General features: G+C 48.2%; 2 protein-coding genes across 6 annotated transcripts; both read right to left on the bottom strand.

The window, feature by feature from the left end:
- Positions 1-4,168: 4,168 nt before the first annotated feature.
- Positions 4,169-94,476, bottom strand: LOC144169015 (alpha-(1,3)-fucosyltransferase C-like). Of its 5 annotated transcripts, XM_077698012.1 has the most exons (4): positions 63,247-66,558; positions 60,162-60,264; positions 36,267-36,778; positions 4,169-7,478 (listed from the first exon to the last, which is right to left on the bottom strand). In XM_077698012.1, the coding sequence occupies exons 2-4, from the start codon at positions 60,195-60,197 to the stop codon at positions 6,815-6,817; spliced, it is 1,212 nt and encodes a 403-aa protein (XP_077554138.1). In that variant the 5' UTR covers positions 60,198-60,264; positions 63,247-66,558; the 3' UTR covers positions 4,169-6,814. The 5 variants fall into 5 exon arrangements, 3 of the variants coding, with proteins under 3 accessions (XP_077554138.1, XP_077554139.1, XP_077554137.1); XM_077698013.1 differs by lacking the exons at positions 60,162-60,264; positions 63,247-66,558 and adding an exon at positions 94,191-94,476; XM_077698011.1 differs by lacking the exon at positions 63,247-66,558 and having other exon boundaries at positions 60,162-63,238.
- LOC144169017 (alpha-(1,3)-fucosyltransferase C-like) lies at positions 71,822-89,539 on the bottom strand. Its single transcript, XM_077698014.1, has 2 exons — positions 88,379-89,539; positions 71,822-72,856 (listed from the first exon to the last, which is right to left on the bottom strand). The coding sequence occupies exons 1-2, from the start codon at positions 88,768-88,770 to the stop codon at positions 72,193-72,195; spliced, it is 1,056 nt and encodes a 351-aa protein (XP_077554140.1). The 5' UTR covers positions 88,771-89,539; the 3' UTR covers positions 71,822-72,192.
- Positions 94,477-144,179: the final 49,703 nt, after the last annotated feature.

Consider the following 144,179-nt stretch of genomic DNA (forward strand, 5'->3'; position numbering starts at 1 on the left):
GAGCGCCGACTGTGGCCCAGAAAAAATCATTTGCTCGGGCCGATAATGTCCAAGCCCCGCCGGCCGCCCAGCTTTCCCTTTGCTCTCTTCCTCCTTCGTTCGCCCTCTCGTCGCTGTGCCTCTGTACATGGCTCTTCCCTTCTTCCCTCTCCCCAGAGAAGTCTTTTCTTTTGCAGCGACGCCTGTCTTATTCCTGTCCTACTAAGCAGGGGGAATGCGTGCACGCGCGCATTTAACCACCCGTGGCCAGCCGCAATAGATGGCGCAGATATTCGCACGCCATCGCATATATCGCGATCGCTGATTCCCTATCAGGGAGCGTTTATTCTGACATTACGAAAACCCGCTAAAAATACTGTAGTAACCCAGCAGATGTAAGACTCAACGACGACGACTTCAGAAGCATCAAAGAATGAGAAAGAGTAAATTGTAATGCCCCAACATGCAGTCTAGCGTGATTCTGCTTACGCAAATAGATGCAGCGCTAAAATTACCCTCTGTTGTTCGTCCGCTTCCCGTCCGCGTGCTTAATTATTTATGCTGCTTCTGCGCACGAACAACGCTTACAAGGGCCGCCCGGAGTCTCAATCGGCAAACGGCAATGATACACACATTTCTGTGCCAATGACTGAATAGGACGGCTACCCTGTTGTATTAAGTATACAAAAACACTGCCAGCTTGATAAGTCACCCAAGAATATCAAACGCAATCTTCATTCTAACTCATGCCGCAACTTACCGCCCGATGTTCACTGTCGCTCTGCGGTCGTGTTATCTCGTCGATAACGCCGCGGACTCCAAATAAAATTCTGCGATTTGTAAGGCTGCAATTTTGGGCCTACCAAAGTTCCCGGCGTTTTTTTTCTTTTAGCGGCTGACCAGCAAAACAACCGGCTCGTTTAACCTTTTCTTTCGGCGAGTCATGACCACCGAGATATATGGTCCAGATGCATTCAAATATCGCGAAATGAAGGCTTGTGAAAAGATCACACTGTCAGGGCCTTGATCTTGAGCAGATTGCTACGCCACGGGCAGTCGCGGGTCATGTTATCGCGTTTCTGTTGTTTTCTGATGAGCGTGTGAGTTCTAGGCACACTCCGTGTTCTAGGCACACTCTGTTTTGGACGTGAGTTGGGAACTGTGACAAAGCTGGGGAAACTTTTAAAATCGCTATTGATCAGAACTAGTTGCTCCTTTCGCCTTTTGTGAAACCTGTTAAAACACAGCTGAATTAATATTGACAAATTTACAAAACGGAGTCACACTTTTGGCAAGCACTGCACGAAAGGTAGTGTTTGTATGGCAGCCATATGTCTATAGTGGTCTCTACATTTTATTTTTCCGCCATGCAAACCAATCCTTAACGTACCTTCGCCGTACGACCACTCAACTCCTTCGGGTACGGGTTACCCAGAAGGTGCTGTCGAACAAGTTAATCAAGCCGTGCAAAGGAGGAGTGCAATGAAGGCGAAGCGTCGCCAAAGCAGGCCCAAAGCACTCCGTGCCCATATCTACCGTCGCCGAAGCAGACGACAAAAGCGACGGAAAGCGTTCCGCCAACGCGCCAGCCGGCGAACGGGGAACGCCGGCCGCTTAGCCGGCCGGCCATTCGCTGCGCCATCTACATTGTGCTCCGCGAGTGATTGACATTAAGGACCCGCCAGAGAGAGAAAAGTCGGCGCTCCTTTTTATCTTGCTCCGTGGACGAAACATGGGGAGGCTAGGGCGATAAATGAGCGATTTCCAAAAAGTTCTTAAACAAACCGCTTTCCTGTTCAGCTCGAAACATGGTACTAAGATTACAATCTGCAGTTTTATTTTGTTTACCATCAAAAAGGGCGACATAACTTACCCAGTTATTCAGAAAATAAAAGAAACGACTTTGACCCAATGGACAGCGGCAGCAATCGTGGACGTCTCCGCCCATCATGGACAAGGTGCGCCAAAGGTGGTATGCCCAACAAAACGCCGGGTGCCATTTCGCGAGTGGAACTAGTCAAATAGGCGGCATATCTAAAGGCTCTTTTCGTTCCCAGATAGAGGAGACCGCAAAAAGATAATAGTTGTTAATAATCGCAACAAAATATTCTCACTGTGCATTTTTACTGATTAATCAATCCAACCAAAGTCAGTGAGCTGGTTGCTCAGCTTCCTAATCAATACGCAAATCAACCTCATTTAAATGTTCAACCGAGCACTATAATAAGGTTGTTTCAGCTAATTTTAGCCATAGTTTTAAAATATACCGAAGCACTCGAAGGCAACGCGACAAAATGCATGTTTGTCTATTTTGTGTGTAGTGTATGACACTAGTTTTGAAGTTTGCCTAATGAGATAATTAGTCAAGATTAATTAGCCAACTTCCGAAGCAACGAAAATTTTCATTTTGAAAGTTGCAGAGAGGTTTGTAAATTGTCCGAATAAACAGTTTCCGTCTATCTATTCACTGTAAGTGCCTTTCAGCTAACTCATGATGCTGACGAATATACAAAATACAAAAAACAAAAAGCACCACGCGGCATGCCAGCCTTGATTTCAGGGCTTCTTTCCCTGAAATCAAGGCTGGCATGCCACGTGGGGTGAACCATGCAGTGCGTTAGTGTATTCTAGGCGTCTTGGCGTCTTTCTCCAAGAGATATATGCAACCGTTTGGGAGTAGAGGTGTACACCTTTGCTGCGAAAGTCTTGTGTTTTGGAAGCGCGAAGCGTTCCAGCGCGAGGCGTGTGAAAACAAGTGTCCCTGTGTGTTTTTTATTACGCGTTCCGCATCACTGCTTCTTTTTGGCCCACATTATTCGTGTATCATTCAACGCGCCATTAGCGCGCGTAAGTAAAAACAAATCTGACTGGTTTCGAACTCGTTCCGATACAACGCCGAGTCAAAGCAGCCACCAAATGAGCAACACGTTGTCTGCTACCTGGAAGACAGGAGCTTTTCCGCAATTCTTGGAGCTCCTCCGCAGTACTCACAATTTATACCTCTCAGCAACCTGAGGAACCAACATACCTAAGCCATATTTCACATACTGGTAGTTTTCCTTCCCAAGATACCATGGTAAGAAACACATCGCGGAACATTTCCGAAATTTTCTGTAAATATGCTGAAAAGGTCGCTTCCCATAGAATTACCCTCGTTCTTTAGCCACTGGTGGCCGATGGCTGAACTAGGCGCCGAATATACTGAAACCAGAGCAGGGTATTTCTATAAGATGACGTCACCGCAAAGAACAACCCTAATAGCACATAAATAAGGCTCGCTATTATTCTCAATCCTAAATTACTACCAAAATACTGGGCCATCTCCACTAACGCGAAACCTGCGGAGGGGTGAACCATGCAGTGTGTTGGTGTATTCTTGGCGTCTTTCCCACGGAGATATATGCAACCGTTTTGGAGTAGAGGTGTACACCTTAGCTGCGAAAGTGTTGTGTTTTGGAAGCGCGAAGCGTTCCAGCGCGGGGCGTGTGAAAACAAGTGTCCCGGTGTGTTTTTTTTAGTACTCGTTTTTGCCCATGGAGATGAAACGTTCTAGCGCGAGGCGTTGGAAAACGAGTGTCCTGCTGCTTTAGCACAGTGATTACATGAAAAGACGATGACGACGACGACAGCAGACGCCTACAGCCTGTACCCCTAAGAAATATTGCCACAAAAATTATACGCGTTCTCAAAATCCTTCACGAATCCTAAGTACTCGCACGGGCGTCGGCCTTTTCCCCTCTTCCGTCCATGCGCCCCTGCAGAACGGCGTGGCCATAAAATGGCTCACCCTGCTATCTTGTAGCAATGCTTCCCCAAGCGGAAGTACCGCCACTGCAAAGGCCAAAATTACATCGCGTTGACACCACCAATATATCATCACACTTGGCGCCGCAAGTACGAACACCGCCGTACAAACACCCACGCATACCACGCATACGGTTTTTCCTGGCCACTCAGGGGTACAGACGTAATGTCTGGTCAAGAACAGCAGCAAAATGACGAGGTAAACTGGGCAATGCGAGCGGTTCGAACAAAAGCTGCGCACTGTTACGTTGGCGAAGGCGTCCAAGAGCTGACATTGGCCAAGTCGTAGTTGCGTGGTCGACAAGCGGCCTTCGGAGGAGTTGCCTCCGTTCCGAAGGACGAAGGGCCCAGAGCCAAACTGAACTTGTTTATTTAATGGCGAGTAGATTACAGTGACAATCGAACCAGCAGCATACTGCCATCCTTCCAACAGGCAAACTATGGTGGGCTGAGTAGCATTCAGTAACACAGTTTTTATAGCACTCCAAGATGCTCACAGATAGCACCAATTTATTAACGCTCAACAAGCGGTCCGGAAGTTGCGCACTGAACCAAAGTATAAACACAGCAACACAAGCACTCTCCAAGAGCGGAAGAGATAAACAGACGCCGCCGCCTTGAACGGCCGCTCGGGCTGCTTCCGGCCTCAGCGTGTTCTCACAACCACATAAGTGCCGCAACTGGTTATAAGTGCAGAACACTTTGCGGGCTCCCCTTACCTTCTTAGCTCGCTAACGGTGAATTTGAATGCCGGAACCATGTGGCGCAGCGAAATAGCGGAGCCAAGTAGAGCCTTCTGTACCGGCGTCAGGGCGGCACACATTTGCATTGGTTTAGTGTTTCATGCCTTCTTTTGATTGTTGCCGACTCAATGCACCGGCCCAGAATACGTTAAAGCACTGCGGTGAGCACAATGATCTGGCACGGCTTTCTCCAAATTGGCGTCTGCTCCATCGGCCGCCGGAACCACCCGAGACGCGGCGATCAGTCCACCGGTTGTGAAAACTGCTTAAAAGGCCGACGACGAGCCGAAGCGATCCGGCTCGTCGTCCTCTGCCACAAACTGTCCTCTACCACAAGCATGCGCCCAAACCTACATAACAAAAGGCGATATGGCACAATCAGGTATACTTGAGGAAAGTTTCAAAATCATTACACGAGAGTATGTACACCACCTCTGGCGTGTACAAAAGTATGAGACATCAAGTGTCGTTGTTGCCTTCTGAGGCAATTATTGTACCGGCGTGACCCTTCTACGTACAGGAACAAAGAAACTGAAATTTGGAGACACCCTCTTGGCAATCCGACCAGTGCAAGCGTCCAATGAATTCGTAAACGACAGAGACCCCCAAGGGGCATTGGACTGTTTTTTCTTGCAGAATACCTATATGCTTCGGTAAGATACTCGTTTCCACAATTCAGAAAGTCAGTAACACCACCTGGGCACCCGGACACAACAAACTAGACGAGAACAAGGCACCGACCAAGAGGCACGCGAATTCGCATACCGTACTCTTTCGCTCACCTCCGTCGCTCTCTCCTCCAAGAAATAGCGCTAATGACGTTTTCTCATCTTGCGCCTAGAAACAAGATTTCCCCCTTCAGGGGGTCAAATAACCAAGAATCGCAAATTCCATGGAGAAAAAACCAACACAAATCACATCAATTTACGTAGGCAAAGTTGTTCAGTTGGAACACCAGACATTCCTGCTTATATCGGCGAAACATCCACCCTGCTGAACAATCCTAGCAACGTCCAAGGGTATCTTCACGGGAGAACAACATAAAGATTTTCTCTTCTGCTTCTATTAAGACATTCCAGACAGCATTCACGAGCTTGTTACCTCCAGATCAGCGCGAGGGGATGAGGGTGCGAGAAAAGGAGCTCCGAAATTTGCCGCCCTAGACATCAGGTTCAGCTACATAACATCTCGTTATCCCCTTTTCCTAAACCTGAACACTGTCTTTCAAAGCAAACACAATTACACTCCCTTTCGCTGTTCGCAAAAAGAAAAGATGTTCGGTCCGCCAAATAAATCATAGAATAAACATTTCGAAACACTGACACGCACACCTTCTTACTAAAACTGACAAACGCACCACAGCCGCAACCTTTTATGCTCAGCTCTTAAACGACAGAAGCACCGAGGGCCTTTGTCTCTCCTGGGACACAGCGATTAAAACCCTCGGAGCTGGACATTCTCTCTTAGCTCACCTTCAGTGCTCGTGAAGCATACATCGTAAATACAGCGACTGTGTTTGAAAGTGCTCCCTGGGAGTAGAAGTAGCGCTATTGCGCCTATTGAGGCCCAAATGTAGTTGTCACATGCAAATGTGTTGTTCTCTTATAGGAATTAACAAACTAGGGCGCTTCTAAAAACATATTCGACAACCACGTGGTGATCTGCGTTTTATACTGCACTTTGAGGAATACAACTAATCACGAGGTGATGAAACCACCTGTTATGCGGGTCTTTATACTAAGGAGGTTATGGTTTGTTAGGCGGTACGGACGTGAGTCAGGTTGGCGATGAACAAAAGACACGATATATAACAGGACATATACACAACAACTACAAAAAAAATCAGCATTAGCGGAGAAGTCCAGTCTCTAGAAAGGAAGTCCTCCCCGCAAAATGTTCTGGAAGTCGATGGGTGGCTCGATGCGATGGCCGCTGGCGCTATGACCTTGAAGTTGGCGTGGGACGTTGCAAAGTTGTGAAGGGCCGTTGAACATCGTGCGCTCACTACTGGCGTTGCCGAATATCTAGGGACATGGTTGACAATCTTTAAGGCGAAAGGGAGGCTGGGGCTGGGCCTTGAGGTCTCCTGGACGTTCGCGACCAGCAGAAAACTCGCCGACTACCCAGTACACCTGCCTCCGACATGCCACCTCGCTTCCGCTTCTCCTCCGTTTACTCCTCCTTCTTCGCCGGGTGCTCTTTTCTTTCCGACACCAGTATGAGCGCTTCGTCGTCTTCACTTGTGTTTCATGCGCTACTGGATCTTTAAGACGCCTCCTCACACCCGCCTACTTGTTCCATTCCTGGCACTCAGACTTTATTACCCACCAGTGAAAAGGATCTACACTCACTGTTTGCTGTTTGAACGACGCACGCTGTAGCTTTTCGCAGAGGGAGCAGTAACTTTGCGTTCGCCAATTATTTATCGTCACACTGTGAGTTCGTTTCCATGCAAAATATTTTGCGTACAATGAAAAGTTTGAGGACACTTTTTTCATATGGTGAGCCAGGTGCTTTGGTGAAGAAAAGCTGAGCGCGTCGATGTACGAACCTGGAGGTGCCACAACGCTGTAGTTCCCGCCCCCGAAAACAACAGGTATAATGTCGTACCTCAGCGCCTTAAAAAGCTTCTCAGTGACGTAGTCCTTACATATTGAGTTTTCGAAAGACAAGTAAAAGAAGTACTGCTTAGAAAAGTCCCGGTAGCACAGAGCGCTAGCACTCTTAGGGCATTTGTTGCTTCCGCAGGACCCGTACACATCAACGGCTACGTGCTTCCCAAGTTCCAATGCGTAATTTTCCCGTTTGCCCGGGGTGACGCAGTTGCTGACAAGCCAGACTGCCATCCTGGACTTCTGTCGCCAGGCAATCTCAAGCTTTTCCCAGTCGTACGGTGGCGGTGTCTTGTATTTCTTCACTCTCCCGTAGTAGGTAACAACATCGGAGTCCAACCTTGAAATAAAAAACAAAAATTGTAAAACTCAAAGACAGTTGGTAAATGGTATTCCAGCAAAGCGCGAAACTTCAACGAAGGACGAAGGAGGATATCTGTGCCAAGCATTACTTTTATTCTTATGAACGTCCATATATACACACAAAACAGCCGCACCTCTGCAAGATTACACTTTCCAGGCATATAACCGGCTCTCGTGTGACCGCAGCTCCTACATTTGCGTTCAGACGACAATAGGCAGCAACCGACAACTGTCTGTCAGCTGGTACTGCAAAACACAAACAACCAGAGCAACAACAAAGTAATAAGCGAACAAAGCAAGGTGTGGCAGATTGAGACTTATTCAAAGGTAAGATATACATTTTCCTTGGCAAAAAACTCAAAGACGGCAATCTTATGCGAGCGTCGCGAACAACAATTTCAGACGCCTCAATAATCTCTCTTTCTAGTTGGTTTTTCTTCGTCGCTGCTACTCTATTCTCATCAAAGTAACGCGCGCATTTTCATTTATGTCCTTGTTCACTGAACTGTCCCTTGTGCCGATTCTTCAGGGTTCGTAGATTCTCCCGCAAGCACACGCTCAAGCATCCCGATGTTTGATTGATTGATTGTGGGGTTTAACGCGCCGACGCAACGCAGGCGATGAGGCGCGCCGTAGTGGAGGGCTCCGGATTAATTTTGACCACCTGGGGATCTTTAACGTGCGCCGAAATCTCGTACACACGGGCGTTTTTGCTTTTCGCCTCCATCAGAAAAGCGGCCGCCGCGGCCGGGAAACGAACCCGCGACCTCGTGCTCAGCAGCGCGACGCCTTAGCCACTGAGCCACCGCGGCGGGTCATCCCGATGTTTGCCCAATGTATTTGTGATGGCATAGAAGAGTGATAACGTTCACCACATGTTCAGCTCACGCAACAATATTGTTCTTGTGGTTGATGCTGCAGCTCATTTACCGCTTTTACAAGGTACAACTTTCTTCCCAAATATTTCAAAGTTTTTCGGGAGCGAGAAATCCCACTTTTACGTTGACACGTGCACGATCTACTTTAGGCTGTGAGATACCTGGTGTGCGGACGGTGTGCTGACCAGCCCCGAGTTTTCTAGTGGCTTTCTCGTTCGTGTTCACATGAGGCAGCTTATTCCTCAACGAACGCCCCACTCCTACCAAGAGCTTGTGCGCCACAGAAGTCAGAAACGGCGGCGTATACCTGGCCTTGCATAGGTGGTCAATCTCCGTTCCAAGACTATTCCAGCATTTGTGAAGGCAACACATGCTAAGAGTTTTTATCATAGGTTGACAATGCACGTTTAAGAAGTTTCTCGCTTCCCGAAAATTAAGACAGCAGAGGCTTTATTGCCGGAGGCTCGTATTCCGAGCAGACCTGTGTGGGAGTTTATTAAGGTTAAGATTTACAAACCTAAGTTATTTGTATTGAGGAATGTCATGTGTGATGATATGTGGCAATAAACTTGCTGAAAGCACTTGTAGCGTTTCTCACACTGCTGTGTTTACATCACGAATAAGGCCGAAAAGAACGAGGAAATCCTGCACACAGAAAAAGACGCCAACCACCTTGGATTCTTCCAACAAGCAGGGAAATTCCTATTGGTGGCTGCAAAGAATACGTCGCTGAAAAATAGCAGCAATGCATAACCCCATACGCAAACCTTGATTTTGAAGAAAGATGTCGCCATCCCATTCTGCGTAGGCCGACTTTAGGTAACCCGACAACTGTTCAGTGACCCTCCTGCAGTCTGTATGAGGTTTGTACATTGTTTTCAAAAGTCACTGCTCCAGAAAAGTCAATCCTGTCTTCGACGCATTTCACAAGGTCATCGTGGGGAAGCAAATACAAGTAGTCCTTGATGTAAAGGCTAAAACCACTTACAGAACCTGTGCTCTGTTCTTTAGGGCGGCCCTTCACTTCTCCAGAGCTCCTATTGAAAAACGGATCCTTGAAAGTTAACCTCCACAAGTATATTTGCAGAAACAGGGCCACGGGTCCTCGACCACTCTCCTCGCTCTGAGACAACCCCCAAAAGCTGCTCAAGTTAATGTGTCTCGGTCGAGAATTAATATTCTAAAACTTCATCTTCAGTTTTTTCCATCCTCTGTGCGGGGTATGAAAATGTCGGCGCATGGACAGCCTCTCAGCGCAAGCCTTCACTATTTTAACCTGTACATTAGTAAATTCTTTAACGTTAAGCTAGTCGCCATTCTAGCTTCCGGTCGATATACGCCGACTTGGAAACCACAAACCCTTCTTTTTTGTCTGTGTTGGCAGCACGCGTAAGTCCTCGTCTTTCAAGAAGGCACTCAAACGTTTGACAGGACATGTCGCATTTCCAACCTGTGCCTGCAAGACGTTCTAGCTAGTACTACCGTCACAAATACCAGCATAGTCTTAGGGCGCAAACAGACCACTTCTCCTCCGGGTGTCCTCCGTACCTTATTTTTGTGGCGAACAAGCTTGAGGACGACGCGAATCGTTTGTTAAAAAATTAACTGTGCCACGTTACCACGAAGGAGAAAGCCACAGGAAAATTTGCGGTTGCTCCGCATGCGTGCACCGCGGTTTTTTAAAGCAAAGCTTTTTACCTCTATCACTCAAGGGTTTTTTTCGCGATTGTTCATGTCAACAGAAAACTCCCGTGAACAAATAAAAGAATTTACTGCCACCGCCAGTAGTCGTATCTGGAACCAACTTAGTAACAAAGCGAGTGTTCGTTGTCTTACCGATTTAGCTACGAGTCCACGCGAAGATGGTGAACACAGCTGGTGCACTCCCCAAGCGCATCTACGGGTTTACTCCCTGCATTCTTGCCACATGCCACGTGATATCACCACGTGACCTCTCTCGCCGCTGTGCGCTCCGCCCACGGCACGTCTAGTGGCCCTGTGCGCGCGTTGCGTGTGTGCTAGGAGTTAAAAATTAAAGGAAGCTCACACCAACGCATGACATCTCACTTCTAGTACGCCGATGTGCTAAAGCCTGTGGCCTCCAGTGTTCACGTAAAAAATCACCGCTCCTTGCAGCCCGCCCTTACGTCAAACGAAATCTCAACGAACACATGCAAATACTCCCTGATGGCCAGGCCATCACTCCAAGCCACAGCACAGAGATTCTGGGCCTACATCTCCAGGCCAACGCCAAAAGTGACGTATCCTTGCAGCGCCTCAAACACAACATCAATCAAATCATACACATTATCAGGCGAGTTGCTACCAAAACGCGAGGCCTGAAGGAATCCGATACATTTCCATTAATTCAAGCTTTTGTCCTCTCGAGAATAACTCACATCAAGCCCCTGTTTTCTTCTCGGCAAGGAAAACATAAAGATGCCTTATATACTGATTAGAAGGGCGATTGAGCAGGCCGTTGGTCTTCCTATGAGTGCGTCCACAGGTAGGCTGCTTAGCACGGAGCTCCACAACACGCTGGAAGAGCTGATAGAGAGCCATCTTTCTAACCAGAAGCTCCGATAGAGCAGAACTGCGGTGGGTCGCCGCATCCTTGATCAGATTGGCTGGGCAGCACAGAATGTCCCTCCGCTTGATGAACTCCTGGACTTTTGGCGACAAGAACTAAAGATGCTCCCTTTGCTTAGAAATATGAACCCCTCACACGACAAGGGTCGCCAAAAAGGATGGGCTCAAGCGTCAACGCCACCCTTGGTGGGGATCATGCAGTTATCTACACAGACGCCTCCCAACGTCGAGGGCAGCAATACGCCTTCATCGTGGCTACCTTCAGAACCAACCTCCTTGCGTGTGCCTCAGCACAAGAGCCAGCCATCGCATTGGCTGTCACTCAAGCAGGGATTCGGAAGGTACTCAACCATACCCAACAAACCTACCGGACTTGCCAGTCGGGTTGGGTGTTGCGATCTGTCCTGTGTGTGCTGAAAAACCACTCCCCAAACGGTTCCATTCAGCTAATCTAGACACCCGCTCACGCTTCCATGGAGGGCAACGAATACTCCCACCAACAAGCCTACGCTTTTAACCCCCCTCGCTATGCAGCTTCACGAGGACAGTCACCCGCTTGTGTAGTTCAGGACCATAACCTCCCATTATCGCCTTCAGAGACAGAGCCTACCTTCGCCTTACTGTGACGTTTCCAGAGAGCAACAAACTATCCTACGGCTCATACAATCCGGCTCTTTCCCACACCCGACGCGTCTACACTTAATGCACCGGAATCGCTATGACGCCTAATGCATATTTTGCTCAGAGGTAGGTACACTCCACCATATAATCAGGGTGTGCGACTTTAGTCCTTAGTACCCTCCTCTCTCCGTCAACTACCCAACACGAGCAATGGGAGATGCTGCTCTACAGCCCCTCTATTCCTAAACAGTTTCAGCTGGTGGACAGAGAACAGGCGGCGCGGACAGCATCTTGGCTCAAGTGAAGAAGGAACCACTCCCCTGCCTAGACCGCACTCTGGGCCGTTGAGAATTCTGAATAGAAGCATTTCCTCCTCATCCTCCTTTTCTTCCTCCTCTCCATCCCCATCTTTCGTCTCCGTCGCCGATCTCATCGTATCCGCCCGCGGCGGCAAAGACGGAAAAGCGAGATCACTTAACAGCGGGTTTGAGCTTCCTTTATTTTATAAAAAAAGCGTTTCCAATCACGTGCTACGCCAATACACTCAAGCAACTACTGTTCATGCATCATTCATTGATTTCACCTTACCCAGAATGTCTCTTTGGAGTAATAAAGGGTGTGGTTAAGTGCATTTCACTTCTCTCTGCTTTGTACTGCAGAAGAATGGCAAGTTGGGCTAGTTGGTTTATAGTGACCATATCGAACAGGCAGCGGAAGAAGGGCGGGGCAAAAGAAGAAAGAACGGCGACACTGGGCTGAACTCTCAACTGAATTTTATTAGAAAAACCAAATGCAGTAGAACCCCGCTGTTACGTTCCCGGGTGCTGGGTTTTCCTGGCTGTTACGTTGTTTTGGCCAGTCCCGGCATACCTCCCATTGAATCCAATGTATTGAGAACCCCGCCATTACGTCGCAAGTGTAGGACCGTTCCCGCGTGTTACGTTGCGAATTGGCGGTCGGAGCTGGCCATGGAAGCGGCTATGTTGGCTTTTTCCGCTGCTTGGCCTGGCTTGGCTATAGGCGTAGCCGCAAATGTCTCCGCGGACTTGTTTTCGGTTGTCGCCTGCCTGTTTTCTTGGCTTAGACTCATTGTCATCGTCATTGTTGTCATCGTCATCGTCAATTGCCATCGCCATCGCCAACCAGTGCAACTCGTGTACTTCTTGCGCACTTCTCGCCTGTGTTTTTCTTTGTGTACCTGTCGCGCCGGCCGTGGTAGCGTGCGTCTGCCAAGTGCTTCCTTTTACTCCTTTAACACAGGATGGCATCAAGAAAGCGGAAAGCGCTTTCGCTTCAAGAGAAGTTGCACATTATCCGCGTCGTGAAGAAAACCCTACGCGGAAAAGGGTAGACATTGCGAAAGAGCTAGGACTGACACCCTCCACAATGAATTCCATTGTAGCAAAGAGAGGCGAAATTGAAGAGAACGCCCGCGTCTTCGACGTAAAGTGCAAGCAAGCCCGGAGTTCAGAGTACACTCATCTCGATGAGGCCGTATTCACTTGGTTTAAGCAAGCCAGGGCAGGAGGAGTAAACTTCGACGGCACCATCCTGCGGGAAAAGGCTTTGGAGATCGCCGACAAGCTCGGCATCGATGGTTTTACTGCATCTAACGGCTGGGTCGACCATTTCAAAAACAGGCACGGCATAACTAACCGTACTGTGAACGGCGAGGCTGAAAGCGTCGACATAGCAACCATCGACACCTGGAAAAATCACGTGGCGTCTCTGATTGAAGGTTATGAACCAAGAGACGTGTTCAACGCCGACGAAGCGGGGCTTTTTTTCAGGGTACAGCCGGCCACAACACTGAGCCTTAAGGGCGAGGCTTGCCACGGCGGAAAGTGCAGTAAAGAAAGACTGACCGTTTTCATGTTCTGCAACTCGGATGGTTCTGAGATGATGAAAACATGGGTCATTGGAAAGTTAAAAAACCCGCGCTGTTTGAAGAACATCCGCCACCTGCCCTGCCATTATAGAAATAATAGCAAGGCATGGATGACATGCTCGCTTTTTCAAGAGTTCTTGAGCTACATGTACTCAAAGATGGCCTGTCGAAACAGGAAAGTCATTCTCTTCCTCGATAACTGCTCGGCGCATCCCAAGGAGACAACGTCGCTGCGCAACGTCAAGGTTGTGTTTCTTCCGGCGAATACCACACGTCATCTTCAGCCCTTCGACGCCGGAATAATTAAGAAGGTTAAACACTTCTACCGGATATGTATTGTGAAGCGATCTTTGGCGAGCGTGGAGCGTGGGCAGCAGCCGACTGGTGTCACAATTTTGGATGCTATGCATTATTTAGCATTGGCATGGAGCGCTGTTACCGCCGTCACTGTTAAAAACTGTTTCACGAAGTGTTTGGGAGTGCGTGGTGGTGATGCAGCAGAAGCTGGTGAAGTGTGTGCCTTCACGGACTGCGACGAACTGAACTCCGCCATGGAGACTGTTGGCGCTAACGGAATCGCGTACAGTGATTACGCTACTGTGGATGACGCAGTTGTTACCGCCGCAGCGTTGTCCATCGACGATATCGTGGCAGACTGTGCCGGTGCGTGCTCCAGTGACGACGAAGTGCAGCAGGAGCAGCCGCCAGAGCCGGAGCCAACCTCGTCATCGGCCGTAGCGGTACTGGATTTATTAAGAAGGTACGCGCGGAGGGACGATGCCGAGACCCACATGGCGCTGCAGGTGCTTGAGAAGCGCCTTGTGCTGCTCGGGCAGACAAAATGCGCCAAGCAACGCTGCACGATTTTTTCGAGCGCAGGTAATGAAATAAAATTCTGCACACGGTTATTTTTTTCATTTTCCCGTTTCTCGCTCTTGCGTTTCCTGGTTCTTACTTTTTTTTGTGGTCCCGTGAAAAACGTATCAGCGGGATTCTACTGTATACATACTTCACTCTGAAGATCCACGTGGCTTTCTATCTTCTCATCCGCGATTACAGCACAAGTAACGCGTTGACAGACTGCGCATGCCAAATGCCCCACAATACGCACTGCACCAGACAGTAATACAAACTCACTCCATCACCTTGGCAAACGCGTTTACGACAGGCACGTGCATTGTGCCTGTTGTAATCGCGTTTGCCAAGGTGATGGAGTGAGTTCGTATTACTGTCTGGTGCCGTGCGCATTGTGTGGCATTTGGCATGCGCAGTCTGTCAACGCTTTACTTGTGCTGTAATCGCGGATGAGAAGATAGGAAGCTACTTGGATCTTCAAAGTGAAGTATGATGATGATGATGGTTAGATGTTTATGGCGCAAGGCCAACTGGGGCAAAGAGCGCCAAAACAATAGTCGATGATAGGGGTGAAACCTTAAACACTAAGTAAAATCAGCAAAAACAAAAGTAAAATCACAAAACGACAATGAGCATGGCTGGTGTATAGGGCCAGATTTCATGATGCGTGATAGGAAATGAGGTTTAAAAACATGACGTCGGACAAATACTCAAACACACGTTTCACGGAAACAATGGCATCATCACCTAGGAAAAACGATGGATGTAGGAGAATATGTTGTCTGTAGAGTTCTCTGAAGTGTTTGTGTCCTGTTGTGTGAAGTGCTTTGCATGTGATTAGTATGTGCACTACGGATAGGGCCTCTCCGCACCTGCTGCACTGGGGTCTAGAAGATCCCGTCAGCAGATACGAGTGCGTTGCATGGGTGTGCCCTATCCGCAGCCTACCCAAGGCGACTTCTGTGTGTCTGTTGCGTGTGTCAGTGGTGTATGGTCCCAAGCGTGGTTTTATAACGTGTAACTTGTTGTCTGTCTGTTCACTCCAGTGTGTTTGCCATGTTCTACGCAAGTGTTGTCTTATGTGTGGCTTGAGGTCTGCATATGGTACAGTTGTTATGTCTACAGTGTTCCTGAGTGCAGCAGCAGCTGCCCTCTTGTCTGCCAACTCGTTTCCAGCGATCCCAGCGTGTCCTGGGACCCAGCAGAGGAGCAGCTGATGCTTCTGCGCATACACAGACAGGATAGTGTTAAATACAAGATTAACTATGTGGTTTTTGGGGGGTGTATGCGATGACAGTGCGCGAACAACACTCAAGGAATCTGTGTAGATGATAGACTTTGGAATATGATTTTCAAGTATGTATCGTACAATCAGTAAAATTCAATATGCTTCTGCTGAAACAATTGTTGTGTGGACGCTCGTGGTTCTGGCTGCACTGAAATCCGGACCATGAGCAGCGCAGGAGACCATGGTGTAGGTTTTAGACGCGTCACTGTAAAATTCTGCAAGTGGGTATTTAAACTGCAGAGACAGAAAGTGCTGTAGTATTGCAGCTCGCGGTACCAGATTTTTGTCAAGTTTCATAAAAGAAAGTTCGCACGACACAGGACGAACTCGCCAAGGCGGTAAACTGTTTGAAAAGGATGACCTGTACACATCTAAAAACGACGCACTGAGATCCCAGGCTCACTCTTTCACTCTAAGTGAAAAGGTCAGAGGAACGGATGGGCGATTTACAAAGAGCAGAGACGTGGATGTATCGTTAAAGACAGGATAAAAAGGATGATTATTCAGCGATTAAATTTTAAAAGCATAAAGCAAGTCCATGTATGTTCGTTGGTTCTCAAGGCTCCACTTATTACACTCAACATAAAGACTCTCAGCAGGGCAAGTGCGAAAAGCACCCGACGAAAGACGAAGGCCCAGGTGTAGAACTGGGTCAAGAATTCGCAAGGCTGTCTTAGTCGCCGACCCATACACCACACTGTCATAGTCCAAACGAGACCCAACCAAAGCAGTATACAAGCAAAGCAAGAGTTCTTTGTCGGAACCATAGGATTGGTGGGAGAGAACCTTAAATATATTCATTGTTTTGATGCATTTATTTTTAAGTTCCTTGATGTGGGGAATGAATGTGAGTTTGTGATCAAACACCACACCTAAGAACTTGTGCTCCTCGTTCACAGGAAGCGACACGCCATTAAGAGTAATGTCTGGGTCCGGATGGACCCCGCGCTTCCTGGAGAACACAACGCAGGAGCTTTTTGCAGGATTCAATTTAAACCCATTCTTGTCTGCCCAGCCGGCAAGTTTCTTGACACCAAGCTGGACTTGACGTTCGCAAATTGACATATTAGATGATTTATAGGATATCTGGACGTCATCCACATACATGGAAGAAGAGATTGTGGGTGGCAGTGCCTTACCAAGAGAGTTCATTTTTACTATGAAGAGAGTGCAGCTTAACACACCACCTTGTGGCACGCCATTTTCTTGCACGTGAACCCTTGAGAGTGCACCACCGACTCTCACTCGAAACGTTCTTCCTGACAGGTAACTGACAAGAGTGTTTAACATGTTACCCGAGGCACCGAATGACTTCAGGTCACTGAGGATCCCGTAGCGCCAAGCGGTGTCGTAGGCCTTCTCGAGGTCGAAAAACACAGTTACGCAATACTGTTTATGCACGAAGGCATCCTTAATATACGATTCAAGAGCTACGAGTTGATCATTCATGGATCGCCCTGCCCTGAAGCCTGCCTGGCAGCTCTCGAGAAGACCGTTGTACTCAAGGAAGTACACGAGCCTGCGATTTATCATCTTCTCGAAGAGCTTGCACAGGCAGCTCGTCAGGGCAATAGGACAGTAACTTGAGGGGGACGACGGGTCCTTTCCCTCCTTCAGGAAAGCTACAACTATAGCCTCCTTCCAAGAGTTTGGAATGTGCCCCGAAAGCCAAATCTTGTTATATAGGTGTAAGAGTGTTAGAAGAGTGTCTGCGTGCAGGTGTTGTATCATTGTGTATGTGATGTTGTCTGGGCCTGGAGCTGAGGGTTTACACGTGCTCAAAGCAGCCCTCAGGTCATGCAGAGAAAGATCTGAGTTGTAAGAAGATGTTTACCTATTGTTATCTAGTATGGGCTTCTTTTCGGCCGTTTGTTTGTGTTTCATGAAAGTGTTTGTGTAGTGTGCTGAACTAGAAACGTGTTGGAAGTGTTGTGCGAGTGTGTCAGCCTGGTCTTCGAGTGTGTCCCCTGTAGTGCTGACCAGAGGCAGGCTGTGTGGTTGTTGTTCCTTGAGTTTGCGTATTCGTGTCCATACTTTCCTTGTGTCTGTGTAGGAGTTTATTGATGTTATGAATGTACGCCAACTCTCTCGTTTTGCCTCACGGCGCAAACGTTTTCCTAATGCCTTGGCCCGTTTGAACAAGAGGAGGTTTCCCGACGTGGGGTACCGACGAAGGATACCCCACGCCTTGTTCTGGGCCTCTCGCGCCCGCCTACAGTCCTCATTCCACCACGGCCTCCGCTGGTTGCGCGGGGCACCAGAGGCGTGGGGAATGGACCTTTCGGCGGCGTTGAGGATGTGCGCCGTGAGCAGTTGGGTAGCTCCTTCAACCTGTAGGTGTCCTATGGATGTGTGGTGTAGTTTGGATGTCTGTGTAAATGTATTCCAGTTAGCTCTTGCTTCATTGAACCTGTTTTGGGAAGATGGACTGCATGGGCCTTTACCTATATACGTTAGTGAGGTGGGAAAGTGGTCACTACCGTATGGGTCAGTGCCCACACCCCACTCGAGAAGAGGAAAGAGAACTGCGGAGCCAATCGCCAAGTCAAGATATGAGTATGTGTTGTGTCCTATGTTATGGTATGTAGGCTGTTTATTGTTGAAAAGGCATGCTCCAGAGGATGTAAGAAACCTCTCTATCAGGCAACCTCGGGCATCCGTGCGAGAAGAGCCCCAAAGAGAGTTGTGGGCATTAAGGTCGCCTGTCAGGATGTATGGTTCGGGCAGCTGGTCAACCATCTCCTCAAAGTCAGAGCTTAAAAGTGAAACATCAGGAGGAATGTATATGGAGCATACCGTTATCAACCTATTAAATATTATTGTTCGAATTGCCACAGCCTCAAGGACAGTGTTCAGAGTGACAGGGTGGCATGTTTAAGATTTCCGGGCAATTATGGCCACACCCCCAGAAGAGTGCGTGCAGCCATCCCTGTCCTTTCTATATATCAAGTAACTGTTCAAGAAATTTGTGTGTTTAGAATTGAAATGTGTTTCCTGAACACACATTACACTTGGCTGATAAGCATGCAGTATTTCGTATACATCGTCAAGATTATTCAGAAGGCCTCTGCAGTTCCATTATATTATGTTTTCTCTTCCCATTATTATGTGTTCAGAGCTACTGGAGTGTGACTATTTATGTAGGGCCTTTCGGGGCTTGGACTCTTGGAAGGGGTTTTCTGGCCTTCTCTACTGACCTGGACGTCGCAGCCCGTTCCTTCCGCTGCGATAAAAGCCGCAAGGGCTCGACGTCCATGTCGTCATCTGAAGGCAAAGGGGTGCACAGCGGATTGGGCCCGGTTGACGTTGAACCCTTTCGGGTGTTCTTCGCCTGTGCTGCCAGTGCCGAAGGCGTGGGGAGGACCACAGCTGGCGCAGGCAGTGAGGCGGGGGAGGGGGTCACTGCGACTGCCTCCGTCTCCATCTCCGTGCCCTTGCGTGTGCTTTGGGCCGGTGGAGAGGAAGCAGTGGATGCAGCGGCATCCCCAACAGACGTTGCCACCACAGCCGCTGCTGGGTGAGCGAGCGGTGTGGAGGCGGATTGGGCTGCCATAGGCAAGCCAGGGGGGGGCGGTGGCGGGACCAAGTCCGACTCGCGGTACTGGGTCCCCGCCGAAACCAGACGCCGCTCCGCCCCCCGGCGAGCTGCGTCGGCGTACCTGCCCAGAGGGAAGAAGGCGAACCTCTTCCGTGCCACTGGGAAGGTGATGTTTTCGTTGACTTTCAAGGCAATGATCTGTTTTTCTTCTTTGAACTTTTCACAGCTCTTAGAATAGGCAGCGTGTGGTCCCTGGCAGTTGGCACAGGTGAAGTTCTCGGATTTACAATTGTCAGTTTGATGATCATGTGCTGCACATTTTGCGCACGTCAATTTACCACGACAAGACGTTGTGCCGTGCCCAAGCCGCTGACACTTGAAACAGCGGCGTGGGTTCGGCACGTAGGGTCGGATTGGACATCTCAAGAAGCCTGCGTTGACCGACTCAGGAAGGTTAGAGCGGTCAAGTGTCAAGATTATGTGCTTGGTTGGAATTATTTCATCATTTCGGCGTATGGTGATTCGCCTCACTGCTGTCACGCCCTGATCTCGGAGGCCCTCGAGCAGATCTGTTTCAGTCTTATTCATTAGATCCCGATCAGAGATCACGTCCTGGCAGCTATTGAGGCTGCGATGGGGCGTGATCTTGATGTCAACATCTACCATGCGCGTTTGCTTGAGGAGGTTAGAGGATTGTTGTTTGTTTTCTACTTCTATCAAAACTTCTCCCGTTGTGAGTTTCTTAGCCTTGTACGACTTTCCAATAAGGCTTTCAAGAAACTTGGAGATTAGAAACACAGACTGGGAAGTGATGGGCTTTGTCTTGTCAACAGATTTCATGATCAAAAACCGCGAGAAATTATCAGGCTTTGGGGGAGAGATCGATTGCAAAGGAGGAAAAGAAACTTCGGTGCGGCCCCTTTTCGGGGGCCGATCACGTCTGGGGGGGGGGGTTTAGAAAATGCCATATGATACATTGAAAAGCAGGGAGACGGGGGTACTTTCTCCTTTGACCTTACCCTGGTAGTCAAAGAGGTCCCGGAGCTCCCTGCCTGGTAGACAGGCAGGGAGCCCATCGGCCGGAGCTTGACCACGGCTCCGACGGCCACCGTTAGAGGTTTCTACCCTTCACCTTAAAAACACATCACCACGGTAGGACACAGCTTATGTTGGGGGGCTCGGGGTCCGCGGTATCGCCAGTACCGTCACCAAGATTACTCAAGGTGCCCCGTGCGGGGTCAAAGTGAAGTATGTATATGTGTGTTCTTTCTAATAAAATTCTGTTGAGACTTCAGCGCTGTGTCGTGGTTAATTCTTTTTCTATCCCGTCCTGCTTGCGCTGCCTGTTTGATATGGTCTCTCTGGTTTAAATATTTTAGAGCGATGTGAGTGAATTTAAACGTCGTCGCATGGGTAATCGTGGATACCGTTGACCGCTTTGCTTTCCAACCACATTCACGGGGCGGATTGGCGCGAATGTTTTTGTCGGGTGTTTTGCGGTACTAAATGACACGTAATCGTCAGTTGCTGCCTGTTATTATTTGTATGCAAAAGCACAAGCTGAAATTGCACAATAGATGGTTATATGCGCTGTAAAGTGTAATGTCTTGCTCATTTGCGCACGTTTTCTGCATATATATGGGCATTTTTAGGATTCAAAGTTAGTTGGAAGTAGCGCTTGTCGCTGTTGTCCTCCTTCCTCCGTTGCGTAATGCTTGCGCTTTAGTCGTGTACGAGGAGGCACGTGCTGACGCGTTCCACTTTGGGAAAGCTTCGCATGCGCTCCGTCATTTTTCACTGATTTCACTGGTTAATTGACCCGCAGCTTTATGAAAGGGCATCGACTAGATGTATGAAGTTGCATGGAGCACCGGAAACCCGAATTCCGAGGTAGGGGGACCATTTTTTCGGAAATTTGAGGACTTTTTTGTGCCCGCGAGCCGCTAGGCCTAACGACAACTTCGGCCCCGGCCGAGGGAAGCGGTAGGCCTAGGTCGAGCACCGGCGACGCCGAAAGCCGATCACCGATTCATCGGTTGCTACGCAAGCGCGCAACGACCCAAGATGTCTACCGCTATGCGAGTAGAAGTGGATGGCGTAGAAATTTCGCCGGATCAGTTCACTAGAGCGCAGGGGTGGAAAACCGCTGGCGAAAAAGTGAAGCAAGGCGGCGTAGGATTGCTAAGCCTAACGCCCGTACTCCAAGTGAGCCAAGATGGCGCCAAGGCCCCGACTGACGTCAACGGTCGGGGCAACGACCTCGGTGGCGCCACCGGCAACGATCTACGTCAGCAGAGGACGAAGAAACGAATAAACAAGGGCAAGCTGCTGAAGGGCGCGCGCATGCCAGACCTGCCGCGCGCAGATATGAAGATTGTCCTGCGGCCACGAGGCGGGCTCCGCGTAAGCGAGGTGGCCCGCGTGGAAATAAGCCGAGCTGTAACGGCGGCGGCGCAAGTCGACGCAATTGCTGCTAGAGAAGATGTGATATGCCTAAACCAGCAACAGAACATCATAGTCGTGAGTAACTCGAAGAGGGAGCATGCCGACAGATACGACATGGTGGAGCGAATCGACATTCGAGGAACGTCCCACGAAGTCAGCGCGTACGAGTCGGCCCCTTACGGAACAGTGAAAGGAGTAATACGGGGCATCCCACTGGAGGACACCGCCCAAGAAATAGAAGATTTAGTCGTGCACAAGCACAATCCCACGGCATTGCAGGCGAACCGCATCGGCAAGACCAGGTCGGTGGTGATCGCCTTCGAGGGACACAAAGTGCCCAACTACGTCCGGTATGGGAACCTGCTAATTGAGTGCACCCTGCACAGGAAGCAGATTGACGTGTGCTACGCATGCGGGCGAGTGGGGCACAGGATGGACGTGTGCCCAAATCCTCAAGACAAGATTTGCCGGGGCTGCGGTGTCGCCAACCCCGGAGAAGACCACAAGTGCGTACCCAAGTGTGGCCTGTGCGGGGGGAAACATCTCACCGCCGACAAGGCTTGCAAGGAAAGATTCAAAACGCCTTACGTCGTCCGTCGACGGCGCTGGGAACGGCGCCGGGTGGAAGAAGACAACGAGGACAAAAAGCAAGGCAAAAGAGGTCCTACAGGGCGACCCCAACGTAGCGCCTCTTCGCAACGGGGCCGGTCCCAGACGTCGGTCCGCAACAGCAACGGCGGCGGCCGCCAGAGCCGCTCTCGATCGAAGTCACGATCCGGGGGCGGCGGCGGTGGCGGCAACCGCCGCCGGGAAACGGCGGGTCGAGGTTCGAGCGGAAGATCCAGGTCCCGGAACAAGTCCCGTTCGAGATCCAAGGCCGGTTCGAGATCCAGGGCCGGATCGAGACTCCGGGCCAAGTCTACCGGACGACGAGGGACAACCGCCGAGAAAAAGGTGGGCTGGACCGGCAGGTCTTCTGTCGCTCGGGTTAGCGAAACCGAATTCCCGCCCCTCACCCCCTCCCAACCCCTTAACCTAAGAGCTAGCCCGCAACGGGATTGCAATGAAGTAAAAGAGCTCAAGAAAATCATAGAGCGGCAGAACGCTCAGATACAAGAGCAGAACGCCCAAATTAGGGCTTTAATGGGCAAAATCGATGCGCTAGCTAGCGGCAGCTCAGCAAACGCGAGACCCCAGGGCGATAACAACACGGTGGAGAACGCCGGAGGAATGCGCAAGGTGCCGCGGAGGGACCCCCCGTCGCCCCGCTTAGGGCGGGATGCGGGGGTGGCACGGCCGGCGCAACAAGCGCCGAGCAACCAAGAAGCAATGGACTCCGAAGAAAGCACCGTCAACCGCGAGACGGCGACAGCGGCGGAGCAGATTCCAAAGGGAGGAGAGCTTGCAGCGATCCTAACGGCCATCACCCAAATCAACGAGAAACTGAGCGCGATAGACGCCAGATTCGAGGCCCTCGAAGGCCAAGTGCGGACGCTGTCGATCAAACACGAACGGCTAGCGACCAAAGTAGCAACCCTTACCGCAAGGAACCGCTTCGCGTCCCTGAAGAAAGAACGGGCGGAAAAAATCAAGGCATCGATCGCGTGTAGGCGCGGCCGCCTAGAAACATCCGAAGAAGATGAAGCAGGGACCAAATAAGAAAAAGAAGACCAACGGGGGGGACGTTACAGTAATTTATCAATGGAACTGCCGGGGGATCCGCAACAAGGAGGCGGAACTGTTACTCCACATTGACGGGCTCGAACACAAGCCCGATGTAATAGCACTACAAGAAACGAACAGCAAGCCCAGACTCCCGGGATACGTGACGTACACGGACCCGACGGAGGAAGGGACAGCGGTGCTCGTCCGCAGCAACGTGGCGGCTACTCAACGCGTCACGGCGCAGGGCGGATGCGAGCACACGCTCGTCGAGATTCACGCAAGAACAATTGGCAACACGGGAAATCTATACGAAATGAGCGCGTACTGCCGCCCGTCACAGAGGCAGTACGACTTTGATCGAGTAGTGAGCCAGGCGAAAAGGTTGGCGGGGAGCAGGCCGCTCCTGATCCTCGGCGACTTCAACGCCCCTCACACAACGTGGGGGTACAAGTACCAATCGAAGAGGGGAAAAGCTCTAGCCAACACCATGGAGGACCATGAGATGGCCCTGTTAAACGAGCCAGACGTGGCCACCAGAAGGGGCAACAGTGCCAATAGGGACACAACTCCGGATCTGTCATGGCTATCGGGGGCACTGGACGTGTCCTGGAGAAACGAAGACGTGGACCTGGGCTCCGACCACAGCGTAATCGGTATTACCATCAAAGGACCCCAATACCGCGCCATGCTGGGGACGGCACGCGTAACAGACTGGGACAAGATGCGGAAATACACGCACGAAATCGAAGAGGCTTCGGAGAACGATAAAAAAGGCGACCGAAAGCAAACGTACGCCGAATGGGCGAGGGATCAGAAAAAGGCCCTCGAGAAATTCACGCAAGAAATAACGATGACGGCGCAGACACCTTTCGTGGACGCCAGGCTGGCTCACATGTGGGCTGCCCGGCACTCGCTAACGCGAAGGTGGAAGCGCCAGCGTCACAACAAGAAGCTGGTCAAACGTATCGCGGTCCTTAACAAACAGATCGCCGAATACGCAGCCAAGCTATGCCAAGAGAACTGGCTGAGCACTTGCGACGGCTTGCAGGGTAAGCTATCGGCACGGAAGACGTGGTGCTTACTCAGGCACCTAATCGACCCGATGAGCAGCAAGACCGCAACCAACCGCAACCTCACCAAGATCCTCAACACGTACAAGGGAGACGGCCGCAGGCTACTGGAAAACCTGAAGGCAAAATACCTCAAGACCGAGCGAGGCCAGTACCCGACGCCCGAGAGGTATGGAGGCCCTGAAAACTAAGAGATGGACAGACCGTTCACCATGACGGAACTCTGGTCGGCCATTGACGACAGCAACAGAAAGAGCGCCCCCGGCAGGGACGCGATCACGTACAAGTTGCTTGGAAACATGAGTGAAGCGGCGGCCCGCGGCCTCCTGGGGCACATCAACGAAACCTGGCAGAGCTCGCAGCTGCCAAAAAAATGGAAAGAGGCAGAGGTTCGATTCATCCCGAAACCCAGAAAAGCGCTGACGATTGACAACATGCGGCCCATCTCCCTTACGTCGTGCGTGGGGAAGGTGATGGAACGTATGGTCCTTCGCAGACTTCAAAAACACTGGGAAGAAACAAACCAAATGCCCGAGACCATGTATGTGTTCAGACAACACCTTGGCACCCAGGACGTCCTGATCCAACTGCAAGAACTCGTCGTCAAGAAGGCGACGGGGAACGCGGCGCGGGGGATACTCGCCCTAGACCTAAAAGGGGCCTTCGACAACGTGTCTCACGCGAGCGTGCTCCAAAATCTCAACGAAACTGGATGCGGTCGGAAGACCTTCGGCTACATCAAGGACTTCTTAACGAGAAGAACCGCGACCATCAGGATAGGGGAAGAGAAGTCGGAACCCGTCGAGCTCGGCGAGAGAGGCACCCCTCAGGGGTCAGTCTTGTCGCCCCTGCTCTTTAATCTGGCCCTCCTGCCCCTGCCCAGTCTACTCAAACAAATCGAAGGCGTGGACCACGCGCTGTACGCCGACGATATTACGGTGTGGACGAACCGATCCGGGTCCGATGCCTGGGCGGAGGAAGTCTTGCAGAGGGCGGCAACTACCGTGCACGAATATGCAAAGACCTGCGGGCTGAGCTGCGCTCCCCAGAAATCGGAGCTGCTCATGGTTCAGCCGGGACGACCCAAGAAGGAACTGCCGCCGAACGTGACCATCACCATTGACGGCACAGCCATTAAACCGGCGCAACAGATCAGAATCCTGGGTCTGCTGCTGCAAAGCGACGGACGAGCGTCCGCGGCCGTCACAAAGATCAAGACCACCTCGGAGCAGATATTAAGCATGATCCGAAGGGTCTCTAACCGTAACAGAGGCCTGAAGGAAGACGACGCGATGCGCCTAGTGCGGGCATTCGTCGTGTCGAGGGTGACCTACTCTGCCCCGTACCTCCAGCTAACGAAGGCAAACAGAGACACCCTGAACACGATGCTGCGTAAAGCAACCAAGCAGGCAATGGGCCTGCCGATCTACTCGTCCACGCAGAAACTATTGGACATGGGGGCCCACAACACGGTGGAGGAGCTGATCGAGGCTCACCTGTCCAACCAAAGGGTACGGCTAAGCCAAACGGAGCACGGCCAGGTCGTCCTGCGGAAAATAGGATGGCAGATAGAACCACTGCCAACCAAGGCAGCCCTTCCCGAGCAGTGGAAAGAGGCCATTCAAACCAAGCCACTCCCCAGGAACATGCAACCGGGGAAGAACGAAGGGAGGCGGACCGCGCGAGCCAAGGCCCTGGCTCGACAGCTGGAGGAGAACCCTAGGGTACTCTACGCGGACGCCTCGCTCAGAAAACACGACGACCGAGCAACGGCGGTAGCCACGTCCATCAACAAGCTGATCGTCAGCGCGTCGCTGAGGACGACAGACCCAGCCGTTGCGGAAGAAGCAGCCGTGGCACTCGCACTCGTGCAACCGAGCGTGGACACCGTGGTCACAGATTCAAAGTCAGCCTACGGAAGCTTCCGAAGGGGAGTGATCTCTACCACGGCGCGAGCCATTCTCTCCAAGCACAACCCCGCACGGGGCACCTTGAGCAATCTTGGTGACGGTACTGGCGATACCGCGGACCCCGAGCCCCCAAACATACGCTGGACCCAACCGTGGCAATGTGTTTATAGGTGGAGGGTTAGAAACCACGAACGGTGGCCGTCGGAGCCCAGGTCAAGCTCCGGCGGATGGGCTCCCTGTCTGTCTACCAGGCAGGGAGCTCCGGGACCTCTTTGGCTACCAGGGTAAGGTCAAAGAAGAAAGTACCCCAGTCTCCCTGCTTTTCAATGTATCATATGGCATTTTCGAAACCCCCCCCCAGACGTGATCGGCCCCCGAAAAGGGGCCGCACCGAAGTTTCCTTTCCACCCCTACCAACTATCAACGTTCCAAAACATGACAACTATCCCCGTTTTTTGGTCCTCGAATCAATAGACAAATCCAAACCCGTCTCCTCCCAATCTGTATTCCTCGTCTCCAAGTTCCTTGAAGGAATCATTGGCAAATCTTTCGAAGCGAAAAAACTACGAACAGGCGAAGTGTTGGTTGAAGTCAAGACGCAGCAGCAAGCCACAAATCTCCTGACCCAAACCCGCATGGCAGATCTGGACATCACTGTCACACCCCACCGCAGCCTCAACAGCTCGCAGGGGGTGATATCTCAGCCAGATCTGCTAAGTGAAACAGGCCGACCTTCTGGAAGGCCTGAAGGATCAGGGCGTTACAGCTGTCAGGAGAATCACCATCCGTCGCGACAATGTAGAAATACCAACAAAGCACGTAGTCTTAACATTCAGCAGTTCAAAACTTCCTGAGCACATCAATGCTGGTTTCATTAGGTGTGGTGTACGTCCGTACATACCTAACCCGCGCCGCTGCTACAAGTGCCAGCGGTTCGGGCACGCTACGACTTCTTGCCGCGGCAAACAGACCTGCGCAAAATGCGCCGCACACGACCACCCAACTGAAAATTGTGACTCCACCACCTTCACCTGCGCAAACTGTCAGGGGCCGCACGCGGCATGGTCCCGCAGCTGTGAGAAGTTTCACCAGGAGAAGAAGATAATTCACGTAAAAGTAACCGAGAACATCTCCTTCCCCGAGGCGCGAAAGAGGTTCGCCTCTTTCCCCCTGGGGAGGTACGCCGACGCAGCTCGCCGGGGGGCGGAGCGGCGTCTTGTTTCGGCGGGGACCCAGTACCGCGAGTCGGACTTGGTCCCGCCCCCGCCCCCCTCTGGGTTGCCTCAGGCAGCCCAACCCGCCTCCGCACCGCTCGCTGAGCCAGCAGCGGCTGTGGTGGCAACCACGTCTCGTGGGGATGCTGCTGCACCCACTGTTTCCTCCTCTCCACCGGCCCGAAGCGCCTGCGAGGGCCCGGAGGAGATGGAGCTGGAGGAAACCGCAGCAGTTCCCACCTCCGCCGCACCGCCTGTGCCACCCGGGGCGCTCCTGACGCCCTCGGCGGTCGCGGCCAAAACGAAGGGCACCGCAAAGGGTGCCCAGTCCAAGTCTAGGGGGCCCAGTCCGCTGGGCACCCCCTTGCCCTCAGATGACGACCTAGACGTCGAGCCGTTCCGGCATGCACCACAGCGGAAGGAACGGGCTCCGGCGTCCAGGTCAGTAGACAAAATGAAAAAGCCCCTTCCAAGAGTACAAGCCCCGAAAGCCGACTCGTAAACACACACATACTCCAGTAGATCTAAACTTCAATAATGGGAAGAGAAAATATCATACAATGGAACTGCAGAGGCCTTCTTAAAAATCTTGATGATGTTTATGAGTTACTGCATTCCAATCAGCCAAGTGTCATGTGTGTACAAGAAACACACTTAAATTCCAGACATACAAACTTTTTGAATAGTTACCAGGTATTTAGGAAGGACAGGGTTGGTGGTGGTACATCTTCCGGGGGTGTGGCCATCATTGCCCGAAAGTTCTTGGCGTGTCATTCTATCCTGTTACAGACCGTCCTTGAGGCTGTTGCCATTCGTACCATAATTTTCAATAGGCTAATAACTCTATGCTCAGTTTACATCCCTCCTGATTTCCAGCTCTTGAGCTCGGATTTCGAGGGCCTTATGGATCAGCAACCCACACCTTTCATTCTTTTAGGCGACCTCAACGCACATAACTCTCTTTGGGGCTCTGCTCGCACAGATGCCCGAGGTCGCCTTATCGAAAAATATCTAACATCTTCGGGAGCATGTCTATTCAATACAAACAAGCCTACATACCATAATATAGGACACAATAGTTATTCACACCTCGATTTGGCGATTGGCTCTGCAGTACTCTTTCCATCTCTAGAATGGGACGTTGGCACTAACCCATATGGCAGTGACCACTTCCCAACCACATTAACATACTTAGGTAGAGGCCCGAGCAGTCCATCTTCCCATAACAGGTTCAATGAAGATAGAGCGAACTGGAGTACATTTACAGAAACATCTAAACTACACCACACATCCATTGAACACCTACACGTTGAAGAAGCTACCCAACTCCTCACGGCGCACATCCTCGACGCCGCTGAGAAGTCCATTCCCCACGCCTCTGGTGCTCCGCGCAATCAGAGGAGGCCGTGGTGGAATGAGGACTGTAGGCGGGCGCGAGAGGCCCAGAACAAGGCGTGGGGTATCCTTCGACGGTACCCCACGTCGGGCAACCTTATTTTGTTCAAACGGGCCAAGGCGTTAGGAAAACGTGTGCGCCGTGAGGCAAAACGAGACAGTTGGCGCACCTTCCTTACATCTATTAACTCGTACACAGACACACACAAAGTCTGGACACGAATACGAAAACTAAAAGGACAACAGACACACAGCCTGCCCCTGGTTAGTACAACAGGGGACACACTGGAAGACCAGGCTAACACACTTGCACAACACTTTCAACACGTTTCCAGCTCTGCACACTACACAAACACTTTCCTGAGACATAAAACCACTTGTGAAAAGAAGTCCTTACATGATAATAACAGGTCAAAATCTGGTTACAACTCTGAATTTACTCTTTATGAGCTGAAGGCTGCCCTGAGCACATGTAAACCTTCAGCTCCAGGCGCAGATCAGATTACATACACAATGATACAACACCTACACCCAGATACTCTTGAAACACTCCTACACTTATACAACAACATATGGCTTTCGGGGCACATTCCGAAATCTTGGAGGGAGGCTATTGTAGTGGCGTTCTTGAAGGAGGGTAAGGACCCGTCTTCTCCCGCCAGTTACCGACCCATCGCCCTCACAAGCTGCCTGTGCAAGCTTCTCGAGAAGATGATTAACAGGAGACTCGTGTACTTCTTAGAATATAATGGTCTTCTCGAGAGCTGCCAGGCCGGCTTCAGGGTGGGGCGATCCACAAACGACCAACTCGTCGCCCTTGAGTCGTATATAAAGGATGCCTTTGTCCACAAACAGTTTTGTGCTACGGTCTTTTTTGATCTCGAGAAAGCCTACGATACCGCTTGGCGATACGGGATACTTTGCGACCTAAAAGCCTTCGGTGTCTCGGGAAATATGTTTAATACACTTCGTAGCTACCTGGCGGAGCGAACCTTTCGTGTGAGAGTTGGCACTGCCCTTTCAAATGTTTTCCTGCAGGAAAACGGCGTGCCTCAAGGCGGCGTTTTGAGCTGCACATTGTTCATTGTCAAGATGAACTCTCTTCGAAAGGCGTTGCCACGAACCATTTCCTGTACAATATATGTAGATGATGTGCAAATTTCTTTTAAATCATGCAATATGTCAATCTGCGAACGCCAAGTCCAGCTTGGTGTCAACAAACTAGCAGGCTGGGCAGATCAGAACGGTTTTAAGCTGAACCCAGTCAAGAGCACTTGTGTTGTGTTTTCCAAAAGGCGTGGGATCAGGCCAGATCCAGACATCAAACTGAATGGTGTCTCGATTCCGGTCAAAAAAGAACACAAGTTCCTCGGTATAATTCTTGATGAAAAACTTTCCTTTATTTCTCATATGAAACAACTAAAACAAAAATGTCTTAAAACAATGAATATCCTTAAGGTTCTCTCACACCAATCCTATGGTTCCGATAAAGAACTGCTGCGCTTGTATACTGCTTTGGTTGGGTCTCGTTTGGACTATGGCAGTGTGGTATATGGGTCGGCGAATAAAACAGCATTGCGAATGCTTGACCCAGTACTACAGTTGGGGCTACGGCTTGCGTCGGGTGCTTTTCGCACTAGCCCTGTCGAGAGTCTATATGTTGAATGTAATAAGTGGAGCCTTGAGAACCAGCGAACGTACATGGACTTGCTTTATGCTTTTAAAATTTCATCTCAGAATAACCACCCTTTTTATCCTGTCCTTAACGATACATCCACATCTGTGCTGTTTGTAAATCGCCCGTCCATTACTTCGCCTTTTTCACTTCGAGCGAGAGAGCGAGCCTCGGATCTGAGTGCTTCGTTTTTAGACGTGTACAGGTCATCCTCTTTAAACATTTTACCGCCTTTGCAAGTTCGCCCTGTGTCCTGTGACCTTTCTTTTATAAAGCTTGACAAAAATCGGGTACCGCGAGCTGCAATACTTCAGCACTTTCTTTCTTTGCAGTTCAAATACCCATGTGCTGAATTCTACAGTGACGCTTCTAAAACCTCCACTATGGTGTCGTGCGCTGCTCATGGTCCAAATTTCAATGCAGCCAGAACCATGAGCGTGCACACAACAATTTTTTCAGCAGAGGCATACGGAATTTTACTGATTGTACGACATATCCTTGAAAATCAAATTCCCAATTCTATCATCTACACAGATTCTTTGAGTGTTCGCGCATTATCATCGCATAAACCACCCAAAAACCACATAATTAATCTTGTATTCAACACTATCATGTCGGTGTATGCGGAGAAGCATCGGCTGCTCCTCTGCTGGGTCCCAGGACACGCTGGGATCGCTGGGAACGAGTTGGCGGACGAGAGGGCCGGTGCTGCTGCACTCAGGAACACTGTCGACATAACAAGCGTACCATATACAGACCTCAAACCTCACATAAAACAGCACCTGCGCAGAACATGGCAAACACACTGGGACGAACAGACAGACAACAAACTACACGTAATAAAGCCACACTTGGGACGGTACACAACTGACTCACACAACAGACACACAGAAGTCGCCTTGGCAAGGCTACGGATAGGGCACACCCATGCGACGCACTCGTATCTGCTGACGGGATCTCCTAGACCCCAGTGCGGCAGGTGCGGAGAGGCCCTATCCGTAGTGCACATACTAATCACATGCAAGGCACTTCACACAACACGACACAAACACTTCAGAGAACTCTACAGACAACATCTCCCCCTACATCCATCGTTTTTCCTAGGTGATGACGCCATTGTTTCCGTGAAACGTGTGTTTGAGTATTTGTCCGACGTCAAGTTTTTAAAGCTCATTTCCTATCACGCATCATGAAATCTGGCCCTATACACCAGCCATGCTCATTGTCGTGTTGTGATTTTACTTTTGTTTTTGCTGATTTTACTTAGTGTTTAAGGTTTCACCCCTATCATCGACTATTGTTTTGGCGCTCTTTGCCCCAGTTGGCCTTGCGCCATAAACATCCAACGATCATCATCATCATCTCCAAGCACAAGCCTCCAGGACGAGCCATCGAGCTCGTGTGGGTACCGGCTCACTCGAAGGTGGAAGGCAACGCCCTCGCCGACCACGCCCGAGAACTGTCCATCCGGGCCGAGGACGAGCCGGCTGAGCTACCGCATCCCGTGACCAGCTTTAAAGAGATTACTCAGATGTATAGAAACGCGAGGTGCAAACTTCCCGAACCGCACCCACAGTTAATCAGGCAACAGCAAACGATCCTGCGGCGCATGCAGGCGGGATCGCTGGCGCATCCCGTTCTGTTACATCGAATGTACCCGAGGCAGCACGACACACTCTGCCCTTTCTGCAAAACGGAAAGAGGCACTCTGGCACACATCATAGCCGAGTGCAAAGACCTCAAGAACCCCCCACCGCCCTTTCCCCCCAACACCCCCAATCCCCAACCCCCCGAGCGATGGGAGACCTTGTTGTCCAGCCCCGCCCTGCCAACTCAGCTAGCACTGACGGCCAGGGGCCAGGAGTTGCTGGATACATATGGGTCCCGTGAATAGGGAACCACCCCGTCTGGTGCCTGCGCGCGCCATCCAATTTTCGAGCTCAGTAAAGTTGATTCTCTCTCTCTAGTCGTGTACGATGCAGTACCAACTTGCCTAGCGCTCCGCCTTATGGTTTGTTAAAATTCCAAAGGGAATGAAGGAAACATAAATCTTATGTCCAAGTTAGACAACAAGTGAAAATTATTATCAGAAAAAAATTTGGCGTTCGGGGAAGCACGCTGTAAGCAGCGTTGTTGTATTTGCAGAAAGCTTATGTGTAAATTCAAATAAATTCAGCTATTTTTCTACACACTAACGACAACTGCTACCTAAGGTTACTTTCTACTTTGGCACATGCGACAGGGCGTTTTTGAAGCGCCAACTAGCTCTTTTTGACTAGAATATCTTCACAGAAAAAACCCATACTTTCGCTCGAAGGACACAAAACTCGGTCTGTTTCTAAAATATTCTGGTGCGATACTGTCCGCCCCGGAAATCAGCGTTTTCCCACAGTTTCATGCCGCCAACGATCACGAAACGACGAGAGCGCTTCTGCGCCGCCATGCTAAGAATGGCCCGGTATACCTACTGACCGTATCATACGGGTATCCCGCGTCACTGTCTGTGACAAGGCATACCTCACTAAATAGGTTTGGTGGTGTCCGAAATATATCGTTTGCGCTTGGTACTAACCCGAACTTGATGGCCTCTCACTTCATCGATTTTGTAGATATACCTTAATTTACCAAAAAACTCAAGTGTTTAGGGAGACCATTCTGAAAGGAGCTCGAAGTGCGAAAAAGTGTGAGCGTCTATAAGGACACATTAGTGTCTTCAGTGCACTGGAGGAGCCAGAAGCAGTATGGCTAAGGCGTGTAAATTAAGTACAGATTGTATCCTGGGCAGGGAAAAAGTTTTAAAACAAACTGAAATCGCTGCTAGTAAACCGAGAGCAGTGTCTTTTACACCATGGTCGACGCTCGTTTCAGTTTTGACTTGCTTCAAGGGATTTCCCGTGTTGTAAAGCACTGCTGAAACCCTTCGTATTGAAAACGATTCAACCTTCCCTTAATCTCAGCGTGCATAGAATACGGGACGGCTGTTGCGAACAAAAGTATTTAGCAAAAAAATAAAGCCACCCGCCAAATCATTCAAGCTGCCAGCTTTCATGTTGGTTCTTTCTACACCTTCTATAGGTGGGCGTCCCAAACGGCTCGTTAAGTTTGCTCGGTATAATTTTGACGCTCTTCCGCCACTCATTCACACTCCAATCCTCATAGTCCAACTAATCTTGCCCGGCCATAATCACCGACCGAGAACTTAGGTGCTCAACAAGTGAATGAAATGCTTCTAAAGACGGTTTGAAAGCACATGGTTCGCACCCGTCACAAAGGTGAGTTATTGCGCAGCATTGATACCTATTTCAGAGACTTTCACGCCATTCCCAGTGTCCTTGCTTGCTAGCAGTTCTTTAATGTTATATTGGCTCATTGCCTACCCCCTCAGTTACAAATACATTAAAGACGGGAGGTGACGTAGAGTAAAGAGCAGTCAACACTGCACAGGGATTACAGCATGACTCCATAGGTTCTCAATAAACTGGCATCGGTTTAACGAAACAACGCTTTAAAATTGCTTGGTTTTATATAAAGACAGTGTAAGAACATATACCTAACAGGAACTCAAATTCTTCTACCGTAGCCTTAACGAAACAGACGAGATAGTCGAAACTACAACAATTCGGTTAGTTGAACCGCCATTGTGGTATTCACCACAATCTGGTTGAGTCTCCAGCAATTGGCTGTTTTATCGCGAACTCCCCACACTGCAGCCGCATCGCTTGCTTGTAGTCAGGGTGTGAATTATATCTAAAGACCACCTACTCCGGCTACACCCGCACAGGCAGAATCCCAAGTTGAAGTGATAAGTTTCTTGCAGGGTGAATTTCCTGGACTGTTCTTCCGAATACAGAAGGTGCCCTATGCGGTGTCGGAATGTCCTGTCAGTCATACAGTCCTCTAAAACATTTAGCATATTGCCACAGATTCAGAATGAGCAAAGGTCCAGTAGAATGCTGTAACTCGACGAGGTGTCGAAGGCATATTCACGGTCAAAAAGGTAGGCATACTCTGCTGTTTATTTGCTTGATTGCTGGGTTTTACGCGCCGACGCAACGCACGCAATGAGGCCCATAGTAGTGGAGTGCTGCGGATTGAATTTAACCCCCTGGAAACCTTTACCGAGCGACGAAATCTCGTACGCACGGGAGTTTTTGCGTTTCAGCTCCATCAGAAAAACGCCTGTCCCGGTCGGGAATAAAACCCGCGTCCTTGGGCTCGCAGCACAACGCCATAGCCACTGAGACACCGCGGCGGGTGTTTATTTGCTATCGAGTAGGATTATTATTATTCTGGCTGCAGTTGCGCCCTGGTCGCGTATACCATAAAGGTCAACAACAGCTTTTTGAGCAGGTCCGGTAACAAGATGACGCCCGGTGAGCTGTTTAGGCTGCTGTCAGGAATAACATTTATTTTCTCTCATGCTTGTTTACAAGTTTACTGCTTTCTTCTTTTATCCATGCTTTAACGAGGATGTCATCTGATCTGAGGTTCTTTGACTTGTACGTTACACTAGATAAATACGTTATACTCGATAAGTACGTTATCCTCGATAAACTTTGCTACTAGGAAGGCTGATTCGAAGGCCGTTGGTGCAGCTGAAGATATAAACACCTAACGGACGGTATAAGCACCTAACGAGGGAAGCTCTCGTGTCTCCTAAACAACACGGCATAAAGCGGTAGAAAAGCAACTACTTCGGTGAGGGCCCTTTTCACGCCCGGTTCGTTTGGTGAGGAAGAGGGAAGGGTATAAAATAGCATACGCCCTAGCATAAAGCAGGACACTGCGATACGTTTTTCACTGAATTTACCCTGGTTACCAGTACGGTCCCGGAGGTCCCTGTCTGGTTTACAGGTAGGGAGCACATCGGCCGGAGCGTTACGAGGGCTGCGACGGCAACCGTTCAAGCCTTTACCAACCTCGAAACCTTCAAGCCTGTGAACAACCTTCGGTTGTTCAGAGCTTAGGTATGAGGGCTCGGGTTCCGCTGTGTGGCTACTCACTGTCAGCTTGAATGCACAAGGCGCACCGTGCAGAGAGCGCTATATGAATGGCGATAATGGTGCTACAATTTATGAAAAGCACAAGCACCGCATTGTTTACTCAAACGAGAAAAGAATACGTTTTTATACAGGTAACCCTAACTGAAAGATCCTTTTCGACATCGCTATTCGCCCCACGCGTCTTTCAAAACCTATGGGAGGAATAATGGATGTATTACGACTGAGATTTCACATGAACTTTGCTTTATTATTCTTGCTTTACTCGTGCCTTTGCTCTATACAAAAAAGCTTTTCACATAAAAACGACATTTCGAAATACTTCAACATTACAAAATTTCTTCCACAAAACTCAATTTTCAAGTAACTTATATAGTACGATCTGCGCAAACCGGAGACCTTTAAGTGAAGCTCGCAGAATAAGGCTTTCTCTTTCAAGAAAAAAATCAGTCAATTACTCTTTATTGCGAAACAATTGTACACTGCGTTCTTCAAAGAGAACCAGAGGCGGATGAGGCCCAGTTTGCTGCGATTTATAAGGCCCTGTTCATAATTGAATCTTCCTCATAGGGAAACTCCAACTAAGTCAGAGTGCTTCTTACTAAGCCAATTAAAGCAACAAAACTCATGTGCAAGGCCTTCACACACCTTATCCGACACTACTTCAATAGAAAAGACCATCGCTCCATTCCTACAAAAATATTACAAATAACTAAGTTGATCAGGGTCCTTACCTATAAGTCATCGACCAGTTGAAAGTGCTGTGCAGGTATTTTAGAGAATTGGCGTAGGGGTACGTAGGTGGCTCCATCGACCAGTAGACCCATATTTGTTTCGGAGATCTCCACTTGGGCATATCTCTCAGGTTGACGTCTTTTCCATGAAAGAGCACGGCGTCGCTATCGTTCAGTGTTCGGCGATCATTGGTGGTAAGGCAGGCCTTGCGACATGCGCTGCACTCAAAATTCGTGAAGTTGCCGTCGGCGGGACCAAAATCCCATTTGTTGTGAATTTGAGTCCAAATCAACACTCGTGGTACATGAGGCTGCTTTCTTGTGGCTGCTTGGTCACGCACGGGTGGTGAGCCTATGTACCCTGCATGAAATACAGAGGCAGTCACTGTCGTCTCTCTTTGGTACGGCCCAGATTTAATGATAAGGTTTTGATAAACATAGAAACAGCCCAATACTGCAACGACCGTACAGAGAACTGCAGTTGGCAGACATAGCCGCTGTCTTCTCCCACTCTGCAACGAGAAAAGGGGGTGTTTCTTGTTGCAGCACATGGTGTGTGTAAAGGGCAACAGAAGCGCTAAACCAAGCAATAATAGCGCGACAAGGATTCCTGAAATAACGTAGATTCGTCTGAACAGACACCACAGGATCAGAGCACACAATACTGGGTGTGTCACCGTGGAATACTCACGTGTTCGCTGCTAAACTGCAGCCACGCATACCATTCAGAATATTTGTGCGCGAACTTTCTTATTTATAAACTAGTTTTTATAACCCTAACTCGTTTTTATTCATAAAATAACTAAATTGTGACTCGTATTACCAAAGTATACTTCCCAATTCACGCTTTAAAAACGTATGGGCACGCAGCATTTCTGTTTTCCGGCTAAGCAGCAGTGCCATTTTACATACATGGTGGTGCGGAGCGTGATTTGTAGGAGACATTGCTTGCTTGTCCCTCCCTCTCTCCCCAGTGTTTAGTGTATGTAAGAGTCATCAGCGTCCTTTAATTGACAACACATCCTTCTACCTTCGTTCACACAAAGAAGGCATCCAGGGAAGTCGTGTTTCTGAGACGCTAGGGGCCAATTTTCTTCTGAGGCGTTATTCTTAAGTTTTGTTCGTTGCGTGTCTGTTCCAAAGAGGTCTTTTTGAGCGAGCCCTCATTGGCTGAAAGCGAACACCCGGATGAGACACTACGGAAGCACTGCGGAGCTACTGCATTGAAACGTGGCTTCTCGAAGCAGAGGATTTCGCCAATGCTAATTTGAATGTACCTGTCATACCTTTATTGTTTGCTCGGAGGCGGAACAGGAGTCAAGAAAATAATTTTGCCCCGTTAGAAATGACTGAAGAAGCATTCCGCATCGCGAAGACGACTGTGAGGTGGCTGGGGGACGAGCTGCGAGACAAACTTGGCCGGCGGCAGCGCGGGCTCAGTGTCGATGACCAAGAGATATGCGCCCTGGATTTCTTCACTACCACTGGCTTTCAGAGAATGGTCGGTAGAGGAGAAATGATATCGCTGTCGAAACCCTCCATGACCCGGTGCATCCATCCTGTCGCCATCATGCAAGGAATAAACGATCGTCTGTGTGCTTGACACCTGTTGAGCGCAAGACCCGATTTAATAAATTACAAAAGAATTCGTTCTGAAATTTAAAAACTTTTAATAGTAACTGACGAATACACATACCAGTTTAGCGTTCCTAGACTTAACGCAAAGCGGACACGTAGTTATAAACTGAAAATGTGGAGACCTCACACATTTCTCCTATGGGAGTGCCACAGAAACGCCAACGCCGTAACGAACTTTTCTAGACTGTAGAAACTTTCGTATCATAGTCGCTGCTGCGCCGATCATCGTCGATGGCGGTCGTCACGCGGGCAGCTCGCTCCAGTTGCTTCATCCTTCTCAGAATCACGAATAAAGCCACTGCGGTCTACAAGGTCAACCTTCTTTGCATCGAGGTCTTTGTCTCTTCGACATAGATTGCCATAACTGGTGCTGAAACCCGGGAATTCACGTCGGAGACGACAAGCAGCAGGACCGCTACCTAATTACGACAATTCCAGCTCCGGCGGACCAGATTCTTTTGACCCACGACCACCTCCACTGAAAGGACGTTACGGTGACGAAACACACTGCGGGAGAAGCTGGATGGGATCGTTCGGAACTTCAAAGAAGGCCTCTGCACTGGAGACCTTATCACACAGATGGATGTTGCTATTTCTGTGAAGCGGATAGATTTTCTATTCCGACAGATCCAAAAGCTGGACGAGTGCATTTATCTGGAGACCACCGACAACTTAGCAGCCTTCAACTACAGAATTGTCTAAATTATGGTGGAACTTTGTTTTCGTTACCGTGACAATCACAGCGACGATTCTGCCATTATACCTTCTGAGCCACTCCCACCACCAATTCTCCCCAAAGCTACTAACCGTTAAACTGACCACATTGGGTGGAGATAGACGAAACTGGCTGCAATTCTGGAGCCAGTTTCCGACTAATATTCACACAAACCGCGAATTTCGATCATACGGAGTAATGTCAGCATTTAATCAATCTTTTAAGTGGAAAATCTGCTCCTACAATATTAGGAATGGGGCCGACAGAAGAATGCAACAATGACGCGATAGCGCTATTAAAGCAGGGGTCAGGACATCAGGCATCGTTGTTCAATACCACAGAGAAGAAGACGAAGATCTACCGCTGAGCCCCCTTCGATCATCTGTCTCTGCTTTATTGGTAGTTAAGTGCGGGTTTTGTGGAAACCAAGCAAAAACTGTCATCAATGTGCAGCTAAGAATTGCGCGCATCGATAGACAGCAGAATCTTCGCCGTTGACCAACGAGTGCCCAAGTAATGGCCTAAAACCCCAGTCTACACCACCTGGCGCGGTAAGCCTAACGCCGCCGCCGATCCATCTTCGCTCACCAACCCGCCAGCACCGTGCGCAAACACAATGGACTATGACGAAAACAGCGGTAGGACAATCTATCATCCCGGACCATGGAAAACTCTGCTCAGGCAACGCTGCGTCGAAGCCACATAGCCCGAGCCACCGTTGCTTGCCTCCAATTCCCCTGTGCACTAAGTAAGTGAGCCACTGGCACTCCCTCGCAAGGTTTCTGCTCCCCGACTACCCGAAACAGACTATAAAGTTGTCTATCGTCCTCGCGATGGCCTGAGACTTGCCACATGGAGTGATCGCGAACTCACGCACGGGCTTTAACAGGCCAGCAACATCCCGCAAAACATCTTTTACCAGCAAGTCGCGCTACAAGTCCAGGCCACACAGAACCTTATGGTGGCTAGCACCCCTTAGCGAGGTTACCAACATTCAACTCGGCACTGGTACATATACGCTCGCGCCGTACTTGAAGCCTTCCCTGGCACTGTTCGTGCTGTAATCACTTGCCTGGACCCAGGCACAACTACCCAGCAGCTACCGGACATCATCGCCTCCCCACGTCACAGAATCATCCATGCCCGAGTGCTTGTCTCGTCTACGACAGCAGTGCTCACCTTCTAATTACCACACATCCCTTTCTACGTCAATCTTTATGGTCTGCAAACCAGATGTCGGGCATACCGCCACTGTATACATTGCTGCGCGACCTGCGGGGACGTGGGTCACCGCCGCGACGTATGCCCAAACCCTGACGTCCGCATCTGTCCCCAGTGTCACGAACGCGATCCGAGCGACAATCACCAATGCGTTCCGAAATGCAAATTGTGTGCCCTGAAAACACCCAAGGGCAAGCAAAGAGTGTCGAAAGAAACTCAGGCCTCCTCCACCCCCCTTACGAGTGCGTGAACGACTTGCCAAACTCCAGCCCACGTATCACCCAACCGCGATCCACCCCCTCAAATACAGTCGCCGCCGCTCCGCCCCCTTCACCACCACCACTAGCGAAGCCATGGAGCCATGTTGCTAGCCAGCACCAAACCCCACCAACTAACTCCTCCGTTGCCCCCTCTTACGCAGCCCGACCTCGACAGCCAAGCCATGATCACCGCACTTCGAGAAGAAAATGTCCAGCTCAGTCAACTGTTGACAGCCCAGGCAGAACGCACCGCCAACCTTGAAAAGCGTTTAGAAGAACTACTCAGCAAAACCGTATCCCCCCCCAAACTACCCCTCCACCAGCCGCACCTTCTTCTGCCAACCCTACCCCCCCCCCAAACCCCTTCACATCGCCGGACATTGCTCGCCTTGAAAGCCTCATACGTGATACCGGCCAAGCCCTCTCGGAACGCATAGCTGCCCTTGAAAGCCAGTCAGATCTCCCCGCCTCACCAGAGCCGAAACGCCGCATCCCGCGGGAGCACCAAGCTCCATCAGCCAGCTCATAGCAATGGACGAATCTGACGATGAGCACTTCTCCCAAGAACACCCAACGCAGTAAGTGCCACATTCCCTCGCACCTTTCTCTCTGGCAATGGAACTGCAGATCATATCGCAACAAGCAGCATGTACTCAATATGTTCTACCCAATCCTCCCACTCTCATTGCGCTTCAAGAAACGGACACAGAAAACCCCCGCCTGCAAGGATACTTCACATTTGTCTCCGGCTCTGCCGGTCGAACGGCCATATTAGTGCAATCGCACCAGCCTGCCCAAATCCACACCCTTCCCACTGATTTAGACTATGTGTTCGTGGGCCTCCTCCCGGGCACTCGCCAGCTTAAAAGCACTTTTGTTCTGAACATCTACAGTCCACCCTCTCAAATGCTCCCCACGTTACTCCCACTCATTTGCATCGTGCGGCAACGCACCAAAGACCATGCGCTTGTAATTGTAGGAGATTTTAATGCCCACCACACTACCTGCGGTTACCCCAAGGACAGCAAGAAAGGCACGCAGGTTTACGAAGCCATACGGCAAAACAACGTGCACCTATGCAATTCTCCCAGCACAATCACCCGTATAGGCAACAGCGTATCTCGTGACTCTTCCACGGACTTGACTATGACTTATAATGTTACAGACACAATTTGGACGTGCCTCCCAGACACATTAGGGAGTGATCACCACATTATCAGCCTGCAGCTGCCTCACACAAAAGCTACAAAAGCTCGTCTTGGCACTGCACGCTTAACGGATTGGACACAATTTCGTCATGACACTCCTGCCCAATCTATTATTGACATCGAAGAATGGTCAGCTGCCATCCTGCACACAGCACGGAAGAGCAAAAAAAAATCCCGCTGACTCATGACACCCCGGTGGTAGAAACTCTCCTCGATCATCTTTGGGCTGCCCGCCGTGGTCTAATCACGTGATGGAAAACTCGAAGGACCAATCGGCGACTCCGCCTTCGTATTGCTAAGTTAACCAAGGAGAGTGCGGATTATGCCCAGCATCTGAGCCAGCAAAATTGGGCTCAATTTTGTACAAAGCTCCAAGGAACGCGAGGCACGCGGCGAACTTGGCATCTGCTCAGATCCCTAATGGGCAACAACGAAACCAAAACTGCAGCGGCCCACCAACTGCGCCGCCTCATACAAAACTATCCCGGCACGGAACAAGAACTTCTAGAGGAGCTCAGGAAACCATGGACACGACCAGACGGGGACTTGTCCCTGCCCTATGCTCCTTACACAGGCCCCCCAAACGCTGACCTCGATGCGCCCTTCACCCTTCCAGAAATTGAGGCAGTAGTGCGGAACCTCACCCGCAATACCACACCGGGTAAAGGCCGCATCCAGAACAAATACTTGCGCAATCTCGATACAGCCCCCCTTGAAGCTTTATTAGAGTATATCAACAAACAATGGAATGCGGGTACTCTACCACAACTCTGGCGGCACGCGGATATTCCCAAAGCCTAAGAAACCATTGAGTCCAGGGAACCTTCGCCCCATTTCACTGACATCGTGTGGTAGGAAACTGTACGAACATTTAGTGCATAACCGCTTGGTAGCACACATCGAGGATAATGATCTGTTCCCAATGACCATGTTTGGCTTTCGACCCCATCTGTCCTCGCAAGATATTTTAATCCAACTTAAGTCGGACATTATTGATCGCCTCACGTCATCCCACAAGCGCGGCATACTCACTCTGGACATCAAAGGTGCTTTCGATAACGTTTCACACTCGCCAATACTTGCAGGACTCGCATCTCTCGGACGTGGACAGCGCATGTATGACTACGTCAAGGCCTTCTTAACGTACCGTACTGCGACAATTGGTATTGGATATCTTCGATCGTCCGCTTTCACGATTCACGCGAAAGGTACTCCGCAAGGGTCAGTCATCTCGCCACTAATATTTAACATCGCCATGAAGGACCTCCCACCGAAATTGCAGTCAATTCCCCACATTAAACACGCACTAGATGCGGATGACCTTACCGTCTGGACGCCTACTGGCTCCATTGGAGAGCAGCAAGACGCCTTGCAGCAAGCGATTACTGCTACCTTTCACTACCTTCAGACACGAGGCCTCCAGTGCACACACGAAAAATCGGCTTTGCTAATGCTCCACTCCCAGCCTTCCCACAAATCTGCTCGAGGTATACCTGAACCTCAACTGGCCATTGCAGGGTAGCCAGTCGCCAACGTCACGGAACTGCGGGTGTTGTGTCTCACAATACCTAAAACGACTCTGGACTGCACACAATTCCCCCTCTGTATAAAACCATAAAACCCTGTCACAACTGATGCACCTTCTGCAACGCATTTCCAACCGCCGTCGAGGCCTTAAAGAGCACGATACCCTACAGACAGTGCAAGCTTTGCTTATTAGCCGCATTACCTACGGAACCCCGTACCTCGCTCTGAAAACAACAGAAAAGGCTCGGCTCAACACAATGATTCGCCAAGCGTACAAAACTGCGCTTGGCCTACCCACTGCTACTGCGACCCACAAACTACTCGCCTTGTGAGTTCACAACACGTGGGAAGAGCTGCAAGAAGCCCATCATTCAGCTCAACTACGGCGCCTGCAATTGATTCCCACTGGTCGACAAATCCTTAAAGCATTAGGACTCCGTCCGATACCCCCGGGGGAACAAAAACAACGCATTCCTCTAGCCCTGCGAGATGGCATCCGGGTGGCCCCAATTCCTCGCAATATGCACGCCAACTACCACCTTGGCCGCCGGGCTGCCCGTGCTCGAGCCCTGACTGCGCGATACGGCAAAGACCCCAGCGCCCTATATATAGATGCTACCCCCTACCCTGGGCGCGCCGGCCACGTAGCCTGCGTAGTTACTCATACTGGCCAATGCGTCACTGCCGCCACTACTACCACAAGCTCAATCGATGTCGCCGGAGAAATAGCCATTGCCCTGGCCGCCACATCCCGCCCTGACCAAGTAACCATCCTCACCGATTCGCATACAGCCTGCCGAAATTACCAAATTTGCCGAATTTCTTCATCAGCACTTCACATCCTCAAAAACTCCTCAACGACCCCTGACATCCGCATTGTTTGGGCTCCTGGACACGCCGCCATCCCCGGCACTGATGCGGCTCACGCCGCGGCTCGCGATATGATACACCAAGCCATTGCCGACGGTGGCCAATGTTTACCCCCTCAGGATCAACCCCACCCACTGAGTTGCGACACGGAGATTCTCGCGCATTACCGGCAAACTCGCCATCGTCTCCCACCACCACACTGGCGCCTCTACAGAGAGGACGCTACAACTTGGCGGCGGCTCCAAACGAGTACCTATCCACATCCCACCCGCCTGCACCTCATCTTCCCCACCCAACACGCTTCCCTCTGTGCTCACTGTGCCCAGCCTGGCACCCTCTACCATATACTGTGGGAGTACCAACGAACACCAGACTTGTCCCCCCATTTCCAAACAAACCTCAAACCTTCGAGCAGTGGAGGGCTTCCCTGGCCAGCCAGGACCCGGATATCCAGCTTAAGTTGGTGACCCGAGCACGGACGGCCAGAAGAAGTCAAGGCATCCCGGACTAGGGACGCCTTCCACGGGGCGACGCCCACACATCAGCCTCTGCTGGAGAAATAAAAATATTTTTCTCTCTCTTTCTCTCTCTCAATACCACATGCACGCACTCATGAAGTTACAAACAGTGGATTCATCCTCCGACTTACAAAGATTTAGAAACCTCTATGACCGGATTCAAGTTCATTCTGAAACTCTGAAAGCCCTCGGAAGGAGCTCAACAACATACTGCTCCATGCTACAAGAGATTCTGGTTCGAGCGCTACCAAAAGATTGGTAGTTAGATTTCATCAGTGGTCGAAGATGCCTATGGACCTGACTCCGAATCATGATTCTTCATCTAGCAACTGGCATTCACGAGACAAACTTCGAACAGCTTATGGTATTTCGGGGGCGCGAACTACAACGCCGGGAAGCGATGGAGCCAACTACGTCAAGATAAGTGCTCAGCGATGCGAAGTCGCGACATCAGCATTCAGGAGCAGTCCCCAACTGTAAACCCGTTTTCCTGTGAGCTTCACAAACTTCAAATGACGCACAGATTTACCTTCCCTGCACTGTTCCGTTAGCTATATTATGCACGTCAAATGCCAAACGGTCGACCTTTCTTTGGTTTATACCATGCCGGATAGCCCGAATGATTTTGAGAAAAGCACCGCATTTGCAAAAGTGAGGCCCAAACCCATTCCCAGTGGTGCATATCATACCACTAAGCAACGTAATATTCTGACGCCCCAAATTCTACATATTCTGACGCCCCAAACTCCGCAATTGCAAAAAGCGGTCGTCTGCGCAAGTACGCAGATAATCCACCACATAAGAATACAGCGACATCGACATTGTCAACACCTCCTTAAAGGCACGCCGGCGTAGTTCCGACTCGCTAGGGAAAGAGACCAATGCTTCGTCACAAGGAAGCTCCTACCGCCTTTGAGTAGGGAATACATCTGTCCATTTTCCTGCAGTCTTGCACACACTCTGATTACCACTACGGTGTAGCCATCAATTACGTGTAGCTGCCTTAAAGATCCCGCGTTCATCAGTGATGGGCTGATAGTGCCATATTTTGGAAGTGCGCTGAAAGGAATGATAGTAGTGCGAAGATTAAGTCAACGGCAAATGTGAGGGCGGTTTTCAAGAAGAGTGGCACACCGCTCACTCAAAATATTCGTTACTGCGGTGCGCACATGTAGTACTGCTGAGCCAAGCACTTGGGTTTGGATCACGGCTGCGGTGACTGCTTATCAGATGGAGACGAATAACAGAAACGCTCGTGTGTCGCGATTTTGGCGCCCTTTAAAGATCCCCGGGAGTTTCGAATTAATCTGTACCCATTCAGTACGGTGCGCCTCAAGGCCAGGGTGCAGTTTCGGTGCGTTAAACATAACAATTTTGCTTTGACTTAGTACAGCTGCATATGTCCAAATCGCTTAAACCATTCCCTCAGAATTTGCTGAAATCACAGCGGAATACTGTGCCTTCTATCTTTACATAGTTATTGCAGTATTTCTCTGCAGAATGTGCATCTCTGAAAGAAAGCTTCAGGTAACTAGATTAATGTTAAACTTTCTCAGACCCGTTGTTTTGGAAGCCGCTATTTTAGACGTTGCACAATAACTGATTGTTGAGTATTCAGTTAGTGTCGCTGACTTGTATTTCGATTTCAGAGTCAATTTTCTAGTGTATAGCATTTAGCCGTTACGGAGAGGGGTGCATATGAATCTCGAGAATAAGTTTAAAATCGTTAAGGCTCACTGTGTATTGCATTGAAGGGAACTACTTCGCGGGTAGTGATTTATTTATTTTACACGGGATCTTTTGCAAAGTGGCAATCAAAAACAGCAGTTGCCGGTTAAAGGAGCCATGAAGAGAAAACAAAAGTTTGTTTTATTCCAAAGATTAGGCGTTTCATAGTACCCCAAGCGCTTTCCCGGAAGCAAATGATGCTTTATTCACTGATAAATAAGGCAATTTAAGCCAAAATTTTAAATCTCCCGCTAAAATTGAACATTCCGTGACGTGTACAATGGCGTCATAGAGCCGGTCCATGAAACAGATACTTAGTATGTCGACTCCATATAGCACCCACACGCGGGAGTCGATCGAGACGGCGGCCATTTTAAAAATACTAGTAAAACCTAGTGCACCCGCAGCCCTAGTCATGGAATCGCCTGATCCGGAGAACAAAACTCTCGCCGAGGAGCTCGGGCTTGCATTTAACAACCTCACACCACAAAAACGCTCAATGCTTCTAAGTGCACGAGCGGCAAGGGTTGTGGGATACGCGGTGGACGGGAAAGCGACCATTCCGCGATAGCCACAACAGACGAACGCCCAGCCGTCGGCACCGCTGCCTCGTCAGCCCCGTCGCGACGGACGAATATAGACTGGTACGTATGTGCCGTATTTTGATTACGGTTAATAATAGTTCAATTTCAGTAGCAGTATCACTTATGCCAGTTGGCCAGTGTCGTGTATGGAAAGCCGTTCGCGCGAGCTGTCTGCTTCGACCAGAAAGATACGAGCGTCAATGCGCGGTGTTTACGGAATTTTTTCCCCAAGGTCAGAGCGATTTGACGAAGTCGGCAACGAGCGCCAGCATGTTCCAGGAGTGAGCTAACGTAAGGGTCCCTGCCGTAACTGAACAAACTGAAGTTTTCAGTGGTTGTAAACTGGAAACGAGCTCGTAACGACAGCAGCAAACCAACACCATTCGAAACTTACGCGACGACTGGCACTATCTCGTCGCTTCTTGCTGTTCCTTACTCCCCTCGTTTCTATTTTTACCTTTGCTGGTTGGCGATATGACGGCCAACCTCCTGTGAAGGGATTACGATACGAAGCAAGGTCGCGGCTGTGCGTGCTGGAACGGTTCGTTGGCCCCGAAGAGCCTCGAACCCGAAAATTCGTCTGCGCGACGGCGAGATGTCGAGCTCGGCCGGCGCGCTAGTTTCGTACGCATTGGCGCACACGCTTGCGAGTTCGTTCGGACCTTCAACCGTTTACTCCACCGTTCTTTGTCATAAAAAGAATGTGCAGTATGTTTCACGGGCATTTAGCTCGCTATGCAAGCTGTAAGCCCTGCCTAACATGCGTTTGCTTTTGCCGGCCTCCGCCAATCGCAGAGCTTAGCCCATGTGACGGCATAGGTTCTGTTACGGGAAATGAGCTGGTGGGTCGCATGACCATTCCCGTTTTTCCTAATTATGTAGCTTATTTGAGCGAAGTTTGCGTTATAAGTGGTGTCGTTATGGTTCTAACGAGGCAATCTTTCGAATGAACCAAACTTGTGTTTTCTCTTCATGGCTCCTTTAAGGTTAGTTAGCATAGGCAGGTATAGATAAAGGTCATTATAGAGAAAAGTTTCTTCTGTTGAAACTTGCGAGCATTAGTTGAAAAAGTAGACTTATCAGTTGCTTTCAGTTGCCGAATAGACGTATGTAAGGAACTGAGAGCGGGGGAAGCTATCTGTGTCATCCCGGAATCACAAGTAGATGCGAATTGGTAGCAGGATGGCTTAAACAAATAGTGCCGTAGCGGAGACTTCAACACCCGGAATGCTCACCGTGAATTCCCTAGCTAGCAGCTAGCGCGGAAAAAAATGTATCTTATCTGCATCAGACAAAATGGGGCATGTCAACTTCTTGAGGCAATTTCAAAAAAATAGTCGCACAGGTGTGATTATTGAATACTTGCACACGAAAGTGCGTTAAACCCTGCCTTTACCAAATACGCGAATGTTACAAACATTGTAGCAGTTTCCCGGTTTAAAACAGTCACGCTCCTTCATTTTTTCGTTTATCGCGACTTTATCAAAATACACGTCGCCGGTTCCCCGTTTATTACAGCAGCAACCCCGTGTAACTGGAAAGACTGGAGACCAAAAACTCACACGAACGTCTAAAAAATATCAATTGTTTTGCCGGGACATATACCGTACCAGATAAGGGACAGCTTTTAACTTCCTACGCATCGTTTGTGTCTTCATCCACATCGTATTTGCAACGCAAAAATGTGAGAAACCTTACAATATCTGACACCAGAGGATGCCATTCGGTGACAATGATTAAGAGCCCCTGTAACACCTAGAAAACAATTCTGGCTTTGCTGAACGCTAATGAAACCGGCCACAAACATTTTCTATGGGCCATTCAAGACATAAGTTACATAGATTTTTTATTTTAAAATTGTGCCTCGCCAATATTATTCATGACTTCGGGATTCTGTCACAGAAATTTAAATCATCCCAGGTGTTTAAACGTCAAACGTGATGATCGTTGTAGTTCATGAGGGTGGGCAGATTTCCACAGAAACCTAAGAATATCGTTTTTGCGTGTTACCGGGGTTACATTCATGTTGGAGACAGAAGCGAGGTTGCTCCGTCTGCTGAAACTCCCAATGATGCGTGGCAGTCAAGCAGACCCTTTATTTAAACCGCCCGTCTAGGATGCGCTAAGTCGCATTCCCCGTTAAAGTAATCGTGGTCGCCATTGTTAATAGATCTGCATGCTGCATAAGATATATTTCGAGTATATCATTTGCATTATTATCAGTGCACCCCGTCGCCGTAGAGAAATCAATAAAGGTGTCTGTTTTTCTGCTACCGCTTGTCTGCAGATTTCACTAGTTGCAGCCCGAACAAAAATTTACCCCGCCCCTGTTAGCTTCGCAGCAAATTAACTCTGCAATGGCTGATACTCGTACATGTTACTCGACCCAGGAAAACGTTATCCATATTTTAGACATAAATATATGTACAAAACAAAGGCCTAGGTGCCGTCATACGTAATTGGAACACGGATTTATGATGATGATGGTTGGTGTTTCATGGCGCAAGGCCAGCGAGGGCAAAGAGCGCCAGAAAAGAAGTTATATAATGAAGCGAAGTGATTACCATAAAAAGGTAGGTATAAAAACATGTAAATCGGACATTGTAAAATCAATTAAAGGTAATGGTGATGGCTGGTGTATAGGGCCAGATTTGATTACGCGTGATATGAGATAAGGTTTAAAAACTTAACATCTGACAAATAATCAAACACACGTTTCATAGAAACACTGGCATCGTCACCTAGAAACAGCGATGGGTGTAGTGGGATATGTTGTCTGTAGAGTTCTCTGAAGTGTTTGTGTCGTGTTGTGTGAAGTGCCTTGCATGTTATTAGTATGTGGACTACGGATAGGCCCTCCCCGCACCTGCTACACAGGGGTCTTGGAGATCCCGTGAGCAGGTGGGAATGTGTTGCATGCGTGTGGCCTATCCGTAATCGAGCCAGGGTAACTTCGTTGTGTCTGTTGTGAGTATCCGTGGTGTATGCTCCCAAGAGTGGCTTTATAATGTGTAGTTTGTTGTCAGTCTGTTGATTCCAGTGCGCTTGCCATGTTGTGCGAAGGTGTTGTCTGATGTGTGATTTGAGGTCGGTGTAGGGTATTGTTGTTATGTCAACTGTTGTTGTAAGGGCAGCAGCGCCCGCCATTCGGTCTGCGGTCTCATTACCTGGAATTCCAGAGTGCCCTGGCACCCAGCACACGGTCACCTCAAGGTTTAACGCATGCACAGTCATAATAGTACTAATGAGAGTATTGACCACATGGTTTTTAGACTTCTGTGAGGATAATGTACGCACAACACTTAAAGAATCAGTATAAATTACAGATTTCGGAATTCGACTTAGAACAATATGTTTAACTACAAGAAGTATGCCATAGGCCTCTGCCGTAAAGATACTTGTATTTCTATTCATAGTTCTACAGACATTAAAGGTACCACCACCATGCGCAGCACAGGAAACAGTTGTGGCAGTTTTAGAAGCATCTGTGTAAAATTCAGCACACTTTTATTTGTGCTGCAGGGACAAGAAATGTTGCACGATCGCGCTTCTAGGCACTCTGTTTATCTCGACACTTTTAAAAGATACATCACATGATATCGGGCGAAGCTGCCACGGTACTAGAAGTTCAGTAGAGGAGGTTTTGATGGTGTCTGAGAACATGACATCAAGTTGTGACGCTTCTTCTCTTACTCTGAAAGCGAAGGGAGCAGAGACTGATGGGCGATTAGTAAGAAGTTGAGATATTGATGTATCATAAAAAACTGACGTAAAAGGATGGTGAGGCATTGATGAGATTTTAAAAGCATAAAGCAGGTCTGTGTAGGCTCGCTGACGTTCTAGGCTCCATTTGTTGCACTCTACATACAGACTTTCGACTGGACTAGTCCGAAAGGCACCACACGACAAGCGGAGCCCTAGATGAAGCACGGGGTCCAGCATTCTGAGGGATGTTTTAGTGGCTGACCCATAGACAACGCTACCATAGTCCAGTCGTGAGCCTATCAAGCTGGTAAAAACACGTAAAAGAAGTTGTTTGTCAGCACCAAAAGAAATGTGCGACAGAACCTTCAGGATATTCATTGTTTTTAAGCATTTATGTTTTAGTTGTTTTATATGTGGGATAAACGTGAGCTTTTCGTCAAAGATTATACCTAAAAACTTGTGTTCTTTCTTGACAGGAATCGAGACACCATTGAGATGAATGTCTGGATCCGGCCGGATGCCACGCCTCTTGGAAAATAAGACACAAGTGCACTTCCCTGGATTAAATTTAAAACCGTTGCTGTCTGCCCAACCAGCTAGCTTGTTAACACCAAGCTGGACTTGGCGCTCGCAGACAGAGAGGTTACAAGACTTAAAGGATAATTGTACGTCGTCTACATAAACGGAGCAGGAAATCGATGGTGGCAACACCTTCCTGAGGGAATTCATTTTTACAATAAAAAGGGTGCAACTTAAAACTCCACCTTGCGGCACGCCGTTTTCCTGCACATGAACCCTAGAAAGTGCAGTTCCAAGTCGCACGCGAAACGTCCTTTCGGACATGTAACTAGAAAGCGTGTTCATCATGTTACCCCTTATGCCAAAGGACTTTAGGTCGATGAGGATACCATACCTCCAAGCAGTATCATACGCCTTTTCTAGATCAAAGAATACTATCATACAGTACTGCTTATGGAGGAAAGCATCTTTTATATACGCCTCTAATGCAACGAGTTGATCGTTGGTAGATCGCCCCGCCCTGAAGCCCGCCTGGCAACTCTCGAGAAGACCATTGTACTCTAAGAAGTACACAAGTCTCCTGTTTATCATCTTCTCGAAGAGCTTACACAGGCAGCTTGTCAGGGCAATGGGGCGATAACTGGCAGGAGAGGAAGGGTCCTTCCCTTCCTTTAGGACAGCCACTACTATGGCCTCCCTCCAAGAGCGAGGAATGTGCCCCGAAAGCCATATTTTATTGTATAGGTGTAAGAGTGTTTCAAGAGTGTCTCGGTGTAGGTGCTGTATCATGGTGTATGTAATCTTATCTGCGCCTGGAGCTGAAGGTTTGCACGTGCTCAGGGCAGCCCTCAACTCATAGAGAGTGAATTCAGAGTTGTAGGAAGTTTTTGATCTGTCTTTGTCGTGTAAGGGCTTTTTTTCTGCAGATGTTTTGTGTTTCATGAAAGTGTTCGTGTAGTGTGCTGAACTGGACACGTGTTCGAAGTGTTGTGCAAGTGTGTTAGCCTGGTCTTCCAGTGTGTCCCCTGTTGTACTAACCAGGGGCAGGCTGTGTGTCTGTTGTCCTTTTAGTTTTCGTATTCGTGTCCAGACTTTGTGTGTATCAGTGTATGAATTGATGGAAGTGAGGAAGGTGCGCCAACTCTCCCTTTTCGCCTCACGACGCACTCGCTTCCCAAAAGCTTTTGCCCGTTTAAAAGAAATGAGGTTGTCTGACGTGGGGTACCGGCGAAGGACACCCCACGCCTTGTTCTGGGCCTCTCGCGCCCGCCTGCAGTCCTCGTTCCACCAGGGCCTCCTTGGGCAGCGGGACCCACTGGAGGCCTGGGGAATGGACTTTTCGGCGGCGTCGAGGATGTGCGCCGTGACGAGTTGGGCGGCTTCCTCCACGTGTAGGTGTTTTATGGATGTGTGGTGTAGTTGAGATGTTTGTGTGAATGTGCTCCAGTTTGCTTGTGATTCATTAAACCTTTTATGGGAAGATGGACTGCTCGGGCCTATACCTATATACGTTAATGAAGTGGGGAAATGGTCACTACCATATGGGTCTGTGCCCACACCCCAATCAAGACATGGAAAGAGAACTGCGGAACCAATAGCCAAGTCAAGATGCGAGTATGTATTGTGTCCTAAGTTATGGTATGTAGGCTGTTTTTTGTTGAAAAGGCATGCTCCGGAGGATGTAAGGAACTTCTCTATCAGGCGACCTCGGGCATCCGTTCTGGTGGAGCCCCAAAGAGAGTTGTGCGCATTAAGGTCGCCTGTTAGTATGTATGGTTCGGGCAGCTGGTCAACCAGTGCCTCGAAATCAGAGCTCAGAAGTGCAAAATCAGGAGAGATGTAAATAGAGCATACCGTTATCAACCTATTAAATATTATGGTACGGATCGCTACAGCCTCGAGGACAGTGTTTAAAGTGACAGGGTGGCATGCTAATGATTTCCGGGCGATAATGGCCACACCTCCTGAAGAGTGGGTGCAGCCAACCCTGTCCTTTCTGAATACCATGTACCTATTTAGGAAATTTGTTTGTTTAGAGTTGAGGTGGGTTTCCTGGAGACACATAATACTTGGCTGACTGGCATGCAGAATCTCATACACATCGTCAAGATTTTTAAGGAGGCCTCTGCAGTTCCATTGGATAATATTTTCTGTTCCCATTATTTAAATTTAAGAATGACTGGAATGTGTGTGTTCGTGTGTGTTCATGTGTCGTCTTTCGGGGCTGTTACTCTTGGATTGGGCTTTTTGGGCCTTTCTGTAGGCTTGGAAGTCGGTGGCCGCTCCTTGCGCTGCGTTGCAGGCAGGAACGGCCCGACGTCCATCTCGTCGTCAGATGTCCGAGGGGTGCCCGACGGACCGGGCCCCCCGGACTTGGCCCCCCTTCGGGAGCCCTTCGCTTGAGCCGCCACCGCCGCAGGCGTCGGGAACGCCAAAAGTGGCACGGGCGGTGCGGTGGCGGTGGGAGCCGGTGCGGGGCCCGTGGTGTCCATCACCTCGGTACCCTCCAACGCACTGGAGGACGGGGAGACAGGGGCGGGAGCGGCACCGGTCCCGACGGAAGACGTGGCCACCACAACCGCTGCTGCCTCAGCAGGCGGCGTCGTGGCAGGTTGGACTGCCCGAGGCAACCCAGGGGGGGGCGGAGGAGGGACCAGGTCAGACTCGCTGAACTGGGTCCCTGTGGAAACCAGACGCCGCTCCGCCCCCCGGCGAGCTGCGTCGGCGTACCTCCCCAGAGGGAAAGAGGCGAACCTCTTTCTCGCCTCTGGAAAGGTGATGTTCTCAGTGACCTTAATGTTTATAATCTTTTTCTCTAGTTGGAATTTTTCGCACTTGCGGGAGTACGCTGCATGCGGCCCCCCGCAGTTTACACAAGTGAGGGTTTCGGATGCGCAGTTCTCGCTCGGATGATCGTGCGCCGCGCATTTCGCACACGTCGTTCGGCCACGGCAAGAGTTCGTACCATGCCCGAACCGCTGGCACTTAAAACAGCGCCGCGGGTTCGGGATGTACGGACGGATGGAGCTACGGATAAAACCTGCATTTATGTGTTGTGGGAGTACTGCGCGGTCGAAAGTCAAGATAATGTGTTTGGTGGGAATCTCCTTGTCGTCTCTGCGGATAGTGATGCGTCTCACGGCAGTGACGCCCTGATCCTTCAAGCCGGCAAGGAGATCCGCATCCGTTTCATTCAAGAGATCTGACTCTGATATCACACCCTGCGAGCTGTTGAGGCTCCGATGGGGTGTGACCCTGATGTCGAGATCAGCCAGTCTAGTCTGAGCTAGAAGCTTTGCAGACTGCTGCTTGTCATTTATTTCGATTAGGAGTTCACCAGACCTTTGTTTTTTGCATTTATACGATTTTCCTATTATTGCTTCAAGATACTTGGCGATCAAGAAGACTGACTGAGATGCAAGAGGGTGGGTTGGATTGAGGGATTCCATCACAAGAAATCGAGAAAAATGGTCCGGTTCAGGAAAGGTTAACGACGGCAACGGAGGAAAGGATACTTCGGTGCGGCCCCTTTTCAGGGACCGATCACGGTTGGGGGGGGTTTTAGACAATACCATAAAGCATAGTATAAAAGCAGGGAGACGGGGGTACTTTCTTCCACAACCTTACCCTGATAGCTGAGGAGGTCCCGGAGCTCCCTGCCTGGTAAACAGACAGGGAGCCCATCCGCCGGAGCTTGACCTGGGCTCCGACGGCCACCGTTAGAGGTTTCTACCCTTCACCTTAAAAACCAGGGTGTCGAACCGAAATTATTTCGGGTTCGGTTCGGGTTCGGGTTCAAGGCTTTAGGGTTCGGTTCGGGTTCAGTTCCGGCGCACCATTCCGTTCCGGTTCGAACCGGTTCGAACCGGTTCAAACGGGTTCGAACGGGTTCGGAGAAAAAAAAAGCAGGCGTGTTTTTTTCTATTAATTTTTTTGTGTTTGGTTTTCGTTTCCTTGTCAGGTTTCTTTGTCAAAAACGAAGCCATAATGTAGGGTTTTTTTGTGCAAATGTTTTGTTTTGGCCAAAAATAAGCAACCCTGCAACCATTTCTTCAACTTTGTTCGAAATCTTGAATGCTTGCAGAAAGTAGTCAACCATCACATCCAGTACTTAGATCAGGGAGTCGGAAAGTCCCTCAGACAAAAAGTACTGCTCTGTCTCCATCAGATAACTTACAAACTTGCTTGAAATATGTTTCTCTCTGCCCCAGTCTTGGCGTTCTTCTACCGCTGGAATGACGTCATTACAGCGATGTAGCGGCTATTTGCCGGCTTTCCTTAAGTTGCGACTTTGAAATGAAACCACAAAAGCGAAGCAGAAACGGAAGGCGTATCTGCTGGGACGAGCATATCCCGCACTGCTCCTCTGTGCTGGCAATAGCTATAATTTTTTCAGTGCTTCCAGATGCGAAGATAAGAGTGGGAGCGTTGATCTAAACTGTTGAAGAGTTCCTTTAACTGTAAAATGTACTGCAAAATGTTTTCTATAGTAGGTCCACGGTTACAACATTAACTGAAGCGAAATGAAAAATTCGCTCGGACGCATAAGACTCCGTATTTGTATGAATTTGAAAGCCCTGCTGTTTTTGTATGAATTTGAAAGCCCCGCAAGTTTATTTTTATTTATTTAGTTTCTTTCATTTTTATAATTTAATTTAATTTATTCTTGGATCATAACACTGCAGTTTTATACCCCGCAGTTGTGTTCTTGAGGAAGAAAATGACGGACGATTACGACACTCGCTAATGGGAAATTTCACTGCAGCGCGAACTGTAGTCTTCTCGGCGATGGCGCATAGATGCTGTGCCTCAGGAAGTGATCGCGTCATCAGTTAATGCACGACGGCGCGTGGCATACTCTGTCGTTATCTCGTAAGGGGTCGCCACTGTGAAGCACGTCTCGCACGGTCACGGAATTATGCCTCTCCCTTACACTTTCGCCATACTTGCAACCTCCGTTTTCCTGCTAGCTCTATCTTCGGTGGCGTCTTCGTTCTCTCGGGTACAACCAGTCCAACGCTGAGGGACTACGCGAAACCACAGGAGCGGGTGCTTAAGGGCTGCGCTATAATGCATGGCTCTACTTAGCCGCTGTGCAGCCATGTGATCCACTCCCTTCGCCGACAAGTGACGGGCCGCACATCGTCTCCAAATAATGCGTTCTCGCCAGTCTTCTGGAAGGCAAACAGGTAGCCTCCTGACCAGTGGGCAGCACACGGCTGCCTCCGACGCCTCCCCCTCGGTGCATCTTCGCCAGAATCTTCTGGTAATGGGCAGCCTCCCAGCAGACTGCCTATTGCCCCGTCCTACTAAGCAGACGACCCGTCCGTCCACAATCGTTTTAATACGTACCATTCTTTGCCCACAGCAAGGACCGTGTAACACCCTTCATTTACACAAAAATGCAGATTTCGCGGAAGTTCCACCTGCAATCGCTATAATAGCGTAAATAGAGATAACTGGTCGCTCAAAATGTCTGAAAAACTAAAAAATAAAAAAAAGTAATCACCGAAACTGGCAAACCATGTGACACCCTGCATTTCCACAATAATGAGGATTTCGGGAAACTTCCACCTGTAATCGTTATGTACGGTAAATGAAGATAATTAGTCGAACAAAATTTATAAATGTAAAAAATAAGAAAATGTAAAATAATTGCGGAAACTGGCGAACCGTGTAACACCCCGCATTTCCACAATAAGGCAGATTTCGCGAGTTAGAAATGTAATCGTTATAATAGCGCAAATGAAAATAATTGGTCGAACGAAATTTTGAAAAACTATAAAATAAGAAAAATATTAAGCAATTAAGAAAAATGGGAAACCGTATAACCGCCTGCATTTCCACAATAATGGAGATTTCGCGAATATTCCATTTGTAATTAAAGCAGCGTCAATTGAGATAATTGGTCGGACAGGATTTATAAAAACCAAAAAATTGGCTGTAGAAACTCACACTGAGGACAAGCGGCATAGGAATGCTACGCAATAGTAGATAATTGTTTGAATTTCTGCAGAAATTTTTTATTACCCTGGAGTGTCGCCATGGACAGTATCTTGCGTCTCCGCCGCCTCCCCCCTCCGCCCGGGCGTCTCGTGGCGGGCCGCCCCTCGTCCCGAAATCACGCATCCTCGCAGGAATCACCTGCCTGGCAGGCAGCCGGGCAGGCGGGTAGTTTACTGGCGAGCGGGCAGTCTTTTTGGCGGGCAGGAGAGCCTGAGCGCCCAACAACTTTTTTGGTTCGACCAAATGTTTAGGCACGCATGCGCGCATGCACCCCTGTTTTCGCACAATGAGGCAAATAATTTTGCATTTAAATAAATTGATTGGTCTGCTACGCTTTTCATGTACCTTGTTTCAACGGTGCTTTAGCTTTTACACGAAATCATTAGCACTGCTAGAAGTAAAAAACAGTCCCGCGTCGGCGTCAACCTCTGACTGTCAAGCGTGGCTGGTGGCGTTTAAAGCGATTTCATTCTGCTTATCTTTCATACGCTAACGTACCAGTTAGAAAGAAAGAAAGAACGGCTTTAATGACTCATTGGACGCCGTGTACAGGACGGCATTGGATAGGGAACCACCGGAGATATGAACTTGCTAAATGGCACTTCAGCGACAGGTGAGAGCGGTTGGGCCCTACGAAAGATAATAGCTGAGTGAAGTCACAAGCAGCAGTAATTATCCCTCGTAGAGAGAGGGAAAATGAACTTTAAATAAATCGAGGAAAAGTTTCAGAGAGCCGTCCTCATTCAAGGGGTAGAGTCGAGAGTCGTTTCCATCAAGAGAAACTGATCTTCCAAGCCGGAGATGGCCAAGGCTTTCTCCCAAATCTTTATCGAAACGTGTAGGTTAGGGGGATCGAGGGTGGACTTGTCGCAGCCGCCTACTGTGTGTATGAGGTTCCCAGGCTCCCCACAGAAGCGACGAAATGGAGAGAATTGTGTCGCGTCAAACAGGTGAAGACTGGTGATGTGTGGAAGGTGTTAATCCGCAGTGCACAGAATAATCTTTCCTGGTTATTCGCTAGTGATTTGGGCGGGAAGGAATACGTTCTACGGGAGAGCCTATAGTGCTAATTAATTTCCTGGTATGATGCATGCGCTCGGGCTCGGCTTCATCAGCGCTGGCTAAGCGGGTCAAATGTCCAGCCACGAGGTTGGTGATCTTGTCTGCCGGCGATGCCAGTATGAGCTGGTGCCCATACAATCCTGGCTGGTCTCGTTGGTGGTCTCTGCTTGTTCATTCGAAGTGTTGTAACATGCAATAGACTGTTGGCACAGTTGCGCCACGCCTGATAAGAGTCTGTTATGAGACTTTTGGCGGCCCTTTGGCTAAGCGCATGTGCTATCACCTCTTCCTCAGCTTGGAAGGGGCTGTGTTCGGGGCTTGAGATGCTACACCTGTGGAAGGCTGCAGAACGGTAGCACGAAGAAAGAGAAGGTATCGGAGAATGCTATCGGGTGTCTTTCGCATCAAACCAGTTGATCGTTCCTTTTTTTTTCTTTCAGTTTAGTTGCTTCCTAGTCTTACCTCATATATATACACATTTTGAGAACCTTTTGGTGAATATAAGGCATGCATTAGGCAATTAGGTTTTAACTTCAGTGCGATATGTAAATCTTACGCCAGAAATAACATACGAGCGTAATACGTGCATAAAAAGGGCCTTTTATAGCATTCAGGTGGTCGACACGCAACTTTCCGGCTATTTTGTGCGTAACTAAATTTCCTGATTGGTCGAGAAAGAGAATGCTGCAAAATTTACAAATGCCAAGGACCCCAAATCTATCATGTTTGGTCCAACCCTCTAATCCACCTTAACTGACCCGCTAATTCCTCTAATCCATATTAATCAACACCGCAATCCCACTGATTCACATTAGTTCATTCACTCATCTCACTAAACCGCCCTAGTCTACCCGCTAATCCGCGTTAATCGACTTAATCCATGCATCGAAATGCTATCGCATTTACTTTAAAAGTGAAATTGAGAAGGCCCCAATTTTTTTTTTCAATTCTCATGTTATCCTAGGGCAGTAACCAAAGGACACAACGGCACTGTACAAGAAAAAGTGATGGTGACGTAGAGAACTGTGAGTGTTTGTGTCTCAGTGCTGTTTTTATATAAGGGCCCACTCAAACTAAAATAAGTGGAAGATACGGATTTATCGTTGATGGCGTCCCTGAAGGCCTTCGCAAGCTGACACGGATGCATTCGAATTAACAACATAAAAAATTCACACGATTTTAAACACACTGCAGGTAGAAACCATAAAGAATACCCCATGATATTTTGCCACGGAATATGCGTTCTAACTTATGTTATTGTGAATGCAAAAAGATAATTTGGGGAGATGGGCAATACCTAAAGCAAACTAGTAGTGTATACGGACTTTACATTGAATTTAGGGTAATAATAAGATGAGAACCTTATGGGCCTTGGGAACTGCAGACTATGCAAAATATTGCGTGGTGCCGTCTGGCGAATGGTAAAAATATCTTCGGATGCAAGGTAGGGTACCGGGAGGGAAAACTAGAAATCAGAGTTTTGAGGACCCGGAACCGGTTCGGAACGGTTCCTTCAATTCGTTCCGGTTCGGGTTCAGTTCCAAAATGGCGGAAAAAATACGGTTCCGGTTCAGTTCCGGTTCCGGGCAAAAATTCGGGTTCGGTTCCGGTTTTCGGTTCGGTTCCGGTTCCGGTTCGGCACCCTGTTAAAAACACATCACCACGGTTGGATCCAGCTTATGTTTGGGGGCTCGGGGTCCGCGGTATCGCCAGTACCGTCACCAAGATTGCTCAAGGTGCCCCGTGCGGGGAACACGGATTTATAAATACCTAAAAAGATTGGGCTACCTGGCTTTATGACACCCAATAACAGCTTACAGAGAGCATTGACTGTTAGAGAACAATCCTTTAAACGAACACTAATGCAGCCAGGCAACTCCCAGAAGTAAAAATTCGTGTAAAATTACAAGACCCTGTTCCAATTTTTTTTGGCGGACCCTGTATACTTAGCGTTGTTTTTAAAACAACAATAACACGTAGAACAGCGCCAAGCCAAAAAAGACATGAACTCACCCTCCCAAGCCCTGTCGCGCGATAGGAGCGCTGGTAAATTCAATTGAACGAATCTCTGCCGCATTCATTATTGGAGAAAATACTCCAAACAGTGGAGATGGAAGAAAAGGAGTTATGTAGCATGGGTTGCAACAGCCTCGTGTCTTTTGACGTCGTTTTGAGTGAAGCTTACAGGTACGCGCACTATTATTTTATGGATACTTTCACCCCCCCCCCCTCCTTTGTGCGGAAGCAGAGAAGACTTATGAGCCATCTGCGCGTCACTAACATCAGCGAACTACGTCAGCGTGCAATGAGAGCGTATGGAATGTTCTCACTTACGCTGCGTCCTTGTGTAGCGTTGGCTCGTGTTGTCATCCCTCCTGGGAGCTTCCCTCGGCAGGATCGATGTCTCGATAAACTGCTCAACCACGAGCGACGATGCCTTAAAAATAAGATGAGTATGCTCTTGAACATTGCGATTGTTTGTCATGAAATGCGCCTCAGCTTTGCGTGGCCATACGACTGCTGTTTTTCTGCACAACGTGGGCGCAGTCACGCTTTGCCTATTTACGGGGGGCTATATTCTACAGCGCGTTCGTATGTTGTGAACTTTCCCAGAAAATGTCACCCGAACGTCAGCCGGAGTCGATAATCACCTGCGTGGCAAATGTAAAGCGAAAGCGTTTATTCAGAGAGCATCTGGAATTGTGTATTGCACAGTCAATTTAGCACTTGGGCATCAAAGCGATGCATGAAAATTCACACCTCTGTATTAGTGTTACCTTATACATGTTTTTTTTTTTGTCTCGACATACTTGGGTATTGCGGCCGTCTTTTGCGTGTCTACTGTGTTTGCCATCAAAATGGAGTCAAGTTGACATTAAAATGTAGTGAAGAGCAAAAGAGGGCTGAGATACAGTTTTCATAGACAAATTGAAAACGAAGACCAGAGAGGCAGCTTATAACTGAATAGCGATAATTAAAAAGCGGGCAGGTAGTATTGGTACAATGATTGGCAGCTATCATACCCTGCCGTGTGCACACACGTTTTTCGAGCGTGGCTTGAGGAGGGCACTCCGTGGTGGAGACTCTGTCAGTTAGTAGGGTTGCTGCATGATGTTAAAACGGTTGTTTGACTCCAACGGGCGTACAGGGGACACTTAGAGAAGCGATTCGTCGCTTAAGGCCAATCAGTGGTGTATCGCTCGTCGTTAGCGTGCAGCAAGGTCTACATCGGACAAACCCGAAGATTCCTGAACATACATTTACATTGAACATCATAGTTCGTTGTCCGGCAGGCCATACACGCACCTGGCTTCACACTGTACAGAGTGCCAGGTATGAGGCTGTAAACCCATTTTTAGAAAAAACGTATTGTGTAGGCACAGGGGCAGGACGAAAAGTAAGAATATAGAAGCTTCGTAATTCAGCCGGGTGGAGTCGAGGTGCGTTATTCATCGTTCGGTTAGTATATAGATGTCGAGTTGGCGTTCCTGGCACGACATGTGCGGTGATAGTACAGTTTACCTGATAGGTTTTATTTTAATTTCTATGGTTTTTATAGCTATTTTTAAGTGTATAAAATCACTTCGGTTCCCGGGGTAAGTTGCACTATAGATTTCGTTTTTCTTAATACATGTTCTCAGTTGCAAATAGCCCGTCGTCCCGAGTATTTCGTTCTTCATCAACGCCCTTTAATGCGAAGCTTGGTACCGCTACCAGCCAAGGATTGTGTCGCGACCGTCGGCATCAAGACAAAACTCCCGCGAAGAAATAAAAGAAATTGCGGGCACCGCGAATAATCGAACCTGGTCCGAATAGAGGAACAAAACGAGGCTATGTGTTCGTACCAATTGTGCTACAAGAGCATGCGGAGACGGGGGAGACTGACGGTGTACTCACCAAACATAGCTGCGGGTTCCCTGCGTTCTCGCTGAGTCCCACATGATAGCGTCACGTGGCCACCCGCGCCGCTGTGCGCTCCGCCCCCTTCACGTGTAGCGGCCGTTTGCGCGCCAGTGGTTTGCCCATTTCGTCCTCGAAAATTTTGGCATCGTTTCAACACCGATGCCAAACAACCGACTATTATCCGTTTAACGTTCAGGCAGAATATAAGTGTGGTGAAACGTTCACGAAGATTAGGAAGGAAAACGTTCAGGAAAACGATTAACCGTTCAGGAAGAATATAACTGGTGAAAACGCAATGTCTGTGTGTGTATATCCAAGCATAAGGCCTTAGGGAATGCCGTGTTGAAGTGAACTAATAAAGAACGTGTTTCAGGTAACGTGTACCGTGTCATCATCGCAAGCGGGCCGTAGTCAGAGGTGGTAGGTGGTCTACGTCACATCCAAAGCTCTACTTCCCAACCACCTTGCCTTCGCAGGGCAGTGTGTAATCTTGCTGACGTAAAGTGCCTAAGCAAACAACGCCATGAAAGCAATGTCCCCAACTGCTTCGTCCAACCCTCCTCTGGGTTCTATCACTTGCAGTTTGTTCGAGAGCAATGTGCAATAATGCGGTTATTTTTCAGCTTCTGCCAAATTCAAGATACTGAAATTCCGACCGCGCATTGTGTGTCATTTTACAGCGAATGCGATAACACGAACGCTGAAACTGCAACTATTTTGATTGTCCCAACATGCTGAAGAAATAAATTCCTGCACTTCAAATATAAATGACTTTTTACACCAACTTCAACTGCAAATGTAAGATTCCAGTACATTGCTTTTAATCAAATATGAGGCCCTCGTCCCTGCTTCTAATCTCCTAGTTTTGTGTCATGCAATGACTGTACGCTTGCAAGGCAAATTAAAGTTGCACTGCAAGAAAAATCGCTGATTTTATTGCTGCCCGATAAACTAAAAATAGTTTTCACACCTATGTCTCTTTTCACACCCATGCATGGTGTCCCCCTCTGTGTTTTCGTTTTGGCTCTTTGGGCAACCACACAGCAACTGCGTTTCCACGGACAGGTCGGACCGTGATGGCCGGTATATGTCCAGTCAACTTCGTTCGTGAGGACCCGTGTACACATCTGATTTTCGGTATTCTCAACATTTGCTGCGCATTTGTTTATTATGGTTTTCGCTTCGGAATTGTTTATGCTGCCTGTTTGCTTACAAAGATAAATTTAGTCATTCCAAGCTTCAGGAAATCCCAGCTTTGGAGCGTGATGGCAGTGTGGAGGACGCCGTTCATGCCCTTTAAAAATGAGAATTCCAATTATCGCGGGTAGGTTTCATATCTTCTCTCTGGTGCCATGCATAGTTGACTGTGTCGAATAGCTCCAGCTAGTAATGCTACCGGCCACTTATGCCGACTAGGTATTGTGTACCTTCAGTTATGCCGAAATGTTTGAACGAGTAGCCCATTTTACGAATATACTGCAACATACGTCCTCGATATAAACATTTTAAATTATACCACAATATTCGCGAGCCTTCGTCAAGTTTGCCGCTGAAGCATCAACCACCGCTTGTGGCAGCACAACAGGTCATCAGCCGCAGCTGCAGATCTCAGGTCCGAATTCTTGCTGACAGCAGTTCTAGTGGATAAACCCTGGAGAGGAGGATGAAAAAACGTTACCCATATTTATATTTGCAATGTTCATTTCGAATAAATTGTCAAAACGGGCCTCAGCAACAGTCTCGGTCCGAGAGAGCTGTTTCCTTGAAAAATCAGCACTGCTTTGGATGCCTCGTGGCCACGCGGCGTGTATGGCCAAGGACAAGGCACTACTTTCTTGGATAAAACAGGACAGTTCAACACGGCCAGTAATATGACTGTTTTTTCTAGACGATGCGCGTAATGCGGACACTTGCAGAGAACCTGCGGAATAATCTCTGGTACACGGCGTCTTTCGCCAGTGGGGTCACTCACAACGCCGTTTAGGTGCAGCGAGTGACGGGCAGAAGTTGAGCCGAGCCGTAGCCTATGAAAACTGCGTCACGTGTTTTCGCTTAATACCAAGAGGCCACCTAAACTTACCGTACGGGTTCATCTGGTGTAGTAGTCTATGACGGTGGCTAGGGCGAGACTCGTCGTGCGAGGCGAAGGATGGTAGACAAAATGGCGGCCGCATCCGGCCTTGCACATGTCAGACAAAACATCTGCGCTTGCTGATAATTTTTTCTCTTCAATATACACATTTGAGACATGGATCCAAGAAAAACAGCAATCTACTAGGCGATGAAGTTGTAAATTCCTGCAAGTTACGCCAAGATCCACTCAGTGTGGCTCCCAAAAATCTGTAGTATTGAGAACATAACATCGGAATCTGATGCCTGTAGCATAACATGTCTAACCCAAGTATAATGTTGAATAGCAGCAGGAGCACTTTCTTCACGCCTGGACGCTTCCCGAGTCTCGTCCCGCCTGGCAAGACTGCGCGGGCACTCAAAAAACGCAAATAACTGGTTAATTGTAAGAGGTATGGAAGAGCGCTTGAGCTTTTCGAGGGAGCTTAGGCGGCAGGAATGATGCTGTTCTGGAGCAGCTTTAAAGCAATAAAATAAAATGGGGAGTTTTCTCACACCTTTGAGGCAACAAAAGGGGAATTTCGAAGCCGTGCAAGTCTCATTTTAGGGCAGATTTTTGCGGTCACCGGTCATAGATTTGATATTTTTATTCCTTGTTAGCACAGAAAACAAAAAAAAATCAAATGGTTCACACGCAAAATTTAGTAATAAACATATCAAACTTGTAACCATTTTGTTTTTTATTTCATTCATTTATTTATCCAAGACTTATCCAAGTCTTAATTTTCTGGTCGCTCTAAGCACTAGTGCTTGTAAAGTGACCAGGCAGTTTCATTTCAATTACACCTCATGGAAAGTAACACAATATTACTTGCGTATATGCACTGAACTCTTCCCAGTGCATGAAACAAAACAAAACCTAAAACACGCACACAGAAAAAGAGTCTTCTTTATCCCTAACCTTCATAAAAAATTGAATGTTACAATAACGTTTCACCTAGCCTGACACACTAAAATCTGTCAGTGAAGTAGCCTGAAAACATTTTGACAAATGCCCCCAAAAGCCTACATACTCAACTTTTTAGCATAATATTGTGGTTTATAGTATGCAAACCTTTTGTTAAATCTAACCCTAAAGCCAGAACCACTCTGTCATTCTCAGTCGAACTGTTGATGCACTCGGATAACTCTTCTAACAAGGAACTTGTATTTTTGTTTGGCATAAAGCCGAATTGAGCATTATTATTTAGCGAAAACCCATCACAGAATTCTTGGTTGAACGGGGAAACTGTGGCGACGCCTGCAGTGTGCGCTTCAGCTCTTTCTCCTCTGAACTAAAAGTCCGCGCAGCTTGCACTAATGGGGTAAGACTGGAGAAACAGCCGAGCTGGAGGCCCCTCTCCCTTCGTAGGATACCTGGCTGTTGCATCATGATCGTCATCAACAGCCGAGTATGTCCCCTGCAGACATCGACCTCCGACCGTCCCTCTCCCACACCGATCGAGTCCCTTCTCATTCTTTGCCTCCAAATTTTCTTATTTTGTCCCTGCATCGCGTAATTCACCGTCCTCTGTTGTGAGACCCGTCTCTCGGTGTACACTCTGTCACCCTGGTACTTCACCGATTGTAATTTTGCCTAATTACATAGCCAGCCTAAGTACATTTATTTTTATTTAACTAGAAAGTCTGCTCTAGTCTTTTCTCTTATCCAAGAAGCTTGTTTCCTGTCTCTAGGTGTTAGTGAGATCATTATTCGTTCCATGGCCGGTTGAGCCGACCTAAGTTTGCATTCAGGTTGCTTAGTAAGACAGCAAGATTCCCCTACGTGTGTCATCACCTTAGATTTATTTCCAAACTTGCCACTGAAAGTTTTACATGACTGGCACGCCCGGATCGTTTCGCTCGCAGCTTTCACGTTTCTCCCAAAGTGTAACGCGTTATCGCGCACTTAAACCTGTTGCAAAGTCCAAAGCCAAAACCTCCGCTACGAAACCAAAGGAAATGCTCTGCGCCCGGAATGCGATGATAGAATAATAGGATAGACGCCGGTCTAATAACGCGAGACCCAGGTTCCATTCCGACCACGCCACGCCTTTCCCCAGAGCCACTCCGGCATGTTTTCCACCGGTCCTTATGCCGCAACCAACATTGGGTGACCTAACTAAAACACGGGGCAAATGACTAACGCCAGTCTCAGAAATCAAGGAAGGCATTATGAGCACAAACGAACTATAATAGGACCCAGCCATCGTCACCACCACCATCAGTAGCAGCAATAGCAGAAGCCTGGTTGTGCCCACTTCAAGACAAAGGAATCCCCCAAAGTTTGCCAGCCTCGTTTATTGGGGCTAGCTGAGTCCACCCATTTCTCTCTCTCTTTACACCGCCAAGAGAACGTAACCGCAATATGGGTCGGCTAGGGGCTCTATGGAGCGATGAACTCCAAAAACCCACTATAGGCGCCGGACAGCGCCCAGAGGGCGACACGGAGCCCGCGACGCCTAGTGTCCCCTTCGACGAATATGCGCAACACTGGGTCGATCCTCACAAGCCGTTAGGTTTTTGGCTGATGAGCGCTCCTCTTTTTTGCAGAGCGGACGAAGCATATTAGTGTAGTCGCACCTTTTGGGTTTAAAACGAAGTACGATATTGTACAGTAATTCTGCCCCACAGTGCAGGTGCATGAAGAGGAATTTATTTGGTTGAATTCGCGTACGGGAAGGCATATACAAGCCGCATATGCGTGATGCGCAGAAGACAAACACTTGTACAGCCTGCCTGCGGGCAAAACTTTCTCAAGATCAGAATGTTTTGCTTCAAAAAGAAAACCTAATTTATATTGTTCAATCCACAAAAGAGGAGGCTTTGTCTGCAAATATATCAGACGTTGCGCGATGTTTCCGCGCGAGGTATTCCATCCATGCGAGTGCACTCGCGACTGCAGAACTACTAACTGCACCACGGTGTTACATATGGGTATTTGATCCGATTCTGATGCTCCATACATGTAACAGTATGAAATTCACATTTGTTTGTGTATAGCGAAAAGCGAAAGTATATAGCCCGCTCCGCCAAAAACATTTTGGGCTTCCAGGTGTAGGCCTGATAAGGTGTCGGCACCCTTCGCCAGACAGTTTCGGGCCTTTTCCTCCTACCTCCCCCCCCCCCCCTCAAAGCCTCATCGCATCGCATCGCTTCCAGGTGTAGCCCAGACCGCCAGCTGTATCAAAATACGCCCCGAAAAAGAAACTCTTCACGAGAAGGCTATGAGAAGAATTTCCATTGGGCGGGGAGGGGGTCGGGGTAGGGGTAGGCAGAACATCTAATAGGCGTATCGAAATAAATTATGGAATATTTATATTCGGGTATTTTTATCTCTTCACGCCAACGGGTCCAGCGTGAGACCGTTCTAGAAAGAAATAGTAGCGATTTCATTACCGTCACAACCTTTGCACCAAAAGTCACATGTGAAAAAAATTACTTCTCTGAGGACACCCCTCAATGGTTTGGAGTGGCCGAAATCACAAGGGATAGGATAAATAAAACTTGTCCTCGCGCTGCTCCTCCCTGAGCGCAAAAATTTCGTCCTGCATTTATATATTTCGAATTTTGATGGCGGCACGTCTTATCTCTATTTGTCTTTTCTTTTTAGTGGTTAGACAACAATTTTATGGTTTCTTTTGCAAGCAGAGGCGATGATGTTATGATATCCAATTGCTCGCCAGACATTTGAGAACGTTAACGCTTATACATGTCCGCCCCATATGTGTTTATATGCATTTATTAAGGCGAAACAAGCCGGTGAAATAATAGATGAAGCAGATTAGAACCGCTGGGTGGTAAACTACGCTGCTATACCTGTGTTTGGGGGCCCTCTTTGTTACCAAATTTAATGCGCACTTATGTGTATTTGATACACACTTATGTGTAATGTGTATTATGCGCACTTATGTGTATTTAATGCGCACTTATGTGCTAGCCACGCTACTAGCAAGCTGCTCGTACACCACGGCAGCATGTAATCCACTCGCTTAGTGTGGGTTTTTCAAGATTGAGTAACTAGGCTTGGTATCTGCGAAAAGAGAGAGAGAAGAAGAATCCGTGCGAGAATGCAAAGATTCAAGCACGCTCCCTAGTTGGGTTAGCCTACGGCTCGGCAGCAAGGCGACAGCACTTTATGGGCGCCCCGTTTTATTTGGAGCTTTCCGCCTACTATACTATATTTCTGTATGATGTTGTTGCAGTATATAGTAGATATACACGCAAATAACGTTACGATACATGTTTTTGCAAAGTTCCGTTCACGGGCGCTGAAGGCGGTCTGCGCGGCGGGACCGACCCAGAGTTGCGCTGGTCGGCCGCGGCTAGCGCTGCGGTCTCTCGGCAAACATCGCTGTCCGGTGCCTATACAGAGTCTAATCACATGATGTTTCAAATTGATTTTAAATATTCCAGCGGTTTTGTTTCTGCTGCGAGATGCCTTTGGCAAACGATGGAGGGTTCCAACTGGGTAAGTTAAAACTCACTTTAAAATAGGTGCGGATGCCCTCCAATAGAACAGTCACATAAGAGTTCTCGGCGCGGCTCTAGAGCCCGGTGTAAGGTATACTTTTAGTTACGGACACAGTGGCCCAAAAGCTGTCAAATAAAGTTCGTGGCGCGAAGCCTGGATCTTTGATCGAAAACACACCTGGTGACACAACTCCAAACATAGCTTCGCAGCGTCCTAGACGTCACGTGCCTTCGCCAACGACTGTCCGAAGCAAGGTGGTTCGCCGGCAGCAGCGCTATCTGTGTAAACCATAGTTGTTTGTGTAGGCTCAGCATATGAGCTCAGACAACGCGATCTAACGCCTGATTTCACGGTATTGTTAAAACAGCTCCGAGTGTACGGCGTCCTTATTTCATTTATATCCGCGACGACGGTGCTTTGAACATTAAACACCGCCAGTGACTGCGACAACATCGCTTCGTCACTGCTGCTTTGTTCATGAACACAACCAAGTTGTGCAACGTCGTTTACGACGAAGGAACATCACCGTACTCGCTGCTGGTTTAATCCATTCCAGCAATTCAGCTACCTTCCTTGTATGTCCAGCCGTTGTTCGGTCAGCGGACGCTTCCTTTTTACAGCTGATACTGCTGAGTCTGGGGTGTGGTAGACAACAGTGACATCGACAGCACTGCATTGTCGGTGAGCGTGCTTCAATTCGACGTTCACTAGTACTCCCCCGCCATGCTCCAATAAGAACCGTGCAGCACAACCGCACTTTCAGATAAATGCCGACTGCAAGTAGCATCTTTGCAAAGGGGACAAGCGGCAGAGGACGCATTCATTCGATTAGGATCGCAATGAAATTAAATGTCCCGTTTTCTTTCAGGCTGGACGTACCAGCGTTGCAGTATGCCCTCTATAAAGCATTTTCACCCTTCTTTTAAGTGCGAATGCACTTTATAAGCGACCCCAAACCATCCACCGCCGGCGGCGGCGGCGGCGGCGGCGTCGGCGTCCGCAGTGCTCCTCTACATTTAAAAAAGAAACAGCATCCGGCGCCAGGTTTCGATCCGAGGACTTTGCGGCCGCAGCGCGACGCGCTACCGACTAAGCCACGGACGCCACGCTGATATCAGTGTGAGTAACGCGCCTTATATCTTTAACGCATTCAAACTACGTCGTCAGCGGCGTGCGTTGGCGACTCAGCGGCGTTATAGCGGCTTGATAACTGCGTGGTGTACACGTGATACTACAAACCCGATGGAAGAGATGGAAGAGAAGGCGGCGAGGCGGTGGGCTGCGGGGGCCGAGCGCAAGCGCCGCAAGCGGGCCGACAACCGTGCATTCGCACTTTCACATTCTCCCCCTCGGGGAAATGCGGCGGAATTTTTTTGGATTAGAAAGCATGAAATCTCACTTTCGTGAGTGCTCAACGGCTACCGCATCACACATTCACATTGGTTGTGTTTCATGCCTTCTTTTGATCGTTGCGGACTCTATACACCTGCCCAGAACACGTAAAATCTCCGGGGAGCACAATGCTTTTGCACGGCTTTCTCCAAATTATGGCCTGCTCTATCGGCAGGCGGAACTGCCCTAGACGCAGCGAGCAGACAACTGGTTACGAAAACTGCTGAGAAGGCCGCCGAAGAGCCGAAAAGGTCCGGACACATCCGAGTGGCCGGCGCTCGGGCAGCTTATTTTCCCTCGCTCTGGAAGGCACTGCAGCCAACGATCTGCAGTCAACGGACAGCGGCCTCTGTTTGGCGTCTTTATTAAACAGACGAGGAGACGTCTGCCGTGTAAGCTCCGCTCTAACCTAATACTATATATTACACCATGCTTTTAGAGTCAAGTGGCAGAGCCGAACTCACAACCACCACAAAAAGGAAAATCTTTCACCAATTGCCAACATTATAAAACGCCTAGTCACGTGAAGAGGAGGAAAGAAGGAAAAGGAAACGGTAAGACTACTTCACCGACGCATTTAAGTGGACATTGCAGAGTCCCCTTCACCGTAAATTTACCCGCACAGAAGAAAATCAAGGAATCACCGTCATCAGGACAACAAATAAGACAGTACTCAGCCGCGCTATATTGACCGTGAGAGAAACTGACAGCCGGTGGACCACCACCTTAACAGACTGAACAGCCAGAGAACGTTCGAAAAGGCAGAGTAAGCGATTACCTCGATGGAGGGATAAAATCAACATTTGGCACCAACGAATGGACTGGAGCAGCCCAGGACGAGACCGGTGAATTTCAAGGGGAGAGGCCTGCGTCCTCCCGCCGAACAAAATAGGTTATTGATAACGACGATAATAAATAGGCCCTAAAAATGTGTTTTCATAAAGCGTTTGAAGAAATCACAGAAACCCCTCTCCTAGCTCCAACAGAGGAGCTGGGACAATGAAATTGGGATGGGCCATTGTATGCTAGACAGGCTAACCTTCCGAGAACAAAAAACGACTGTGCGCCATGATAGACATGTCATCTATCCAGCGACTCCGCATAATCACTCTCCTTTACCACAAACATGGATCCAAACCTACATACGAGCAGGCGATATGGCAGGATATTGTTCCCCTGAGGGAAGTTCCTGAATCATAAGACCGCAGTATACACACCAACCCTGGCATGTACAAAGTACGACGGATCAATTGTTGTTGACTGCTGAGGCACCCTTTGTAACTGCGTCGCCCATCGACGTACAGGAACGTACAGGAACTGAATTTGGAGACACGCTCTTGGCAATCCTACCAGTGCAAATATCCAACAGATCCGTAAACGTTAGAGACTCTCAAAGGGTATTGGACTGTTTTCTTCGAGCAGAATACCTATATGCTTTGGTAAGATACTCCTCTCCGCAATTGAGAAAGTCGATAACGTCCCCTAGACCCCCGGACAGAACGGACTGGACGAGAACGCGGCACCGACCAAGAGGCACGCAAATTCGCATACCGAGCTCCTCGCGATTACTTCCACCGCCCTGCCCTCTAGGAAAAACCGCATGGAACGTTTTCTCATCTTGCACCTAGGAAAGCGATTTCCCCCGTCATGGGGTCTCAATACCGAAGAATCGCACACTCTGTGGTGGACAAACCAACGCAAGTCTACAAATCTATGTTGGCAAAGATGTTCGATGTGAACGTCACACATTACTACTAAAATTGGCAAAACATCCACCCTGTTACGCAACCTAGTCATGTCCAAGAGTATGTTCCAGGGAAAACAACTCAAGCATTCCATGTTTTGCTTCTATTAAGACGGTAATAACTTTGCCAAGCTTTCTGCCTCAAGATAAGCCCAAGGAAAGCGGCTGCTACATTTAGAGCCTTAAACTTAGGTGCCTCCATTTGACTCCCTACCATCTCTTTACCCCTTTCCCTGAGCCTCAACAATTTCTTTCGTAAGAAAGACATTTGATCTCCCTTTCGCTGTTCGCAAAAATAACAATGTACGGCCCGGCATAGAAATTATAAAATAAACAGTTTCAAGCACTGACACACACACCTCGCTCAAACTGACCAACGCCCTGAAGCCGTAGCCTTTTACACACGCATTTTAAGCGACAGTAGAGCCGACGGCCCTTGTCGGCCCTGGGATAGAGCGAATAAAACGCCTCTGTGCTGGTCCTTCTCTCTTTGCCCACCTTCAGTGCTCCTGAATCATACATAGCAAATACAGTACGTGCGTTCCAAAACGCTGCTTGCCAGGAATCAAAGTAACATTATCAAATTTTACTACTTAAGACCCAAACGTAGTTGCTACCTAAAAATGTTTACAGGAAGTAGCAACATACCGCGCTTTTCAAAATCTTTTCCACAACCACCTCGTCATCCGTGTGTAAAGCTGCCTTTTGAGAAATAAAACTAATCACGAGGTGATGAAGGCCGCCTAGTTGCTCCATTCCTGGCACTGAGACTTGTTTACCCACCAGTGAAAGGGATCAACACTCAGTGTTTGCTGCTTGAACGATACGCGTTGTAGGTTTTCGCACAGGGAGCAGTAACTTTGCGTTCGCCAATCATTTATCGTCACACTTTGAGTTCGTTTCCAGTCGAAATACTTTGCGTACAATGAAAAGTTTGAGGACACCTTTTTCAAATGGTCAGCCAGGTGCTTCGGTGAAGAAAAGCTGAGCGCGTCAATGTACGAACCTGGAGGTGCCACAACGCTGTAGTTCCCCCCGCCGAAAACTACAGGTATAATGTCGTACCTCAGCGCCTCAAAAAGCTTCTCAGTGACGTAGTCCTTACATATTGAGTTTTCGAATGACAAATAAAAGAAGTAAACCTTAGAAAAGTCGCGGTAGCACCGAGCGCGTCTTTTCTTAGGGCATTTGTTCCTTCCGCAGAACCCGTACACATCCACGGCTACGTGCTTCCGAAGCTCCAACACATAATTTTCCCGCTTGCTTGGGGTGACGCAGTTGCTGACAGCCCAGACTGCCATCCGGGACTTCTGCCGCCAGGCCATCTCAAGCCTTTCCCAGTCGTACGTTTGGGGTGTCTTGTATTTGTTCACTTTGCCGTAGTACGTAACAACATCCGAGTCCAACCTTCAAATGAAAAATAAATATGTAAAACTGAAAGAGAGTTTGTTAAATGGTAGACGAGTAAAGTGCACAAATTGCACGAAGGACGACCACGGGGACAACCGGTACTTTTATTTTTAACACCCATATGTTACACAAAACATCCACACATCTGCAAGACATTGCACTCTCGGGGCTTTCATGTGACTGCAGCCGTGCTCTTTCGTTTAGGTAACAATAGTCAGCAACCGACAACTGTGCGTCACCTGATACCACAAACAAAAAACAACAAAATCAAAAAAAGGAACAATGAGTAAAGAAAGAAGGTTGTGGCCGATTTGCACTTATTCAGAGGCAAGATATACAGTTTCCTTGGCCGATGAACTCAAACACGGGATGATGATGAACGCGGCGCCAACACCGACCATTTTAGACGCCTCCATGATCTCTCTTACAAGGTGGTTTTTGTGCTTTGCTATCACTCTTGTCTCGTCAAAGTAAGGTGTGCATTTATATTTCCGTCATTGTTCACTGACTAACCCCATGTGCCTATAATTCACGTTTTGTAGATGCCCGCACAAGCGCATCATAGGGGATCGCGATGTTTGCCCTACCGAGGCAGCACAGGACTGTGTGGCCTAAATCAAGCCGGTGTACTTTGGCCGGTGATTTTCTGTCCGGATTTTTTCCGGCAGCCATGTTCGGCCCGTGTTTATATGTGGGCCTTTTGGCCGTATACGGCCGTACTCCCATGGCTGTCCAACGGCCCGTGTCCGTCGGCCAGTCGACCGGCTTACGTTCATACGGCCAGATACAAGCCTTAGGGCTCCGGCCATTCCAAAGCCACCCATGTACGGCCGAAGTACGGCCACCGGAGGAGAGCCGAGATGCGATCGTCGGACTCCAGCCGGACTAAAGCTCCAGGAAATACGGCCGTGCTACGGGCATTGGAGTTCAGCCACAGTACGTGAACTGTACTGAGGCCGGTCACTGCATGTCGCGCAAGCAGATGACTCAGTCGCGCTGTGCAGCGGCACAAACCCAGCATTTCGGGTCCAATACAGCCGCATCAAAGTGAGCCCGCACGCAACCACCAGCCGTCCAGCCTTCAGCGCAGCCTTGCCTAATTATGAGCGTCAGTTGACATCAAAATTCATTTATTATACAGTGCTCACAAATCCTCGTTCCTTTAATTGATGTGCCTCTTTTACTGTCGAATACAGAAAATATTCAGTTCTTTGTAGACCTGGAATACATGCAGTGTCCATGTCCTGATATCTTCTGTGGGGTGGCTTACCTGCAATAACCGGGGAATAAAAGGGGGAGGAGGGGGTGCGGAAGGCTGTCGGATTTCGCAAAGTTGAAAGTGCCGCTTTTAGCCAATTTCATTTAAGCCAATCTACCTGAGCACTTTCATGCTCTGACTAAATCAACTATTTTTACAAGTGTTGGTTGACCAGTTTTGTTGTATAGGTATAAAACCAGCGCGAATGCCTTGAGGAGCATTTTCTCCTTGAGGAGAAAAACTGAGGAGCATTCACTTATATTTCCTTCACACAAAAAGTATGTCCAGTCTTTGCCTATTTTCTTGTAAAGAAATTCTCTACTCTATCACCTTTTTTGATGATCTTTCACAGGGCTAACCCTTGGAGAGATCTAACAGGTGCTTTCATTTTCTATTTATTTTTATGTTGTTTTCACAACACACTACTGAATAGCCCAAAAGAACATAATTTTTTTCTAACGTCGTACTACGGTAAAAAAATTCTATACGCGTTGCGAATGACACCTCGCTCCAAGTGGCTGCAGTTTATTTCTCTGTATTCACGCAAGGAAAATCGTAAGGCTAGAGTTTCGTAATTTGTTTAAAACCAATAACATAGCAATGGTAGTATTCATACAGCAATCCTTGCTTACTGCAAAAATAAAACAATAAATATATTATTGTTCAAGTTCGAATGCATAAGGTTCTCAACACGTCGGAGGCGAACTTGCGGCTCCGCAAGTTTATATTTATTTATTTATTTATGTATTTATTTATTTATTTATTTGATACCTGCTTGCCTTTGCGTGCATCAAAGCAGGGAGATGCATAACACTAAGCATAAAATATGAGACCAAATAAAATATTTCCACAAAGCGCGGTGAAAATCGTCATTATAAACAGTTCGTACAATAATACGTGGAAGATAATTACACTTTCGTACTGATCTAAGATAAAATGAATCGCGCAAGGCGTCACCTTTAAAGGAAAGTTAATAACGTGCTTTAAGCTAGCGGTCCCACTTTGGGATATGAAATATGGCGCTTGGATATACTTCTCCACTTCTATTCCAGTTTTCGAATGATAGATATTACGAAAAAAAGATCCCGCCATCTTCACGAAGTCAATGATGATGAGAGGGGCGAAGCTAAAATGCTTATCGATGAAACTGAAACATTGTTATAGGTGTTGACGGCACGCGCCATCGGAATGAGTGAAGGACATAAGGCGCGTTCGTAGCCATGTTCGCGTCTCGGTTTGTAGCGCAGTGGGAATTGCGCCACGTACCTCTCGTCACGGCCAGAGAACCGTGGGATCGAAACCGGGCGCGGCCGCCTCAAGACCACAACTCCTCGCTGGCAAAGCTTGACTTCCTACCGCTCCGTCGACAAGCCCGACGACGACGTCGATGTTTGTGGTGATTATGTAGGGCTTGTTTGGGACGATGGTGATTATGTAGGGCTTGTTTGGGACGATGACAATCTCCATGAGTAAGATGGTGAATTCGGTGTGTGACATTTTAGCCACCTTTGCCGTCGCCTTCTGCAGAGCGTCTTGTGTCGCGTACCCCCGGTACACCCAGCAGCAGTGGCACGGCTTGGCTCCATCGAAGTCAACTGAGCATCGCCCTCTCGCTGTTGCAGGACTGCATGTCACGCTGAAATGTAGCTGGGAGCCAGGGAGGCGAAGATTGACAGCCGGGACCACGTGGGCACCTACGTCACATCCAGGATCGCTCATAAAAGCTAGCACCATCGCCGACGGCCTGACACACGCCCAGCAGCAGTGGTACGGCTTGGCTCCATCGAAGTCAACTGAGCATCGCCCTCTTGCTGTCGCAGGTTGGTTCCCGTAGTTTGAACGAATTTTATCGAGCTAAATCGGATGCCACTGCTGCTGGCCGCATTTTTGTGATTTGTATAATGCCAGATAAATGTCGTGCTTGCGAGCAACAGCTCGCAAGTGGTGCATACTTAACATCTACTGACTGTCAATCACACTATCACGTTGGAACGTGCTCAGTGGTAAAGGAAAAGGCATACAAAAAGAAAACTGATGCTACTAAAAAATCATGGAAATGTGAAGCCTGCAAACAAACTGCACTGAGGCCGATGGCTCTCAGATCAGGCGTTGAACCGGAAATAAGCATCACGAATCAACTCTCTGCAATTCATCGCAAACTTTCGACGCTCCTGGAAATGAAATCGAAGGTTGATTCTTTGGAAATTATCAAGTCGACAGTTCATGCCATTGAGAGCTCAATGAAGGAAATGTCAAAAAAGTATGACTAAGTTGTTGCTCAGATGAAACTTCAACATACTGACATATCCGGCTTACGAAAGTGTCACGATTTCGTGGGTTCGAATCCCATCCTCGTCGCCAGTGTCAGTGGCGACGAGTGGCGTCAGTGGCGACTTATCCCATCCTCGTCGCCAGTGTCACGATTTAGACCCGCGTTCGTGACCCTCCTGCCGAGAGACGACATGCAGCGTGCTGGTGGTGACAGTGACTGACCCCCGAGCAGCCGTGCTCGGCGGTGTTTATTGCCCGGCCACACACAATGTTGCCCGCCGAGCCTGGTGGGGCCACTGAACTTAGCGGCCAACAAATATCAGGGATGGGGGGCGCCACACACTTGTCACAGAAAGCGCATGGAAAGGCTCTAGGAAAAAGTCAAAGAACAGGTGGTAGAACAGCTAAGGAAACAAGTCAATGATTTGGAGCAGCATAGCCGACGGATGAACATGGAAGTGCATGAGTTGCCCCAGCACACTGACGAAAACCTGATCTACAAACTAAATGTATTGGCCACAGAACTTGACCTTCCAGAGCTTTCCGAAACGGACATTGAAGCCGTACATCGGCTTCCGTCTAAACCAAAGGAAAGCGGAGCAGTTACGGCTGCCCCAGTCCTTGTGCGCTTTTCATCCTGTGTAACAAAAGAAGCTTGGCTTGAAAAGAAACAGAAACTGAAACAGGCAAAGAGCAAGATCTTTTTCAATGAGAACCTAACAGCCCAGAATAAGGCCTTATTCTGGCAAATGAGGACTAAAGCAAAGGAGAAGGAATATAAGTTCACTTGGCACCGAAATGGAAGACTGTTCGTTTCCAGAGGCCCTCGCGACAAAGTGATCCGGATAAGCACAGTCAACGACTTAGACCGGATAAAATGATAACTTGAAGCGAACGCAGTACGATGCTTCCCCGGCTAAACACTTTCGCAATGATAACTGACGCCACTCCGGACACTTACTACGACTGCGATTCTTTCACGCACTGCATAAACCACAGTAAAGCATTGCGCGATAAGAAACATACTTCTTTGCTCCACCTAAATCCGCAGAGCCTCAACAACAAAAAGGATTCTGTTGAAGTGTTCCTTAATGCATTACGGTATAACTTTGATATACTGGTCTTCTCCGAGACGTGGTTTGCGAGGGATTCGATCGTTGTGCAATTTCCAGGGTACGGGTGCACGTCACTTGGCAGAAGCAGCACGAAAGGAGGGAGCGTCCGACACCATATAAAGTTTTGCGTAGTTCAAAAATATTCAGTTCTAAACTGCGACTACGAGTCGCTGTTAATAAGTACCACCAGCTCAGTCATCGCAGTTATCTACAGGCCTCCCTAGGGAGCTATAGAAACATTTTTGGAATTTCTTGAAGATATGCTACACTATTGCAATCAACTCGGCGACAAATCAATCGTCATTACTGGTGATCTAAACATAGGCTTGCTATCCTTGCAACCTAGCAAGCACAAACTGCTTGACATTTTCTTCTCCTGCGGCTACGAAAACGTCATTAACGCCCTAACACGGATTACCGCCACATCTAGGGCCCTTTTGGATCCCTGCTTCACGAATTGCCCCACCAATAATCTAGAAGCTGGTATCTTAATTTCAGCTATAAGTGACCACTGGCCGATATTTATCATTTTTCCAACTCATTCTGGACGACGTAAACGCGACACAACTGCCGCGCCTGTTGTGCGCAGATTAATAAATGACGACAAGATTGCTGTGTTTTACCGATTAATTGAAAACGTAGATTGGCTTGATGTGCTCAATATGCAGAACGCCTCGGATTGCTACAACTTGTTTATTAGTAAAGTTAAAGAGGTCTACAATGTGGCATTTCCCCTTGTACAAATTAAGCAATGTAAAAACGCTAGGAAGCCATGGATTGACGCCACCCTTCTGAGGAGGATCAGGGAGCATTACAGGCTATTTGCAATATTTGTGAAAACAAAAAAAAAAACCATTCATTTTACAGAATTCAAAAAAGTCGAAATAAGCTAAACTACGATATTAAAAAAGCGCGCTGTTCATACTATGAAAACAAATTTACTAGTGTAATTAACGACCCTAAAAAAAATCTGGACTACTCTGAATAGCTTAACGATGAAAAACAAAAGCAGAGGAATTTCAGAGCTACAGATGGATGGTACAATATTCAAAGGAACTGCGCTTGCTGATAAATTCAATAAGCACTTCCTGGTATCAGGCGTAGCTTCCACCATCAATGCAGCTACTGATCCTGAATCATACATCAAAACGAGTATACAGAATTCTATATACCTATCTCCCGTTTTAGAATTAGAGGTCTGTAATATATTAAAAGCGTTACAAAATAATAAAGCTTGCGGAGAAGATGAAATAAAAGTGGAGCCCATAAAGGCAGTAGCTCACTTTCTTTGCCAACCACTATCGCATGTTTGCAACCTGATAATGAGTACAGGTGTTTTTCCCGACAAACTAAAAATTGCCAAAGCTTCTGTTATATTCAAAAAAGAAGGTTCAAATGATATGAATAATTATAGACCAATCTCAGTTCTTCCTTTATTGTCAAAAGTTATAGAACAGTTGAATAATATTAGAATATATAATTTTTGTAAGGCAAACAACGTCATATCAGAGCAATAGTACGGCTTCCAAAAAGGAAAATCAACTGAGTTAGCACTGTTGAACATTAAAGATAAAATAATTGACCACATGGAACAGAACCTGTACACAATAGGTGTCTTCATTGATTTTGAGAAAGCGTTTGACTCCATAAAGCACCACATTTTACTGCAAAAATTAAGTAGGTATGGAATTAGACGGATTTGCTTGGATCTAATAAAAAGCTACTTATGTAACCGTTTTCAATACACAGAAATCGAGCAAGCAAGATCCAAACAAGGAAAACTGAATTTTGGAGTGCCACAGGGATCCATACTCGGCCCGCTCTTATTTTTTTTTATACATAAACGACATCGTACATATTTCTTCCACAGCAGATTTAATCTTATACGCCGACGACACGAACATATTCTTTTCCGGCAGTGATATTGCTCCACTCCAGACATTAACAAATGCCTGGCTTGAAAATTTATCGGTATGGCTAGAAGCAAACCAGCTTTCATTCAACACAAATAAAACTATGTTTGTCGTTTTTCGCCCTAAAAATAAGGGTGTAAGCCACCAAATTTCAATCACATTTCGAGGCACGACCATCGAACAAGTCCCTTCCCACCAATTTCTTGGTGTGACGTTTAATAAAAATTTAAATTGGTCAGCTCATATAAATAGAATTCGAACCGATGTGTCACGCTCTGTTGGCGTCATCTATAAACTGAAGCAGCTTCTGCCCACGTGACTAAAAAAGCAGCTGTATTTCGCGTTAATACACTCTCGCCTCAGTTATTGCTCGCTTGTGTGGGGAACAACTGCAAAGTAAATTTAGATAATATTCTAGTACTCCAAAAGAAAGCAGTACGCTTGATATAAAATGAATCACCCAGAACCCACGCTGCCCCACTCTTCCACAAGCATACAATACTGACTATTCAAAACAGCATAAACAAAAAATGGCTTTGTTCATTTATCAACAGTTCAAAAATAATTCTGATGCCTTCCTGGAACAATACGCATCGAAGAACCACGAGTCTCGGTCGCCCTCGCCCCGACGCTTCACGTCACCTAGACGTCCATTCTCTTCGGGGACGACCAGCGACCGGACCCCCAGTCCTAACCGGGGAAACTAAAGACGGCGTCCTCCAGAGGCGGGACCGCCACCGCTTAGAAAGGTCAACATCCTCCACGTATCCCACGAACCAGTTCATCCCACTTGACACCAACGATCCATACCAACGACTTCACCGGAGCCTGTTCCGAACCCGACTCGGCCTCAGCGGTCCCCACCGACGACTTGACCGCACCAGCTCCGTCGGTGCGCCATCACACAGTAAAATAGTTTCGGCCGATATTGCAGTTATGGTCGCTATTCATCACGTGACGGATTTGGTGGATACCGCCGCCAATTTTTCCGTGATGAGTAGCGAGCTAGCCACCAAACTGAAGAAGGTAACAACACCATGGGACGGTCCAGAGATCCGTACGCTGGTGGTCATCTGGTAACACCGATCGGTGTATGTACCACCAGGATTCAGATACGTGGCGTACATTTCCCTGGCTGCTTCCTATAGCTGCGGGAATGTTCCAAGCAGCTAATATTGGGATTAGACTTCCTCCATGAGTACGGTGCGATTATTGACCTTCGAAAGCTACTCGTGACGTTCTCGACACAGGGAGCTGTCCGAAACGAAGGGGAACTACCCAAGGCGGCGTTACGCATTTGCGACGAGTACGTAACAGTACCGCCCCGAGCCAGCCTGTTCCTCACGGTATAATGTGAAAGCGACGCCACCTGCGGGTTCTCTGAAGGCAACGTTTCCTTCTTACTAGACCGGCAAGTTTGCGTAGTTCGAAGACTTGTGCGCCTCCGCGACCACCGGACACAAGTTCTGATAACCAACTTCGGTAACGCACACCAACGCCTAGTGAAGAAGGCTGCCGAAGCCCAGCTGGACGAAGACTATGTCTGTGCCGGACAACCTTCGTTCTTTGCGATGGACGAAAATGTTCAGCAGCACACCTCGACAACGGCAACCCCTCAGGCCGCTTACAACTTAGGCATTAATGTTGAGGTTAACCCGGACCTATCGGCAGACCAAAAGCGCCGCCTCCACAGCGTCATCTCTTCTTTTGCTGACTGTTTTGCTCCTTCGTCGAAGTTGCGACAGACAGCGGTCACTAAGTACCACATAGTGACAGAGGAAGGGGAAAGACCTGTTCGTCAATATCCGTACAGGGTCTCCCCAAAAGAGCGAGTTGCAATACGTCACCAAGTCAAAGAAATGTTGCAAGACGACGGTATACAATCGTCGACGAGTCCATGGGCGTCACCCGTGGTTCTGGTGGCAAATATTTTGCGTGGAATATAGGAGGTTGAACAAAATTACGAAGAAAGACGTTTACCCTCTCCCTCGGATTGACGACTCCTTAGACCGACTACGCCATGCCAGGTACTTCTCCATCGACTTACGCAGCGGGTATTTGCAGATCGAAGTGGATGAGCGCGACCGCGAAAAGACTGCCTTTATCACACCAGATGGGTTATACGAGTTCAAGGTGCTCCCGTTCGGTCTCTGCTCTGCCCCTGCGACTTTCCAAAGAATGATGGACAGTGTGCTGTTGGACCTGAAATGGCAGTTCTGCCTAGTTTTCCTGGATGATGTCATTTTTTTCCGGACCTTCGACGAACATCTCGATCGCCTGCATGCCAAGTGTTGAACGCGATCCGTTCAGCGGGACTGTCGCTGAAACCGTAAAAATGTCACTTCGCATTTCAACAGCTCACGTTCCTCGGCCACGTGGTTAGTCCTGAGGGTGTCAGCCCCGACCCTGACAAGACGGCGGCGGTGAGCGCATTTATATATATTGTGGAAGGGCCCATGTGTCAAAGGTCCTAATATTGTTTGGTGGGGATTATCTTATCATCTCTCCGCATCGTGATGCGACGCACGTTTGTGATGCCCTGATCCTTTAAAGGAGCCATGAAGAGAAAACACAAGTTTGGTTCGAAAGATTGCCTCGTTAGAACCATACTGACACCACTTTTAACACAAACTTCCCTCAAATAGGCTACATAATTAGGAAAAAAGGGAATGACCACGCGACCCACCAGCTCATTTCCCGCAACAGAACCTATGATGTCACACGAGAAGGCTCTGCGATTGGCGGAGGCCGGCAAAAGCAAACGCAACAGGCAGGGCTTACCAGTTTGCATAGTGAGCTACATTCCCGTTAAACATACTGCACATTCCTTTTATGACACTAAGAGCGGTGGAGTGAACGGTTGAAGTTCCGAATAAACACGCAAACGTGTACGCCAATGCGTACGAAACTACCGCCAGCCGAACTCGACATCTCGCCGTCGCCACCGTCGCGCAGACGAATTTTCGGGTTCGAGGATCTTCGGGGCCAACGAACCGTCCCAGCACACACAGATGCGACCTTGCTTGGTATCGTAATCACGTTCACAGGAGGTTGGCCGTCATATCGCCAATCAGCAAAGGTATAATAGAAACGAGGGGAGTAAGGAACAGCAAGCAGCGACGAGATAGTGACAGTCGTCCCAGTTTCGGAATGGTGTTGGCTTGCTGCTATTGTTAGGAGCTCGTTTCCAGTTTACAACTACTGAAAACTTTTGTTCGAGTACTTTACAATGAAATTTCGTTGCTACGTTTTGAAATGACCATGTAGCACGGGCAAATTGTGGAGGGAGGGCGACATTTCCGCCGGTGAGGAGATCTCCTTTCATGTGCTGCCCAACGACGAACCTCGGCGAAGCAAGTGGCTACGTTTTGTGAACATGGCAAACGGAGACGAAAGAGAGCTAAAAGAAGTACGAGTGTGCTTACTTCATTTCCGAGGAAGTGATTACGGCAGGGAACTTTACGTTAGCTCACTCCTGGGACATGCTGGCGCCGTCAAAGCGCTCTGACCTTGGGGGGAAAAAATTCCGTACACACCGCGCGTTGACGCTCGTATCTTTCTGGTCGAAGCAGAGAGCTCGCGCAAACAGCTTTCTATACACGACACCGGCCAACTGGCATAAGCGATACTGCTACTGAAATTGAACTATTATTAACCGTAATAAAAATACGGCACATACGTACCAGTCTGTATTCGTCCGTCGCGACGGGGCTGACGAGGCAGCGGTGCCGACCGCTGGGCGTTCGACTGTTGTGGCTATCGCGGAATGGTCGCTTTTCGGTCCATCCGGGTAACCTACAACTCCTGCCGCTCGTGCACTTAGAAGCATTGAGCGTTCAAGTGGTGTGAGGTTGTTAAATGCAAGCCCGAGCTACTCGGCGAGAGTTTTGTTCTCCGGATCAGGCGATTCCATGACTAGGGCTGAGGGTGCACTAGGTTTTACTACTATTTTTAAAATGGCCGCCGTCTCGGTTTCGGCACTAGTTTCGCTTCCTGTTTGATTCCCGCGTTTGGGTGCTATATGGAGTCGACATACTAAGTATCTGTTTCATGGACCGGCTCGTATGACGCCATTGTTCACTTCACGAAATGTGCAATTTAGCGGGAGATATAAAATTTTGGCTTAAATTGCCTTATTTCTCAGTGAATAAAGCATCATTTGCTTCCGGGAAAGCGCTTGGGGTACTATAAAACATCTAATCGTTCGAATAAAACAAAGTTTTGTTTTCTCTTCATGGCTCCTTTAACCCTTCGAGAAGGTCGGAATCTGTTTCGGTAAGGAGATCTATTCGGTAAGATCTATCTCAGGAATTACACCCTGGGAGCTGTTCAGGCTCCAGTGGGGTGTGACCCTGATGTCCAGATGAAGGATGTGAATTTGGGCACGAAGGGTGCGGGTTTGTTGTTCAGTATTGTCTTCGACAAATATTTCTCCCGCCGTGAGCATTTTAGCTTGATATCTTTAACAGAATGTGCGTTGCAGAAATTTCGAAACCAGGAATACCGACAGTGAAGCGACAGGACTTGCTGGGTCAGCTGACTCGATCACAAGAAAACGAGAATAGTTGGTCACGGTTGTTGAAAAGACAGTTGTTGAAAGAGGTTGGAAGGAAACCTCGGTGCGGCCCCACTATGTCTATAGGGGTGTTTACACAATACCATACAGCATAATATAAAAGCAGGGAACGGGGGTACTTTCTTCGACAGCCTTACCCTGATAGCTGTAGAGGCCAGGGGCTCCTTGCCAGCTAAACAGACAGGGAGCCCATCCACCGGAGCTTGACCTAGGCTCCAATGGCCACTGTTTGTGGTTTCTACCCTTCACCTTAAAACACATCGTCACGGTAGGTTACAACTTATGTTTGGGGTATCCGGGTTTGTTGTGTTCACAATACCGTCACCAAGATTACTCAAGGTGCCCCGTGCGGGGGCACACCGTTTTGAAACGCTACTGCCCCCAAGGAGTGAATGCTCTCTTCGGCGTACTTCACGAGGCCATCGTGGGGGAGCGAATAGTAGTAGTCCTTGATGTAAACACACTACGAACGCTTAGAGAACCAACGCTCCCTTCTTTCAGGTGGCCGTTTACCTATTCAGAGTTCCTGTAAAAAACAGATCCTTGACTCATAACCTGCCCAAGTGCTCTTGCGCAAACACGGCAACGCTTTCTCAACCACGTACGTCGTCCGGTACCTCGCTCCGAGACAACCCGCAAAGGCTGCTCATGTTAATGTCTTTCAGCCGAGAATAAAGATTCTCAGAATGCGGCCTTCACTTTTTTCAAGCCTGCCTGCTGGTGTTTATAAATTTAGGCACACGCACAGCCGTTTAGTGCTAGAGTCCCATTTTTCAAGCTGTGCATCGGTAAAATGCTTGAACGTAATCTGGCTGCCGTGCTAGCTTTCTGTTGATGTTTGTCGACTGGGAAGGCCATTAAAACTCCTTTTTTGTGTGTCGGCAGCACAGATAAGTACTTTTCTTTCAAGAAGACAGGACATGTGGCACTACCAACCGGTGCCTCAAAAGCGCTCTAAGCTCTTTTTGTCGTCGAAATCTGAGCACAGCCTTAGAGCGCAAAAAGACCACTTCGGCAAGGCCGGGTATCCGCCGCAACGTGTTATTTTTATGGCCAACAATCTTCAGGACGACGTGAACCGTTCGTTGAGAAACGAACTGCGCGACATTAACATTAACAAGGAGACAGAGCAGGGAAAGTCGCGGTTGTTACGTATGTGTGCACCATGGTTTTTCGTTTGGTGTTTTGTGATACTAGGTGGCCCACAGTCGTCGGTTGGTAACTATGGTTATTTGTACGCAACAGCGCGAGCTGCAATCACACGACAAATGGTTACATGTGCTGGAAAGTGTAATGTTTTGCTCATATCCACGCGTTTTGGGCATATATATGGGCATTTACACACGAAGTTAGTTGGAACCAGCTCATGTCCTTGTTATACACCTCTTTCTCCTTGTATTATTTCCGCTTTGCTCGTGTACCATGCAGTACCAACTTGCCCAGAATACCTCCTTAATCAGTTTGTTATAAATGCTTGCGACATCTGCGGAACAGAAATTTCATGTCCAAATTAGACACGAAGTGAAAGCTGTTATCAGAAATAAGATTTGGCGTTCTGGAAAAGCACGCTGTAAGCAGCGTTCTTATGAGTGTGCAAACAGCTTATGTTTCCATTCAAATCAGTTCAGCTTATTTTCTGCACACTGAAGACAAATGCTACACAAAATAATTTCTAGTTTTGCACAGGCGAAGACACGTTTTTAAAGCATCAACTAGGAGTTTTTGACTAAAATATCTTCACACTAAAACTCCAAAGTTTTCCTCCGAGGACACAAACCTCAGTCCATTGCTAAAATATTCTGATCCGGCACTGTCCGTTCTGGCAGTCAGCGTATTCCCGCAACTTCATGCCGCCAATCCTCCAAAAACGACACAGGGATGCTGGCCGCTATTCTAACAATGGGGCGGTATACCCATTTTTCGTGTCTTATTCGTACACGGCATCACTGTCACTGAAAAGGCATACAACACTAAATACGTCGCTTGGCGCCCGAAATATATGCTTTTCGCTTTGTACTAAGCCAAAGTGGAAGGGCTCACTTCATCGCTTTTGTAGATATACCTGAAATTACTTTGTTGGTTGGCTGCAAAAAAAAAACTAAACGTTTCAGGAGGCCAGTTTCAAGAAAGCCTGAAATACGAAAGAGAGTGAGCTTCCATAACAACACATTAGTGTCTTTACTACAAACATAACCTTTCCACACAGAGAAGTTCCTTGATAAAACCAAGAATTTCAAAATCGCCAGAACTTGTATAGTCGATCTTCCTTTATTCTTCCAGTTACGGCCGTCCTAGGAGGGAATGGGAGTAATGGCGGAGCCCGTAGCAGTTAGCCTAAGGCATGCAAAGTAATTATACAGCGCAACTTGGGCAGGGCATAAGTTTTTAAAACAAATATAAATGCCGCTATTACACGCACAGCAGTTTGTATGACACCGCTGTGGATGCTCGTTTCAGTTTTCACGTCATGCATGTCAGTCTGGCGCAAAAGTTTTCTGAATCGTTCTTTCATCCCCACTTCAACGAGGATGTCATCTGATCTCAGCTCATTTTCCTTGTAGTTTACACCGATATCATTTTCGATAATCTTTGCTACTACGAAGGCTCGTTTGCAGGTGGTTGATGCATCCTAATTATCCACGAGCTGTATGAGCATCAAACCGGGGGATTAAATGGTATCATAAACAACCCCGCAGAAAGTGGTGGAAAAGCTAGTACTTCGGCGAGGACTCTTTTCGGGGTAATGTCGTTTACTGAGGGGGAGGGAGGCGGTACAAAATACCATGAGCCATCGTAAAAAGCAGCGGACTGTGTACTCTTTTCACTGACTTTAGCCTGGTTTCCAGTAAGGTCGCGGAGCTCCCTGTTTGTCTTAGAGATATGGAGCGCATCGGCCGGACAATGAGCAGAGCTCCGACGGCCACAGTTCAAGGCTTGTACCCTTCACCTCAGAACTTACCACGGTTTCTTACAGGTTACGTATGCGGGCTTGGGGTACGCGGTGTCGCTACTTAATGTCAGTTTTAATGCGCAAGGTGTCCCGTGCAGGCAGTGCTAAAGAAATGGCGAGTACGGCGCTACAATTTATGAATCTTAAAAGCACGACATTATTCATTCTAAATGAGAAACAAATGGCTGGCGACTACAATATTTCCTAATGCGATATTTGCGCGCAGCTGTTTAGCTGTTTTGACCGTGCATAGTATGCTGAGGTAAGGAATTTCTGGCCGACATATTTGTATGGTTACAGAAAACTTGTATTTGCAGTGGCTGACGAAGCACAAGCACTGGTTGTCTCGCTGATTGTTCAGCACTCACTCCGAGTTCTGGCGTCGGCGGTGCTGAGCCTCCGCTCTGGCAGCTCGTTCAGCTACGGTGGCTGACGAAGCGCACGACCGGAAGCCGCACTCGCAGTTCAGCACTCACTCCTGATGGCTGTAGTGCACTGAGACAGCACTCACTTGTACGTTCTCTGGACAGCAGCTATGGTGAGCGTCAGCGTCGGCGGAGCGAAGTACTGCTCAGGAAGGGACTACGATCTGCGTCTTAGAAAGCGAACGCATATCATTGCAATGGGCACGCCCTCCTCACGTTTTCGCCAAACGTCGCGACGTCGAGCGCCTCGCGCAGCAGTCTCACGCCGCCACGGCGAACCGCTTTTCCCTCCCAATGTCTCGACAGTCTCCTTCTCTGCTTTATTTCACTCTTCGAACTTGCCAACCGACGGCGCCCCCCCTCAGCCTACGAACGGGCGCCAAAGGGCTGTGCCCTAAAAAAGAGGTTTATTTTCATGCAGGTAACGCTGACTGTGCGATGCTACTCGACATGAATAATCCCCCAACGCGCCTTTCAGCACGTTTGAGACGAATAATGAATGTAACATGACTGAAATTTCCCATGAACGTCCCCTGTTTTTCTTCTTGCTTTAGTGATGTCTTTGCTCTATACAAAAAGCTTTACACATAAAAAAGGCATTCACAGGGACTTTAACAATACGGAATTTCTTGCGCAAAACTTCGTCTGTAAGTAGCTTCTAGCACGGTCACGCAAACCGACCACCTTTAAGTGAAGCTCACGAATTATAGCCTGCTATTCGAAGGACAAATTAGTCAATTAATCTTTATTTCGAAGAATATTAAACTAGTTTTTTTAAAACATGACGTAGATGGGGCCAAGTTTGCTGCAATTTATAAGGCACAGTTAACACTTCAATCTGTTATAAGCAAACACCAATTAGGCTAGAGTACTTCGTACTAGGGCCATAAAAGCAACAAAATTTGCGTTTAAGACTTTTAAACCCCTTATCCGACACAAATGTGATAAAAGAGACCATCGCGCCGTTCTTACAAACATATTACAAATAACTAAGTTTATCAGGGTCCTTACCTGTAAGTCATCGACCAGTTGAAAGTGTTCTTCAGGTGTTTTAGAGAATCGGTGTAGGGGTACGTAGGAGGCTCCATCGACCAGTAAACCCATATTTGTCCCGGCGATCTCCACTTGGGCATGTCTCTCAGGTTGATGTCCTTTCCATGAAAGAGCACGGCGTCGCTATCGTTCAGTGTACGGCGATCATTGGTGATATGGCAGGCATTACCACATGCGCTGCACTGAAATATTGTGAAGTTGCAGTTGCCGGGACCAAAATTCCATCTATTGTGAATTTGAGTCCAAACCAGCACTCTAGGCTCATGAGGCTGCTTTGTTGTCGCTGTGTGGTCACGCCCGGGTTGTGAGCATATGTACCCTGCATTAATTACAGGGGCACTCCGTGTCATCTTTCTTCGGTTCGGTCCACATTTAATTATGTCGTTTTGATAAATATAGAAACAGCACAATGCTGCAAGTACAACGAGCGTAAAGCGAACTATAATTGATAGGCGGTGCCGCCGTTTTCTCTGACTCTGCAACGAGAAATAGGGTTTTTTTTCTTGCAGGTCATTGTGTGTGTAATGGACAACGAAAGCGGGAAATCAAGCAAGGATAACGTGACAGTGATTCCTGAAGTAATCTACATTCGTCCCAACAGACACCACAGGCACGAAGCACACAATACTGGGGGTGGCACCATGGAATAGTCGTGTGCGCTGCTCTACTGCCTGCTAAATTGCCTGCGCTGGTAAATAGGTAAATACTAATCAGAATATTTGCGTGTAAACGCTTCCTAACTCGTTTTTATTGGTAAAATAAATCAATTGCCACTGGTATTACCAAAGTATACTTCCTAATGCATGCTTTAAAAGCGTTGATGCTTTCCAGCCAAGGAGCAGCGTCGTTTTACGTATATGGTGCGCACTAAGCTTTTTTGACATTGTTCTTGGCCCAAACGGGTGTAGTATAATAGACAAAGGGTGTTTGGAGGCCATTACACTCTCATTCTTAAATATTGACACCCTCATTCGTACCTATACTCCCATTTTTGCGTGGAATATATCCTCCATGTCTTCCTCACCAACATGTTCAAAAGCAACAAGAAATACTGCTTGTCTACAAAGATCGCTCGCTTGCCTATACGGTGCGCCTCAAGGTCCAAGTTCCGCTCCAGCACGGGAAACTTCCGTCAATTTGAACTTTTAAAATTAAAAACACTATATATTTTATATACACACTAAGCATTTTACACCTCTATTGCATAAATATGTATAGTGCAATTGGAATAAGGGTGTTGGGAAGTCAGTGCGACCTTTTGCTAAGGTGCCAACACCCAAATTATTGTTGTACACTCTTTTTGTGTGGCGAAAAAGGTGTTCTCTGACTAGAGCACCCTTGTTTTTCTGTAGGATGTTGAAAGGTGTGCATTAGATGCACAGTTTAAGAAAAAAACAGCGGAGCTGAGGGTCGAGCTAAGTTAAGTCGAGCTGTTGTTAAATTTCGGTAGGTTTTGCTGGGTTTTGCAATTTGCTTTGTTAGGCTTTGCGATTTTCCTAAAGGGTAGACTAAGTGCTGAGTGGTGAGACCAAGTTTAGCCGGATTTACAGGAGTGTTACAGTGCGTCCCACACACTGACAGCGGATCCAAGGGGGAAACAAGCTTGGTCGACTCCCAACTCCGCTGCTTCTCCAGCCTTGCACCGCTAGTTTTGGTTTTTCCTAAGCAACCCCTCCTTCTCATGATATTGAACAGTTATTAATTTGCGCTCACCGCGTCTGTTCATTATTGTTCTTCTTGTTCATCGCACGTTTTTGTATCAGGCAGCACACCTCTACACTTAAAAATGTTGATACCTCGGGACCACTGGCAATCAGAGGCAAGCAGTCCAATGTAGTGGCCATAAGGCGAAACACTTAACATATCAAATAAGGTTGCCTGTTCGGAACACGAAAGCAAACACAGACACAGAAACACAGGGAACACAGCCGGGCGCGTCCAGACTCCGTCAACAAAACACATAAGTAACAAAAACAAAAGCCATGGATGCTCAGTATTGTCGTCTGACATGCTGCATGTTCACGTTTTCCATCAGGAGGAGCCTAAATCCTTAACCGGTCCCCTTATGCAATTCCACTGCCATTATCGTCCACTGAAAACCCTCTTTCCTCTGAGCTTCTTGTACTTCAATTGACAGACACTCTGAACCTCTCTGCACTGCTTGGTTGCTATACTATGTACGTCAAAAGCCAAAAAGCGGCGACCTTTTTTTGGTTTATACTGGCTCGGATATTCTGCCTGCTTTTGCGCAAAGCACCGCCATCGCAAACGTGATGCTCAAAAACATTCCCGGCGGTGCATGTCGTCTCACTAAGGAATCTAAACCTTCTACACCGCCTGCAGCTTCAAACTCCGTAGTAGCGAAAGGCGGCCGTCTGCGCGAGTACGCAGATAAACCACCGAAGAAGCATGCAGGGAAGCAGCCATCTTCAACAGCTCTCCAAAGACACACCGGAGTGGTTTGACCTCGCGATGAGAAGTTGGCACTAGTTGTCACTACGAAGCTCGTACTGGCTTTAAGTAGGGAAAACATCTGGCCATTTTTCTGTAGTCTTGTTTGCACTCTGACTGCAACTGCGGTGCAGCCATCAATTTAATTGTCTTAAGTGGCCCTGAAAAAGGTTTTACCGACACATGGGTGTTCACATTTCCAGGTAAATCAATCTGGAGTTATAGCAAGTCAAAAGATCGCATTTTCGCCCGCGCCGCTAAGATGTTTTAAGAAGGGGGAAGATGGGAGAAAGGGGCCCGAAATTGTCTGACTAGGGGTGTCGACACCTTATCAGACCCAACGCCGCGATTCCCCTCGTTTCGTCCACCTCCTCGCCCCGCGCGGGCGTGAATTCCCATGATTCCTCGCTTCTCGGCGACGTCTGCAAGGATATGCGGTGGCCCGCGTCGTCTTCCGCGATATTCTGCGCCGCAGGGTCGCTTTGGGGCGGGGCCATCTGACTTCCGGGGTTTAATTTTGGTGGTTGTTTTTATTATATTATGAATCCTGCACATCGCCCACGACTGGTATAGCTGATGAAAGGAATGTAGCGGGACTTTTATGCTTCCACGCCACATAGAAAGATCAGGTGAACAGTGAACGACCCTGACACCGCGCGTCTGCGGCGACGACGTGTCTTGGTACATTTAGGAGTCTAAAATATGCGAGCCAATGACGAAAACATCGCCTCAAAATTTCTAGAGTGTGCACGGACATTCCTTAAGAACCAAGGACGGTTTATATATTGCCTAATTTGCCTCTGATTCGCGCCAATCTCGAGCTTGGTCGTGCTGTGGTTACGCCATGCACGCGCCTACACAGCCAGTTGTAGTATTCTATTCCGTTATTATATCAGTTGTAATTTATAACTGTAACAAAAGAGCAGCCGATAGGTTGCTCGGTGCGGCGCAGGGATTTTTTAGAGTTTGTCTTGCACTCCATTTATCCCTTCCCCCTTACTTTCCGGGAAATTGCCACGGAACCCTTTGTTATATAGTATTATAGTATAGTATTAGGTGACACGTATCCTGACTTGAATTTAAATTTATACACCACTTTTATTGTGTATACCAATTACCTATTACCAAGAGGGCCGCATTTAAATCTCGAGAATGACTTAAAAACTGTAAAAGCTGCCCCTTTATTGCAATGGAGGGAAATAATTTGTGGGCACTGATTGTTTATTTTAAGCGTGCTTTTCTGCAAAATACCAATCATTAGCAGCTGTGTCAGGTGCTACGGTCGGTAGTGATAGCCAGGTGTAGATGCCGGTCATTCTTGGAAAAGTTTCTTTTGTTACACTTCACGAGCATTATTTTTAGAAGATGGCTTGCGAGTTTATTTCGGTTGCCATTCAGGCATACATAAGAAACTGATAGCTCCATTTGTGTAAAGCCGGAATTAGAACAAGCAGATGCGAATTTGTGATCAGGATGGCTGTAATAAATAGTGGCGTAGCGAACCCTTTCACACCTGAAACGCTGACCGTTCCTTTGCCTGCATCTGGTGCAAAAATTTATATGAACGTGATCACACTTAATGAAGCATTTCAACTCTCTGAGACCTTCTCAGAACTGGTTGCACACAGATGTGATGCTTGAATACTTCCACAACACTAGTCTTGGGTTGAACTCTGCCTCCAAATGCGCGGAATTTAAAGATAACACAAAATCATCGGTTTAAAGCAGTCACCCGCCTCCATTCTGTTGTCATGACTTCACCAAAATACACGTCTGCGGTTCCCATTCCGGGAACGCACCAATCCCGCGTGCCTGAAAAGTCTTCAGACCACAAACAGACGCAAACAAGAAACAATTTTAATCCTTGTGCCGTGGCCTATACCTTACAAGACAAGACACAGCATTTTACATTGGTTGCATCGTTTGTGTCTGCATAGGTGTCCTATTTGCAAGGCAGATATGTCAGCAACGTCGCTATATCTGACTGATACGAGGGCATGATTTTCTGCGACAAAGATTAACAGCCGCTGTAGGAGCTCGACAATGAACAAACGTGGTTATGCAGAAGGGTAATTAAACCAGAAACAAACATTTTTCATGGAAAATCCACGACATAAGTCATATAACATCTCCTCTTTTGAAAGTGTGCTTGGGCCTAAATTACTCATCACGCAGGTGTTCTGCTGCTGAAATTTCAATTATCGCAGGTGCTTAACGTATAACTTGCCCATTGTTGCAGTTCATGAGGGTGAACACATTTCCACGGTAACTTAGGGACGTGGTGTCTGCGTGTTAACGAGGTTACAGACATGTTTGAGACACAAGCGAGATTGCTCCACCAGCTGAAATGCCAGTAATTGCGTGGCGATAAACCACAAAGTTTCATTTAAACAGCGAGTCTTGGTAGCGTGAAGCCGCATTCCTCTTTTAATATATCATGTGACCTGTGTCGCCGATATAAATGATATATTTCGAGTATATCACTTGCATCATTATCAGTGCACCCCGTCACCGTAGGGGAAACAGTTATGGTGCCTGTCTGTTTTTCTGCCCGCCCGGAAAAACATTTATTGCGTACCTATAATCCTCGCTAACAGGTCCGCAATAAATGTCTCATACTTGTCTCAATAATGTCTCATACTGATACCTGTTACTCTTCCGAAGGGAAACTTTAGCCATAATTCAGACACAAATTGATGTATCTACAACAGAGGTACAGGTGCTGGCATGAGTAATTGGAACAAGGATTTGTGAATATAGATAAATATTTGTCTACCTGGCTTTATGACAGCCAATAAATGTTTATAGCAAGCTTTGAATGTTAGGCAGGACTCCTCTAAGGGTACACCAATGCAGCCATGCAGTTTCCGGAAGTAAAAGTTTCTGTAAAATTACAAGACCGTGTTCCAATTCCTTTTGACAGAACCTATGCACTTATTATTGTTTTTAAAATTACCAATAATGTGTTCAACAGCGCCAAGGCGAAAAATACATGAACTCAAACTACCGACCGTTGTTGCGCGATAGGAGGGCTGATAAATTGAATTGAACGAACCTCTGCTGCATTCATTATTGGAGGAGCTACGCCAAACACCGGAGATAGAGGAGAAGGAGTTACGTAGCATGGGTGGCATCAGCCTCCTGTCTTTCAACGTCGGTTGCAGTGACGCTTACAGATAAGCGGACTTTTATTTCACGGATACCTTCACCACTCCCGCTTTGTACGAAAGCAGTTAAGATTTATGTGCCATCTCCTCGTCACTAACTTCAGCGAACTACGTCAGCGTTCAACGAGAGCGCATGGAATGATCTCACTTACGCTGCGTCCTTGCATTGCGTTCGCACGTGTTGTCATCCCTCCTGGGAGCTTCTGTCGGCATCATCCATGTCTCGGTGCATTTTTCAACCACGAGCTGCGTTGCTTAAACGATTAGATGAGTATGCTGTCGAACAAGGACGTTGTTTGTGCGGAGAAACGGCCCAGCTGTGCGTAGCAATACGCATGCTGTTTTTCTACACAACGTGGCCGGAGTCACACTTTGCTTATTTACGTCGGGACTGCATTCGCCGTCGCGTATGTGTGTTGTGAACTTTCCGAGAAAATGTCGCCCGAATGTCAGCGGAAGGCGATAGTCATCTGCGTGGCAAAAGTAAAGCGAAATCGTTTATTCTGAGCAGCATCTGGAATTCTGTATTGCACAGTCAATTTAACAATTGGGAACAAAGCGATGCTTGAAAATTCACACCTATGTATTAGTGTTACCTTATCCTTGTTTTTGCGGCTCACGAACTTGGGTGCTAGCTCCCGCTTTTGTGCGTACCGTATGTCTGCTATTAAAATGGAGTCAAGGTGTTTATTTTTTATACAATTCTGCCATCCCCTTCGGTGACAGAGCAGCAAAGCGGGTTGAGATATAGTTATAATAGACAAGCTGAGAATGAATAACATTGAGGCAGCTTGTATCTGAAAAGCGATAATTAAAAAGCGGACAGTCAGTATTTATACGGTGATTGACGGCTATCGTACCCTGCCTTCTGCCGACACTTTTGTGTGCGTCTCTTGACGAGGGCACTCCGTGGTGAAGACTGTGCCAATTAATGGGGTTTCTGCATAATGTAGTTCCACCTGTTCGATTGTGACGGGCATAGAGGGGACACTTCGAGAATCAACTCGTTGCTTCAGGGCAATCAGTCGTGTATCGCGTACCGTTAGCGTGTAGCAAGGTCTACATCAGACAAACCGGAAGAAGCCTCAACATACATTTACGTGAACATCATAGTTCTGTGATCAGCAGGTCATACACGCACCTTGCTTCACACTGTATAAAGTGTCAGGTACACGGGTGTAAACCCATGATGATGAATAAACTTTATTTGAGACCAGATGCTGATGTTAGGGCACCCGCTGGGTGGAAGGCTTCCTTAGTCCGGGATGCCTTGGGCTATGCTGGCCATCCGTGGGCTCTCCACTAATCGTCGTTGGTGTGGGAGGCTGGTGTACACCCATTTTTGAAACAAAAAACGACGTGACGTTTAGGCACATGAGAAGGACGCAAAGGGACATTACGGAAGCTTGGGAATTCAGCCAGGAGGAGTCAAGGTGCGTTAGTCATCGTTCTGTCTCCAAGAACCGGCCTCCAAGAACCGGCCTCCCCGGACTTGGCATGTCTTCAGGTGCCCTTCGTTTGAGTTGCCACAGCCGAGGGCCTCATGAGCGCCACAGGTGGCACGGGTGGTGCAGCGGAGGGGATATCCGATGGGGGGCCCCTGGTGTTCATCACTTCGGCACCCTCAAATGTACTGGACGACGAGGAAGCAGGGGCGGGATCGGCATGGGTCACGACGGAGACGGTTGGCACCACAACCGCTATTGCCTCAACAAGCGGTATGGTGACGGGTTCCGACTCGCGATACTGAGTCCCTGCCGAAACTAGACGCCGCTCCGCCCTCCGGCGAGCTGCGTCGGCGTATTCCCCAGAGGGAAAGAGGCGAACCTCTTTCGCGCCTCTGGGATGGAGATGTTTTCAGTTACTTTTACGTTAATTATTTTCTTTTCCTGTTAGAATTTCTCACTGTTCCTGGAGTAGGCCGCGTCTGGGAATCGGCAGTAAGCACACGTGAGGGTAGCAGAGTTACAGCAGTTGCGGTTGTCCGTGGGGTGGTCCTCTGTCGTGCATTTGCCGCAAGTTGTTTTGCCATGGCAGGAGTTTGTACCATGCCCGAACCAGTGGCACTTAAAGCAGCACCATGGGTTTGGGATGTCAGTACGGATGGAGCACCCGGTAAAGCCTGCAGTAACATTGTGGAAGTGCCGAGCGGTCAAATGTCAGAATGATGTGCTGTTGTGGGAATTTCATAGTCACCTCTGCGGATGGCGATGCGCCTCACGTCCGTGACGCCCTAATCTCTAAAGCTCTCAAGGAGATCCGCATCCGTTTCGTTCGGCAGAACTGGGTAAGAGATCACACCCTAAGAGCTATTGAGGCTCCATTTGGGTGTGACCCTGATGTCGAGATCAACCATTCGAGTCTGGGCTAGAAGCTTTGTGGCCTCCTGCTTGTTGTCTACCTCGACATGGACCTCACCAGTCCTTTGTTTTTGTCTTATACGATGTTCCAATATAGCTTCAAGATTTTTTGAGATAAAGAAGACTGACCGCGATGCAAGAGGGGGGCTGGATTGACGGAATCGATTACACGAAATGGAGAATTACCCGGGTCAGCAAATCTTAAGGTTGGCGAAGGATGAAAACATGGTTCGGTGCGGCCCGTTTTCCGGGACCGATCACGTTTGGGGTGAGGTGTTTAGAGAATACTATATGCCCGTTCCTTAGAACACGGAACGGGGTACTTCCGCAGCCTTACTCTGATAGCTGAAGAGGTCTCGGAGCTCGCTGTCTGGCAAACACACATGGAGGCCAATCGGCCAGAGCTTGACCACGACTCCGACCGCTACCGTTCGTGGTTTCTTACCCTCCACCTATAAACACGTCGTCCAGGTAGGTTACAACTTGTTTCGGTGCTCGGGTTTCCGCGGTGTCGCCAATACCATTACCAGGATTACTGAAAGCGCCCCTTGCGGGAAAAGTATCTTTTTGACTCGATGCGACCTTTCCACATTTCTTCTAATTGTGCACATAATAAATGGCAGCCGATTTTTCCCATCTATGGCAGGTTCTGCAGACCATAATCGAAGTGCTCTAGGCGTGCGTCGGTACAACAATTGCGGGCGCTTGTAAATAGCAATTTTCCGATGGGCGCGGCAAACATTAAATATGTCGTTTTCCATCAGAAAACATGCCACCGTAATAAAACAGCCACGAATCACTCAGTCTGCGCTTCATTTGAAAGTTTGAAATTATCATTTTTGACCCCAAACTAGAAATATGTTGCTATAAATGTGAAGTGGCTATTGCTGGCACTTGCAAACGCAAGGCATGCTACCCCATAAACAATTATTTCGTACCCACAGTTACCCAAAAAAAGAGCAGTGTGACAATACCTAAAGATATCTCGACCCAGCAATAAATCACGAAGCACGATATTCTCGAACCTGAGATAACACTCACCGACGGGTCAGGCAGTGCCCTATGATTCCCCGTGCTGACCCTAACATTCCACCGTCTACATTTATTACACAGCCGTTCAGTTCAGAAACCCCTCGGAATTCAGCGTTTTTTAGTAGGGTTCTGCGGGAGTGAAAACATCTGGCTTTTACGATCTAATTTTGTACAAGCAGATACCAAGTGCGTCACACAGGACATTTCAAAGCTTAGTTGTCCCCGAAGTCATACGGCTTTGGTAGCATTCCATAGCTGAGCCTTTGCGCACATTTTGCTTCTACGGCCAGGACAATAGTGTAGGATGTGTAAGGAGCTGCAAAACTTTGAGGTAGGTTAAAAACTGAAAAACTCGGCTGATGGATTCGGTTGCCGGCCAAAAAGTATGACCGGTGTAGCAAAATGTGTTGGCTTTATAGTTGAGGAAAATGTACTTTGTGTGGTTTCCAGTGCCTTGCATGTAATAAAGATGTGATCTACGGTTGGAGCCTCGCCTCACCTGATACTCAGAAATCTTGAAGATCCCGTGAGCAGATACTAGGTCGTTGCATGTGCGTGCCCTGTTGTCCCCCACCTGACGGGAAGTCCAGAATGTCGCCGTAAACTCAACCCAGCGCCACCACCCGCGCGCGCCCGCCTCAAGCAAGCACGAGAGACCCGGCAACCAGCCCTCTCCACACTCCGAAGGTCATCCGGTCCACCCTCAACGCCCTCCCAGGTGAACTGGTCAGCTGTAGCCACCCACATCCCTGCTGATGACCCTTTCCCTTCCTTGCTCACCAAACACAACACGCAACTACCTCCTGAATCTTCCACCCTAGTGGCTCTAACCCAAGAAAATGCACAACTAAAGGCACAATTAGCTGAAAAACACCACCAAATTCATAGGACCCCAATCACAAGGACACCAACCACTGTGCTAGGGCCCCAATCACCCGAAATCACTAGGACCCAAGCATTCCTGCCAAGTCAGGGTTTCCAGACTACAGTCAAGCTGTCTTCAGCAGCTTTTGGCCCGGACGACCTTCCAGTTTCTTCTGAAGAAAATAAAGATTATCTTATGTGAAAGTAATACTTCGTTGTACAGGTGGACAGGTGTTTCAAACGCATCAGCGTGTATGTTTTGCATCATCATGTATGGAGAGTCGTCTGCACCAGGAGATGAGGGCTGATATGCGCTCATGCTAGCCCTTAACTCATTAAGTTTATATTCACAGTTGTGAGGACATTTTGACTTATTATCGTCACGTAAGGGCTTTTTTTCTGCAGATGTTTGGTGTTGCATAAAATCGCTCGTGTAGTGTGCAGAACTTAAAAAGTGTTGGAAGTTTTGTGCGAGTCCAGTAGCCTGGCCTTCAAGAGTGTTCCTGTGGTGCTTATCACGGCTAGGCTATGTGTTAGTTGTTCTTTGATTTTACGTGGTCGTGTCCATACCTTGTGAGTGGCTGTGTATGAGTTTATGGATGTGAGAAAGGCGCGCAAACTGTACCTCTTGGCCTCGCGTGCACAGGCTTTCGAAAAGCCTTGGCTCGTTTAAAGAATATGAAGTTATCCGATGTGGGGTACCGACGAATGAAGCATCACGTCTTGTTCTGCCTCTCAAGCCTGCCTCCAGTTTTCATTCCACCAGGGCCTTCCAGGGTTGTGCGGGGCACCGGAGACCTGGGAAATGGACGTGACGTCAACGATGTGCGCCATGAGAAATTCTGCTTCTTCATCCATGTGTAAGTTTGTTATCGATGTGTGCTGAAATTAAATGCCTCTGTGAATATGTTCCATTTCGATCGAGCTTCGTTGAACTTATAGGAAACTAAACTGTTTGGGCTTTTACCTATGTACGTCAATGTGGTACGTAAGCGGTCACTACCATACGGGTTTGCGCCCACATTCCACTGAAGACAAGGAAAGAGAACTGCGGAGCCAGTCGGATATCGATGAGTTAGTAAGTGTTGGGTGCGATATTATGGTACGTATGCGGTTTTGTGTTAAATAGACAAGCTCTGGGTGACGTTAAAAACCTTTCAATGAGGCAACCAAGGGCATTCGCTCGGCAGGAGCCCCAGAGGGCATTATAACCATTGAGGTTACCAACAACGATAAATGGTGCGCGAAACTGATTCACCAGAGCTTCGAAATCCTAGCTTGATAGGAGAGTGTGTGCTGACATGTAAAGTGAACATTTCGTCATAAGCATATTACATATAATTGTTCTTATTTCAACAGCCCAAAGGACAGTCTGTAACGAGATAGTGTGACATGCTCAGGATTTTCGGGCGACGATGGCCACGCCGCCAGAGGACTACACGCAGTCATCCCCGTCTTTCCTCACTACACAGTAACTACAGTTAAACCTGGCTATAACAAACCTCTATGTAACGAATTCCTGAATTTAACGAAGTTTTTTTTTTATTCCCTGTTGCCAGCTTTATTGAAGCTCATGTGTTTACGACCTCTATATAACGAAGGCGTTGCGACAGTTAACCTTGATGTAATGAATTCACTAAGCGGATGAGCTGTTGTTTTTTGCGCTTTTCTGAAAATTTCGATGCCACCCTCGCCGCGTCGCCCGCTGCATTTTGGCCTACTAGAGTTGTCAGCAGGAATGGGTATTTACCTAGCAACCAACCAATTCTATCATGGCAGCCACCGTTGCAGTGAATGCGCCGTGACAAATTTGCTGTGACAAAAACGTTGTGTAAAGTTTCTCCAGTGGTAGGTAGCGAACTTTTGTGCCATGCTAACGCATTAGATGCAGTGTTGAATCCTCCACAACCAGAAGGGGAGCGCGTAGCTTTTGCGGATGCGTCACGGGAGTTCGGTCGTCACTTCGGAGTTGAGCGGACGTGGTTTTTCGCACTCCTATGCTTCGGAGGGACTTCATTTTGGCCGGCCGTTCGGCCGTCGCCCTGGATTTGCATGTCGCCCGGCTTTCGCTCTGCTGGTGTAGGCAGTCTAGTGCCAGCTCCCGCCAAACCAAGCTCCCGCCAGCTCCCGCCACAATGCTTCTAAGAAATGCGTGTAAATAGATATCGTACTTGTTACTGAACTGCATGTTTTCCAATCACTCTTCCTGAGATAGTGTAAGTGCCTGTCTACGAGGCCGCTGCAGCACGTGTGTCAACTCTTCCTCTCCAATTTAAATGCTTTTAGGTAGTGGCCCTTGCATTAGCTTAGATGCAATAACCATGGAACACCCAAGCCCAATATCACTATGTTATGTGCATAAAGAAACTCACTCAAGAGATTTTTCGTTTCTCTAGGTAAGCTTAGAAGACTGGGCATTCGTTGTATGCTTGGGGGGGTCACACAAGGGATATTATTAATGTTGCCAGGTTGCATTATGTTGCAATTATTCTATTTGATAGCAGCTTAAACAAAATCTCAACAAAAGCAAACCAGAGACTAGAACGGTATCATGCAAAACATGCAGTGGCGTTTTGTATGGGTGGTAACTATAGCTTTCAGTACTTACAAACACAAATAACGTAGTGCAAGCGTTCATTGGTGTCACCGCAGGGCTCTTTGCCCTTTAACATTTTATGTCCCCCTTTCTCAGAATGAGGAAAGTGAAAATATTATGGGGAACTGACTTGCTCCAGCAAAGCCGTGGCAGGGCTAAAGCTTTAAAGCCAATAAACAGACAGGGCTAGAAGCCAAAAACGTTTTGGAAGGAAAAACAATTTGAACATAAAAATCATTGTGGAGTTGAGGAAAGCAGAAGAACGAAATAAACTACTGCAAATAGAGGCAGCACAATTGAAGTGTGGCAGCATGAACGAGAGGCATAAATGAGAGGCAGCATGAACAAAACAAGTGCAATTGTAAGAGTAGTTTGGCACAAGAGCCTGCCAGAAGGAGCTCCACTTCAGGAAAAACTAAAAATTGTGTACACTATTTACATCATGTACACAGCAAATCAGTCCGTTGTATACACGTTTCCGTTGTATACACGGCGCAGCGGAAGCAATCAAATGAATTCTCGTCTTGCGAGAAGCAGATTGAACTGCACAAGAGAGAAAAACACAGAGATTATGTGAGGCATTACCATCGTGTAGCGTACTTCGTTTGCCAATTTTATCGGGTTTTTTTTTTCTTCTTTATATGCCGTTTCTTTTTTTTTGTCCGTGGTGTTGTCTTTGTAATTGCCATTCCCAAGCTGTTTCTTTTTTCGCCTCAATTTTCAATATTGTTGTTAATACCAGTCCTTTCTTTCTCTTTCAAACCCGTTATTCCCATTTCTATGTGTAGCGCAACCAACCGAACAGTTCTTCTCATTCTTTCCTTGAGTATCCTCCATACCTTTCTTCTGGTGTTTCTTCCTTTCTGTGAACTCGGACACTAGGTCAGCTTGGACTCGCTGTAATCATTACAAACATCCCTAAAGGCCTGGTGGTATTTCTGGTGGTGAAATAAAATTTGATGAGAATTGCTCGTGGATACGGTCCCGTTGCCTTTTCTGTGTTTCCTTTTCTTGTTCTCGCAGCCAAAGAGTAATGTACTATATGTGCTGTCCGTATGAAAAGAAATGTGTGAACAGGATTTTATTAGGTTCAGCTTGCACAAATAACTTCTGATGTCTCAAACATAACCTGATGAAGAATGAGAGGGCACGGCTCTCAAATTCAAAGTTGTCTTTGTTTCGTTGCCGGAATTGCAGCGCAGAATATTTGCTGTGGGGTTAAGTACAAGATACATAGGTACTGATGGCAATATCATGCCCCAATTATTTTTGATGAAAAGAATGCCGGTGACTTCAACCAGAATAAGCATTAGCCAAAACTTTCATAATCTGCTACAGCATTACTGGCACCCAGCTCTGGTAGTGCAACTTTGTCATCGTTCTTCTTGCTGTGAGCACGCTGGAATGAAAGAGTGAAAATTCTACAAGGTCTGACATGGCATCTCGGGGTCACCGGTTTGACGTTGGCATAAATAGGAAGGTTGTGCTACGCATATCGGACTGCGAGGCGGATGGTTTATTAGATGCGACGCATCTCTTGCTCTGAGGCATGTCCCTCCTGCGTCGGTGTTGTCCGGCGTCCACACGCCAGCTGCGTATGCGCGACTCTCCTCCCGTCTTCTCTCCAGCAGCTGTGCGCGCAACGCACTCACTCCCCCCGCACGGGGCACCTTGAGCAATCTTGGTGACGGTACTGGCGATACCGCGGACCCCGAGCCCCCAAACATAAGCTGGATCCAACCGTGGCGATGTGTTTATAGGTGGAGGGTTAGAAACCATGAACGGTGGCCGTCGGAGCCCAGGTCAAGCTCCGGCGGATGGGCTCCCTGTCTGTTTACCAGGCAGGGAGCTCCGGGACCTCTCAGGCTATCAGGGTAAGGTTTGAGAAGAAAGAACCCCCGTCCCCTGCTTCTATACTATGATGTATGGCATTCTCTAAACCCCCCCCCAAACGTGATCGGTCCCTGAAAAGGGGCCGCACCGAAGTATCTTTTCCTTTATTGCCATCTTTGACATTTCCTGAACCGGATAATTTCTCTCGATTTCTTGTGATGGAATCGCTCAATCCAACCCACCCTCTAGCATCTCAGTCAGTCTTCTTGATCGCCAAGTATCTTGAAGCCATAGTAGGAAAATCATATAAGTGCAAAAAACAAAGGTCTGGTGAACTCCTCATTGAAACAAATGACAAGCAGAAGTCCACGAAGCTTCTAGCTCAGACTAGACTGGCTGATCTAGACATCAGGGTCACACCCCATCGGAGCCTCAACAGCTCCCAGGGTGTGATATCCGAAACAGATCTCCTGAACGAAACGGATGCGGATCTCCTTGCCGGCTTGAAGGATCAGGGCGTCACTGCCGTGAGACGCATCACTATCCGCAGAGACGACAAGGAGATTCCCACCAAGCACATTATCTTGACATTCGACCGCGCAGTTCTTCCACAACACATCAATGCAGGTTTCATCCGTTGCTCCATCCGTCCGTACATCCCGAATCCGCGGCGCTGTTTTAAGTGCCAGCGGTTCGGGCACGGTACAACCTCTTGCCGTGGCCGAACGACGTGTGCGAAATGCGCGGCGCACGATCATCCGACTGACAACTGTCCATCCGAAACCCTCACTTGTGTGAACTGCGGCGGTCCGCATGCAGCGTACTCCCGCAAGTGTGAAAAATTCCAAATGGAAAAAAAGATAATTAACATCAAGGTCACGGAGAACATCACCTTCCCAGAGGCGCGAAGGAGGTTCGCCTCTTTTCCTCTGGGGAGGTACGCAGACGCGGCTCGCCGGGGGGCGGAGCGGCGTCTGGTTTCCACAGGGACCCAGTTCAGCGAGTCTGACCTGGTCCCGCCCCCGCCCCCCGCTGGGTTGCCTCACGCAGCCCAACCCGGCACCACGCCGCTTGCTGAGGCAGCAGCGGTTGTGGTGCAAACCACTTCTGTCGGGACCGGTGCCGCTCCCGCCTCTGTCTCCCCGTCCTCCAGTCCGTTGGAGGGTACCGAGGTGATGGACACCACGGGCCCCGCACCGGCTCCCACCGTCACCGCACCGCCCGTGCCACCTCTGGTGCCCCGGACGCCCTCGGCGGTGGCGGCTCAAACGAAGGGCTCCCGAGGGGGGGCCAAGTCCGGGGGGCCCGGTCCGTCGGGCACCCCTCGGACATCCGACGACGAGATGGATGTCGGGCCGTTCCTGCCTGCAACGCAGCGCAAGGAGCGGCCACCGACTTCCAAGCCTACAGACAGGCCTAAAAAGCCTAACCCCAGAGTAACAGCCCCGAAAGACGACACATGAACACATACACACACTCCATTCATTCTTAAACCTAAATAATGGGAACAGAAAACATCATTCAATGGAACTGCAGAGGCCTCCTTAAAAATCTTGATGATGTGTATGATATCCTGCATGCCAATCAGCCAAGTCTCATGTGTCTCCAAGAGACTCACCTCAATTCCAAACAGACAAATTTCTTAAATAGATACATGGTATTCAGAAAGGACAGGGTTGGCTGCACACACTCTTCAGGAGGTGTGGCAATTGTCGCCCGGAAATCCTTAGCCTGCCACCCTGTCACTCTGAACACTGTCCTCGAGGCTGTAGCAATTCGAACAATAATATTTAATAGGTTGGTAACGGTGTGCTCCATTTACATTCCTCCTGATCATGCACTTTCGAGCTCTGATTTCGAGGCGCTGGTCGACCAGCTGCCCGAACCATACATACTAACAGGCGACCTTAATGCGCACAACTCTCTTTGGGGCTCCTCCAGAACGGATGCCCGAGGTCGCCTGATAGAGAAATTTCTTACATCTTCAGGAGCATGCCTTTTCAACAAAAAACAGCCTACCTACCATAACTTAGGACATAATACGTACTCATATCTCGACTTGGCTATTGGTTCTGCAATTCTCTTTCCATGTCTTGAGTGGGGCGTGGGCACGGACCCATATGGTAGTGACCACTTCCCCACATCCCTAACATACAGAGGTAAAGGCCCATGCAGTCCATCTGCCCATAAAAGGTTTAATGAATCAAAAGCAAACTGGAGTACATTCACAGAAACATCTAAACTACACCACACAACCATAAAACACCTACACGTGGAGGAAGCAGCCCAACTCGTCACGGCGCACATAGTCGACGCCGCCGAAAAGTCCATGCCCCAGGCCTCCAGTGCGTCCCGCAACCCAAGGAGGCCCTGGTGGAACGAGGACTGCAGGCGGGCGCGAGAGGCCCAGAACAAGGCGTGGGGTGTCCTTCGCCGGTACCCCACGTCAGATAACCTCATTTCGTTTAAACGGGCAAAGGCTTTGGGGAAGCGAGTGCGTCGTGAGGCAAAAAGGGAGAGTTGGCGCGCCTTCCTCACTTCCATAAACTCATACACCGACACTCACAAAGTCTGGACACGAATACGAAAACTAAAAGGACAACAGACACACAGCCTGCCCCTGGTTAGTACAACAGGGGACACACTGGAAGACCAGGCTAACACACTCGCACAACACTTCCAACACGTGTCCAGCTCAGCACACTACACTAATACTTTCATGCAACACAAAACTAATGCAGAAAAGAAGCCCTTACGAGACAAGAACAAGTCGAATTCTGCTTACAACTCTGAATTCACACTTCATGAGCTGAAGGTTGCTCTTTCCACCTGTAAGCCCTCAGCTCCAGGGGCAGACAGCATTACATACACCATGATACAACACCTACACACAGACACTCTTGAGACACTCCTACACCTCTACAACAGAATATGGCTTTCGGGGCAGCTTCCAAGGTCTTGGAAGGAGGCTATAGTTGTGGCCTTTCTGAAGGAGGGGAAGGACCCTTCCTCTCCCGCAAGTTATCGTCCCATCGCCCTCACAAGCTGCCTGTGTAAGCTCCTCGAGAAGATGATAAACCGTAGGCTAGTGTACTTTCTGGAGTACAATGGTCTTCTCGAGGGCTGCGAGGCAGGCTTCAGGGTGGGGCGATCTACCAATGATCAACTTCTTGCACTGGAATCCTACATAAAAGATGCATTTGTCCATAACCAGTTCTGCCTTACTGTATTTTTCGATATTGAAAAAGCTTATGATACAGCCTGGCGCTACGGCATCCTCAGGGACCTTAAGTCATTTGGTGTCTCTGGCAACATGATGAACACTCTTTGTAGTTATTTGGCCGAACGAACCTTTCGAGTGAGGGTTGGTGGTGCACTCTCCACTGTATATTTGCAGGAAAATGGTGTGCCGCAAGGTGGAGTTCTAAGCTGCACCTTGTTTATAGTTAAGATGAACTCCCTCCGAAAGTCATTGCCGCCGACCATTTCCTGTTCCATCTATGTAGACGATGTGCAAATATCTTTTAAATCCTGTAACCTGTCAATATGCGAACGTCAAGTACAACTCGGTGTTAAGAAACTAGCTGGCTGGGCGGACCTTAACGGGTTTAAACTGAACCCGGCCAAGAGTACTTGTGTTGTATTTTCCCGCAAGCGCGGGATTAACGCCGACCCTGAGATTACGCTTAACCGTGCACCTATTCCTGTTAAACGGGAGCACAAATTTTTAGGTGTCATATTTGATAACAAGCTCACGTTCATACCTCACGTCAAAACACTTAAACATAAATGCCTCAAAACACTAAACATTCTCAAGGTCCTCTCCCACCAATCCTATGGTGCAGACAAAGAAGTGCTTCTCCGGGTCTTCACCGCGTTAGTCGGGTCTCGATTAGACTACGGCAGTGTCGTGTATGGGTCGGCATCGAAAACAACGCTAAAAAGTCTTGATCCAGTACTGCACTTGGGTCTGCGCCTTGCGTCGGGTGCGTTCCGCACTAGCCCGGCCCAGAGTCTATATGTTGAATGTAATAAGTGGTGCCTTGAGTACCAACGGACGTATGTGGACTTTCTCTACGCTTTTAAAATTTCGTCTTTGAAGGACCATCCTTTTAAACGTGTTTTTAATGATACATCCACATCGCCACTGTTTGTAAATCGCCCGTCTGTTCCTTTGCCGTTCTCACTTAGAGTGAGACAGGAAGCTTCAAATTTCGACATCTCCTTTTTAGACATTCACACATCTTCTTTTACTGACATCTTACCACCCTGGGAGCTTCAACCTGTGTGTTGTGACTTGTCCTTCGTGAAAATTGATAAAACCAGGGTACCACAAACTGCTATTTTGCAGCACTTCTTGTCCCTGCAGTTCAAGTATGAATGTGCAGAGTTTTACAGTGACGCATCAAAAACTGCCCTTACTGTGTCCTGTGCGGCGCACGGACCCGATTTTAGAGTCTCTAAGACCTTGAACTCGAAGACCAGCATTTTTACGGCAGAAGCTCATGGCGTTTTGCTTGTTTTAAATCACATAGTGCAACATGAAATACCCAAGTCTATCATTTTCACAGATTCACTGAGTGTTGTACATGCATTGTCATCCAACAAGTCTTCTAAAAACCATGTTCTTAATGTAGTCTATAAAACCATTATGTCCGCGTATGCATTAAATCTCGAGGTGATCATGTGTTGGGTTCCTGGCCACTCTGGGATTGCGGGAAATGAGACCGCTGATCAGATGGCCGCTGCTGCTGCACATACAAATACACCGGACATAGCAACAGTACCCTACACAGACCTCAAGCCACACATAAGACAACACCTGCGAAGAACATGGCAAACACACTGGGACGAACAGACAGACAACAAACTACATGTAATAAAGCCACACTTGGGACGGTACATATCTGACTCACACAACAGACACTCGGAAGTCGCCTTGGGTAGGCTACGGATAGGGCACACGCATGCAACTCACTCGTATCTGCTGACGGGATCTCCTAGACCCCAGTGCAGCAGGTGCGGAGAGGCCCTATCCGTAGTGCACATACTAATAACATGCAAGGCACTTCACACAACACGACGCAAACACTTCAGAGAACTCTACAGACAACATATTCCCCTACATCCATCGTTTTTCCTAGGTGATGATGCCATTGTTTCCGTGAAACGTGTGTTTGAGTATTTGTCCGACGTGAAGTTTTTAAACCTCATTTCCTATCACGCATCATGAAATCTGGCCCTTTACACCAGCCATCCTCACTGTCTTTTATTGATTTTACTTTTGTTCTTGCTTATTGATTTCAGTGTCTAAGTTCTCACCTCTCATATTTAACCACTGTTTTGGCGCTCTTTACCCTAGTTGGCCTTGCGCCATTAACATCCAACCATCATCATCAACGCACTCACTCCGCCTAATTATCATAAACAACAGCTGTGTGAGCACGCTTCGCTCCGCTCCCGTCGCGCAAGCGTGCGCATGCGCGACTCTCCTCCGTTGTCTCCTCTCCTTGAGGCGCTGTGAATATAAAGCGGGTATCGCGCTGCGCAGTCAGCGCTCGCTCTCGTTCGTCTTCGCGTCACTTTGCTTGACGACTGCGTGCTTGACTTGATTCTTCCGATGAAGACGTGATGGAAGCGACGGTCCCTTCATGAAAAGTAAAATTACGGCCATCTTCCCGCGTATGAGAACACCCGCATGTGATGGAATGCATCATACGCGTTCACAACACGTTTCACCCGATTTAGAGAATACCCAATGGAAACGCCAATTGAACCCCCCCATGCGTCGCATCACACCAGGGTTCCCTCGCGGGAAGATGGGCGTAATTTTATTTCTTCCTTCTAACCGATGTATACAGCTGAAGAACGTCTCCAGGTGGCCCTGGGCGAACCGATACGCTCAGATGTAATTGTAGAAAATAAGAATCACAAGTTTAGTTTATTGTCGGTTATCTTAATGACTGCTAAATGCAATACATATTAAGTCTGAATACTCTACACTAGTGAATGATAATTTTTCCATGCTAAGCAATTTGATTCACCTTCAGTAGTTAATATTCGGCAGCTGTTTCAACATAAACCACTATGATATAATTGATAAGGTGCAATAACTAATTTATAGGTACACTTAAATTCATTTACTTTGTAAGGGAGACGTTTATTGTTGGTCGGCTTCGCCTTGCACAAATGCACGGTAGGGCCATCACGACTTGAGAATGCGCTCATGTACATCAGCACAAGAGGTTTCGAAGGCGGTTTCTATAGACAGACTGAGATTTCTGCAATAACACTGAAAGGCGGGCTAGTTGGTGGTAGTTCATAGCTATAACTTTTGCGCACAAAAGACGAGGACTGCGCTGGTCTTCGTGTCTCCGTTTAGTCCTCGTCTTTTGTGCGCAAAAATTATAGCTATGAGATTTCTGGCCAAAACCGCAGGCATTTTAGGCAGAACCGGGCGCGAACGGAAGCGGTCGTTTCCCTTCATTAGCGAAGGCGCTCAGGGAAAGACAGAATATTTTTTAACCCCCAACGAGGCTATATCCCAGACATCAGCCCTTAAGCCCCGCATGAATGAAGTTTACTCCTGCCCCTCCTACTCTGTGCAGGTATATACGTGGGTTATATTACAGTGGAAACACAAGTAGCCGTAAAAAAATGTAACTTCGCTGATCCATCGAGCATCGGTAATATGCCATGCGTATCCTCAACAGGAGTGCATACAAGTTCACTATATCTTATCATTAAAAATTTTAAATTGCGTGTTTCAGTGATCGAAGGAGCATGCGTCAATGAAAAACTTGCACCTTTCTGCTTCGCATTGTCCTCTTCTAGAAAATATTATTGTGCGAATAAAATTATTATTATTATTATTACTATTTGGCGCTTGTTTTATTTCTCCCTCAAACAAAACAACGTTTAGTGAGAGTATCACAGCACACTAAACAAGAACCTAGTTTTACTATAGACATCGTAAAACCTTCCGGACGCTTGTTTCTTTTTAATTTACAAATCATACATTCAAAGGAAGAAGACCTGCCCAGCAATGCCTCACGTAACTTGACATGACCGGCTGACGGCGAGTTCAAATCGGCAGCACCCACTCCCAGGCATGTGGGTAATGGTATCTTTGAAGATAGGCGGCAGCGGCTTTATTCGTATCGTCGGCAGTGTGCGGGCTGCAGCACGGGCGCACGGGGTTACATAAGATAGATTCCGCAGGCGTCGAAGTGACGCATTCGACGACACCATGGTGTGCTAGTGTTAAGCTTTATAAATTACTTCCATGTGACTGACGCTCCCTACGAAATAACGGAACTAAATTTCGCCCCTAAACCTCCATTTGTTTTTGATTAATATTTGATTTATTTTTGTTCATCAAAAATGAATGGGTTGAAAAAACCTATAAAACCATATAATACGTAGCAGATGTACTCCTACGTTTGGTTATGGACCTGAATTTGTGCCTCATCTGCGAAAAACTGCTAGCGGTATCTTTAACTACTGATCTGGCAACAACAGCGTGGGATCATGGCGGCACCTGTGTTTAGGCAGTTTTGAGGGCCAGCTTTACCCGCTTGTTTAAACCCAAGGTAGCAGCGAGTTGGGCGAAAATTGCGTCCTATTTCACTGCTCGCAACTCAAAGGTGAACAGCGGTTTCAAGGACTTCGGCCACTGCTGCTGCGGATTTTTTTACTCCACAGCAGTGATGACTCTTGCAACGATGTGGATCCGCCATTTTTAGTTCTGACGAAAACTCTCCGATTCAACAGCCTCATACTTCGACAGATGCTGCCAGGCAAGCTTCATTATTACTTCACGCTGTATTTATAAACAAAACTTGCCTAATATCTGACGATGCGGTATTACTTTCATGTGCAGGGTCTGGAAAACGTGCGTCTGGGATATGTTGTCAAATGCAATGCACCGTATCACGTTATCACCTTCAATATGCCTGGCGCTCATGCAAAATTAGCGCTGCGGAGCTAAGCGCGCTCCCAAGCAGCAGAAAGTACCAAGCCCAAGCATGGCAAACTATCAGTGGCCAGTGCGTCCGACCTTGCAATACCTCTGCCGCCATTATTGGCTGGTGCTTGGGAAAGGTGACGAGCCTGCAATTGGCCAAGCTCTGGAAGGCCAATATTGGACAATGATTAGCACAGCATATTACCACGATACAGACTATGCACAGACACCATGCTATTTTCATGCGCATTTCTGGCTTTCTGGCCAGTCTTTATGGGCACTGCCTATTCTATGAGTAGCCTCGCGGCCCTATTTCTGCTTTATACATTCCGTTATACCGAAAATTGTTTAATGCGCACGCATTAAATCATTTTCTCAAGAGTGACACGTATAAAAGAGAAACCAAGCGGGAAGGCACAATTCATTATCTGCATCAACTTTAAGAAGCAATTACTTGACTTCCCAAAAACAATTGAGCACCATAACACAGCAGAAATCTTTGCTTACTTTTTTTATTAGACACATCAAATTAACAACAAGAAACCTGACTTAACAGTGGCAAGAATTTGAAACGAAGTTTCTTCACAGCTTGAACACGAAAGCAAAGCACAAGCACAATAGTCGGCAAAAATAAAACCGATTAACGCTTTGTTTAGCTGCTTGAGGTGCCTACGAAACACAAGCATTCAGGTAAATGAAAACGAGACCATTTCCTTCGGCACTTCGCTGACCTGCCAAGATCACTATATGTAGTTCAGCCGCACTATTGTACGATAGTGCAGCTTGCAAGACTTCTCTCTGCTGCATCCGCCACTTGTCCACGGGAAACCCCCTTCCGTTGTTGTGCCTGTAATAAGTACAAAAATCGCTCACTAAAATGTAAAACACACGCTGCTTACTAAATACAGCACCTTGCACCATTCTTAACGCATGCACGTGTGAAAATATTCTAGCTTGTTAACACTCGCTCAAACATGAAACATGGTGCCCTCGCTCACTTCTGCCTCGTCAGACGCGCGAGGAGCGAACTGATCCGACGGAGAAGCCCAGCGGCAGTGTAATTACTTTGTCGCCCGGCAATATCACCGTAACTCAAGAAAATATTAAAACGAAAGCTTCACTTATAGCTAAAGTTTAATAATACCAGCTTAACACATCCGTAACTTTTATACTTCACGCGAGTCTTGCTTCGATGCATGCTGGACGTCGTCAACCTACAGTGGAAGCACGGCAGATTGTTCGAAAACACAAAGCCGGAAAGGGACTAGTTAGAACTGGCGTCCCACAAATGGAAACACATGTATGTGACCGCTTAAGTTTTCGCAAGAGCCAACAACACTAAGCAATATTCAAGCTCGTCAACAGTTATGGACTACCGGTGAAGTTAAGCCGGAAACAAGCACGAGGTCTCGCGTACCGCGCACTGAAAAATGAAATGGTGACTCCCGTTTTCAGCTGCGAGTCGCAGTAGGCAAACGGCATTATAACACCAGGCAGATGTACTTAACACACAGCCACCGACACCAAGACACACTTCACTGACGCCTACAATATAGCTATGTCGTTTTGAATGCACTGCACAGACTGAACCATCACAGCGATGCGTCCGTCCGGTACGGAGCAGCGGCGACAAAGGGAGCACGGAAGCAGCGCCCACCGAGTAGTCCGCCAGAAGTCGTTGCACTAAAACACACAAATGACCCATTTCTACGGAACGTGTAACACTACCTCGCGCGCTACTTTGAATACGCTGCACTCTAGTTTGAGTTGGCGTTGTTTCGTGACCCGGTGCTGTGGCTCTTTAGGTAAGTACTTTTTGCTGCATTGTTGCATGTTCACCTTGCTAACCATCATGTTTGCACACGCCACGCACACGGCATGGGCTTGGCCAAGAACGGCTTTTATTGGTTCACCAAAGCTCAGCCTCCGATGGGCATTCCCTGTGACGCGCCTTACGGCCGCCGTTTACTTGGCGCTCAATCAATCTTTCAGCCCACTTACCGATGGGTGGCCGATAGCTCGGAAGCCAATTGGAAACCATGGGGTTTCCAAACATTGGGAATCAGCCTCTACCGCTTGGGCTGCTTCTCAAGAGCGCTAATATTTTTTCTTGGTTTTTACCACTGCAGTGATAAAGATATTACGTGAGAACACGCACCAATATGCTTGGATGCATATTCTAGGGAGACCGAATGGCTCTCGAGTGGAATCGCGGAGTCGAACAGTCGTTAGGGCCGCTACGTTGGCGGGCCCGCATAAATCCAAAACTTGGTGTACAGTGTTGATGTATATATTGAATCACAGCTTAGGAACGTAAGAACGTAGGAAGATTTCGTATATCTCATAATTCCCAAAACAATTTTCACGCCCAGCAAAATTGCCTATTTGTGTTTTGTGTATACTCTTTGTGCACTTTTTTTTGTTTCGCTGACCAATAAACTGCCAATAATTACACCTTTCACAAAACTGCTTCTATGTGTTTGAAAAAGAAATCTCCAAGCTACAATGTCATGCATAGCAATGTTAAATGTGTTCAGTAGCTCGAGAAAAACATTTCTGACAGCACTCAAAATCGTCCATTTTTCTGAGGTCACGAAAGAGTTAACTGTAATAATATATTTTGTATATTTGTGATTTAGGTGCGTTTCCTGTAGGAACATTTTATTTTGCTGATGGGAGTGCAGTATTTGGTATACATCATAGGTTTTTGATAAGACCTCTACAGTTCTATTAGATTACGTTTTCGTTTCCAACTGTTTTGTTTTATGAGCAACTCGAGTGTTCTTAAGATATTTCGGGGCACTGATTCTCGGGTGAGATTTTTTCGCACTCTCTGGAGGTTTGGATGAAGGGACCCGTTCCTTTCACTGCGAAACTGGAAGTAAAGGTCCGATGTGTGCCTCCTCATCAGATGTCCGGGGAGTGCACCGCGGACCAGGCCCCGTGGGCTTAGCACCCTTTCGGGTGCCCTTTCAGCCGTCTTCCGCCACCACCGCGGGGGTTGGGAGCGCCACTGGTGGCACAAATGGTGCGGCGGAGATGAGAGCCGCTGAGGGTCCTGAGGGGTACAGGGGGCTTGGAAAAAAGAGACGAGAGCAACGATCTCCTTCGTTGCTTGTTGACACCGCAACCGCTACGGACTTTCCCTGCGCTGTGATGGCGAGTTGGGCTGCCAGAGTCAACCCAATAGGGGTGCGGAGACGGGACAAAGTACCACTCGAGGTACTGAGTCCCTGGCAAAACCAGACACCGCTCCGCCCCCACCAACGAGCGGCGTCGGCATGCCTCTGAAGAGGGAAGCAGGCAAACCTCCGTCGCTCCTCTGGAAAGGAGATGTATGTTACCTTTACATGAATGATTTTCTTTTCTTGTTGAACTTTCTCGCATGTTTGGGAATGTCCCGCATGTGGTCCCCAAATGTTAGCGCAAGTTAAGGTGGTGGAGTTTGTGGGCATATCCTATCCTTAATCCTTGCCATGAAGAAATATTAGAATAGAATAACAGTATAACGCGCCGTCGTTATTCTCACTGCTCTCGCGCAGCACCGAACTGCCCTGCCGGGAGACTCTGCCTACAACGGGTTCGAGAGCAAGCCACGACTCTCGCCGCGAGTGCACGTTGTCAGTCACTTCACAGGGAAGCGATACCTTCCATATTACAGGGGTTTATTACGCGGACAACCACGATAGAAACACTACACTGCACTACGCACCTAGTTCCTGCGGCATACACACCCGTCAGCGTGTACCCAGCCCGCAGTCGGGCAGCAGTTAGCGTCCGCCGGCGTTGGCCGGCCGCAACACTCGCTGACATCGGGGAAGGGGGCTCTCTGTGGGCGCTACATATTTCAAGCCACTGGACTCGACCAAGCGGCATCGGCGCTCGTCCGCTGATCTTAAACAACGCAAGCCGTCACAGCGCGGACGCGGGGGCAACCCACCAATGAGTGTAATATGCCAGCGGAGACTCACCGGACATCCTAGATAAACACACAGACGAAACTCAAGGCATGCGCAAGTCGACACGGTGGGTGCCGTGACCCACGGAAGTGGGAAACAACGGCCAATGCAAGAAACGGCCAAAAGTGGCCGAAAGGCATTTACGTACCGTGCGATCGCTGCGCGTGCCAAGGGCGGTCTCTCCGGCAGGGCTGCCAACCTGCGAAGCCACTTTTCCCCTAGCTCAGATGAAAAAATTCCCTAGATTTCCCTAGATTTTTGCTTATTGCGGTTATCTGAGAGAGAGAGAGAGAGAGAGAGAGAAAGGGAGAGCCTTTATTGAAAGCTGAAGATGTCAGCCCCACTAACCGTAGGGCTTGCTACTCCAGGTGGGATGATTACAGTGACGTGACAGCAGAAAATAGAGAGAAAAAGAAAGAAAGAAAGAAAGGGTAGGGGGAGGGGAAATTGATTGATTGATGGTTGGATGTTTATGGCGCAAGGCCAACTGGGGCAAAGAGCGCCAAGACAATAGTCATATATGAGGGGTGAAACCTGAAACACTACGAAAAGTCAGCAAAAACACAAGTAAAATAACAAAACGACAATGAGCATGGCTGGTGTATAGGGCCAGGGAGTGATCACGCGTGGTATGAAATGAGGTCTAAAAATTGAACTTCTTCTAAATATTTAAAAACGCACTTGATAGAAAACATGGGATTGTCAGAGAGGAAAAACGCTGGGTGTAGCGGGACGTGTAGTCTGTATAGCTGTGGGAAGTGTTTGCGTCGTGTTGTGTGAAGTGCGTTGCATTGAATGAGTATGTGAACCACAGATAGGGCATCTCCACACCTGCCACACTGGGGTCTTGAAGACCCCGTGAGGAGATACGAGTGTGTGACATGTGTGTGCCCTATCCGTAGCCTAGCAAGGGCAACTTCTGTGTATCTGTTGCGTGTGTCAGTGGTGTATGGTCCCAAGCGTGGTTTTATAACGTGTAACTTGTTATCTGTTTGTTCACTCCAGTGTGTTTGCCATGTGTTGCGAAGTTGGTGTCTGATGTGTGGCTTCATGTCTGTGTATGGCACTGTTGCAATGTTCATTGTATTCAAGAGTGTAGCTGCAGTGGCCATTCGATCTGCAGTTTCGTTCCCGGCAATTCCAGAGTGCCCTGGAACCCAACAGAAAGTTATTTGAAGGTTTGATGCATATGCAGACATGATAGCCTTAAAAACGTGATTGATGACAAAGTTTTTAGAATGCTTTCCTGATGCAAGTGCTTGTACAACGCTAAGAGAGTCCGTGTACACGATGGATTTTACGATTTGATGTTGGACTATGTGATTTATTACCATTAAAATACCGTATGCTTCCGCTGTGAATATACTGCTACAAAAGTTCATTGTTTTACTGACGTTAAAGTTTGGCCCATGCGCAGCACAAGCCACAGCAGTTGCAGTCTTGGACGCATCGCTGTAAAACTCTTCACAGCGGTACTTATGCTGCACAAACAAGAAATGCTGCAGAATCGCAATCCTTGGTGACCTGTTCTTGCTAAACTGCATAAAAGACAGGTCACATGACACAGGGCGGAGATGCCATGGTGGAATTGAATCAATGATGGGCGTCTTGTGAATGCCTGAAAACGAGACTTCAAGCTCAGAGGCTTCTTCTCGCACTCTTAGATGAAACGGCATGGAGATTGATGGACGATTTAAAAAGAGTTGCTGTGAGGATGCATCATTAATGGTCGGAGTAAAAGGATGATTTGTCATAGACATGATTTTTGAGGCATATAAAACGTCCATGTACACCCTCTGGTGATCTAGGGACCATTTATTGCATTCTACATAGAGACTTTGGACAGGGCTAGTGCGAAAAGCACCACATGCGAGGCGTAGCCCTAAATGCAGCAACGGGTCCAGCATTTTTAGTGCCGTTTTTGTTGCGCACCCATATACAACACTGCCGTAGTCCAAGCGGGATCCCACTAGGGCGCTATAAACCCGCAGAAGGAGTTGCCTGTCTGCACCATATGACTGGTGAGAGAGAACTTTGAGAATATTCATAGTTTTTAGGCATTTTTGCTTAAGATGTTTCAAGTGTGGGACAAATGTTAGCTTGTTATCGAATATTATGCCTAAAAACTTGTGCTCCTTTTTAACAGGAATTGAAACGCCATTCAGAGTAATATCCGGGTCCGGATGGATCCCGCGCTTTTTGGAGAACACAACACAAGAACTTTTTCCTGGATTGAGTTTAAAACCATTCTTGTCGGCCCAGCTGGCAAGTTTTTTAACACCAAGCTGGACCTGACGTTCACAGATTGACATATTACAAGACATACATAGAGTAAGAAATGGTAGGTGGCAATGCCTTCCCAAGAGAGTTCATTTTAATTATAAAAAGAGTACAGCTTAGAACTCCACCTTGCGGCACGCCGTTTTCTTGCACATGAATCCTTGACAGTGCGCTACCAACTCTCACGCGAAACGTTCTGTGAGACAGATAACTAGCCAGAGTGTTGAGCATATGGCCCGAAGCACCGAAAGACTTCAGGTCACTGAGGATCCCGTAGCGCCAAGTGGTGTCGTAGGCCTTCTCGAGGTCGAAAAACACAGTTACGACATACTGTTTATGCACGAAGGCATCCTTAATATACGATTCAAGAGCTACGAGTTGATCATTCGTGGATCGCCCCGCCCTGAAGCCTGCCTGGCTGCCCTCGAGAAGACCGTTGTACTCAAGGAAGTACACGAGCCTGCGATTTATCATCTTCTCGAAGAGCTTGCACAGGCAGCTCATCAGGGCAATAGGACGGTAACTTGAGGGGGACGACGGGTCCTTTCCCTCCTTCAGGAAAGCTACAACTATAGCCTCCTTCCAAGAGTTTGGAATGTGCCCCGAAAGCCAAATCATGTTATATAGGTGTAAGAGTGTTAGAAGAGTGTCTGCGTGCAGGTATTGTATTATTGTATATGTGATGTTGTCTGGGCCTGGAGCTGAGGGTTTACACGTGCTCAGAGCAGCCCTCAGCTCATACAGTGAAAACTCTGAGTTATAAGAAGATGTTGACCTATTGTTATATAGTATAGGCTTCTTTTCGGCCGTTTGTTTGTGTTTCATGAAAGTGTTTGTGTAGTGTGCTGAACTGGACACGTGTTGGAAGTGTTGTGCGAGTGTGTCAGCCTGGTCTACGAGTGTGTCCCCTGTTGTGCTGACCAGAGGCAGGCTGTGTGTTTGTTGTCCTTTGAGTTTACGTATTCTCGTCCATACTTTCCGTGTGTCTGTGTAGGAGTTAATTGATGTTATGAATGTACGCCAACTATCGCGTTTTGCCTCACGGCGCACACGTTTTCCGAACGCCTTGGCCCGTTTGAACAAGAGGAGGTTTCCCGACGTGGGGTACCGACGAAGGATACCCCACGCCTTGTTCTGGGCCTCTCGCGCCCGCCTACAGTCCTCATTCCACCACGGCCTCCGCTGGTTGCGCGGGGCACCAGAGGCGTGGGGAATGGACTTTTCGGCGGCGTCGAGGATGTGCGCCGTGAGGAGTTGGGTAGCTTCTTCGACGTGTAGGTGTCCTATGGATGCGTGGTGTAGTATGGATGTCTCTGTAAATGTATTCCAGTTAGCTCGTGCTTCATTGAACCTATTATGGGAAGATGGACTGCATGGGCCTTTACCTATGTATGTGAGTGAGGTGGGGAAGTGGTCACTACCGTATGGGTCAGTGCCCACACCCCACTCGAGGAGAGGAAAGAGAACTGCGGAGCCAATTGCCAAGTCAAGACAAGAGTATGTGTTGTGTCCTATGTTATGGTATGTAGGCTGTTTATTGTTGAAAAGGCATGCTCCTGAAGATGTAAGGAATTTCTCTATAAGGCGACCTCGGGCATCCGTGCGAGAAGAGCCCCAAAGAGTGTTGTGAGCATTAAGGTCGCCTGTCAGGATGTATGGTTCGGGCAGCTGGTCAACCAGCGCCTCGAAGTCAGAGCTTAAAAGTGAAACATCAGGAGGAATGTATATGGAGCATACCGTTATCAACCTATTAAATATTATCAAGCGTATTGCTACAGCCTCAAGGATAGTGTTCAGAGTGACAGGGTGGCAGGCTAAGGATTTCCGGGCAATTATGGCCACACCGCCAGAAGAGTGTGTGCAGCCATCCCTGTCCTTTCTGAAGACCATGTAACTATTCAAGAAATTTGTGTGCTTGGAATTCAAATGTGTTTCCTGAACACACATTACACTTGGCTGACTAGCATGCAGTATTTCGTATACATCGTCAAGATTTTTAAGAAGGCCTCTACAGTTCCATTGAATTATGTTTTCTCTTCCCATTATTTAGTGTGAGAGCTACTGGAGTGTGTGTGTTTGTTTATGTGTCGTCTTTCGGGGCTGTGACTCTCGCCTTTTTTGGCTTGTCGGGAGGCTTTGGCGTCGGGACGCGTTCCTTGCGCTGCGTTGCAGGCAGGAACGGCCCGACATCCATCTCTTCGTCGGATGTCCGAGGGGTGCCCGACGGACCGGGCCCCCCGGACTTGGCCCCCCCTCGGGAGCCCTTTGTTTGACCCGCCACCGCCGCAGGTGTCGGGGGCACCAGAAGTGGCACGGGCGGTGCGGTGGCGGTGGGAGCCGGTGCGGGGCCCGTGGTGTCCATGGCACTCTCCAACGCACCGGAGGACGGGGAGGCAGGGACGGGAGCGGCACCGGTCCCGACGGAAGGCGTTTGCACCACAACCGCTGCTGCCTCAGCAAGCGGCGTGGTCGCGGGTTGGGCTGCCAGAGGCAACCCAGGGGGGGGCGGGGCAGGGACCAGGTCAGACTCGCTGAACTGGGTCCCTGTGGACACCAGACGCCGCTCCGCCCCCCGGCGAGCCGCGTCGGCGTACCTCCCCAGAGGGAAAGAGGCGAACCTCTTTCGCGCCTCTGGGAAGGTGATGTTCTCCGTGACCTTGATGTTAATTATCTTTTTTTCCATTTGAAATTTTTCGCACTTGCGGGAGTACGCTGCATGCGGACCGCCGCAGTTCACACAAGTGAGGGTTTCGGATGGACAGTTGTCAGTCGGATGATCGTGCGCCGCGCATTTCGCACACGTCGTTCGGCCACGGCAAGAGGTTGTACCGTGCCCGAACCGCTGGCACTTAAAACAGCGCCGCGGATTCGGGATGTACGGACGGATGGAGCAACGGATAAAACCTGCATTTATGTGTTGTGGAAGAACTGCGCGGTCGAAAGTCAAGATGATGTGCTTGGTGGGAATCTCCTTGTCGTCTCTGCGGATGGTGATGCGTCTCACGGCAGTGACGCCCTGATCCTTCAAGCCGGCAAGGAGATCCGCATCGGCTTCGTTCAAGAGATCTGTCTCTGATATCACACCCTGCGAGCTGTTTAGGCTCCGATGGGGTGTGACCCTGATGTCTAGATCAGCCAGTTTTGTCTGAGCTAGAAGCTTTGTGGACTGCTGCTTGTCATTTATTTCGATTAGAAGTTCACCAGATCTTTGTTTTTTGCATTTATACGATTTTCCTATTATGGCTTCAAGATACTTGGCGATCAAGAAGACTGACTGAGATGCAAGAGGGTGGGTTGGATGGAGGGATTCCATGACAAGAAATCGAGAGTAATGATCTGGTTCAGGAAATGTTAAAGATGGCAATGGGGGAAACGATACTTCGGTGCGGCCCCTTTTAGGGGGCCGATAACGTTTGGGGGGGGGTTTTGAAAATGCCATAGAGCATAGTATAAAAGCAGGGAGACTGGGGTACTTTCTTCTTTGACCTTACCCTGGTAGCCAAAGAGGTCCCGGAGCTCCCTGCCTGGTAGACAGACAGAGAGCCCATCCGCCGGAGCTTGACCTGGGCTCCGACGGCCACCGTTAGAGGTTTCTACCCTTCACCTTAAAAACACATCACCACGGTTGGATCCAGCTTATGTTTGGGGGCTCGGGGTCCGCGGTATCGCCAGTACCGTCACCAAGATTGCTCAAGGTGCCCCGTGCGGGGGGACGTCGAATGCGGAGCGCGCACATCATATGTGGGTCACGGTGATCCGTGCTCGCGATGGACTTTCGACCAGGCAATTGCTACGCTGTTGACATTGCAATGCAATATAATCAACTACACTTATGACGGTTACTGACAAAACGAAATTACCCGGGCGGAAAAATAACACGACCGCACAACCAGTCAAATTACTATTCGAAGGTTGAGCAAAAGGGTTCACGTTCGGGCGAGTTAATATTGGTTGATCATGATCGTGATCATGATTGACCTAACTCTGCGCAGCGCATGTGGCCTGTCGCTCGGAGCCTACCTTTGTGAAACCGCTGCTTGCACCACAAATGCTTTACGCGACCAGCAGTAACTGTTTTGTAATTGTAATACTTTAGATTCCGTGGCAACGCAAAAGGATTAGAAGCTTTTCCTTTGACCGCGTTGTGAACAGGTAGATCTATTTTCCAAATGCAGCGTTCACGCGTATCTTGAGCTGCGTTTCCACATTTGGCTGCCTGCTTATCCTGCTATCGACCAGCAGTGTGCGATAGGGAAAGTTATCCTTTCATATCGTTTGGCAGTGTAATGCGTTGGCCTGAAAAAAAGTAAACAAAACACCGTGATTTTAAAGGTTAGATTTGATGAAAAGGGGATTGTTTAATGCCAATCGGCTGTAATGACCAAACAATATATGGTATTTTAAATTGACTACAAGCCCTTACAAAAACTCCTATGGTGTTTTTGATGTATTTCTGTAGAATTTTGTCCACACCTTGTATAAAGATTTTGTAGACTTTACGAAGAATTTTTTTGACGAACTTTTGACGTGTTTCAACAAGTATTTGGCCACGGAGTTTGTGTAGAGAGTTTGACGAGTGAATTTCTGTAGAATTTATGATGTATTCCTGTAGAACTTTGTCTACTTTTTCTATAGAGATTTTGTAGACTTTGTGAAGAATTTCTTGACGAACTCTTGACGTGTTTCAACAAGTATTTGGCCATGGAGTCTCTGTAGGGAGGTTGACGAGTGAATTTCTGTAGAATGTATGATGTATTTTTACAGTGTTTTTAAGTGGATTTATATGTACTTTTTGACGCACTTCTATGGCTTTCGTGACGACACCTTATGTACTTCATGACGTATTCTTATGAAGTTTAATTCTGCGTACTTCCTGACGCGTTTTTGTCACTTTTGCAATACATTTCTGTGAACTATGTGCACATATTAGGTTTTAATTCAAAATGCATACATAATTACACATCATTGTACATTTTTCTGCAAGTGTTATTAGGCAAAATAGGTATATGTTTGGCAGTGTCGCATGGTGTCACCACAGAAATAGTCATAGGTAAATTTAGTCAAACAGCGACAGCCAGCTGAAAGGCCTGCCAGTCAAAGCTACTGAAATATAAGCAGCCACAAAACTCAGTGACTGATGACAGATTTATTTTTTAAGATACTACGTGCTAGGCTGCACATGCGCTTTCATCTCCCTCGACACAAGGGATGAGAGGGTGGCCTTGAATACTTGCTGCGGCACGCCGAACTTGGCACACGTGTAAGCTGGAAAGGAAAGAAAAAGCAAACTTGCATCAGGATAGAACACATCAAATGTATTATATTTTTTTCGAATAAGCTACTCCAATCCTAAAGTTAAAGTCATGATGAGTTCCAGGAAATCAAGACAAAAGGTTGGGGATATCAATTATAGCAGAAGTGGTCAGGACAGCGATCCGCACCACTGTGCTGTTTACAAATCACTCGTGGCAAACAAGGCAAGAGGTCAGAGCATCTATCAAACTGTGCCGCGACTCCGCACAGTGCACATACAACTGCGCCGCTTGGCGCTCTGTAAACTGAAAACAGCTTACAGTGCTCGTCAGTCACGCTACATGTGCTTGGAATCTGGATGAAACATGTGCCTCCCATAACCGACCAGGGTCTAGCGCGTCCTTGACATGTCCCAAACCCTGCAGACAACAGTGGTCACAACACAATGGCCATGCTGCCGCCAACCTTGAGGTTGAATTTATATGAGGATGCACACGGTAACGCAGTCCGATTTTTTTCTTGTTCTCCACTTTAGACGGACCAACAGAAAGAGGGACTTGCAACATTCACATTTGCGATTTTTCGTTCTTAGTCTTCAGGCAGATATAGTATCCAAACAATCAAATCAGCAGGCTGTGCCCCTTTTTTATGCATCCTTACAAACCTGCATGTATAATGTGTATACTCACTTGTTCGCTAAAAAAAACATTTATTAGAAGATTGAGTGTCACTATCACAGAATATAAAGTTAGTAATGCCCATGTAACAACTATGTTCCTGAACATATCTAAATATGTTCAGCAAATCACAGCAAGGAATTAAACACGAGGAATTAACCTCAGCACAGCACAGCAACGAATTAACCACGAAGTAGAGTAAGACTAAATGCTATGCTTCGCCTCTTTTGGCTCTTATCCCTTAAATGAGTACTTGCACGAAATTTCAAAGCTGAGATGACTGTAAAAGACTTCCTTTGTAACTGGAGCTATCTCCCAGCAAGTTTCAACAGTAACCGTTCAATGTAGCATACTTTGAATCAATTTTCCTTCTTGTGTGCACATGAAAAGTCACAACCAAAAGCCTTTCGCAAATGGCATCAGCATGATGCCACCTGCTTCTTGCCCCAAACTGCTGGCGTGAGGGCTACCGTGAAATGGCCAACGCGCTGGCTGCCGTTGCCACGCGCTGTACCGCCTTGTGTATCACATCACGGTTGTGGGAGTGACATCATGCTGCCCAGCGCACGGAGATAGTGGACACCACGGCCAGTCTGGGAGCGCGCGCCCACCCCAGCAGTGGTGTGACAAGGACGGTAATGGCACGAGTGCCATTCTGTCATCGCCGCCACCTCGGTGTTCGTATTTTCGAAACCAAAGCTGACATGAGTAAACGAGGCCACTCCGGCCTAGCAGGGATTGAGGCGGCCGACGCCGCAGCCCGCGAACTTCCTTCGCCTAGCCTCGACCAAATAACTCCCCCACCCCCCCGACCCAGCAGACCTGAAACCTCTCGACTCCACGTACAACTCCATCCTCTCCCACCACACTAACTCCTCACGACGATACCCGCACCCCCACCCTTCCCTCACCGCCCGACAGGCCTACATCCTCCGCTGACTACAGACCGAAACCTACTTTAACCACATCATTCTATCCCACATTTCCCCTTCTCTCTTTCCACTTGACTGCCCACATTGTCAGATATCTTTCAACACCTACCGCCTCGTCTTCTCCTGCCCCCAACACCCACATCCCCACCCCTCCCCTTCTTCCCCTCAGTAGTGGGAGTCTTAGCTGACCAGCTCCGCACCAGAGCACCAGGTCGCCCTGGTGCGGTGCGCACTGGAAGCAGCCTGGACAAGAGGCCTCCTGGACTTAGGAGGCTAACCACACCCTTATATTCCTTCCCTTTGGCTCATTAAACGTTTTGCAACCACCACCACCACATGCTGCTATCCAATTCCATAATGTGTCGTTCTATGATTAGTGGGCTGGTAGCTACAGTAAAAAAAATTATGTGTCAGTACTCCCTAAAAAGGAGACAAATATGCAAATACTGCACACGTTATGCATGCTTTCACAGTTAGTCTGTAAGCTATAAACCACCAATAATTGCTCACGAAGTCTAAAGGCTGAATGCAACACAACCTTCAGATATTTTCTTTTGAGTTTGCATTCCCTATAGCATGGAGGAAATAATACTAGGGAGAGGCCCCTAGCATCCCAATGATTTGCAAAAAGTGTGGAGGAAGTGACGTCATTTTTCTTGAGCCCATAGACAATGTTGCTTACTTGTTTGCAACTGCGGTGGCGGCTAAACCTGGGCGAATAGAACGGACAAATTTTTAAGGCGCTTGGTTTGTGGCTGCCTCGCTACGCTTGCAAACCAGCGCAGTCGCTACGACAAACGTTTTTAGATTAGGCCAGCTTGAAAATTCTGCCGTCGGAGGCGCCCTTAACTCGTACCCCGGCCGCAGCGGCGCTTACGTCGCGTCAAGATCGGCGGAGCGAGCCGCTGCCGCCGCCGGTGACCTGCCGGGAAAATCCCTTTCGCTCAGCGTTGGCGAGAGCCACAGTTCGTTCTTTGCTCCCTTTGTATTTCTTCGTTGTGAAGTGAAGTGAAATTTATCGCTGCTGAGACGTAGCGCGCAACCCCGCAGGGGCACCTTGTGAGTTAAAGGTGACGGTAGTGGCGACACCGCGGACCCCGAGCCCATGTGGGTTGGACCCACCCACGCCCCAGCTGTGCGTGGCTTAGCCGTGTCCAAGGAAAAGGGAATCCTGGTTGCTGAGTTGACGCTGAGGTTGTTTTCGGACCTTTACGGCCCCTCAGCTGAAACAACACGCAACTTTGGCCCCTGCTTCTTGCAGACGGCACCCCAGGACTGACCCGCCCTGGGGAAATCAGCTAGTCGTCTTTTCCTATCTCTCCTCTCTCTTCTTTCTCTTTTCCGTCACCTTTCCATCCCTGTCCTGTCACCTATTCTTTTCCTGAACTTCCTCTTTTCCCCCTCTGGCGGCAAGGGTTAACCCTGTGGTTATAATCAGCCTTGATTAGACGTCATGGGGTTATAGTAGCGCTGTATGGTTAGCGTGACAAAGTCACGTTCCCTTGTTGGGCTCCGTGGTGGGCGACCAGCACCGCTGCCGGACACTTTACTTTTCATGGAAAAGAAGAAAAATCTTGACCCTGATCGCCCTCCTAAACGAGGGCGCACCGAAGTTACTGCCTCGCAAAGCTCGAACAGCAATCATTCACTGACTGAGACGACCTTCGCGAAATTTCTAGTGATGCAATCTGACGACCCTCAGAAGCCCTTGAGGAAAGTGTCGCCGTTTGCCGTAGCCAGAGAGCTGAGAAATCTACTTGGACCAAGTTACAGTGTTAAAAAGCTGCCAACTGGGGATCTCCTTGTGGAGGTCCAAGCAAAATTTCAGTCAGATGCCCTGCTGTCAATGAAAGAACTAGCCACACACAAGGTTCACGTAACTGCCCACCGCACCTTAAATACTAGGTTGGGGGTAGTGTCGGACGAAGACTTGATTGATGTGTCTGTAGATGAGATTCTCGAGGGGTTTAAAGAAGAACAGACAAATGTTATTGCAGTGCGAAGAATAAAGATCCGCAGGAAAGATGAGGATATTGCCACAAAACATTTGGTTCTAACCTTCAACTCCACCACCTTACCCGACAACGTACACCTAGGCTACCTGAATCTACGTGTGAGACCGTACGTACCAAACCCCAGGCGCTGCTTCCGCTGCCAGAGGTACGGGCACACACAGCAGTCATGCCGTGGAAAACCGACCTGTGCACTGTGCGCTAGCACCGAACATGGAAATGACGCCTGTGATGTAGAAGAAGTCAAATGTGTGAATTGCAGTGGTGAACACCCCGCGTACTCCAGGAAGTGCCCACGCTTCCGACAGGAGAAAGAGCTGCTAGCGATCAAGGTGAAAGAGAATGTGTCCTTCCATGAGGCCAAACGACGCCTGGCCTTCACTCAGAAAGGGTCCTTTGCTGAGGTAGCCCGTGGGGGCGGGGCTGCCTCAATTTCCGGCACTGGCGCAGTCCACTCAGGGGAACTGCGTAGAGCCACAGCCCCCTAAACGAGTCAAGCCGGCAGCCAAGCTCCCGGCCACCAAAGAAACAGGTGTGGCTTCTAAGCCACCAAAAGACTGTGCAGGCCCCACCCCTGCCACACCATCGACCTCCTCTCCTCGGGTGACGGTCGACGCACCTCAGAGGAAGGCGCCTTCAGGAAGTGGCACTGCTGCAGGTGCTGCTCCTGGGCGGCAACGACGTGGGGACCCCCCCCCCGACCCTCGGCAGAAGCCAAAGGGCCGGGGAAAACCACCTGGTCCCCCTAATGGTATTCATGGAACTGAAGGCAGTGCAAGAGAGGTGGAGGAGGAGATTGAGGTGTGCCCTAGTGCCTCTGGGAGCATGTCTTCGTCCACACCTACTTGACCTCGAAAGCGAAAACTCTTCTGACACCCATATGGTGCAAATAGTCCAGTGGAACTGCCGTGGATTATTGCACAATATAGATGATATTCATGCAATTATACATAAATATGAACCCAAAATAATAGCCTTGCAGGAGACAAATCTAACGAAAAGACATGACAACATCTTTCGCAACTTTCACCTCCTTCGAAATGACAGAGAAGACTGCACCCGTGCCTCGGGTGGTGTCGCCTTGGCTGTGGCACCAGGCACAATTCTCAAGTCGATACAACTTAACACTACGCTGGAGGCTGTTGCAGCACAAGTCTATATTAACAAGCTTGTCACTGTTGTGTCATTGTACTTGCCACCATCAGATCATGTGTCCTTACAGGAACTTAATGACCTCGTTGAACAACTTCCAGCTCCAATAATTATTATGGGAGATTTCAATGCTCATCACTACTTGTGGGGAGGAGAAAGAATAGATAGCCGGGGAAAGCTCATTGAACAGTGGGTAACTACTAACAGCTTAGTTGTTTTCAATAACGGAGATAAGGCGCATTTTTCTGCAGGTAATGGAAGCTTCTCTGCTCTAGACCTTTGTGTTGGGTCGCCGGACCTCCAGATGGATTATGAGTGGAGTGCTGTAAATGATCCATATGGAAGTGATCACTTTCCTGCCTTGCTGCGCGAAGTGCAGACCCTTCCTTCCCTCAAGAGCTGTTCACCCCGATGGAATGATGATGATGATGGTTTGTGTTTAATGGCGCAAGGCCGACGAGGGCAAAGAGCGCCAGAGACGTTATTTAATGAAAAGAAGTGATTACCACAAAAGGTAGCTATAAAATGTGTAAACTGGACATAGTAAAATCAATAAAGATAATGGTGATGGCTGGTGTACAGGGCCAGATTTGATTATGCATGATAGGAAATGAGGTTTAAAAACTTCACGTCTGACAAATACTTAAACACGCGTTTCACAGAAACCATGGCATCATCACCCAGAAACAACGATGGGTGTAGGGGAATATGTTGTCTGTACAGTTCTCTGAAGTGTTTGTGTCGTGTTGTGTCAAGTGTGTTGCATTGTATGAGTATGTGGACTACGGATAGGTCCTCCCCACACCTGCTACACAGGGGTCTTGGAGAACCCGTGAGCAGGTGCGAGTGCGTCACATGTGTATGGCCTATCCGTAATCTAGCTAAGGTAACTTCAATGTGCCTGTTGTGTGAGTCAGTAGTGTATTGTCCCAAGTGTGGTTTTATTACGTGTAGTTTGTTGTCTGTCTGATGATGATGATGGTTAGAGTTTTTTGGCGCAAGGCCAGCTAGGGCAAAGAGCGCCAAACAAAAGTATCTAAAATAAAATAGTGGCTACTAAAGCCAAAACAACAATAAAATCACTTAACGGCAATGGTGATGGCTGGTGTATAGGGCCAGATTTGATTATGCGTGATAGGAAATGAGGTTTAAAAAATTCACATCTGACAAGTACTCACACACACGTTTAACGGAAAACATGGCATCGTCACCCAGAAACTGAGATGGATGTAGGGGAATATGTTGTCTGTAGAGTTCTCTGAAGTGTTTGTGTCGTGTTGATGATGATGATGATGGTTGGATGTTTATGGCGCAAGGCCAACTGGGGCAAAGAGCGCCAAAACAATAGTCATATATGAGGGGTGAAACCTTAAAAACTAAGTAAAGTCAGCAAAAACAAAAGTGAAATTACAAAACGACAATGAGCATGGCTGGTGTATAGGGCCAGATTTCATGATGCGTGATAGGAAATGAGGTTTAAAAATTTGACGTCTAACAAATACTCAAACACACGTTTCACAGAAACAATGGCATCGTCACCTAGAAAAAACGATGGATGTAGGGGAATATGTTGTCTGTAGAGTTCTCTTAAGTGTTTGTGTCGTGTTGTGTGAAGTGCCTTGCATGTTATTAGTATGTGCACTACGGATAGGGCCTCTCCGCACCTGCCACACTGGGGTCTAGGAGATCCCGTCAGCAGATACGAGTGCGTCGCATGGGTGTGCCCTATTTGTAGCCTTGCCAAGGCGACTTCTGTGTGTCTGTTGTGTGAGTCAGTTGTGTACCGTCCCAAGTGTGGCTTTATTACGTGTAGTTTGTTGTCTGTCTGTTCGTCCCAGTGTGTTTGCCATGTTCTGCGCAGGTGCTGTTTTATGTGATGCTTGAGGTCTGTATATGGTACGCTTGTTATGTCGACAGTGTTCCTGAGTGCAGCAGCACCGGCCCTCTCGTCCGCCAACTCGTTCCCAGCGATCCCAGCGTGTCCTGGGACCCAGCAGAGGAGCAGCCGATGCTTCTCCGCATACACCGACATGATAGTGTTGAATAGAAGATTAATTATGTGGTTTTTGGGGGGTTTATGCGATGATAATGCGCGAACAACACTCAAAGAATCTGTGTAGATGATAGAATTGGGAATTTGATTTTCAAGGATATGTCGTACAATCAGTAAAATTCCGTACGCCTCTGCTGAAAAAATTGTTGTGTGCACGCTCATGGTTCTGGCTGCATTGAAATTTGGACCATGAGCAGCGCACGACACCATAGTGGAGGTTTTAGAAGCGTCACTGTAGAATTCATGATGATGATGATGGATTGATTTCATTGGCGCAAGGCCGACATGGGCAAAGAGCGCCAAACAAAGTGATTTGATAGGAGAGAACACGAAATAAAATCAGTTAAAAACAATGAGCACGGCTGGTGTAAAGGGCCAGGGTGAAGAACAAGAGTGGTTAAAAATTAAATAAGGTGGCTGGTGTATAGGACCGGGGGTAAAACTATGGGTGATAAGAGATGAGTTGTAAGAAATGAACTTCAGATAGGAACCTTAAGGTTCGCTGAACAGAGAACATGGCTTCATCTCCTAAGAAGTATGACGGGTGTGGTGGAATATGTCGTGTGTGTAGTTGTGGGAAGTGTTTTCGTCGTGTAATGTCGAGTGCCTTACATTGTATGAGGATGTGGATCACGGATAGGGCCTCTCCGCACCTGCTGCACAGAGGTCTTGGAGACCCCGTGAGAAGGTGCGAGTGCGTTGCATGAGTGTGCACTATCCGTAATCTAGCCAAGGCGACTTCAGTGTATCTATTACGTGTGTCGGTGGCGTATGGTCCCAAGTGTGGTTTTATTACGTGTAACTTGTTGTCTGTTTGTTCACTCCAGTGTGTTTGCCATGTTTTGCGAAGTTGTTGTCTGATGTGTGGTTTCACGTCGGTGTAGGGTAATGTGGTTATGTCTACTGTATTCGAGAGTGTAGCAGCAGCAGCCATTCGGTCCGCTGCTTCGTTCCCGGCTATACCACTGTGGCCGGGGACCCAGCAAAGAACCAGTTCAAATTTGCGTACATACACCGACATAATACCCTTGACTATTAGATTTACAACGTGATTTTTTGAAGACTTTGTTGACGACAACGCCCGCACGACACTGAGGGAGTCTGTATATATAATGGATTGTGGGATGTGACATTGAAGGATATGATTGAGAACAAGAAGTACACCGTAAGCCTCTGCCGTAAATATACTAGTATGACTATTCAGAGTTTTGGTGACACTAAAGCCGGGCCCATGCGCCGCGCAGGACACAGAGGTGGAAGTCTTAGAGGCATCCGTATAAAATTCAGAGCACTCATACTTCTGCTGCAAATACAAGAAGTGCTGCAGAATTGCACATGTGGGAGCTCGGTTTTTATCTACATGTGTGAAGGATGTGTCGCATGAGACAGGGCGGAGATGCCATGGTGCTATGAGATCTGTTACAGAACTTTGGATGGTATCTAAAAAGGAGACAGCAAGCTCTGACGCTTCCTCTCTAACTCTGTAAGAGAAGGGCGCAGAGAAAGATGGTCGATTTAAAAGGAGTTCCGTCATGGAGGTATCATGAAAAACTGATTTAAAAGGATGGTGAGGCATGGATGAAATTTTAAAAGCATAAAGGAGGTCTGTGTATGCTCGCCGACGTTGTAGGCTCCATTTGTTGCACTCTACATACAGACTTTCGACTGGACTAGTCCGAAGGGCACCGCAGGACAAGCGGAGCCCTAGATGAAGCACAGGGTCCAGCATTCTGAGGGATGTTTTAGTGGCTGACCCATAGACAACGCTACCATAGTCCAGTCGTGAACCTATCAAGCTGGTAAAAACACGTAAAAGAAGTTGTTTGTCAGCACCAAAAGAGATGTGCGACAGAACCTTCAGGATATTCATTGTTTTTAAGCATTTATGTTTTAGTTGTTTTATGTGTGGAATGAATGTGAGCTTTTCGTCAAAGATTATACCTAAAAACTTGTGTTCCTTTTTGACAGGAATAGAGACACCGTGGAGTCGAATGTCTGGATCCGGCCGAATGCCACGCCTCTTGGAAAACAGAACACAAGTGCACTTTCCTGGATTAAATTTAAAACCGTTGCTATCTGCCCAGCCGGCTAGCTTGTTCACACCAAGCTGGACTTGGCGCTCGCAGACAGACAGGTTACAAGACTTAAAGGATAATTGAACGTCGTCTACATAAATGGAGGAGGAAATCGATGGTGGTAGCGCCTTACGAAGAGAATTCATTTTTACAATAAAAAGGGTGCAACTTAAAACTCCACCTTGCGGCACGCCGTTTTCCTGCACATGAACCCTAGAAAGTGCAGTTCCAACTCGCACGCGAAACGTTCTTTCAGACAGGTAACTCGCAAGCGTGTTCATCATGTTACCCGACATGCCAAAGTCGCTAAGGATGCCGTACCGCCAAGCAGTATCGTACGCCTTTTCAAGATCAAAGAAGACCGTCATGCAGTACTGCTTGTGGAGGAAAGCATCTTTGATATAAGACTCTAACGCAACGAGTTGATCGTTGGTAGATCGCCCCGCCCTGAAGCCCGCCTGGCAGCTCTCGAGAAGACCATTGTACTCTAAGAAGTACACAAGTCTCCTGTTTATCATCTTCTCGAAGAGCTTACACAGGCAGCTTGTCAGGGCAATGGGGCGATAACTGGCAGGAGAGGAAGGGTCCTTCCCTTCCTTTAGGACAGCCACTACTATGGCCTCCTTCCAAAAGCGAGGAATGTGCCCCGAAAGCCATATTTTGTTGTATAGGTGTAGGAGTGTTTCAAGGGTGTCTGAGTGTAAGAATTGTATCATTGTGTAAGTAATCTTATCTGCACCTGGAGCTGAAGGTTTACATGTGGTCAAAGCAGCCTTCAGCTCATAAATTGAAAAAGGAGAGTTGTAAGAAGTGTGCGACTTATTGCTATCACGCAGTGACTTCTTCTCCGCAGATGTTTTGTGTTTCATGAAAGTGTTCGTGTAGTGTGCTGAACTGGACACGTGTTCGAAGTGTTGTGCAAGCGTGTTAGCCTGGTCTTCCAGTGTGTCCCCTGTTGTACTAACCAGGGGCAGGCTGTGTGTCTGTTGTCCTTTGAGCTTGCGTATACGTGTCCAGACTTTGTGTGTGTCCGTGTATGAATTAATGGATGTCAAGAAGGTGTGCCAACTCTCTCGTTTCGCCTCACGGCGCACACGTTTTCCTAACGCCTTGGCCCGTTTAAACAAAATGAGGTTACCCGACGTGGGGTACCGACGAAGGACACCCCACGCCTTGTTCTGGGCCTCTCGCGCCCGCCTACAGTCCTCATTCCAACACGGCCTCCGCTGGTTGCGCGGGGCACCAGAGGCGTGGGGAATGGACTTTTCGGCGGCGTCGAGGATGTGCGCCGTGAGGAGTTGCGTAGCTTCTTCAACGTGTAGGTGTCCTATGGATGTGTGGTGTAGTTTGGATGTCACTGTAAATATGTTCCAGTTAGCTCGTGCTTCATTGAACCTATTATGGGAAGATGGACTGCTCGGGCCTTTACCTATATACGTTAATGAAGTGGGGAAATGGTCACTGCCATATGGGTCAGGTCCCACACCCCACTCGAGAAAGAGAACTGCGGAGCCAATAGCCAAGTCAAGACATGAGTATGTGTTGTGTGCTATGTTATGATATGTAGGCTGCTTATTGTTGAAAAGGCATGCTCCAGAGGATGTAAGAAACCTCTCTATCAGGCGACCTCGGGCATCCGTTCGAGAAGAGCCCCAAAGAGAATTGTGAGCATTAAGGTCGCCTGTTAGAATGTATGGTTCAGGCAGCTGGTCAACCAGCGCCTCAAAGTCAGAGCTCAAAAGTGTAACATCAGGAGGAATGTATATGGAGCATACCGTTATCAACCTATTAAATATTATTAAGCGTATTGCTACAGCCTGAAGGTTAGTGTTTAAAGTGACAGGGTGGCATGCTAAAGATTTCCGGGTGATTATGGCCACACCCCCAGAAGAGTGTGTGCAGCCATCCCTGTCTTTCCTGTATACCAGGTAACTATTCAAGAAATTTGTGTGTTTGGAATTCAGATGTGTTTCCTGGACACACATTATACTTGGCTGATTGGCATGCAGAATCTCATAAATGTCGTCAAGATTATTCAGAAGGCCTCTGCAGTTCCATTGAACAATATTTTCTCTTCCCATTATTATGTGTTCAGAGCTACTGGAGTGTGACTATTTATGTAGGGTCTTTCGGGGCTTGCACTCTTGGAAGGGGTTTTCTGACCTTCTCTACTGACCTGGACGTCGCAGCCCGTTCCTTCCGCTGCGATGAAAGCCGGAAGGGCTCGACGTCCATGTCGTCATCTGAAGGCAAGGGGGTGCCCAGCGGACTGGGCCCCCTTGACATGGTACCCTTTCGGGTGTTCTTTGCCTGCGCTGCCAGTGCCGAAGGCGTGGGGAGCACCCCAGATGGCACAGGCAGTGAGGAGGGAGAGGGGGTCGCTGCGACTGCCTCCGCCTCCATCTCGTCCGGGCCCTCGCGTGTGCTTCGGGCCGGTGGAGAGGGGGAAACGGTGGGTGCAGCAGCATCCCCACAGGACGTGGATGCCACCACAGCCGCTGCTGGCTCAGCGAGCGGTGCGGAGGCGGGTTGGGCTGCCAGAGGCAACCCAGGGGGGGGCGGGGGCCGGACCAAGTCCGACTCGCGGTACTGGGTCCCCGCCGAAACCAGACGCCGCTCCGCCCCCCGGCGAGCTGCGTCGGCGTACCTCCCCAGGGGAAAAGAGGCGAACCTCTTTCGCGCCTCCGGGAAGGTGATGTTTTCAGTGACTTTGATGTTGATTATTTTCTTTTCTAATTGAAACTTTTCACAGCTGCGGGACCATGCTGCGTGCGGCCCCTGACAGTTTGCACAGGTGAAGGTAGTAGAGTTACAGTTTTCAGTAGGGTGATCATGTGCGGCGCATTTCGCGCAGGTCGTTTTGCCGCGACAAGAAGTTGTAGCGTGCCCGAATCGCTGGCACTTGTAGCAGCGGCGCGGGTTAGGTATGTACGGTCGTACACCACACCTAATGAAGCCAGCATTGATGTGTTCAGGAAGTTTTGATTTGTTGAATGTCAAGATTATATGCTTTGTGGGGATTTCCTTATTGTCTCGTCTGATGGTGATACGCCTCACTGCACTTACACCCTGATCTTTCAGGCCTTCCAACAGATCAGCTTCGGTCTCATTCAACAAATCGGTCTCCGAGATCACACCCTGAGAGCTGTTGAGGCTACGATGGGGAGTGACTGTGATGGCCAGATCTGCCATGCAGGTTTGCAACAGGAGGTTAGTGGCTTGTTGCTGCGTCTTGACATTGACTAGGACTTCACCGGTACGGAGTTTCTTAGCATCGAACGATTTTCCGAGGATGCCTTCCAGGAACTTAGTGATCAAGAATACGGACATGGATGAAACAGGGTTTGTTTTGTCAACTGCCTCGATAACCAAGAATCGAGGATAGTTGTCAGGTTTCGGACTGTGGATTGTTGGAAGGGATGGAAAGGAAACTTCGGTGCGGCCCCTTTTCGGGGGCCGATCACGTCTGGGGGGGGGGTTTTGATTTATCCATATAGCATAGGAAAAAGCAGGGAGACGGGGGTACTTTCTTCCTTGACCTTACCCTGGTAGCCAAAGAGGTCCCGGAGCTCCCTGCCTGGTGAACAGACAGGGAGCCCATCCGCCGGAGCTTGACCTGGGCTCCGACGGCCACCGTTCGTGGTTTCTAACCCTCCACCTATAAACACGTTGCCACGGTTGAATCCAGCGTATGTTTGGGGGCTCGGGGTCCACGGTATCGCCAGTACCGTCACCAAGATTGCTCTAGGTGCCCCGTGCGGGGCATTTCCCTACTTCATTAACGTACATAGGTACAGGCCCGAGCAGTCCATCTTCCCATAAAAGGTTTAATGAAGCAAGAGCTACCTGGAATACATTTACAGAGACATCCCAACTACACCACACATCCATAGGACACCTACACGTTGAAGAAGCTACCCAACTGCTCACGGCGCACATCCTCGACGCCGCCGAAAAGTCCATTCCCCACGCCTCTGGTGCCCCGCGCAACCAGCGGAGGCCGTGGTGGAATGAGGACTGTAGGCGGGCGCGAGAGGCCCAGAACAAGGCGTGGGGTATCCTGCGCAGGTACCCCACGTCGGGAAACCTTTTATTGTTCAAAACGGCTAAGGCGATGGGAAAACGTGTGCGCCGTGAGGCAAAACGAGAGAGTTGGCGCTCATTCGTAACATCCATAAACTCTTACACTGACTCTCGCAAAGTCTGGACACGAATACGCAAACTAAAAGGACAACAGACACACAGCCTGCCCCTGGTCAGTACAACAGGGGACAAACTGGAAGACCAGGCTAACACACTCGCACAACACTTCCAACACGTGTCCAGTTCAGCACACTACACTAGCACTTTCATGAAACACAAACAATTGGCCGAAAAGAAGTCTTTACGTGTTAATGATAAGTCAACCTCCTCTTATAACTCGGAGTTTTCACTTCATGAGCTGAGGACCGCTCTGAGCACTTGTAAACCCTCAGCTCCAGGCCCAGACAACATCACATATACAATGATACAGCACCTACACTCAGACACACTTCTAACACTCCTCCACCTATATAACAAGATTTGGCTTTCGGGGCACATTCCTCGCTCTTGGAGGGAGGCCATAGTAGTGGCTTTCCTAAAAGGGAAGGACTCTTCCTCTCCTTCTAGTTACCGGCCCATTGCTTTGACAAGCTGGCTGTGCAAGCTCCTCGAGAAGATGATAAACCGTAGGCTCGTGTACTTCCTTGAGTACAACGGTCTTCTCGAGAGCTGCCAGGCAGGCTTCCGGGCAGGGCGATCCACAAATGATCAATTAGTTGCACTGGAATCTTACATTAAGGATGCCTTTATACACAGACAGTACTGCATGACCGTATTTTTTGATATCGAGAAAGCTTATGATACGGCATGGCGTTATGGCATTCTTGCAGACCTAAAATCCTATGGTGTGACAGGTAACATGCTTAATACTCTTTCAAGTTACCTGTCCGAACGAACATTTCGTGTCAGGGTCGGTTCGGCACTTTCAAACGTTCACGTGCAGGAGAATGGCGTGCCTCAAGGTGGCGTATTGAGCTGCACCTTGTTTATAGTTAAGATGAACTCTCTCCGAAAGGCACTGCCGCCAACCATATCCTGCTTGATGTATGTAGATGGCATTCAAATATCTTTCAAATCATGTAACATATCCATTTGTGAACGTCAGGTCCAGCTTGGGGTAAATAAACTTTCTCGCTGGGCAGATGAAAATGGGTTTAAACTTAATCCTTCTAAAAGTACCTGCGTTGTATTCTCAAAAAGGCGGGGCATCCTGCCCGATCCCAACTTAAAACTCTTTGGTGACTCGATTCCAGTAAAAAGAGAGCACAAGTTTTTGGGTGTGGTGTTTGACGAGAAACTCTCTTTCATACCCCACATAAAACAACTCAAACAAAAATGCCTAAAAACAATGAATATTCTAAAAGTCCTGTCTCACCAATCGTACGGTGCAGACAAACAACTCCTGCTTCGACTTTATGCCGCTTTGGTGGTGTCACGGTTGGACTACGGAAGCGTTGTGTATGGGTCAGCCACAAAAACAGCACTTAAAATGCTCGACCCAGTGCTTCACTTGGGGCTTCGCCTGTCTTGTGGGGCATTCCGTACCAGTCCTGTCCACAGTCTTTATGCAGAGTGTGACAAATGGTGCTTAGCGTACCAGCGAACTTATGTTGACCTCCTATATGCCTCTAAAATCTCATCAATGAATAACCATCCCTTTAAACCGGTTTTTAATGATACATCCACAACTAAACTCTTTTTAAACCGCCCATCAATTTCCGTTCCCTTCTCGCAGAGAGTGAGGGACGACGTGACTATTCATGAGGTCTCCCTCTTACACATTCAAATCATCTCACACTGATCTTGTAGCACCATGGCATCTTCGTCCTGTAGCATGTGACTTGTCTTTCGTACAATACAATAAGAACAGGACACCAAGAAGTGGGATTTTGCAGCATTTCATGCATCTGCAGAATAAATACAGGGCTGCAGAGTTTTTCAGCGATGCATCTAAAACGTCCACTGCGGTGTCTTGTGCTGCGCATGGGCCCAATTTTGAAGCATGTAGAACAATGAATGCTAATACAAGTATTTTTACGGCAGAGGCATATGGCATATTTCTAATTGTAAGTCACATAGTTGAACATCATATTCCTACATCCGTCATTTATACAGATTCGTTGAGCGTCGTCCGTGCATTATCATCCGGAAAGTCATCAAAAAACCATGTCATTAATCTTGTCTTCAGAACGATTATGGTAGCTTATTCTTCAAACCTTGGGGTGACTGTGTGTTGGGTGCCAGGCCACTCTGGCATTGGCGGTAATGAAGTGGCGGATGAAATGGCCGCCAATGCTGCACTCCGAAACACAGTCGACCTGTCAACACTACCTTACACAGACCTCAAGCCACACATTAGACTACAACTCCGTAAAACTTGGCAAGCAGACTGGAGCGAACAGACAGACAACAAACTACATGTAATAAAACCACACCTGGGACAATACACTACTGACTCACACAACAGGCACATTGAAGTTACCCTAGCTAGGTTACGGATAGGCCATACGCATGTAACGCACTCCCACCTGCTCACGGGATCTCCAAGACCCCTGTGTAGCAGGTGTGGGGAGGACCTATCCGTAGTCCACATACTCATACAATGCAAGGCACTTGACACAACACGACACAAACACTTCAGAGAACTCTACACACAACATATTCCCCTACACCCATCTCTGTTTCTAGGGGACGATGCCATGGTTTCTGTAAAACGCGTTTTTAAATATTTGTCAGATGTTAAGTTTTTAAACCTCATTTCCTATCATGCATAATCACATCTGGCCCTATACACCAGCCATCACCATTATCTTTAATGATCTTACTATGTCCAGTTTGGACATTTTATACCTACCTTTTGTGGTAATCACTTGTTTTCATTAAATAACTTCTCTGGCGCTCTTTGCCCTCGTTGGCCTTGCGCCATTAAACACCAACCATCATCATCATCATCGAGATTCAGAAGATTAGCGAAGGTCGTTTTCTAGCATTGCGTAACCGCCTGATGAGTTATTGCACTGCATCAAACGACGCATCTATCTGGCCTGTCAACGCTCCGGGCTGCCACTGTGAAAGACAATCGCCCCTCGAGGGTGGTGGCGTCTGCAAATTCGAGCGGCACATGCGAAACGAAGACCGGCCTGACCCTGTCGGAGATCGGCGCACGCGCAATGGCAAGCTATCTCTAACCCAGCTGCTATCAGCAGATGTCGCCCGCACGCTCCCAAGCCGTGCACTCGCTTGCCCTAGACAAGCCTGACGCGCACTGTACATCAGAGAAAAAAACAGTCGAATGGCATTGACTTCACACTCAGATGCAACAGGCTTCTGTATATTCTTCCAAGTCGCACAGAATAGTTATCTAGGCACAGGAGACCAGTTAAAATCTATAAGAATATTTTAGTGCACGTGCAATAAAATTTCAGGCACTGGTATTGGCAATGACAAGTGCAATGTTTACGGATACAAATGCCCGCATATTGCGGTATTTTTCAGATCTGTGCCTGCAAGTGTCAGCCGAGAAAACGTACGCCTGGACCGTGCGTTTCTTTCGCGGACAGTACTGTTTTGGTCGGAAGGGTAAGGTGTAGTGACCACCGTATGATAAGATCTCGAATTAGGCTAGATTTGAGGAGGGACCGCAACAAGCTAGCACGAAAGAAGCCGATAAATGAGCTAACAGTAAGACGTAAAGTAGAATTCAGGATCGCGCTGCTGAACCGATATTCCGCCCTTAACGAGGAAGGCGAGCTTACGACACAGGAAGCCAGCGACAACCTTACACGCATTATCACGGAGTGTGCAGTAGAAGTCGGGGGCACTATGGCTAGACAGGATACTGGTAAACTTTCACAGGAGACGAAAGATCTAATCAGGAAACGGCAAACCTTGAGAATCTCTACCGCAGCTGACAGAATAGAACTAGCGGAACTTTCGAAGTTAATCAATAAGCGTAAGACAGCTGACATACGGAAGTATAATATGGAGAGGATTGAATACGCTGTAAAGAACGGAGGTAGCCTGAAAGCAGTAAAGAGACATCTTGGCGTGGGGAAAAATCAGATGTATTCACTTAAGAATAAGCAAGGCAATGTCATCACAAATAGGGATAAAATAGTCACAGTGGCCGAGGAGTTCTATAGGGATCTGTACAGTAGCCGGGACATCCAGGATAATGCCGAACGAGACAGTAGCTCAGAGGAGATAGACATCCCACCAGTAACGACCGAAGAAGTAAGGAAGACTTTGAAAGAAATGAAAGGGGGCAAAGCACCTGGTGAGGATCAGATAACAGCAGACCTCTTGAAGGATGGCGGCGAAATTTTACTTGAAAAACTGGCAAACCTGTATACGCAATGCCTAATGACCGCAATGGTACCGGAATCTTGGAAGAACGCGAACATCATCCTAATCCATAAGAAAGGCGACTAGAAGGACTTGAAAAATTACAGGCCGATTAGCTTACTGTCAGTCGTCTACAAGGTATTTACCAAGGTAATCGCTAACCGAATCTCTGCAACCTTAGATTTCAGTCAACCTAAAGAACAAGCAGGGTTTCGTAAAGGTTATTCAACAATGGACCATATTCACACGATCAGTCAGGTGATAGAGAAGTGCGCTGAGTATACTGAACCCCTATATATAGCCTTCATAGATTATGAGAAAGCATTTGACTCAGTCGAAACCCTAGCAGTCATTCAGGCATTACGGAACCAGGGGGTAGATGAGAATTATGTAAGAATACTAGAGGATATCTACAATGGGTCTACAGCTACCATCATCCTCCTTAGGGAGAGCAGTAAAATACCTATAAGGAAGGGTGTCAGACAAGGAGACACAATTTCTCCAACGTTAGTCACAGCATGCTTACAAGAAGTATTCAGAACGTTGGATTGGGAACAGGTGGGAGTAAGGGTTAATGGAGAATACCTCAGTAACCTCAGATTTGCTGATGACGTTGCCTTGCTAAGTAACTCGGGGGACGAATTGCAAAGCATGCTTTCCGCACTGGGCGAACAGAGTAGAACCGTGGGCCTTAAAATTAATATGCAGAAAACTCAAGTAATGATCAATAACCTCGGGACAGCACAGCAGTTTGAGATAGGTGGCGAGGCAGTGGAAGTGGTAAGCGAATATATCTACTTAGGCCAAGTTGTGACCCCAGATCCCAACCATGAGACAGAGATAATTAGAAGGATCAGAATGGGGTGGGGTGCATATGGCAGACATTCTCAGATAATGAATAGCAGCCTACCATTGTCGCTGAAGAAGAAAGCGTATGACAGCTGCATCTTACCGGTACTCACCTACGGGGCAGAAACTTGGAGGCTCACTAAGAGGGTTCAACTTAAATTGAGAACGACTCAGCGGGCAATGGAGCGGAAAATGACAGGTGTAACATTAAGGGACAAGAAGAGAGCGGAGTGGGTCAGGGAGCAAACTGGTGTTAAAGACATATTAGTAGAAATTAGGAAGAAGAAATGGACGTGGGCAGGGCATGTAATGCGAAGGCAAGATAACCGCTGGTCATTAAGAGTAACAGAGTGAATCCCTAGAGAAGGCAAGCGTTGCAGGGGGCGGCAGAAAGTTAGATGGGCAGATGAGATCAAGAATTTTGCGGGGATAAATTGGTCACAGTTGGCACAGGACCGAGGTAATTGGAGAATAATGGGAGAGGCCTTTGCCCTGCTGTGGGCGTAGATAGGCTGGTGATGATGGTGACTGTTTTGGTCGTGGAACAGAAAAACAGGCATTTAGTGTACAGGTTACTAATTTTAGTACCAACCGATATAAAATATTATGACTAATGTCATAACGGGTAGGAATCTTCAGACTTCCTGGTACGAGTGTAAGTTTAATCAGCCCCTGTAGGCCATTTTTCAGCCCGACGCTTTATTGTTAGAATCTCATTATCTATACCTTGCGCTTTTCCCCCGGCATGTCGGCCCCGTCGCCGTCCGGCTCGTCGTCCGATCCATCATCGCTGCTTTCCGACATGTCGGTACGCGCGGCAGTTTTCGTTCGAAGACGCTCCATTTGGCGCACGGAGCCTACACATTAAAATATAATTAGAAAAACAAGGCTCCAAAACATGACCGACAAAACAAACACATTGACATTATGTTTGACACTTACCAAAGCCTAGGAGCTGCGCCTCTGCCGCCGATTCGCCTTCTTTCCACACGACCATTACTTTTTTTCCCCGCCAAGTCTTAATGGCCGTACTATAGGACAACAGTTTCAGGCCCATGCTTGCGTCGACGAGTGCCCTGACGGGGTAAACATCCCATTCCTTCTCCCTAGGCCACTTGACCAAAATGTGCGACATTGTAAGGTGAATGCGCTAAAAAAGTGCGTTAACTTTACCACACCAACCTTAGACACCCACTTCGCGACCTCGCTTATGAAAAAAGAGCCCCCGACGGCTCCGTGGGGCTCGCCAAGCGACTGGACAAAAGAAACAAGAAAAATATGCGAATCGCCGTAATAAATTGCGGTGCATAAATTTAAACTAGCAGTTGTATAGAAATTGATTGGATAAAATATTTTACTTTTATTTTATGCGCAGTTGTCGTTACCACAGTAACGACAACTGTTTTCGTCTGCTTCTGCATAGTTTGTTTGTTTGTTTACTCCATGTTCTGCACCGCCTAGGAAAAGCCGTGAGCTAATCCTGCACTCTCTGCACCGTCGAGAAATCGAAGAAGAAAGAGCAGGCGCCGGGCGCTCCACTCGAATACCAAACAGGCGAGAGCAGCACTGCCTGGATGAGTTCATGAGTGCAGCCAAACCGAAGACACCTCGCATTTCCTCGGTTTCTTTGTGGAGCGTGCGTATTTGCGAATTGTCATGGGGCCGAAAAAGAGGAAGTACAATAAGTACCTTTCCGACAAAACATGCGAAGTTCCTTCTCGCACAAAACATCGCCAGAGGAGCAATGCAGCAGAGACTGGTGAACCTTCCAGCGACGTGTTTGCGCAGCCGTGCTCGCAAGGCGAGACGCTGGGGCCGATTTCCTGATAACCGTCAGTGAACCAAACGATGGTGCGAGCCCAGTGAACACACATACCGATGCAACTCGGAGGATGAAAGTGAATCTGATCAACCGCTCTCCGTTGGTTCTGACACGGCCGCTCGATAGAAACCAGGTCCGGCCTGCCCATTCACGCGCCGCCAATGGGCAGTCGCGTGACAGCGGAGTTGTCAGTTGCCGCCGCTACTTTCGGCGGGGGCGCCACACATCGGTGACGGCTCCCGCGGCCCTCGCTTCGGAGCGCCTACGGAATATCGACGATCATCGCCCCTTTAAACGTCGTTTACTCGCGTTCTAACACACGTATCTGGAAAATAATGACACCACAATTTACGGCAAAGATATATCTTCAATGCCTAAGAATTTCATCTGTTTGATGACGGTAATTCTTGTTCGCGGTTTAAAAAGACGAGTGCGATGCGGCCGCTCCCGCAACCCAGTTCCCGCGATGTTCGGGAATATGACTGTGCAGCATGTTACAATGCTAATTCGCTTTAAACACAGCAGCGCGTTTGTGTTGGAATATAAAACTCCATTACTGCTCCCATGCACCATGCTAACTGAAGGACAATTCTAAAACGGCCGTGTTTTAACCTTGCCAAACACAGGCTCAGCAGCCCCAGGGCAGTCTGATGTTTGAATTCAGGCACGGTAATTTTAATCCCAGCCAAATGTCCCCAAATGCTGAGAAATTGCAGAAGGTCACATTTATTAGTAAACCGGATATCTACTCGTTAAAGAGGGACATAAAATCCTTAGATGCGCTGTGTACGATGCGCGGCGTACGTAGATGCGCTGCTTTGCCTGAGGGAAACACCTGTGTACTATCGGTAATGTGTTTGTGGTTTGCTTTCTTCTTTCCGTATTTCGTTTGAATCGTGGTTTGATTTAGCATGTGCGGTCGAGTTTCCCGTATGTGTGAAATCTTACCTGTGAAGTCTGATAGGCCGCTTGCGTGGATATTAATAGATTTAATAAGAACTTCTTGGCAGTGATAACTTGTGTATTTTTGCGTGATTCTATGTTGTATAGCATTTACGCTGCTTGTCATTTTTCATTATGAACGGAACCGAATTAGCTCAGCTTCCAGTTTTAATAATCTGTACATGTTAACTTCGGGAGGGTGGAATCGGAATTAACGCGGGCAAGCAACACGGTTGGAAGGATGAATGCGGCTTGCAGCATCGCGCGTCGGCGACGGGCGAGGGCATGGAAGCGAAGTTTACGGTTGCCGCTTGTACTCGCGGTGGGGTGCCACGTATCGGCGCAGACTCCGGCTTGGGCGCGAAGAGCAGCAGCGGCGGGATTGTTGAAGCACGCGTGAGCGCTTTGAGCTATTCGTTTCGCCGAATTCCGCGCACTGCTCGTGCAATATATCGTACGAGTGTGCTCCTCGTTATGAAATGCCCAAAACTGCTGCGTGCCGCGCTGCAAGTCGAATTCCTCGAAAACCCCGGGCGTCTGCTGCCACGAGTTCCCTCCAAAGAACGACTCCGAGACGCCTGGCTGCACAATATCTCCCGTCAAGGGATCAACAAGGGCAGCCAACGGAAGCCAAGCTCCAGATCGGTCGTTTGCTCGCTGCACTTCAAAGAGGATGACTACACGGTGGGATTGTAGGGCAAGTTGTTGCTCCCAACAGCTGTGTCGACAAGATTTCCGCCGTACCCAACGTACGTGCTGCCGGAAAGCCCGAAAAGGGGGAGGGCGCTTGTTCGGCCGCTGCTCGAGGCGTGTGCGTCGGCATCTCAAGTACGCAATCAAGGGCAAGTGAGCACAATGGTTGCAGAACATGGAACGATTGAGCGTTCAATTCTGGGCCTAACGGATAATGAAGAAAGAGGTCAACCGCACTCACCGAAAGAGGTTAGACCCAATCCTGTACTCTCTCACGGACATGCAACCATGCGGCCAACGTAATTTTGAGACTCGAGAATGCCAGACTTCGTTCGATCTGACAGGCTTTTTCGATAACACCAAG

Source organism: Haemaphysalis longicornis, unplaced genomic scaffold (genome assembly GCF_048455015.1).
Source record: "Haemaphysalis longicornis isolate Haplotype H1 unplaced genomic scaffold, Haemaphysalis longicornis Haplotype H1 scaffold_2, whole genome shotgun sequence".
NCBI classification, from domain to species: Eukaryota; Metazoa; Arthropoda; class Arachnida; order Ixodida; family Ixodidae; genus Haemaphysalis; species Haemaphysalis longicornis.

What these genes read in the sequence shown, in the direction of transcription:
- LOC144169015 (XM_077698011.1), bottom strand. Translation starts at nt 60,296, where the DNA reads ATGTTCAAGAGCATACTCATCTTATTTTTAAGGCATCGTCGCTCGTGG. An exon ending in ACGCTACACAAGGACGCAGC is followed by an intron (nt 36,779 to 60,161) that starts GTAAGTGAGAAC and finishes TTCTCGTTGCAG; the next exon opens with AGTGGGAGAAGACAGCGGCT. An exon ending in AACTGGTCGATGACTTATAG is followed by an intron (nt 7,479 to 36,266) that starts GTAAGGACCCTG and finishes TTTTATTTCAAG; the next exon opens with GTTGGACTCCGATGTTGTTA.
- LOC144169017 (XM_077698014.1), bottom strand. Translation starts at nt 88,770, where the DNA reads ATGACACGGAGTGCCCCTGTAATTAATGCAGGGTACATATGCTCACAA. An exon ending in AACTGGTCGATGACTTACAG is followed by an intron (nt 72,857 to 88,378) that starts GTAAGGACCCTG and finishes TTTCATTTGAAG; the next exon opens with GTTGGACTCGGATGTTGTTA.